This window comes from Odocoileus virginianus, unplaced genomic scaffold (genome assembly GCF_023699985.2).
Source record: "Odocoileus virginianus isolate 20LAN1187 ecotype Illinois unplaced genomic scaffold, Ovbor_1.2 Unplaced_Contig_20, whole genome shotgun sequence".
In the NCBI taxonomy this organism is placed as follows: domain Eukaryota; kingdom Metazoa; phylum Chordata; class Mammalia; order Artiodactyla; family Cervidae; genus Odocoileus; species Odocoileus virginianus.
This window is the reverse complement of record NW_027224337.1, coordinates 827,940-969,876: the sequence shown is the minus strand read 5'-3', so window position 1 is coordinate 969,876 and position 141,937 is coordinate 827,940. Positions and strand designations below refer to the sequence as shown.

Here is a 141,937-nt window from a genome sequence, read left to right as displayed (position 1 = left end):
CAAATACTTATCGAACTCTGTCTGCCAGGCACTATTTTAAGAGCTGGAGATATAGTGGCATACTAGAAAGACAAAATCTCTGCTTTCCTGGAGTTAAGTCCTTGTAGGAGGAAGCAGATAAAAAACAAACTTACAAGTCAGATAAAAACAAGTAAACCTATGAACTATAAGGGCCTCCTGATTATGGGAGCTGAAGAAAACAGTAAGGATACAAATAATGATTGCAGAGGACGTGTAATTTAAGTGAGAATGTTAGGACGAGAGTTCAACAGTGATGTTTTAAATTAATTTCTGTGGATTCAGTTAGAAAAGTCCAAGTCCCTACCTGCTACAATTGGTGGGAAGTCTGTTTTCAGTCACTTTAGGGCTCCTCCCCTTCCTTAGATCCTCAGTTATACCAGAGGGTTCACACCTTCTCAGTGTCCCCGACTGTATATCTCTGTTGCTATTGCTCCTTGTGACCACACGATGCCGCTGTTGGGGTACCAGTGCCTCATCCTACAACCCAGAGGTCTGCCTGTTCAGCTCTATGCTCTGAACTAGAGATCCTTCCATGGAGGGTGACTGCAGTAGCTCCATTTCCTCTGGAAAAATTCAGGGCTCCTCTTGCAGGCTTCCGGAAAAGCCTTTGTGCCCAGATTATGTTAGCTTCTCGGCTGCCACTCCTTTCAATGTTCTGCTGTTACTGAGGGGCTGGTCTGAACAGGCTCAGTTCTCTATCCCCAAAGAAAAATAAATTCTTGTTCCATTTCCAAATCCTTGGAAATCCAATTTCCCCCCCTTTCAACTCACACACAAAATTAAGGGCGCAAATGCACATTTCTCACACAAAATATCCTGATAGCTTACCAGAAGCACATAAAGTCTCAGAGATTCTGGACCCTTGATCCCAAAGGCTTGGCTAACTTTGGTGGGAGAGATGTTACTTTTTGTTCTTTCCTGGTGCTTCTACCGCAGCAAATAATAAAAATCAAGTTAAAAGTTCTCAATAGTTCTCTTTGTGACTTTACATTTTCCATTGTTACTGCTATCATTATTATTAGTAATGCTGGAATACCAGACTATCTGACCTGCCTCTTGAGAAATCTGTATGCAGGTCAGGAAGCAACACTTAGAACTGGACATGGAACAACAGACTGGTTCCAAACAGGAAAAGGAGTACGTCAAGGCTGTATATTGTCACCCTGCTTATTTAGCTTATATGCAGAGTACATCATGAGAAATGTTGGGCTGGAGAAAGCACAAGCTGGAATCAAGATTGCTGGGAGAAATATCAATAACCTCAGATATGCAGATGACACCACCCTTATCGGCAGAAAGTAAAGAAGAACTAAAGAGACTCTTGATGAAAGTGAAAGAGGAGAGTGAAAAAGTTGGCTTAAAGCTCAACATTCAGAAAACTAAGATCATGGCATCCAATCCCATCACTTCATGGCAAATAGATGGGGAAACAGTGGAAACAGTGGCAGACTTTATTTTTGGGGGGCTCCAAAATCACTGCAGATGGTGACTGCAGCCATGAAATTAAAAGACACTTTCTCCTTGGAAGAAAAGTTATGACCAACCTAGACAGTATATTAAAAAGCAGAGACATTACTTTGCCAACAAAGGTCCATCTAGTCAAGGCTATGGTTTTTCCAGTAGTCATGTATGGATGTGAGAGTTGGACTATAAAGAAAGCTGAGTGCTGAAGAACTGATGCTTTTGAACTGTGGTGTTGGAGAAGACTCTTGAGAGTCCCTTGGACTGCAAGAAGATCAAACCAGTCCATCCTAAAGGAGATCAATCCTGGGTGTTCATTGGAAGGACTGGATGCTGAAGCTGAAGCTCCAGTACTTTGGCCACCTGATGCAAAGAGCTGACTCATTGGAAAAGACCCTGATCCTGGGAAAGATTGAAGGTAGGAAGAGAAGGGGACGACAGAGGATGAGATGGTTGGATGTCATCACTGACTCAATGGACATGAGTTTGAGTAAACTCCGGGAGTTGGTGATGGACAGGGATGGACTGCATGCTGCAGTCTGTGGGGTCGCAAACAGTTGGACACAACTGAGAGACTGAACTGAACTGAAACTAAAGTTAATGGAGACACTGACACAGAACCAACTTGTCATCCAGTATATGTGGCTTTTAGGTGGCTGCTTTATCCAGGAGGGAGGCACACTAATTTTGGATTACCAAAATCCAGAGGCTGGTTCTTGATTTTTAAGATCAGAAGTACAAATCTACTATGCATTCCAGCATGGTTAGGCTGAGAGGGATTTGTCTGAAATTACCAAACTCAGAAAACACTGATTAAATTAAGGGTTGGATTCATTTCTCTGAGCAGTCTAACTGGTAAGTGAACTACAATAATCTAGATGTCTAGTCAGAGTATTTTCCATCCTGCAAGAAGGTCTACATGGGAAACTGAAGTAAGATCTTAAAGTAAGGAAATAGAATAGAGAAAACAGGATGATGATAACAAGCGGGATTATCCAACCTGCATGCTCGTTTTTTTTTTGCTGTGATAATCCTCTTACATGGGAAAGAGTATCTACATTCCTGGTAGGAAGTGTCTTTCTTGTTAAGCACTGGACATCCTTCTGGCTTCTCTTCACTGAGAGTTGAATCATATATTAATAACTTCAGCATTGAAGGGAACTCAAAAGCCATTGAATCCACCTGCATTTCCAACATTCAGCCTCTTTTACCATCTTGCAACTTGTCCTCACTGCCTCTTAGGCAACTCTAATTTTGGAAAATTTTAACTGACAGGAAAATTTACACTAAGATCACAATATGTCTTTATGGTTTCCCATATGTGGCAGTTGGCCTCACTTCTGCAACATTTGTACATCAGAATTCTTTTATTTCTGTGATGTGCTTGTCCTGGGAGTCCAGCTCCAGCAGGGCCACAGGACTGATTTACCTAGGATTTCTCCCACCATTCTTTCCTCAGAAAAAATGTTGCTATTTTATTTAGTCATTCCTTGTGATATGTTCCTTGGAATCTTGGCCATTCTTTTGGTAATTGTTTTAGTTCATTCATATCCATTTTAAATAGAGAGGTGGCAAGGTACATGGAAAAATTATGGTCTTCATAGTCAAAGGAAGGGCAATTCTCTTTTTCTAGGTCTGTTGCGAGTATTAAATAAGGTTTTGCACATACTCATTTACTCATTTCATATAGTGTCAGGCGATGGGGATGGATGGTGTGTTACACAGACACAGATGCTGCCCTCGTAGAGCTTAACACTAAACTGGAAATTTTAATAAAGTTTTAAATAAATGCTATGATAGGAGAAATATAGGTGCTATAGGAGCACAGAAATAGGGCCTCTAACCCAGTAGGGTGGCAGTAATTATAGTGAAGGCATTTCAGGGAGAAATCATCTTTATTTTAACCTGATTTCTTCTTTTACTTTTTCTATCCTGTTGTATTACATTTCTTATTATGTAATATTTGCTAGTGACTTTTTTTTTTGGCTGCACCACGTGGCATGCAGGATCTTAGTTCTCTGACCGGGGCTTGAACCCAGTACTTCCTGCAGTGGAGGCAGGGAGTCATCCCCTGGATCACCAGAGAAGTCCCTCAAGTGACTTTTTAGAATGACCTGATATGTAATTTTATAAAGGTCATTTGAGTATTTGATTGATATAACAGATTGAACACATCCAAAACTGTGCTCTTTTCTCAAAAGTCATGATTCGCCTCTCTCACCTTAGAAAGTGTCACAACCAAAGACCTGATCTTCACCCCCAAATCCCCATCTTTATTACAATTTTCAGTTTAATATAAGTTCCATGAGGGCAGCATTTCTATCTGTGTAACACACCATCCATCCCCATCACCTAGCACAATACCAAATGAATGAATGAGTTTGTGGAAAACTAATGAGTCACCAAGTCCGGCAGATTCTTTATTAATAACCTGAGAATTTTTCTCTCATAAATAACTATGTACAAAATGATCAATATAATTAACCCTGCTGTGTTTCACAGATGAAAGTTGTTAAGAGAGTAAATCCTATGAGTTCTTATCACAAAGGAAAATATTTTTTTCTATTTCTTTAATGTATCTATATAAGATGATGGACGTTTCCTAAACTTATTGTGATAACTGTTTCATGGTGTATGTATGCTGAGTTATTATGCTGCACACATTAAACATACACAGTGCTGTATGTTAATTACGTCTCAATAAAACTTTATATAAATAGTTTATATTTATTATATATTATATATATATTATTTATATTTATATTATATATAATATAAATCTATGGTATTTATTTATATAAATAAATAAATAAAATTCAAGAAAAATAAAAATTATTTTTAATGGAGGAAGGAGCCCCTGTCATTGGCTACTTAATTTTCTAGTTTCTTTTCTCCTGTTTTCTTATTTATTTATTTATTTTAATTGGAGTCTAATTACTTTACAATATTGTAGTGGTTTTTGCCATACATTGACATGAATCAGCCATGGGTGTACATGTGTCTCCTGTTTTCTTAGAGCAACTTTATTTAAGTCCTGTACAGTTTTTAAAATTATTGTTTATCCTTGAAAGAGGTGATTTCTTCTGGACTACAGCTGGAGGAGTTCCCTACTTGTGAGTGAGTCAGGGCGATGATCCAGACCAGCAGGGTTTCACAGAGTTTTCAGTGTAACTGCCTCTGTCTCTCTCTTTTAGCAATTAACAATGCAGAGGTTTCCTTCTGCTTCCTCAAATTACTTGCTGCAGGGTGGTGGTCTGTGATTTCTTGGTCAACTTTGCAAATTCTGCTGCATAAACATCAAACTTGTTTCAAGGAAGCTCAGGTCTGTAGCCCGTAGACTCTGTTCTCCTTGTTACAAACTAAATTATGTTTTTTCTGAACTTCCAGGTGTGCCCATTCACTGTGTGTTCTGCCAGCTCTGTGTCTGTGCGTCTCTGTGATTTGCAGTTGTCATCATCCTCGCTTTGATCCTCGCTATTATTGGTGGCACTTCCTATTTGTGGTTTGGACTTTCAGATGTTTCCTAGTTTCATCAAAGATGTACAGAGTCTGCATTTATGTTTTTCTCTCCTACTTTGGGATTTTTTCCAAGATGATAAGAAAAATATGGAGGCAGCACAAATGTGGGGCATCATGTAACAAACAGACATCATTTCTCTTCCTCCATGATGGTTTAAGAAACCTGAAATTGATTTTATAGAATATAGACATAAACAGGGTGTTCGAATCATCTGAATGTAACACGTATATCTCTGAAAATTAAAGAAATATATAACCTCATCCAAGGAAACACTGAGGATCATGAAGCAGAGTATGTAGTTTCTCATACAGCATTCTCATCCAACTGATACATAATAGTAACTCATGGATAAAACAAACTCTTAAAAGACTTTTATTTAAAAATTGTCTAGCTTTTACAATATTGGGGGATTAAAAAGTATAGAGTTAAATTTCTCATAGACTCAAAACTTTTTTCACACACACACAGAAATTTAAAAACTTTTAAATATTTACCTTAGTTGAATTCCAGTTTCTAGGCAGACCTTTGGAGACTTCTCTATCGATGTCTTTGCTGTTGTTGCTTAGTTGCTAAGTCGTGTATGACTAAGTTGTGACCCCTGGACTGTAGCCTGCCAGGCTCCTCTGTTTATGGGGTTTCTCAGGCAGGAATACTGGAGTGGGTTGCCATTTCCTTCTCCAGGGGCTCTTCCCCACCCAGGGATCGAACCCTTATCTCATGAGTCTCCTGCACTGCAGGTGGATTCTTTACAGCTAAGCCATCAGGGAAGCTCACTGATATCTATACACACATACTTATGAACACACACACACACACACACTTGTATATTATATATATATATATATATATATACATATACAAACATACACATATATTTCTACTTCAGTGTTATATTTTGTAAGTTTCCAAAAACCAATTAGGAATGTCAAGTTAGAACTAAATTAATTTAACATTAAATTAAACATTAAATTTATTTAAAATTAAACAAATTAAATTTAACATTAAATCACAATCAAATCATACTAAAATTATAGAGAAAAATAAAATTACATTTCTGAAAGCATAAATGAGAAAGTTTGTATAGAATAATATCTGTATGTCCAGCTAATTTTCACAAAATCAGTTTACAAATGATATTAATATTTCTGCTTTTATCCAATATTATCATTTATATTTAGTTCTCCAAATATCAAGCCATGAGACATTATGACTTTTTTATTTTAAAACAAATAGAGAACATTTAGAAAAGTTTAGTCATTAGCAACTTCAGCAGTCATTTCAGCTTTAGTAAAATAACTGACTCTTTGCATAGATTATATGCCATTTCCACATCCCTCAAATGCATTTAACTATAGTAATTTTCTTGATTTTGACAGAGGTAAAACATATGATCATCTTTAAGAAGATTTGTGTGTGCGCTCAATCATGTCCAACTCTTTGTGAACCCATGAACTGTAGCCAGCCAGACTCCTCTGTTCATAAAATTCATAAATGATTCTTTCCTATTTTAATTAACAACATCAAATAAGGAAATGCCCAAATCAAGAGGTAATACATCTTGCAGTTCCATTATTAATATACTATATACTTTTACTACTATATTTTTAGATTTAAAATAAATCACTGAGAATACTGAAAACTTAGAAACTGTACAAATCAATTCAAGAAAACTCATATCAGAATTTTACTGAAATAGGAGTTGGAATAGATTCCCTCTCATTCCTGATTCTGAAGCAGCAGTTTCTAGGTAGAATTTTTGTTTGTTTTTTTATTTCTGTCTGTATGCCTCAAATGGGATATCAGTCCCGTAACAAGGGGTCAAATCTGTGTCCCCTGCAATGGAAGTGCAAAAAGTTTTAACTAGCTGAAAAGACCTCATTCATCCTTGTCTCTCCCTCTGGAATTTATGTGTGGGAGAAACTTTTCAATAATTATTTGGGTATATGTTGTTTTAAGGATCTTTATTTTTCTCCCTGATTTGTTGCTTGCTTCAGTCTATCAATATCATACTTATCCCTGAAAGAGAAAATTCATGAAGAAACTATTCTGGAAAAAAAAGTCATGGTTTTAGACATGTTTTAACTCCTGATGGCATTTTTACTTTCCCTGAATAGAGTCCATCTTACTTCAGTATACTTGAGAACCATGGATCATTTTGGAATACACAAAGCTGATAGTAAAAAAATGTTTTCACAGGCAAATCACACATTTAAGAATTGATAAAATTTACAGTTTCTCAACTTCTCACACATATACCTCACAAATTCATTCTGGTCAAATGTACTCTTCAAGAAATGTTTCAAAAAGGAGTTTCTCCTATTTATGAATGGAAATTTCATGTTCCCAATTAACTATTTCAAACATTTACTTAGAAGGCATCTTTTAGAGCAAACACATTTTGGAAATGTTCTCACACAATTTCAAGGTCAGAATACCCTCTCCTGCCCCCAACTCCTGGATGACATTCTTTTCCTCAGACTCAACAGAGGTCACAGTGAAAACTATGGCAGGCATAAAATACATTTGTGAAGAGTGAAAAATTGTTCTCTGCAACCAAAGCATCCTCCTTTCTGCCCAGTTAACAGGTGATACATATTGAGAGTATTAAAGTAAAGGGGCTTTCATGTGTCTAGACAATGAAGTCCAGTATGATTGTTATTATTCAGTATTATTCCGAGAGTTCTACTTAATGTAATAAAACAAGAAAAAATATCTAAATATGGAAAATGCAAGTATGTGGAAAGGTGTCACTAATGTTAAGTTGGAGAGCAAATATAGACTAATACAAATTGTGTAATTCCATTTAACAATTTAAGTACATAAAATGTGTAACATAATAACATGTATGTCATAGAAAACTATTTTACTTTTTGATAGTGGAATGGAAAAAGACAAACTTATATTTTTTATATTCTATACTTTTCCAACTATTTGGGTTTATAAAGATGTATTAATTTTGTTGATAAGAAAGGGAAAACTCTACCAAACTCACAAGCCATTAGGCTATAAATAAAATAGCTTTCTTTATTTTTCAAACATATATATTAATACTTTTATACATATATACTTTTTTTTCCATTTATTTTTATTAGTTGGAGGCTAATTACTTTACAATATTCTAGTGGTTTTTGTCATACATTGACATGAATCAGCCATGGATTTACATGTATTCCCCATCCCGATCCCCCCTCCCACCTCCCTCTCCACCCGATCCCTCTGGGTCTTCCCAGTGCACCAGGCCCGAGCACTTGTCTCACGCATCCAGCCTGGGCTGGTGATCTGTTTCACCCTAGATAATATACATGTTTCGATGCTGTTTTCTCGAAACATCCCACCCTCGCTCTCTCCCACAGAGTCCAAAATTCTGTTCTGTACATCTGTGTCTCTTTTTCTGTTTTGCATATAGGGTTATCATTACCATCTTTCTAAATTCCATATATATGCATTAGTATACTGTATTGGTCTTTATCTTTCTGGCTTACTTCACTCTGTATGATGGGCTCCAGTTTCATCCATCTCATTAGAACTGATTCAAATGAATTCTTTTTAATGGCTGAGTAATATTCCATGGTGTATATGTACCACATTTATATTTATATAAATGTCAAAATAACATTTTATATTTCTTAATCAAACTATATAGATATTTCGCAGCAGAAGTATAAGCAAAAATCTTGAATTAAGAGTCATGTAATTTTTTAGAAAATCCTAAAGATGCCACCAGAAAACTACTGGAGCTAATCAATGAATCTGGTAAAGTTGCAGGATACAAAATTAATCATAGAAATCACTTTCATTCCTATACAGTAATAACAACTGATCAGAAAGAGAATTTAAGGTAACAGTCCTATTTACCATTGCAACAAGAAGTATAAAATACATTGACTTTTGAACACTGAAAAACAAACAAAAAATTGGCTTTTTTTCTTGTGACTATAGGCATATATATAGCCCAGAAAATTTTTGTTGTAAGGAGTTAAGCTCTCAGCATAGGGGATTTACACAAAGAAAAATATAGCATCTGCAATTATGAAAATTCAAGCAGGTATCAAAAATGATAAGATAATTTCAATTACATAAGAAAATTCTCAAAATATAATGGTTAAAATATCAGAAAATGATACTATTTTAGCACAGCAGGATTACAGCTGTGTTTTATTTTGTAAATTTATTTTAAAAATATGTATTTATTTATTTGGCTGCATCTTATGTTAGTTGCACCACCCAGTTATGCTTTAAAATTAAAGTATGCATAAGAAGAAAAAGCCTAGGCTAAAATATTAATAGTGATGAGAGGACAGTTCCATATTTTCCTCTTTAACCTTTTTTCTTAGTTAGCAAATCAAGTAATTTTTGCAATGAACACATATTACTTTGTAAAATAGAAAAAAGTAAAACTTAAAATGTTAAACAACAATACAATGAAGTTGCAAATAAATAAAACCTGTCAGAAATGAGAAAGAAATTTATAAGTGAAAAGTTGAGGTAGGAAGATTGAAGCAGTTCTATGCTGACATGTGGAGAATTTAGAGAAGAATTGAAGAGACTCAGTTAAGTGAGTGCCTCATTTGATTTATAGGGAATGGTGTCTTGAGACTGTAAATTTATTTTTCCAGCATCCAAATAAGATATTTTCAGATTGTGCCGAGAAGCCAAGAAAAAAAAAAAAAGACAGACAATCTTTGGTTAGAGCTCAAGTGTCTGCAAGCAGTCCTTCCTCCCTTGACAGAGCTTTAATAATGGAGCACTCCTACATTCCAGCTGGGCAGGCTCCTCTCCATCTCATCAGCACAGAGAGGAGAATTAAACCGCAGGCGTCTGAATTACTCATAGGGAGCTAAAGCTAAATAAAGAGGTGACACTGGGGAGGTGGGTGGAGATGGCATGGATCCTAAGAACTGGCTTTCAAGGCATAAATACTTATGTTGCACAAAGTATCTGCAAACCAAGGATATGGCTGAACAGACAGAATGAAAAGACAGAAGTCTCCTCTGGGGAAAAATCAGACAAGATGGCCACACTGTATATAATCACTAGCCTCTGTATACGGTGTTTAAACAGCATCTCAGAAAGTAAGCTAGCCATCTTCCACCTCATTTCCTTTGCCCCCTTACTTCTGTCAACTACATTTCCATTCCCAATTCCCAATACTCAGTTAGCCTCTCCCTTTCAATCATCTCCCATATGTACATTAGTTAAATCTTGAAGAAGCTAGTTATACAACATTTCATAATTCTAGTCCCTCATTTCCATTTGATGGCTATTATCTTCATTTACAGTCCCATTGCTTCTGATTTGAGCCCCTGAAATCATCTCTTAAATGTTCCTATTTGAATCTATTTGACATACTCAGTAGGTCAAAACACTATTTTGATTTTCCCCAAAGCTCATGACCTCCTCTTCCTCTTAGCTAAGGTAGCATTCTTATATATTTGCTATAGTCCATTTGTGTAATTATTCCCTTCCCCACTGCACTGTAAGTTCCTTGAGGGCAGGGGTGTGTTGAATTTATCTTTTGGTCCTTCACAATACTACTTGTTCACTTAGAAGTCATAAAAACATTTGCTGTGTACTTAGTTGCTTAGTCATTTCTGACTCTGAGACCCCATGGACTGTAGCCCGCTAGTCTGTCCATGGGGATTCTCCAGGCAAGAATACTGGAGTTGGTTGCCATACTCTCCTCCAGGGAAAAATGCTTGGGGCCTTGGTATATGATAATTTGCTTAGCTTCCCTCTCTTCTTACCCTGTGCCAAGAAACTCTTTTCAAGAGCATGCTTTAGGTCAGAGAAATGGGACTGATGCTTCCTCTCTGAACCATAGACTTATCTCCTGAGCACTTGCTTCCTGCTATATCAACCAGTCAGTGATGGAAATAGATTACCACAAGCCCATTCAAAACAGACAGAGGTTATCATCCCCTTTTCATAACTGCCTGTTTGCTGGTAGATGTCTGTGCCTCCCTCTTAGTTGGAGTCTGATTCCTATGATGTGTTTGCTACTAAGCATCAGTAGATACAGCTTCTGCACTTTGACAAACACAAGTTGTTTTTTTTTTAATAGCAATTTCCTTTCCCTTTTAGGTTATTAAAAAACAATATTTGTTTATTTGGCTGCACCAGGTCATATATGGGATCTAGTTCCCCGACCAGGGTTCGAACCCAGGTTCCCCTGCATTGGGAGCACAGAGTCCTACCATCAGACCACCAGGGAAGTCCCCAACACAAGTTCTGAACTGCATACAACTCTGGGAAGACTGCTGTTATACTGTTCCCACCAGACAGCCTCATTGGCTTACTTTCCTGGGACCTCTGCTCCTCAGGCCCTCTGTTATACTGCCTCCATTGCCAATGCTCCAATATTTCGTTATAGAGTTAAACCTTCTTGCTCTTGCTCCAACCAGGTTGCAAGGTTCCCTAAGAGTGAATCTTACTGCTCTCACATACCCATGGAAGCTCAGATCTTTCAACTATTCTTGTTTCAGAAGGAAAGTACTGTGTTATGGTGTTTCTCTTTGGTCCCACCAATAACTCAGGACAACTTTTCTCTCAAGGGAAGGAATGGGATTTTGATCTCTTCTCCAGGTCAGTGGTTTGGGGGACTTAACAGAATACTTAAAACAGACTTATGGTCGGTGATTTTCGACAAACTGTTAAATATACTAAACCTAGTGATGGGGGAGGGGGTTGCTCCTCTAAGTCCGTGTTATTTAGCCACTTATATGGCCCTAGACTTCCAGGATATATAAGCAACTAAGCTGAGCGTATTTGGTTATGATCACTGTGTCTCACTCTCTTTTTTCCCCCAAGAGGACAGACACATTAAGACCCATGTGTTTGCTACATGGGAAGTTGACAGGTTATACTAACAAGGGGAAATTGAATAGGAAAAATGGAATTCTGATCTAGATTAAAAAGCAGAGACATTACTTTGCCAACAAAGGTCTGTCTAGTCAAAGCTATGGTTTTTCCAGTAGTCATGTATGGATGTGAGAGTTGGACTATAAAGAAAGCTGAGCACTGAAGAATTGATGCTTTTGAACTGTGGTGTTGGAGAAGACTCTTGAGAGTCCCTTGGACTGCAAGGAGATCCAACCAGTCCATCCTAAAGGAAATCAGTCCTGAATATTCATTGGAAGGACTGATGCTGAAACTGAAACTCCAATTCAGCCACCTGATGTGAAGAGCTGATTCATTTGCAAAGACCCTGATGCTGGGAAAGATTGAAGGAGCGAGGAGAAGGGGACGACGGAGAATGAGGTGGTTGGATGGCATCACTGACCCAATGGACATGAGTTTGAGTAAACTCCCGGGAGTTGGTGATGGACAGGGAGGCCTGGCATCCATGGGGCAGCAAAGAGTTGGACATGACTGAGCAACTGAATTGAACTGAACTGATTTAGATTAAACAAAAATCAACTTAAGGCTTATTGGAAGATGGCAGAATACTAAAACTGCAAGGCTAGCAGAAACACCTGAAAACAGAAGAAATGCTTCCAAAACAAGACAAGAAATCTCAAGACCAACAGACAAAAGTAAAAAAAAAAAAAAAAGTTTAACTTCGTCAACGAAAAACAAAGCCACAGAAGCCAAACTCTAGATGGAATCTCTGCAATGTGTTGGATGCTTAGTGGATGGACTTCCCAGCACCCCTTAAAGGAGCAGCCATAGAGATCCAGCTAGTTATGTGCTAATTTCCTGATCCCTGGCCCCTAGTCTCAGGCCAAAGCATTCCATCCAAACTAGGTAAATCACAGTCTCTTTTCTAGACCAGTGGTTCTCAAACTGGAGGTGATTTTGCCCCCAGGGGACATTTGGCAATGGCTGGAGATATTTTTAAGTATCATGACTGGCATCTAGTACACAGAGCTCAGTGATGCTGCCAAACATCTAACAAAGTACAGGACAGCTTCCCCAACCAAAGAATTAATAACTTGTTCAAAAATGACAATAGTGCTGAGCTTGCTAAACCTCACAGTTGATTGATCCCTAGTGTTAACCTTACGTAGGCTGTTCTTTACTCAGTTAGCTACAATGAAGAAGTGGATGAAAAATATTCTCTTGGTACATAATGAAGTGTGCAGTGGTAGAGCTTTAAGTTTATTACTGACTCAGAGAGAAGGCATTGCCTAGAATTCATAAAAACACTATAATAAGATAAATTTTAATTCAGATAAATTGTTTGGTAGAGGAAGACTTTTTTTCCTTAGCTAGTAATTAACCTGCCTTATGGCTTTTTCTCCATAGCACTCAATAATGAACCTCTTACTCAACCTGACATCCAGTAATACAGAACCAGCAGCTGTGAAGACTATAATCTATATGTCTGTGCCTACGGTGCATGATGGAAAAAGTTGCAAAGTGAATTTAGGGTAACCCCTTTGCCCCGCCAAAGACATTACATTAAAATAAAAAATACCCAAAGGAACAACACAGGTGTGTGTAGAAGCATTTGCATAGGGACTTGGGGGAACTTTTGTTCTTTTACAGAAATACTAGCACCCATTATCAGGACATCTATTTGTGCCTTTGTTATAATGTGACAGTGTTCTTGGGTGTGTTAACATAAAGGCACCAAGATCAAACAATATCAGAGCCACCAGCAGAGTGAAATAAAAGTGAGCAAAACTATTTAAGATCATTTATCAGATGTGATATTTAGTTCAAGAAAGAAAAGGACAAGAGTATGTTTATCTATGAGCATTTTTCTTAGGCATTTAACAATTGTTTTTAGATATTATTTTCTGGTTGTGCTTTAGGTGTGTTGATACAGAAAGTGGAAAGAGAAACTGTGAATCTAGTGAAGCTACATGTCATCATCACAGCAGGAAGCTAAAACAGGACTTAATGATGTAGAAAAGGGTATTCAGGTCAATGGATGCTGACCAGGCTTGTCAGCAGTTTGCCTGAAAATAACAAGCAGAATTTTAAGACAGAGCCGCATTCCCACTTGAGAGGTATGCTTCCCACAAACATAGTCACTCTGTCAAGGCTATCTGCACAGCCTGTCAAGGCAGCCAAGTCACTGTCCATTGTGCTGGATTGTCCAGCTCTGTCAGGACCCAGTGGAGGGAACATAGAGAGCTTCTGAGAAAGGAAAATAGGGAATTGTATCTGGGACCCCAATGAAGGTTGTCTGGAGGTAGATCAATTTCTGGAAAGCAATATGTGCTGGAAAAATCTTATGGATCATATTGGGGCTACTGAATATTTCCTTGAATTTTGATTTTAAGATTCCCCAAAATGACCAGAAGGGTACCCAGAGACTCTAAAATAAAACTTAAATGTATCCTGAATATTACATTTGGCTCTGGTGGGTTGGAGAGGGGTCAAATAATTGTTCTCATGGTGGGGAGATGGCAGCTGAACTTACCCAGCACATCAAAATATGAAAGTCATTCAAAGCCTGTTGCAGATGTGTTGTCAACATTTTAAGGACTGTTAGAAAGAATGGTGGTGAATGGAGGATAAATAAAATGTTCTTCTGGTCAGGTAACGAAAGCAAACATATCCTGTGGACTTCAGTTGTCCAGGGTAGGGGTTGGGGGATGGCTAACATGTGACCCAGGGTGGAAAGCTGTTAAGCATATAGGCAAAACCTTAATCAGTCACTTTCTGGATTCTTTAAACTTCTTAGAAGCTGCCAGAAGCCAACACCTTTCTGGTGAATAATAGGATACTGATCATATTTTTTAATGTGGCTCTGAGTCAGTATATGTGGGTCCTTGGTCAGCTCTCAACAAGACAGACCTGAGCAGATGAGGAGAATAAAATAAGATACTCCTTTCAGTGGTTTTTCTGCTGTCCATCCTTATGGCTCTGTATAAGCTTTACTTCTCACAAGAAAAAGAGCTGCTTCTATCACCCCCTTCATTGCTGCTGCTCTTTATACAAAGATTGTGCTATTTAGTTCACAATTGAGGGGTTATCTAACAAACCATGCCTGCCTGGAGGTCAAGGGTCTTGTCAGGCACTTCCTGGATGGTTTTGCCATGATCAATAATACTAGTGTGGTCTTTGAGTTCAGTGGTTGTTCTCTCCCACACTGCTATGACTGTAGGAGGCCACAACCCTGTGAAACATCACCCTTGGGCAACATCACAGTGGTGCTTGGGTCAGATCTCACCATGTGGACAGTCTCGGATTTCCTGTATGTGGCTCATTTGGGTGGCCCAGTTACGAAAAAGAACAAAAATTGCCAAGAAGGAATATATCCTGCTTTGGGTATTTTTTTGGGTACATCATTTATCCACTACCTCTGGAGGCTTGGGTTGCTATTGTGTTGGAGGGTGGTTATAAATATGCAGCTAACCTACACATAATTTCACGGTCTGGGAAGAGGGTATGCTACCATCACGTCTTCACAAGTCCGTATCCTTTTGTGAGGGCTTCCCCTGTGGCTGAGCTGGTAAAGAATCCATCTGCAATGCTGGAGACCTGGGTTCGATCCCTGGATTGGGAAGATCCCCTTGAGAAGGGAAAGGCTACCCTACCCATTTCCTGTATTCTGGTCTGGAGAGTTCCATGGACTGAATAGTCCATGGGGTCGCAAAGAGTCAGACACAACTTTTTCAAGTGAGCAACTTTCACATCCTCTTGTGAGCAAGACCAAGCACTGCTGTGTAGGGTACTGAAAATTGATCACCAAACCTATTTTCTATAATCCATAGAAAGCTGATGTTCATGTGCTACTGCTCACTTACAGCTTATTGTAGAGACAAAGGAACAGTCTTTAGCAGGTACCCACTGGAACTGGGGTGACCAACCCATCCTGATCTGCTCAGGACTGTCTCTGTTTTAATAACTAAAGTTTCCCATCTCAGGAAACCCTCCAGTTTCAGGTAAGTTGGGACAGTTGGTCACCCTAAGGAGAACAGAATATGGCTCTGATCAAAGGGTATGGGACTAATGAGATTTATGAGGTCCCATGTTTTAAGGAAAGTTACATATAACTCCTAAGTGAATGTGTTCATCTACACAGGTGTTATAAGGTTTCCAATCTCTAAGCCAGAAAGGCCAATACAGAGGAGGAATGATTGTTAAACATAGGATATTAAGTTAAACCACTGTAAAATTCATTAAATATTTAGTGTTTACTATGTTCCAAGCACATTTCTAGGTATCAGAAATAAAGAATTGAGCAAAATAAAGGCCTTAATTTCAGAGGACAAATTCTCAGGAATATAATCAGCAAAGTTGGCATGCTTCTTCTGGATGAACTGTGGGATAAATGAACACAATGGTCAGACCTTCCCAAAACCAAATTGGTGAGGACACGATGTAGGAAGATGTTTTCATGATGTATCCTACTCTTTTCTAATCTTGACTGCACATCCTGGGAGGAAAAAGTTGGACATGCAACCTCAGTATATATTTGCAAATTATATGCAGGTACTTCCCAGGTGGTGCTAGTGGTAAAGAACCCGCCTGCCAGTGTAGGAGATGTAAGAGATATGGACTTGATCCCTGAGTTGGGAAGATCCCCTGGAGGAGGGGCATGACAACCCACTCCAATATTCTTGCCTGAAGAATTCCATGGACAGAGGAGGCTGGTGGGCTACAGTCCATGGGATCACAAAAAGTTGGACATGTCTGAAATGACTGAGCATGCATGCACTACTAACACATGAAACACACACACAAAAATGGAAATTAAGAAAAGTTGCTCTCTAAGGCCCTCTGGGGCTGAAGCAAAAGCTCAGGGTTCACATGATCAGCCACTAAAGGGTGGTTTAATTCCAAGTAGGCATTAAAAGATCATTTTTAAATGCAGGTAAAATCATGGCTCTCATACAGATATAGGAATAAAAGTGAGTTGAAGATTTTATTTAACTCATTCATAGAAAACAAAAAAGTGACACAACCAGGTCAAAGGAGATTACCAAGAACAGACAGTTAAAAGTCAGGAATATGGAAATGTACAATTAGAGCCAAAACTGACTTTTTGACTGTTTCTCTCTAGACAGAATTTGTTTGCATGTCAATAGACAAGAATTGTCTGGCATTGCTATCAGTTATCTACAGTTTACAGAATCAGAATCAGACAACCCCTTAGAATAAACACTTATTTTTCCATTTATGCACATTTTTTCCCCTACAGGCTCCCCACTTTTGATCAAAAAGAATCTCAAAACCTGATCACAAAATGAATGTGGCCTTACTAGATAGGGCCTGATTATTTACATAGGTACAGCAAGAATGTTACCACAAAGGCCTTCTTTTAAGTTTACTCTGCTGGAGGTTTTCATGAGGAATCTCAGGTTGGAATTCTAAAAGCCTCTATTACTTGCTGTCCTGAGGCTAGGAAGCCATGCCCAAGAAACTATCCACCAGGTTTCATCTGTAGGACTTATAATACATTGTGGTGACTTCTCCTCTCAAAGTCTTCAAAACATCTCTAGGCTTCTGTCATGGAAGTGACCTTCCTTACCAGCTGGACCCTGTAAGTGAGGTACCAGGAGAGCATTGTCAGCAATGAAGTCACCCATAAAGTCAACCTTATCTTCTTCCTTTGTCCCTGGGGTCGTGCCCACTTGGAGGGGCCTGGTGACAAGGTCACTGCTAGTATGAGCAGCCAGTCTTCTGCAAAGGAGCTGCCTGGTGGCTGCAGACACCAAAAACCACAGACTTGAAGCAGCTGGGAGTTAGAAGGTGTGATTTTCTCACTCTTCTTCCAAACAGTCCCTCAATCTGCCCCTGGTTCTCTGAAGCCTTTTCCAAATAGGATTAACAGGTGCTTAGATCAGCTGTCCACGGTGCTCCTGGCTGGAAATTATTCGATAAAGTCCCTTCCAGAGAGAATCTTCAGAAAATCCAAGAACCATTCATCAGGAACAAAGCACGAATGAACAGGGAGGACCTGTAAATCACTGCTTCAGTTTTTAAGACGTGAGAAGCTTGAGTTCAAGCCACCTTCTACCTTTATTCCGATTCTCGAGTATGCGCCATCATATGACAGATGATTGCTTTAGTGTCCCATTGAAATCTTTGGCTACTCCAAGAAAATCTTCCTGCCAAATCTGTGGAAGAAACTAACTTCAGTGAAAAGAACACGGGGCCTCTGAGCTGAGCCTTAAATTGAGAAAGTCAAGCAGCATGCTAAAAAAAAAAAAAAGATTAAGAAAAAGTATTTCAAATGCAGTGGTAATTTGGACCAGTGAAATACTGCCAGGCTGGGAAGTAATTCATAGTTAAGAGAAAGTTTGGAGAATTAGGTGCAGGGATTGCCCCCTAGTGTTCATGGTAAAGCTTGGAGTCTCCTTGTATTAAATGAACTTAATATCACTCCTGAATTTATGCAATATTCCTCCCCAGAGGAAAGAGATGGCGGGAAAGCTTCAGTGAAACAAGTTCTAAATATATACTTTTCTAGGATATAGAATGTGTATCTGTTGATGGTCCAGATGCTGGTCGGGAATTAAGCTCAATTATTGGATGCCTTTCCATCTTTCTACATCTTTCAGATGGATGGTCCATATCACGATGTTTTATATAGTATCTTAGGAGTATACTCATGCTGCAGACCTGATGTCGGTTATGTCCAAGGGATGTCCTTCGTTGTGGTAGTGTTCACGCTCAGTTTGGAAGTAGTAGATGCTTTCATTGGAAATCTCATGCATAAGTCATTCCAATTGGCCTTTTTCTGTGTGAATTGTAGAAGATGTTGAAATATTTTGGAACATTTGAAGTATTCTTTGAGGGCAGTCTCTTTACTCCTTTTCTTCATATTAAGTAGTCTTATGGTCTCACTCTAGACATATACTTGACAGATTAGATCTTCACACAGTATCACAAATCACTGTTCTGCTTGATCTGGCCAGTCCAGTCCAGGATGTATTTTGCAGAGATGGGGAGGACTTTTTATTTAAAAGTGGGATAAGAATCCCACTCCAGCAATATGAAGACATTTTCCTTCAGATAGACTTTATTCACATAACGCAGTTTCTAAATAAATTTGCAGAGTATCTCACGCTGGAAAAGCTGTTCAGCTGTATTGCAGCCACTCAGATGCAGAAAAGCACCAACTAATGAACTTAGGTCTTTGGGTCAATGATGAAAGATATTGAAGAAGGAGACAAAATAACAGTACTGCTTTGAACAGCTAGTCTTCATAATTAACAGGCCAATTGAAACATAAAGAAGCATTTTATATAACAGTCTTTTGTTTCCCAAGTAAGCAGCATGGAGAAAGTTGGAGCAGTTCAAAAGAAGGGAGAGATGGAAAACTGCTGATTTTGAATTTTGTGTCTGAAGCAACAGAAATGAAAATCCATTGACAATATTATTTTGGGGAGAGCCATTTTACAAAAGATAAAGTGTAAATGGTTAGTTCATACTCCATAATTTGGGGTAACATTTCAATACAATAATATTTTAAAATAGTTTTGGGGAAAAAAGACAGTGGCTTGTCATACCCAACTAAATAAGCATCATTTTCAAATATAACATTCCAGACAAAGCCTCTGTTATGTAACCATTTTTCCAATTATATTTAGTAAAAAGGAGGGTAGATTCTTACTGAACCTTTGCAAATAACTATGTTATCATTTAAAAGTAAGAATATTTAATAAAAGTTTCTGAATTTGGAAGGGGAGTCTAGTAGGGAGAATAAAACATCTAAAGATGTTTCATTCAGTTTACAAAATCAAATTTTACTAAATTGTTATGGATTATAAATAATAAGAAGGGCTTCCTTATGTATCCAGAAAATTAGAACATTAAAACGATATCAACAATATTCCAAACAAATAGCTACAATCATCTCTCATTAGTTCATCCATTCTATGTAATCATTTCTTGTCCTGCTGGGTCTTGGGTTAGCAGTATCATGAACCCATCTGTCTCTTACTAAAGAGTTCTGTAGATCTTAATTTAGAGCATTAGCATGGTCTTTCCTCTTCAGGACAGTCTTACAGTTGTTTAAGTGATGACATCAGAAGCCTGTACCCAAGAGCTATTATTCACTGAAGTGTCAGTAGTTTGAAGTAACTGGTACAGTCCTTTTCTTTGGACTCTGGAACCATGCATCTTTGTCAAAGACGTGATCTGGACCCTGCAGCTGATTGCAGAGCCTTCAGGAGAGCTTACAAGTAATACAAAAACTGTCTGTAGATGCCAGACTTAAAATGACTATGGTCATTGATGGAGAGAGTTCATATCAAGATGTAACTGACAAGGAAATTTGGTTGTTTCTGTGTCATGCAAAACAATGCTAATACAAATAAATAAACACATAAAGCTATGACAAAATGTCTATGTACATAATGATTAAGGCTATTTTCAAAGAAGATATTGAACTTCACAACCAATTTATAAAAATAAATGAACATACATGTTACAGAAGAAAAATTCTTGAGATATACAAAACTCCCTACTTGTTATATACATAATACACTAAAATATACCAATAATATATCAAGAATATCAAGTTAAGAGATTCAGAGTACGTTCTAAACATTTATATTAAAAAAAAACTCTACAGATAAATCTCCATTACCTGGAGAAGGAAATGGCAATCCACTCCAGTATTCTTGCCTGGGAAATTCCATGGACAGAGGAACCTGGTAGGCTACAGTCCATGGGGTCCCAAAGAGTCAGACACAACTTAGCAACTAAACAAACAGCAACATAGATAAGTCTGATATTTATCCCCAAATGATAACCACTGGCTTAGAAGACTCATGTTTCACATTAAAGGAGAAAGATTTAAACCAAGTAAACATTTAAAATAACTAAAATTATGATTAGTAACACTATTTTGCCGTTGCCTAACATCAAGCAAAGCATCCTTGGGATGGAGATAAACAAATATCAACAAGTCTCAACATCATTCAAGTCCCATGATAGTTACAGCAATAAAATTTTACTTATACAAATTTAACCTGGGGAATGCTAAGCATTTTTTTCTGATTTGACAAATCTTTCCATGAAACTCATAAATAGCAACATAAATACAACCTAATTATTTAGAAACAACATCCCTCTTTCATAAGTTAAGGAAAAAAATCTTTTGGAGTTCGAGAGACCCACTTAGAAATATCAAAGATAGGTTTAGGGAGGCAAAAATCAAAAGTTGTCAGGAGATTTAAACTCTTAAGATACGATCATGAGTTCCTCAGAAATTACTGTTGTTTTTCTTCAAATATTATGATTTGAAGGTGACAATAAAACATCTAAAGATAAGATGTAACACAATTGTAAAGAATCTTAGTTTTTTTCTAAGTGAGGAAATTTTGCTTTTTAAAAATAATCAAGAGCATAATACAATTAATGTATCATTAAGACACAATCTTTTGCTATCTAGGCAAAGTACATAGATGAAAAGAACTTTCCATACTGGAGGCGAAGGCAATGGGAAGTAACATGGAAACAAGACCATTAAAAATGAGCAAGCTTTGGTGAAATTTTAACACATTTCATAGCTTTTCAGGTTCAGGTATTATAAACCAAGGCAAATAAAATTTAGTGATTGCCAAGGGTTGGGAGATGGTGAGGATGGGAAGTTAAATATTTAACAGGTGTGAAATTTCAGCTTGGGAATTTGAAAAATTTCTGGAGATGGATGGTGGTGACAGTTGCATGACAATGTGAATATACCTTAATGTATACTTAAAACTGGTTAAAATGGTAGATTATTTACAAGCTTTGCCCTTTATTGTGTTCTTTTATATTTTGGAACAAACTGACACTTTATATTAGGACCCATCTCAGGGCATCTATAATGTGAGAATGAATTTCAAAATATGAAGATGTTATTAATATGCAAAAAAGTCATTGCTGCTATCTTCAAATGACTCAATAAATGAGAATTATAAACATTTCTCAATTCACTTTCCAATATGGTAAGTAGTGACAATTAATTACACAACTCCTAACCACCGTCCCCGCCCCCAAACATCCTCAGTATGTTTCAACAGGGCAAAGGGGTTTTGGAGACAAAACAGATCATACATATAACCCCCTGAGACCCATTGTTTTAGGATAACACTACTCTTTTTTTTTTCCTCGATAAATAGGAGCACATACACAGTTGTATTTCTCTATTACTTCTCAATATAGCATCAGCCACTAACATAAATTCTAAGTTTTAACCAAAGTAAACTTCCATTTCAGAGAAAACTGAGGTTGATGTGGAGGGATGAGGTGGATAATTGTGAAGAATGTCACATACCAGCTTTTTATTTTATTTTTTGACTATATCACATGTAGTATCTTAGTTCCCCAACCAGGAATTGAACCTGTGCCCCCTCCAGTGGAAGCATGGAGTCTTAACTACTGGACCACTAGGAAAGTCCCACATACCAACATTTTAGCCTTTAAATAGAGCAGCAGGATTCATGGATACACATAATACAACTTTCCATAGCCACATATATCCCTTACAGTACAACTTATTGAAGTGGCAAAAATGAACCTATTCATTTACAGTGGTCCCCAACCTTCTTGGCACCAGGGACCAGTTTCATGGAAGACAAATTTTTCATGGCTGGGGGGTGGGGGATGGATTTGGGATGATTCAAGTACATTACATTTATTGTGCACTTTATTTCTATTATTATTATATCAGCTCCACCTCAGATCATCAAGCATTAGATCACAGAGGCTACATTAACAGACTCAAAGATACAGCCTCTCTACAGCATATAAATATAAGACACAAAAATATATAAACAAAGTTATGCTTAGTAATCAATGTCCAGTATTCTATCTTACTTAAGAATGACCTTGGTACGCAATAACTATCCATTACTTAATTTTAGTATCAGTCCAAGGTTTCTTTTTTTTTTTTTTTTTTAGTCCAAGGTTTTAAGCTACCTAAAACTCTTGGAAACTATCTTCAAACTAACATACTGCAAAACAAAATTACTGTTGAAATAAAAGTTATTTTCAGAACAATTACTGTGAAATAAAAGATTTTCAGAATAATGATTTGATCAGTGAAACACAACTTTTCATTTTTCATAATCTTAAACATTATGAGTTATGCTAACTAATCTGACTTAATAAACTTGTATAGTTTAGAAAAAACATATCCAAGAAGAATACTGTTAGGAATTACACTTAACATCAATAAATTAGAGAAAATATAGCTGTTTTTCTTAAACCCCAAATGCTAAACTACTCATTTTCCAAAGATTTACTTAAATTCGTAAACTGGAATTTCAAAGATATTACTGAGAGGGTTTTGTTAGTGCAACACATTTAAAGATTTAGAAGTTCATTTTCACCACTTTCTGAAAATTTAAGGAATATTTGCCGAATTTAAGCTCTTATTTATCTCTATTCGGCTTCCCTGGTGGCTCAGCTGGTAAAGAATCTGCCTGCAATGCGGGAGACCTGGGTTCAATCCTTGGGTTGGGAAGATCCCCTGGAGAAGGGAAAGGCAACCCACTCCAGTATTCTGGCCTGGAGAATTCCATGGACTGTACAGTCCATGGGGTCGCAAAGAGTTGGACACGACTGAGTGACTTTTATTTTCACTTATGTCTATCAGCCAATCCGAAAAGAGCTCAATTAACATGAGATTTTATAATCAAATTTATCAATACCCTCAGCAAGTGTGAAAATATTACACTTACAGAATGAGGGATAAAGGTTTTTCTGACACACAGATACAGAGGGCTTATAGCTTGCATTCTAAAATTTCAGTCACAGGTCACGAGTAAAATCTCACCAATCCTAGTATGAAGGAGTTGTTCTCCTTCTCAAAGGGCAAAGGGCTCAATAGATTTGGGCTCAAAATAGACAAAAATGACTAACAGTCCAAGTTCTCCATCATCTTTCACCCAGCAGAGCATAGATCTCTATAACCCATTAGTCAGTCCATTTACAGAGATCACCAAATGGTCAAAGACCAAATTCTCAGTCACTGCTGCCACTAATGAGTATTGGCTATAAATGAACCAAAACCAAAACACAAAATTTGTAGAGAGGAAAATTAAATCAGAAAAATAGCAAAGATGCCTTTTCACTTTGGATTCACCTCTGAGAGTCAAGAAGAGATGTGCCTGAGCGTAACCACATCTTTGGTGATGAGGTTTACCTGGCTCTGTGAGACGAATGCATTATGCATTTTAATGGAGGACCCCCAAAACTGTTAAAAGGCCATTTTCAAAATTAAAAAAGTATGATTCTAATACACATATAAATATGTATTAAAAGGATGTTTTTAAACTTATGAGAACCCAAAGAACAGGCACCTTTATGGATTAGGAATATTAAAATGCATGTGCAAATGGAACCCAAACTGAGTTTTTTGCGGGGTGCGGTTTGGGGTAAGGGAGGTGTTTTGCATTGCTGTTGTCTACAACTTCAAGGAGCAAGACAGCTTCAGGAGTGTCAGAATCAGATAATGGGAAGAGTGTACATAGACAATACATAGGCCTACTAAAGTTCATTTTTTTCCCTACGTAAGGTTATCATTAAGGTTGAGATGCAGATGTCACTCCTTACAAAGCTATGAAGATATGGTCCTACTGGACTTGTCTGTAATCCAGTTACTCCCGGGTTCCATCTTATCGCTCTGAGATTATGTTTACAACCCTTCTCCAAACCCAAATATCCCACCGCATTCAATCAGTTGAGACACTCCATATACCACTTGCAATATTACCACCCAGGCCACATACAGTGGGAAAAAAAATCAACCTTCCTCTCATGTTTCTAAAACCCTGGTGTGAAAAACGAAAGGTTAAAAATTTTTTTTAAAAAAAACCACACTTTAACTTGTTTAAAACTTCCCTAACTTCAATTTCCAATATAAAAAGAAAACATCCAGAAATCTAAAAGCATTTGCCTTAAACTGCTTTCAAAAAGAAAAAACAGCAGGCCTCCCCTGCTTCTCTATAAAAATTCTTTTTGACTCAGTCATGGTGAATCACTTAATCTCATTTTTAAATTGTTAAAAAAAAATAAAAAGAGATAGTGAAAAAGGTACCCTCACAAAAATGTACTGTAAAAAAATGAAAAAAAAAAAAAAAAAAAAAAACCACCCAAAAAGAAAGAAGGGGGTAGTCTGTCACGCATACATCTAAAATAGTGCTCAAAAAAATGGTAGGAGATGCTTTCTCCTCTGACGGCTCTAAAATGCAACTTCCCCTGTGCATAGTGGAGCTAGAAAACAGGCCATCATGCTAAAATGGGCTCTCCTCTGCTTCTGATGCAGCTGAGGCCCAAAAGCAAAGAAAGGAGTAGGTAGCAAGTCCCCTTACTTCAAAGTGGGTTTCGAGACCACCTTCATGGACAGGGAAAGGAAGGATGCGATGCTTGGATGGCATCGCCGACACAGTGGACATGAGGCCGAGCAAGTTCCAGGTGATGGTGAAGGACAGGGAAGTCTGGCACGCTGCCGTCCATTGCGTTGCAGAGTCAGACGTGACTGAAGCGACTGAACAACAGCAAGTTATAGATAGCTTTGTGACCTTTAGAGAAACACTCACCCCTCAAGTCCTCAATATTTGAGGTCAAAGAAAAGACATTTTGGAAAAAACAGTTGATGCCCTGTAGCATTCTCCCTCCTACCTCCCTCCACTTACCCAAGGCTGCACACCATTTTATCTCAAATCTTGCGAGAAAGGGCTTTGCAAAATCAGTTTTCTTAAAGCTGAGTGGACCGAAACAACTGGTGTCTGACCCATACCCAGGAGGATTAAAGGCGGATGGCTGTGGCTGGAGTCAGGTGCTAGGATGAGGAGGAGTGCATAAACCATTAAACTCAGAGCAGAAGTGCCTGCTTCTAGTGGACCAAACAGGGGAAGTGAGAGAATGAGCCTGAGGGTTGTTTCCAAGGAGACCCCACCTAAGTGGGCTTGCTACTAGGCAACAGAGATTTCAAATCAGATGCAGAAGTCAGTGGAACAGGTGGCCAGCACAGGAGGTCCAGTGTTTTCAGCGGACCCATTTCCAAGGGCCCCATGAAACTGCCTAGTAAGAGGAGTCCATAGTGAATATCCATCAAAATCCTGGGTCAGCACCAGCACCACTAAGTGTTACAGTTTCCCTAAAGTAAGGCCTTTCCTCCTCTCACTTCCTCCCGCCTCCATCCCCAAGCCCTGTTGGACCCAAGTCCTAGAGTGGGTGGGTTTGGAGGAGAAGAAGCCTTAGGTGGGAAAACAGAAGAAAGTTGTGCCTCCCCTGCCCCGTTGGGCCCTGGAATCAGCCTGGGCTGGGGAAGCAGAGAAGTGGAAAATATTTGTCTTAAGTTCAGAGTTACATGGGACTGGACATTTCAATGACTGAAATGAGGCTATTTTATAACTAAAATTGACCGGAAGCACTCATTTTTCTATGAGTGTCTGGAAGAGCTACAGGGACCCACTTAAGATTTCATCCACAGACAAAGAAGAAACAAGCCTCTGAGCAGAGGGGTCAGGAAAAAAATTAAAAGTTGCTTTCAGAGCACATCCTATCAGACGCTACTCTTTCCACATAATGGTTGTACAAGTTTGCTGCAAAGAAGACAGCCTCTTTCTCAACTTCTAATAAGCCAACCACTATCCCCCTAAAATGGTTTTACAGGACTTTCCCCTGTAGAACCATCCCCAGGATAAAAGACCTTGGAGATTCTGAGGAACTTGTCAACCACAAAGAATATAGCAGCCAAGCAGGAAAATACTAGCAGGATAGGATGCATTTTTAAAGGGTCTTCCAGCATTGGCTTCTTATATTGAATATTCCATGGGGTTCATCAAACAGAAAGTTCTAGAGCTAAAGGCTGTTTAAAGAAAAATCAGAGCAGGAAAAAAGAATCAGTGGTGGCTCAGTCAGTGGGTCAAAACCACAGAGAAACCAAACCACGAGGAAGGCGCAGTGAAATCTAAAGTCTCACTCACAAGGCAGTTCTCTGCATTTCATGTGACTTCAATCTGAAGGAATGTGCCAAAGAAACTTTGGGTGAATTTTAGAGACCTTCCACTTTGGAGTGGCAGGTGGACACCAGCCATTTTCAACCTCTGCTGACAGCAGTAATGTCCTCAAACTGATCTTCGATACAAATCATGGGATAAGGAAGAGTTACCTTCAAGGATCATCTATATGCTAATAGTTAGTAGAGGTGACGGAATTCCAGCAGAGCTATTTAAAATCCTAAAAGATGATGCTATTAAAGTGCTGCACTCAATATGTCAGCAAATTTGGAAAACCCAGCAGTGGCCACAGGACTGGAAAAGGTCAATCTTCATCCCAATTCCCAAGAAGGGCAGTACTAAAGAATGTTCAAACCACTGGACAATTGCACTCATCTCCCATGCTAGTAAGGTTATGCTCAAAATCCTTCAAGCTAGGCTTCAGCATTATGTGAACCAAGAACTTTCCAGATGTTCAAGCTGGGTTTAGAAAAGGCAGAGGAACCAGAGATCAAATTGCCAACATTTGCTGGATCATAGAGAAGCAAGGGAATTCCAGAAAAACATCTACCTCTGTTTCATTGACTACACTAAAGCCTTTGACTGTGTGGATCATAACAAACTGTGGAAAACTCTTAAAGAGATGGGGATACAAAAGACCATTTTACCTTTTGCCTGAGCAACCTGTATGTGGGTCAAGAAGCAACAGTTAGAAACTTGTGTGAAACAACTGACTGGTTCCAGTTTGAGAAAGGAGTATGACAAGGCAGTTTATTGTCAGCTTGTTTAACTTATACCCAGGGCATATCATGCTAAATGCCAGGCTAGATGAGTTACAAGCTGGAATCAAGACTGCCAGGAGAAATATCAACAACCTCAGATATGTGGATGATACCACTTTAATGGCAGAAAGTGAAGAGGAACTAAAGAGTCTTTGATGAGGGTGAAAGAGGAGAGTGAAAAAAGCTGGCTTAAAACTCAATATTAAAAAAAACTAAGATCATGGCATCTGGTCCCATCACTTCATGGCAAATAGAAGGGGAAAAGGTGGAAGCAGTGACAGATTTCCTCTTCTTGGGCTCTAAAATCACTGTGGATGGTGACTGCAGCCATGAAATTAGAAGATGATTGCTTCTTGGCAGGAAAGCTATGACAAACCTAGACAGTGTGTTAAAAAGCAAAGACATCACTTTGCCAACAAAGGTCTGTATAGTCAAGGCTATGGTCTTTCCAGTAGTCACGTATGGATGTGAGAGCTGGACCATAAAGAAGGCAGAGGGCTGAAGAATTGATGCTCTCTTACTGTGGTGCTGGAGAAGAATCTTGAGAGTGCCTTGGACAGCAGGGAGATAAAACCAATCTTAGAGAAAATCAGTTCATTGCAAGTGCTGATGCTGAAGCTGAAATTCCAATACTTTGGCCACCTGATGCAAACAGCTGACTCATTGGAAAAGATCCTGATGCTGGGAAAGATTGAAGGCAGAAGGAGAAGAGGATGACAGAGCATGAGACAGTTGCATGGCATCACCAAATCAAGGGATAAGAACTTGGGCAAACTCTGGGAGATGGTGAGGGACAGGGAAACCTGGCATGCTGCAGTTCATTGGGTTGCAAAGAGTCAGGCACGACTTGGTGACTGAACAACAACATTATCATCTACATGTATGATTTCAATGTAATCTGTGCTGTTTATTTCTACAGAGTGAATGTGTACATTTGCTAACAAAGTTGGTCCATCATAATCATTCCCCTGTCTCCGTAATGTACTGAAATATCTTAAAACAGAGGGTATTACAGAGTTATAGGTGCAGATGACTTCATCATTCCTTCAAAATCTACCCTTTATCTCTCTGTGATAACCTTTCATATGAGTTGGGTTATTTCTTTTTAATTATTAGGGAGTCTACAATGAACAGATGTGAGTCTGCTTTCATGGAATCCCTACAGAACTACTGTGGTAGACACCATGGGCTGACTAGCTAAGTACTTCTAGCTAGTAACAGGGCATGTAAAAACGAAGAAATAGACCCATGGGGGCTAAAAATGAACTTGGATCTAAGTAAGTCGAGTGAGAGAATTCAAAAATTCTGTCCAATCAACAGGGCATGTAAAAAGGAAGAAATAGACCTATGGGGGCTAAAAATGAACTTGGATCTAAGTAAGTCGAGTGAGAGAATTAAAAAATTCTGTCCCATTCATCAGAATTTCTTAAACTTTAATGTGTATAGTCATTACCTGGGAGTCATGCTATAAAATGCAGGATCTGATTCAGAAGGGCCTGAGATTCTTCATTTCTAACAACCTCCTGGGGGATGTTCACCTTGCTGAATCATACCTTAAGAAGGGAATAAATTGAAAAATAGTAAAGAGGGTAACATGGAATGAAGGTAGAATGGAGGATTGTTAAGTCCAATAATCTCCCCAGGTCATGCTCTGGGACTACCAGGGGAGGCTTTTTAGACTGTTTAGCAACTGAATCTCTTCAGAGGAGTCCACTGTAGAATCCCCTTATGAGGATGGTACCATCCTACTCATCTTAACTGTATGACACACAGGGTTGGGAGTTGGGCATCCTCCTCACAGTTCGAGGAAAACATGTGTCCTGGGAAGTGAAACCCTGGCAGCAGCTGACGGCAGGGTGCTTGGACAGCGGGAATGCTCGGGGGTGGGGGGACAACAATGGCAGGAGCCACACGGGAGACTTCATGGGGGGCATGCATGAGTTGTCCCTGGCAATCCCCAGAGATACATTTCTGGTGAGAGTGTATTTAAGGGCGATGCTAGGAGGCAGAGAACGAGGCACCCTGTAAAGAACCAGAGGTGTGGCTAGTGCTCACGGGGGCATCATGCCAGGCTGTGTCAACCAGAGAAGCAGAAGGTGACATGGGGTCACCACCCCTTCAAGGGAGGAGGCACGTGCGTTTTCTTCTTTGCCAACACTAGGGGGAGAAACCGTAAGAGGGGAGGAATGAGCGGCATCTGAGAGCCAGACTATGTCCCTTCCTCTCCTTCTGTCTCTACTCTGATAACATATATTAAAATTTTTGGAATTTTTTGTGAATTTGCAAGTTTATAACCTTCATCCATTTTTTTGTTTCCTTGTTGACTTATAAGATTTATATATATATATAAATAAAATGAAATTTTGTTTATAAGATCTCTTCATAGATATTAATAAAAGGAGAACTTTCCTATGGGAAAAAACCCCATTGTTTGAATCTTGGAGGTGATTAGCTGTTAGCAGCAACAATAATGGCAGCTAACCATTATCAATCACTATTTTTCAGGTAACTCTGTTAGATGTTTTACACGGATTCTTTCATAATCCTCCTCGTAACTCTATACATAGTAGAAATTATCTCAGTTTTAATAGGAAAAGGAAACAGATTTAAACAGCATAGACAATGTAAACAGTGAACCACAACTAGTGAATATTGGCATCAGGATATGAATCCAGGCACAAGCTTTGGAGGAAGAGACAGGAAAGGCATTAGGATCTTGAGAATGCATAGGATCGTATAGTAGGGGACGTGCCAATGACTCAGGCTAATAGTTATTAAGGTGGCCCTCCCCTTTTTTGTAAAAAAATATTAATGGTGAAAGATTGCCCCGAGCTAGGTACCAAGTCAAGAGTGGTGAGGGAAACAGACGGGGTTCATGGAGTTTATTGTGTGAAGGGAGAGAGCCACAAACACAGATAAGTATGTAATCTGAAATACTGACAAGTGCTATGAAGAAAAATTCTAAGCATGTGTTAGAGATGAAGGGTGGAGGATAATTTAGACTAAGTAAGAAAAGTCTTGTCTGAATGAGAACTATATAAACAGAGACCTGAAAAATAAAATGAGTTAAGTGAGAGGAGGACAAAAATATCCTGGGGCAGAGGAAATTGCTGATGAAAAAAGAAAATGGTCCTGATGCAAGAACAAGCAGAACTTCTGAACAAATGATGCTAGATAGGCAGGCGGGATTCAGGGCAAGCAGGGAAGAATTTGAGGTCTCAGGAGGGAATCTCAGGATCTCGACACATTATTGGAGTAGATTAGTGGGAGTTCTGGCATTTGGGCACCAAAGTTTCCAGATCTTCCAGTCAGTTACGGAGTCAGAAACTGACCCCTGAAGGTGTGGGGAATAGGGGTCCTGCGGCAGGAAATGAACTTGGACTTTCTCTGTCTCAGGGGCTCCTAACCTCTTCTCACCCAGTCTGTTTCCTAACCCATCCTGTTTTTTTGAATCTTTAAACTGCCCACTCAGTTCCACCTGGTCCTTTCTACCTTCGACCCTTTGAGCACAGGCATTCCCTTGAAAGTATGGAAGGAATAGCTCAGTTTCCTTGCTCTTTCTAGAACCAACTTTGCTTAAAACTATTTCTCTTCCCGGGAATTTCTTTTTATAGTCATTTGAAAAAACTCGAGAGAGTAGTCTAACTCAGATTGTACTTCCTTCACAAAGCTTTCCTAGGTCCCCACAATCAAAGGCCCTACTTTGCCCATTCAACCGGAGTAGGGTCTGTTTGCCATAAGGTACACCTATGTACATGATCACCTATGTCTTCTGGAAAATTGGTGAACCTGTCCAGACACAGGCCCTGTTGCATCTGCCTTCATAGAGCCAGCCTCTTGTTTGCAGTTTCTTCTCTCTCCTCTCCTATAGCAGGAAGTATTTGTTCACTCATGTTAATCAGTGGCTTGGCCAATATTGTAATCTTCACTCCCTAGGCATTATTCCCACTGTTTTATGAAGGTGAGTCACTTGGGTGCTTGTTAAAAAGTCAGATTCTGTGATTTTACTTTAGACCTAAAAAATTTGTATTGTACAGGCAAAGAGAACCAAAAATTATATTACTAAAAACTGCCCCCAGGTAATTGTTATCATGACAGAAATTCAGAAAATACCACAGAGTATAATTCAGGTCAGAGAATTAGCAGGTGCACCCTAAGTTAGATGTTTGCTCATTTACCTTTTTTTATCCTGTGGCTGAACAGGTGTTACTGCAATAGGACTTGTTTTTCTCCAGTCCTTTAAAAGGGAAGGAAGGAAATGTGTTTTAGATATAGAAGTATTTCTAGATGGATATTTGGAACTGAAGAAAGCCTGAATGGGAGATCTGAATTAGAGAGTAAATTTGCATAGAATAGACCCCAAACTCAAATTTGGGAGAAAATCAGCCTAGAACAGGAACATCTAATATATACTAGGAATTGTTAGGTGTTCTATGTATAATGAATTATTAACTTTACCCTGATGATTTCCCCTATAAAGTAGGTTTTATTATCTACATTTTGTAGGTGAGGGGATTGAGTTTCAAAGAGATCAAGTAACACAGGTCATAGAGCTAATAAGCAGAAAATCTCCCAAATAGTTTGTTCATTTAGCAAATATTTATTGTCTCCTATGTATCATGTACCTTTCTTAAACATAATTTGCCCTTTTCTTTAATCAATTTTAAGCTTTGGCCCTTTTCTTTGGTTTTTAAATAATTTCATTATGATGACTTTAGGGGTTGGTTCTTTTTTATTGCAATTCATAGGATTTCTTTTTTTCCATTTATTTTTATTAGCTCATAGGATTTATTAAATCTGTGGCTTTAATTTCTTGCTCAAAGCTGTCCTAAACTTGTCATTTGTCTACTCACAAGACAGACTTTTATAACATAAGTACCATGAGAGTGACATTCTCTCAGTTTGCCATATGCTCTTGGTTAAAATCAGGTAGGTCCCCTCTCCTACACTTAGGGGGATGGGGGATCCCTTAGAGCCTTTTACCTGAGTCTCCATTAGACTCCCCACTTTGCCAGCCCCTGGTTTTGATTTCTGTATACTGGGACCTACTACACTAACATTCTGATTTGGGGGAATATGCGTACCTTCAGGGTGAAAGAGGCTCCCATACCTTCTTACCCCTCTTAAATCTTCACATTTTAGCTTGATTCTTACTGTTTTATCATCTCTTCATTGATCTTAAGAAAATTTTTCTTATATTTTGTTCAGTTTTCCTCTTTCAAGTTATTTTCAGCCAGAGGGTTGATCCAAATAACCTAGTCTGCCATTACTAAGAAAAAGAAATCCTAATTTAGTGTGCAGGAGATTCACTCAGGTTACTGTTTGAGGGACAGCCTGCAAGGATTCAAACCTGAAAGTGAAAAAGACAAATTAGTCCAATATTACCAATCCAGGTGAGAGACAGTAGTGGCTTGGTGAAAGGTGGCAACATGCAGAAACTCGATAATTGGATAACTCCAAAATAACTCCAGGTATCTAAATAATTGAAAAACAAGTCCTTTAAAAATAATCATTTAAGAGTTTTATATTATCATTTTCTCCCAATTAAAATAGGGTTGAATCAAAGCTCATTAAGACTTTGTGGTGATGTTACACTGCAATATTTTTTACACTTTAGTGGAAACTTAAGGTTCCATTACCACCCTACCTACCATCAGATAATCAGTTAAAACCCTATATATAGAGAGAGGGTTTGACAAGCCCTGAACTAGTGAGTCATAAACTTCTATGTACTACCAGTGACAATTTAAAAGATTTCCATTTTTCTGCAGAGAGGACAATGGGAAGCTGTATCCCCATCCTTAGTGGTGGATGCCCCACAGAGTCCTCAGCTGGAAGTCACTTAAGAGACTCTGCAGTTTTGAATTGGGTTTGTGGTCTTAATATCCTCTCAAATACTCATTTTCCAGGTTGGGGGGTTGGTGTGACTCTTAGTGAGGGCCCTTTACTTTCCTCAGCCTTGTGGGACCTCTATTTCCTGAACTCACTAAGGTCATTACTACCCTGGAGTCTTTCCCTCCTGTCTGCCTGGAAAGTTCTTCCTCTAGACTTTCTGGTAGCTGGCGCCTACTCACCATTCCAAAGTCAGTGAGTCTTCCCTTGCATTCAGCATCAATAGATTAGAGAACACCTAAGTTATATGGATCCTGCACACCAATAAGAAGAAAATTTAAACATCTTCTGAAACAATAAGGGAGGGCAGGTAAGCCAGTCTAGAAGACCAGAGAATATGCTGTAGCACTGCCCAACTCCTGAAGAACAAAGGAGCAATAGTTTCACCTGAGCATATCTGACACCTCCTAACCATGGAGTCCTTTTTAGCTCTGCTATGGTCTAAATGTCCGTATTACCCCAAAATTCATATGCTGAAATCTAACCCCCGAGGTGATGGCATTACGTATTGAGGACTTTTGGGGTGATTAGATCATCTGAGCAGAACCCTCATAAATGGGATTATAATGCCCTTATAAAAGAAGCCCAAGGAAGTGCCATTGCTCCTTCCACCTTGTGAAGTTAGAGCATAAAGATGGCCATGTAGGAGTCAGGCTCTCACCAGATGCCAAACCTGCTAGCACCTTGGTCTTAGACTTCTCAGCCTCCAAAACTGTAAAAAATAAATTTGTTGTGTATGAGCCACCCAGTCTATGACATTCTATTACAGCAGCCTAAAAAGACTGAGACAGGCCCCTAGTATCTAAACTATTACTCTGGGTACAGGTAAGCCTGATAGCGGGTCCCACACTGAGGACGCTCAGAGATGCTGCAGAGGAACCAGGAGGCCTGAGGTCCAGGGTGAGGAGCATTGGCCTTTCTGGAGAAGATGGGTTTTGAATCTGGAGACATTTTTTTGTGGCTTCAGGTCACTAGTTCTGTGTTACCTCTTATTAAGTCACATCCTACTCTAGTTATTTTATTCCAGACTGGCAAATATTGGCTTCAATAATAGCACAACTAATCTGCTCTTTCTACTGAATCATTTAGCTGATCTGCGATTCTGAGCAAAGTCATTTCTGTTTTAGCATCTTTGCCTGTAAAGATGGGGATAATGCAGCCATCTCAAGACATTACCATAATAGAACAAGAGAAAGTACTCAGAAAGGGTTAATTAAGTATTATGTGACTATGAAGCAGGGATATTAAATACTTGCATTTTGTCAGATCACAACAGTTAAAACACAGCCCAACAGTTACAGCAGTGTCTTCCAAGTTCTGCTGGGTGGGAGGCTTGCCAGTCATCAAAACTGTTAGAATTAAGGTTTACCCAGGCAGCTACATCTGGGCTTCACAACAGCATGCGTTCTTCCTGTCCCTGGTGAGGGTCCCTTCTTGCTGGACTAAGTGAGCACACTGGCTCTCCTCTTAAGTCCCTCCTGTCCCCAAGATAAGTTCTTACCCTCTAGTTCTCTTTCTTCTTCTTGCCCATCTATTTCCCCTCCCCACTGATCACTCTCTCAAGCAGCCCCTCCCTCTCATCCTGGTCCCTTCCTTTCATTACCTCCTCTCATTAGTCTCCCCAGCCGCTCCCCTCCTTCTGACCAAGCCGCTTTCTTTGTACATCTTTTCTGTGGCCTCCCTGTCCGGAAAGCCCATTGCAGCCAGCGGCTCCTCTGCGCACCAGCCTCTCTCCCTCCTCTCATCCCAGCCGTTTCTGGCATTAGCCGTTTCCTGCGCGTGGCTCAGGTTCTCAACGGCTTCAGACGTTTCCTGCGCGTGGCTCGGGTTCTCAACGGCCTGTGCGTGGTTCAGGTTGCAAGTTAAAAGCTGGAAGGAGCTCACCGGCGCACGTGGCGGGAAGGGGCGGGGGGGGGGGGCTAAGGGGCGGGGCTAAGGGAGGGCGGTGCCTCAGCCCCTGAGACGCAAGCAGATCCGCTTTTCCTGATTTTCCCTGGGGCTCACCGTAGCGAGGTGACCTACAGGTTGGTATCAACCTGAACCTCAAGTTTTGCGTGTCGTGTGTAGCAGGGCCTGGCGCATGAACCACCCCTCCCTTGGGCATGCCTCCCGTTTCTGCATCTCCTCCAGAACTGGCTTGGGTTGGTCTCTCCTTCAGAACCTGCCCTTGAGATGACTTACCGGGAGGCAACGTGACCTGGCAAAGACCACACAAGCCCAACCCAATACCCATTCATGGGAGGGAGTGTCCTTGTTTGTGCACTCTCTATAAAATGCCCGATTTTGTAATAATTGCTTTTGTAATTGTTAAATTATAACTGCTGTAATTAAAGTGATTATTCAAGGAATTCACTGAATTGAAATTGTATTTCCACAAGCACTAGCGGGTATTTGTCCTTTAAAGGCTGAAACTGACCTCCTAAAGCAGCCCACAGAAGCTGGATAACTCAATAGAAAACTCAGCAGAGATCTAGGCTACTTCCTGGGCTCCCCAGGTGGCTCAGTGGTAAATGCAGGAGATACAGGAGACTCAGGTTCTATCCCTGGGTTTTAACGATCTCCTGGAAGAGGAGATGGCAGCCCACTGCACTATTCTTGCTTGGAGAATCTCATGGATTGAGAAGCCTGGTGGGCTACAGTCCATGGGGTTGCAAAGAGTTGGACAGGACTGAGCGGCTGTGAGCATGCAGGTATGCAGGGCACTTTTGGGGAAAGATTATATTTTGAACACAGGCATAAAAGGTTGCTCTCTTTGAAAACCCCTCTAAAAGAAGGGGTTTTCTGAAAGTGAGAGAAAGTCAGGGAATTGGATTTCTTCATCTATATATAATGTGTCCCCATCTCCTGTGCTCTGTTCCTCCTCTGACAACATACTGAGGTTTGATCCCTTAACTGGGCTTAAGGGGATTTTTTTTTTTTTTTTGAGGTATAAATCTTCAGAGAAGGTGAGAAAAAAGAGATATGAGAAAATTTTGGAAACTGAAAAATAGATGGATAGGTGTCTAATGACTTTGTTGACCTAAGTAAGCAGAAATATAACACTTAGGGGAAACCAAAGAACTGCCACAACTAAATGGCAGAACCCTCAAAAGGCCTAGGAATTGGTGGTTTGAGATATTTCTGGAAGTTTAGGGGGTGGGGAATAAAAGAAGACTGGTTGAAAGCTGTTGAAAAAAAAAGATTTCTAGATCCCTTAGCTAACTCTCTACTGTTCTTATTGGCGGAATACAGAAGATCTGTCTGGAGAAGATAAAATTGAAGGCCCTTCCGGCACACTTGAAGGCAGGAATACCATAAAACAATCTTAAGTATCCATACGCACAGTAAATGCCCCATCAAGACTACCCCCACGCCAAAGACTTCCCACTGGCTCTCCAAATGCTGGAAGCCAGGTCTTTATTCTCTCCAGGAAATTGGAGAAGTTTTCTAGGACATCTCACCAGCCAATGAAGAAAGAACTGAAGGTCTTAATATCTGGAGAGTCCAACAAACAGCTTAACCATATCACTCTATAAAGAAGCTCCCAGAAGACAAGCTCCATCCACTGCTCAGACTTCCAATCAGCTATCAGTCCTCCACCATTAAACTAAGTCCTGTCCTACTGTGAGCAGGATGGACCTGTACAATTCCAAATTCCAAAATCGATAGCTACTATTGTAGAGCAAAGGATCAGAAGTAAAATTACTTCGGTCTTCAAAAGAATATCTTCAAAATATAGGCTAAAAAATTACCAACCTGAAATTCTATATCTGGCCAAACTAGGAATCCAGTGTGAGGTTGAATTACACATATATAGACATAAAGACTTCCTTGGTGACTCAGATGGTAAAGAATCTGCCTGCAATGCGGGAGACCCAGGTTCAATCCCTGGGTCAGGAAGATCCCCTGGAGAAGGGAATGGTTACCCACTCCAGTATTCTTGCCTGGAGAATTCCACGGACAGAAGAGCCTGGTGGCTACAGTCCATGGGGGTTGCAAAGAGTTGGACATGACCGAGCAACTAACACTTTCAGACATAAAGATTACTTCCCAAAAGTTTACTTTCCATGCATCCTTTCTCAAGAAGCTATTAGGATATGTTAGGGCCAAGACTAAGATGCTTTCTTGTTTTGAGTGAAAGATTTAAAATAGCATCAAAAAATTTAATGATCAACATTAAAAATACTTTGTGCAATATTAAAAATGCTAAAATTTATGCAAAAAAAATCCACGATGAACAAAAACATCAAAATGTTAAAGACAAAATCCAACAGGGATGGATTAAGGTGAAGTGAGTTAGGCCAAGTTGTGCAAGTGCGGAGTGGGGTCCCATCTTTATTAAACACTCTGATATTTTGTTGGTTACATACACAGCCCTGTGAAGTGAAACAGGACCACAAAGGGTTGGAATACAAGGAGGTGAATATCACTGGGGATCACCTTGGTGCCTGGATGTCACAATAACAAAAATTATGCTATTATTTTGGAGAAAGAAATGGCAACCCACTCCGGTGTTCTTGCCTGGAAAATCGCATGGGCAGAGGAGCCTGGTAGGCTACAGTCCTTAGGCTCACACAGAGGTGGACACAACTTAGTGACTAAACAACAGCAATGACATCTTATTATTTTATTGGGTGAGAAGGGGATATAGGAGTGTGTGCATCTGGTTGGTGGAAATGAGAGTTAAACCCTCATCTTCCTTGGGAAGTGGCCAATAGATAATCCTGCCAAACAGAGAACCAGAAGTAATATTAGCATGTTATTAAGACATGGTAATAAATACTAGGGAAAAATGGATAAGAGATTAGAAAGTAATTCTCTCTGTAGGTGGGGAAATGAGCAAGTTAGGGGTCTGGGGACTGCTGTTTATCTTGGTGTCGTAGAATACATGATTTTTTAAACTATATGTGTATGTGTGCTCAGTCGCGTCTGATTCTTTGTGAAACCATAGACTAAGGTCCACCAAGCTCCTCTGTCCATGGGATTTTTCTGGCAAGAATACTGGAGTGGGTTGCCATTTCCTCCTCCAGGGGATCTTCTTAATCCAGGGATCAAACCCGCATCTCCTGCATCTCCTGCATTGACAGGTGGATTCTTTACCACTGACTAACCTAGGAATTCCCTTTAAACTCTGTGTATATATGACTAATAAAAATATTAAATAAGTAAATCCGTGTTTGAGATTTTAAAAAAAGACCCTAAAGTACTCCTCATGGGAAAGGCAGAAGTTTATTGGACTTTATTACATGATGTTATGATTCAGTATTATCTTTATTTTGGATTACTTATGGCAGTGGCTGCCAGCATGATCTCAATGCTAGGGTGTCTAATAATCTCCCTGAGCTTGTGCGTTTCCTTGGGAGATAGCTGCTCCAGCTCATGTAGCCTTCACAACTACATAGCAAGTCATGAAATATCTCCAACTGAGGGATACCAACAAATGAGGGAAAGTGAGGCTCAGAAATAGAAAGTAACCGGTTGGAGCCAGTCACTCCATAGTTAATGGCATTGGGGCATACTGCGTACCAGATCCTTCCAGTGAGATTGTTTTTCAGACCAAGTAACTGTTGTTAGCTCTTTACCCTGGAGCTGCGTATTGGTCTCCTCTGGCCAGATCCCCACTTTTTCTGCCTAATTCTGGTTTGACCTGCATCACCATTTCAAGTTGGTGGGTGCAGCTGGTCCCTGACAACGTGAGGGCCCTCTACCTCTCTGGGTGCCCTTAGTGCCTGGCTTCCTGCCTCAGCCACCCTATACTCTTGTCTTTTCTGGAATGAACTACAGACCCCCACATCTAGGCAGCCCAGAGGCTGGCCTTTAAATTTCCTGAATTGTTGCCTGTTACTTCCTGGAGGGTTGTACGTGTGTGCTTGAGCTCAGTCACTCAGTCGTGTCTGACTCTTTGCGACTCCATGGACTGTAGCCTGCCAGGCTCCTCTGTCCATGGGATTTCCCAGTCAAGAATATTGGAGTGGTTTGACATTTCTTATTCCAGGGGATCTTGTTGACCCAGGGATCAAACCCACGTTTCCTGCATTGGCAGGTGGATTCTTTACCACGGAGCCATTTGGGAAGCCCATATGCCTAAATTTAGAAGAATCAAGGGATTAGCTCTGGCTTGAGGCAAAAAAGAGATTTTTCCCCCTTGCCTACAGATTGAGTTCCACCTGGAACACTCTGTCCCTGTCCGGGTGTGGTCTTTGCACCTGCCTTTCCTTGCCCACATGCAGTGTTAGCCCTGTTCCCTGACACTTAGATGGAATCTTGTATCCTGTCAGGTAATGTCCTGTGTTCTGCCTTCCCCTCATTGCTTGAAGCCCATTTGTTTCACCCTGGGAAATTTACTGAAACCAACCTTACCATTTAAATAAATGTACCTTCCTCAAGAGTGCTTGCATGTCTTATCTCTTACTACTTAGATGCCAGGTGAGTATTCTGAAGCCCTTTTACTAAGACAAAGTGCCTAATTTGATTAAGACTATGGGCCTGTTTGGTTAAGACAAAGTACCTAAGACAATGGGCCTATTTGGTTAACTATTTCCTTTCTCAAGATGTGGATACATGGCTGGGCTAGAATTGTTTCCAAAAGATGGAGCCCTACCAAAAGGGAGGTGTTAATCTTCGTGCCTGGTGCTAGCAACGGACCAAGCATCTGACTGACCAAGTGCCCCATAAGGTTGGGGGACAGTGAATGAGACTCAGAGAACAGGAAGCAGACAGAGAGAGAACCATGGTTAGAATCTGCAAAAGGGCTGCCACTTCCAGCACAGCCCCACCTATAGGCATTATATCCCAGCCCAAAGCTTTGACCTCAGATGAGGCCTGCTTTCTTCTCCACCCTTTCCATTTGCTTTTCTTCCCTCCCACCTCTCCTCTCCCAGAGATAACTTGAAGGAACAGTCTTTCCTTAAAGCATCCCTTGCTTTCCACTAATCTGACCTGAGTAACCAGAGTGTATGGTTGTCCAAGGCTCTTGCTTGAGTTGTCTGTGAGAGTTGTCTGGCACAAGGCCCCCTGTACGTTAACTGTGAGACTGTCTCTTTTCTGGTTTGTCCCCATATCTGAAACTTAGCTGGAAACCTGCCTTCTTGGAAGGTTTGAGGGGGATGAGATTTCCAGCACAACAGCCATCCTCAATTTTTGTGGAACTGGCCTCCCTTTGGTGGCTTCCTTCCAGGCATGGAGATGCTGGAACTGGGGCTTCTGAAGGATCCAAGTCTGTAGAGCTATAGACTTACCTGTTTTTCTACTTGGAGTCCTGAGAAGAGTCATGAGTGGTTCCAATTTCTCCCATCTCCCCAGGCTGAATGTCCCCTCTGGGAGGTCAGAGTCAGGATGTATAGTGAAAGAGCATGGATTTTGGAGTCAAGAAGACCTGGGTTTGGATTCTAACTCCACTGCTTCCTAACAACATCTCCTAACAGACTCTGAGCCTTCCCTTGGACTCTGGGTTCTGTCCCCCCTCATTTAGGGGTGGTTTTCTGTCTGCAGAGGTTTTTGTTTCCAGGTGCAAATCCTTCATCCTGGTCTTGAAACAATCTCAATGTAACCCTCCTTATGATATGTATCTCTACAATTACAAGCAATGACTGGGATCTTGGTTCCTCTACCAATGATTGAACTCAGGCAGTGAAACCAGTGGAAGCACCAAGTCCTAACCACTGGACCACCAGGGAATTCCCCATAAGCACTTTTGAGCATTCTTTTCTTAATGCTCAAAATACCAGTGTGGATTATGATTCTGATACCAACTATAATGTGCATTTTTTCCCTGCACCACCAAGCAATGCCCTCATACCAACTGGGTGTCCTTTAATCAACCCAGTTCAGATATTATCTACCTGGAGATAGTGTCAAATCCCACAGATTAAGAGCTCAATCCCACAAGACTGCCCCCTCAAGCCCCACCCCTGTCCAAACCCAACTTATCACTTGTGCTTCTAACCAGCTAGTTATAAATTGGAGATTTCCCCACCCCTGACTTGGGTTCCATTAATTTGCTAGAGCAGTTTTTAAAACTCAGAGCAACATTTTACTTACTAGATATTGGTTTATTATAAAGGGATATGACTCAGGAACAGCCAATGAGTGAGATGCATAGCGCAAGATACATGAGAAGGAGCACAGAGCTTCTATGTCCTCTGCCAATGAGACACTCTCCCCAAATCTCCCTGTGTTCACCAACCTGTCAGTCCCTGTCCTTTTGAGATATTATGGAAGCTTCTTACATAGGCACAGTTGATTAAATCGTTGGTCTTTAGTGATTGATCTCAATCTCTAGACGCTTTTATTTCCTCGGGCATCAGGGAGTGGGTCTGAATTTTGTGCATGCATGCACAGTAACCAAGTCATGTTCAACTCTGCAACCCCATGAACTGTAGCCTGCCAGGCTCCTCTGTCCATGGGGTTTCCCAGGCAAGAATACTAGAGTGGGTTGCCATTTCCTCCTCCAGGGGATCTTCTCAACCCAGGGATCAAACTTCATCTCCTGTATTGACTCAGCCTCTAATTACTTTGTTGATTTCTGTTGGTTTCTCTGACAAACCAGCTTCCATCCTTAGGTGACCTAGGGATTTTCCAAAAGTCACTACATTAACATTATAAAAGACACCTTATTGGCTCTCAACACTTAAGAAATTCCAAGGAGCTCTGTGCCAGGAACAGGACAAAGATTGACTAGATATATATATTAATATATATTTCCTATAAATCACAATATCACAGAAGTTAATGTAATTCTTCCCATTTTACAGGTGAGACTGAGACTCATTGAGATAAGTTGCACAAAATCACACAACTTTTAAAAGGCAAGACCACTGGTACCCAGATCTTCAAGGTTTGAAGGAAGGCAAAACAGCATAATGGAAGAAAACAAAGCTTTAGAGGCAGAAACCTGAGCTCAGTTCCTGTCTCCCTTCTAGCTGCAGGGCCTCATGTAACTCCCTTAAGCTTTCTCAGCTTCACTTTCCTCTTCTGTCAAATGAAGAGAAATGATCTGGAGAAGAGTTTTGAGAATGAGATGAATTGGTATATATAAACTCCTGTCACACAGAATCAAGAAGCATTGGATTTCACCCCTACCCCCTCCATTACTCCACCTTCTAGGCCCAGGCTCAGTCATCTTCCCATGACATCATGCTGTTCCCTGCCCAGGATGGGAAATCAGGCAGGAACATAAATAACTATGCTAGAAGAGAGAAAGCCGTAAGTACTCTATGAGCGGACAAGCTTTGTGAGGATGACCAAGCAGGACTTCACGCAGACAGTGATATTAAAATCTGGACCTGAGATGTTTTGTCAGATTTCCAGAGATGGAAAATAGATGCTGCTGCTGCTGCTGCTACTAAGTCGCTTCAGTCATGTCTGATTCTGTGCGACCCCATAGATGGCAGCCCACCAGGCTCCCCATCCCTGGGATTCTCCAGGCAAGAACACTGCAGTGAGTTGCCATTTCCTTCTCCAATGCATGAAAGTGAAAAGTGAAAGTGAAGTCACTCAGTTGTGTCCGACTCTTTGCAACCCCATGGACTGCAGCCCACCAGGCACATGGGATTCTCCATGGGATTCTCCAGGCAAGAGTACTGGAGTGGGTGGGAAATAGATGGGAGGACCCCAAATTCCACATCGGGTAAGTAGATAGGGCACAGGGTGACGGATGTTTAAATATTCTGTAGAAAAAAGGACTGCGCAGTGTGGGAAATGGCATTATTCAGGCTGTACCTATGTGCTAGGTTCTAGGCTAGCCCTGGACCACCATACTTGAGCTCATATTCCAGGCTGAGCGGCTTGGAGTATGAGCTTTCCATGAGCTCATGAGCTATGAGTATTAGCCCTCCCTTGCTGAGCTCCCCACCACCATCTGATGGACATTAGGAGCCCGGGCCCAAGCTGGAGGGACTGACAGTGAGGGAGCCTCTTCAAGGCTGTATCTCCTTCAGAAAGGATGGTGGGAATGAGGATCAGGGAGTGCTGTGAAGGCTGTGGGCAAACCTACTCCCACCCCTTGGAAAAGCTGGCATGAGCGAGCAAGGCCCAATATCTTGCTTTCCACAACTCCGACCAGCTGGGATTCTATTTTTAACCAGTACTGTCTTAGCTGACAGCTTGGAACGCCTTCTCCCTCCTTTTCTTCCTTCCTCCTGCCTCTTGCAGCCGAGAGCCCTGCAGAAAGGATGGATAGGAGCAGCTCAGAACTGGTAAACAGACCACTCTCCTTTCTCACTGCCCTTCACTCCATCCAGTGTTTGTTCAACGTCCTTAGTGGGTGGATTTTAGAGGTATTATTGGCTGTGAAGCTAATGGAGCTTACATCTCAGGGCTCCTCACTTGCAGTGATCTCTTCCAAGGCCCTGGTCAGTGTCCTAGCAACTTTGTAGCTGTAATTTTGTATTTTTTTTTTCCTTAAAAAAGGGACACCCAATTTTATAAGCTCCAGGCCTGCAAAATTTGGGTCTGACACCAGAGGGTGTGGGTTCTCTTTCACCTGCAGCTCAGTGTCTACTTCAATAAGATTATTTCTGTCTTGCTTTAATTTCTTGTATGACCTTGAGCAGCTTTCTTTCTTGTGCTGGGTCTCATTTTCTCCACTTGTTACAAGATGAAGTGTCAAGGAGGCCTCTCTTCGGATACCACACTTCTGTCTATTTCTGTATGTTCCCTAGGTGAGATAACCTATTCTTCCTGGTTTGTCACTGTATGTGTGGAGGGGTGATTTTCTGTCTCTGCCTCTCTCTGGGGCTGGATCAGTCTTATAGTCAAGAGGGAGACTGATTTCTGGGACTTTTATTCAGGTTCAGCCCCCCACCTCCTTTCCCACTGCACCTCCCCTTGTTGCAGGCCAGTAAAAGGTGCTCCCACAGGTAACAGTGCATTAAAAGGCCCAACCCTTTAATTCTGTATATCTGTTATGTTCTGATCCCATATTATTACAAATACACAGTGAATAAGCTGAGTCTTAACATACAGTGCTTCCTTTTTTCATTAAAATTTTAATAAGCATCTATTAATACAGTACCATAACAAGGGGACCACTTTAGGACAGTGTGCTTAGGAATGATGATGTGTCATGGGTATCCCACCCTATCCTTATTCCCAGCTTCATGACTGTTGTGTGAGGTGGGTCCAGGTTGACCACTAGGAGAGAATTCACACAGCCTCATCTAGACTCAGACCATGCGCTTTTTGGCAGGGGGTCATGCACAGGAGTGAGCAGCAGGGGGAGGGACCTGACAGAGAAGACTCCCAAATCTCGTGCCCCCTCATGTGTCCCAGAAAAGTCCAAAAAGGAAATTGAGGGGGAAACCAAGTCATTTATTATTTCTTGAAAAAGTCCGGTGAGGGTCAGGCTGATAGTATTTAACTGGAAAGGAATGAAGGGACTTCTTAGTGCAAAACAGCTTGTTGGTCCGGGAAGTGTGAGATTAGGCAGGTTGGTGTTTGCAGCACTGATTGGGGAAGGGCACTGTGAGGTCAAATGAGGGGCAGAGTGGAGCATCTCAGGAGTCATTCCTGAGTCAGGCTCCAGAGCCCTGAAAGACTCAATGCCACTGCTATATGTGTGAGAGGCAGGTCAGCCCCCGTCGGTCTCCACAGTGTGGAGACAGTCCACGGCTAGGGACGTGGGTCTGTCCAAGGTCAGTGCCAAGTCTGTGTGCCGGGCTCAGTCCCTCACTGAGTGCCTCCTTTCCTGTGTGAGGGTCTGGGTTGTTTCCTTCGAGTCAGGTAAGCCACCCTTTCCTGGCCATCGGTGTTAGTCAGTCTCTCGTGTCAGCTGGTCTGCGTCTCTTGTGTGTTTGGACGGGGCTGAGCGGGTCGGAATCCGTCTGTTCTGCCTCAGCCCCGCTCCCGCTCCACCCCTCAGCCAGGCCCCAGGGTGCTGATGGTGGTATAGCTCAGCCTGGACAGTGAGGCGATGGAAGGGGTGGGAGGGTCCTCGTCCGGCAGAGGTCTGGGGCGAGCCCGCGGAGGCCGGGGACAGCAGCGGGTGCAGGTGTCGAGGCAGGCCTGGCGAAAGCGACGGTGCATGAAGCAGTAGACCAGGGGGTTGACACAGGCAGAGGCGTAGCTTAGCAAGTGGATGAAGGAGATGGGCGCACCCGAAAGTGCGCGATGTGCGCCGGGCCCGTCAAAGGCGCGCCACGTGTTGGCGCTGTACACGGGCAACCAACACAGGAAAAAAAGCACAACGATCACCAGTAACATCCGCACCACGCGCTTCTTAGCCAGCAGCTTGGCCTGGGCAGGCCGGGTGCCGGATCCTGGGCCGGGCGTGGGCGCGGTCAGCGCAGACATCTCCAACGCAGGCCGGGAGCGCGGAAGCTGCACATAACAGCCGTCACCGTCCTCACCCGCCAGCCGGGTCTCAGACCGGCAACGTCCGTTCGCTTGGGCAGGACCTGAGCACAGACCATGCGCGGTCAGATTTGGAGGCTGAATCCTCTAAATCGCACACCTTTCCGCCCCACCCACTTTATGTCCCGCCCCTTCCCAAAGTCCCGCCCCCTCCTGGATTTCACCCACCTTGTCCTGTGCCACCCGGCAGCCCTCCCTGACTTCCGACCCGGCTGTGGCTCTCGCTGTCACTGTCACCGTCAAAGCGAAGCCCCAAGTAGAGCTCACGGGAGATAAGCCCGTAGGCCACCGCCATAACCACCCCAGGCACGAAAAACAAGAGCAGGAGCAGCAGTACCGACCTGGAGACAGAGTGCAGACCAATCAGCGGGTCCCTGTCCAGCTATAATCACTGATGGAGGAAGACTGAAGAACTGATGTTTCTAGGGCTGGTGACCGCGTCCCAGAGGTAGAGGTAGGATTGGGGGTACAGCTGGGAAGGGCTAGAGAACTGGGGAGGAGCCCTGAATGGGGATCCCAGGGCGGTGGGTCGTGGTACTTGTTGGAGCAAGATTCTGGGTAATGCTTGTGAGTGATGGAGATAAGAGAAGGGAATTCTCAGAAATGGCTAATAGGCACCCTCACCAGGTTTGGCGAACCCGCGCACTGGGCCACCGGTGCATGCATTGCAAGACACGAGGCCCCGCTGGCTGCACGGCCGTGTACACTGGGTAGGGCACCATGAGCAGTCCGGACAGCATCCACGTGGCTATGATCACTCGAGCCGCGTGGGAGCGCGTCTGCCACACGCGCGCCTGCAGTGGTCGGCAGATGGCGCTGTATCGCTCCAGGGCGATGGCCACGAGGCTTAGCGTGGACACGCTCACAGACACCCCTAGGAAGGAAGAGGAAAGGGTTACCTAGGAAACTTGCGCTACACACTCCCCAGGGTGACTTCCACACTCCAGATGAAGACAGACCCCTACATTCGGCAAGGACTTTGGGAGAGGAGAGGGCCAAGGCAGGCAGGGCGATTGTTTACCTACCCATGAAGTAGGAAACCGCCTTGCAGACGACTGTGCCGAAGATAAATGTGCCCATGAGATTGGGCAGGAGGGTGAAGGGCATGCAAGCCACAGCCAGCAGGAGGTCGCTGACTGCCAGTGAGAGCAGGAAGGCATTGGTGACGGTCCTCAGACGGCGGCTCAGCCCCAGGACCACGATGATGAGCACGTTTCCTCCAACACTCATCAGAAAGATCACAGCGTAGAGGGTGACCCTAATGGCCAGCTCCAATTCTGGGTAGGAAAGAGGTGAGGTGGCAGTAGGGGGTCTGGCCCCCACTCAGCTAGGCTGTCCAGTCTCACTTATTCCCAACTCTTCAAGCCCTACTGCCCAGTCAGATCCCCTGCTTCCCAAATCCTCCCCCCTCCCCCACTGGCCCAGGACCCACTCAGTAAATGGTGAACTTGAATCTGTTACCCTTTTAACCTCTAGAAGCCTGGTTAAAGTGGCCTAACTCTACCCTTCCTTAAGAAACCCTGTCTGTTCTCAAGCTTTGCTCCAAATCCTTCCTTCTCTTTGCAGCCAAACTTCTTGAAGAGATTATTTGCATCTTTTCATCCACTCCTCAATCTACTACAATCCAGTGACCTCTTCCCCATTACTGTTCGTAAGTGTTCATTGCAATTCTTCTCATGGTTACTAAGCTTTAACTACCAAATCCAAAGGTCCCTTCTCAGCCTATTTTACTTGATGACCTCCTGGTAGCATTCAACCCTGTTGACCGCTATCTTTTGAGACACAGGTCTGATCGTGTCTTTATTGTCTTAAACAGCAACAATTATCACTAAAAAAACAAGCAAAAAGACCCTTTACCTACTCTCAACTGTCTTCAGCTTGTCATCAAGATTCTCCCAGAACTGGCCTTTTCCTCTCTCATCCCTGCAATGCACTCATTTAAGCCACCAGATGACTCAGTTTCTGGGAGGCATCAGGTGCACTCATGACTCTCCTTTGCTCTTGCTCACGTTGGTTTCTCAGCCTAAAATGCTCTTTCACCACACCCCCATCACTATTAATTAATACCCTCCTCCCCCCAATTAATGACTCTCAATAACAAACTTGTTTTCTGTTATCTGGTGAACCCCTACTTACCATTGTCTTTTAAGATTCGGACTGACTGCTCCCTCCTCTATAAGGCCTCTCTGGGCACCTTATTTGGAGCTAATCTCCCCTTCCTCTGACCCATGCATGTTCCCTACACATCTGTTAGAATGGCCTTTACTTTCTGCCTTGTATTTTAATTATCTATAAACATTCACTCTCACTCCACAAGCATTTGCAGAGGATTATCTTTATACTAGGCACTGGGGACAAAGAGATGAACATGACAAATGCCCCGAGAGCTCTCATCTGAGCGCTCACATTCTAGAAGTCTAGGGGGAAACTCAGACATATAAATAGATATCTGTCACACAGTGTGATAAGAAGTGAGGTTGAAGAATAACAGAATGCTCTGGGAGCTCACAGGAAGGGCACATAGCGCTGCTGGGCTAGACAAGGGCTGACCCCGGTCACTTGTGTCATTGCCTGTTGGGGGGAAGGATTCATCACTGTGCTGCCGTATCACAACCAAGACAAAACTGAATTGAATTAAACTGGACCCAGTCACCGGTGCCCATGGCCTCAGTGTGAGGGAGACTGGAGGCTGGAAGGAGAGAGGGCACGGACAGAGCCTACCAGGTTGAGGGGAGGGAAGGGCCCAGAGCTGCATCATTCTTCATAGCCTCATACATTGGCTGACTTTTGCCTTAACTCCCAAATTAAACTGTATTTTCCCCCATATCAATAGTTATATACTTATCCAGAAGTTGTTGTAGACTTCAAGGAAGTGCTATATACAAGAAACCTCCTAACTGAAATGCCTGCAATGCAGGAGACTCAGGAGATGTGGGTTCGATTCCTGGGTTGGGAAGATCCCCTGGAGAAGGAAATGGCAACCCACTCCAGTATTCTTGAATGAAAAATCCCATGGTCAAAGGAACTTGGCAGGCTATAGTCCATGGGATCACAAAAAGTCAGACACAACTGAGCGACTAAGCAGTATAGTACCCTCACTGAAGCCATCCATGACATTACTTTCTCAGAGCACACAGCAAGTAAGGAGCCGGATCAGAACAGAATCCTGTCTCTACATTTCCAAAATGCTGTGTCTCCTGCTACCCCCTCACTCCTCTGTCATTCATCATGCTGCCACTACCATACTCTACCCTGGCATTTCTTACCGTATTATTATGTTCATGTTCTGTCTCTGCCACTAGCCTATGAGCTCTTGAGGGAAGGGGCAATGCCCATCCTGTTCTTCAGCATGTCCCTAGCATTTGGCATAATGCTCCCTGCACAGAAAGTATTAACACCTGCTTGCTAATGAATCTTAAAGGGATCTCTGTTACTGTCCACATAAATGCATCTGCTGTTTCTCCACGTCCATCCTTCATCTCTGTGCTTCTAAAGCTCCAGCATGCACTCTCCTTGCTGCTTCGCTGCCTCCGTTTCTTTGGAGACCCATGTTGGAGAATCTTTTGGGTGGTACAGGGGAAGGGGTCAATAACAGGCTGTGATTTGGGAGGTGTTACTTTTACTATTATACACAAACCATCTATGCCTCATTTCGAAGCTGGGCTCCCTCTCAGCAGGGAAGGCTTATGGAAGGTTTGCTTATGTGTGACAATTTGAGATGTGTGTGTGTATGTTTGTATAGGGGGAAATAAAGAACTTTGGGAGGGGGGATCTCTGTCAGAGAGGTCCTTGGACCCAAGAAAATGGAACAGGTGGTCTGTCTTGCATTTTCTGTGTCTCCTTTCAGTCCACTGCCCCTCTATGCCCCTCTCCTCTCCTCTCCTCCCATCCCTTATCTCTCTCGTTCTATTATCTCTCTCACATCCTCCTTTGTCCCCTGGATGCTTCTCTTCAACTAGATTTTTTTTTTTGGCTGCACTGTGGAGCCCTGGCAGTAACAGCGCCGAGTCCTAACCATTGGACCACCAGGAGTTCCCTTTCTGCTACTTCTTGATTCAATACCCACAAAAAAGCCTGGATGGCACTCTGAATTGTGAAAAGCACATTTCTCATTCATTCACCTGGGGTACAGCCATCACTGCCTTGACAGTCTACCTGTGGGTGTCATTCTCCTGGGGATGAGTGTGTGCTAAATCGCTCAGTCATGTCTGATTCTTTGTGATCCTATGGACTGTAGCCTGCCAGGCTCCTCTGTCCATGGGATTCTCCAGGCAAGAATACTGGAGTGGGTTGCCATGCCCTCCTCCAGAGGATCTTCCTGACCCAGGGATTGAACCCGAGTCTCTTACATCTCCTGCATTGGCAGGTGGGTTCTTTTACCACTGTGCCATGTGAGCAGACCAGAAATCAGACCAGGGGACTCAGAAGACTGGAACAGTTCAGTTCTGCTTCTGGTGTCTAGAGCATCTGCATTTGTTCTGTGGGCAGACAAGTGTGGGTACAGAAATCCAGATGATGTCACATAAAACAAGAACGGGCTTTTCTAAGAAATGATTCTACAGAACAGTGAAGCTGCTGATGCCTCAGATCCTGCCGCTCACTGGTGTGTTGGATCTGGTTACCCATCACACAGACATCAAAGTGGTACCCGTGCCTCGGTGATGAGCATGGATAGCATCTAACTGATTGTGAACGGGAGCAGAGTGAGCCTTGGGAGTACTTGAGCCTTAGAGATGATATCTGGGTGGGTGAGGTTAACATATATTTCTGTGGGCATTATCTAGAGAAGGGTAACAGCTATGTGTCTATAGGTAATATCTGATTGAGTGTGGGTTACTTTTTAGCTTAGGTAACATCTGAGTAAGTGTTATAACATTTGAATGAGCCAGGGTCTACAGATAACATCTCATTTTGTAGGTAACATCTACAGGAAGCATGGTTTACATTCAGAGGTCTGTATGTGAATGAGGGAAATATCCAGCTGATGGTGGTCCTAGATGACTGACCAGAAGTAATATGAAAGTGTATGTGGGCAATATTTAAGTGAGTGTAAATATGAGATGTTAACAGATTAGGATGTTAACATGATTGAGTAAAATAACTGAGCGTCTGAGTGACCACAGGTAGTATTTGAGTCTTTGCAGGTATTCTCTGAATATGTAACAGTTATGACTTTATAGGTAATACCTGGAGATGGGTTCCTTAAGTGAGCATGAGTAATACTTGATTATATGTGGATAATAAAAAAATGAAAGCATGTGTGTTTGATGGATGAGTAATAGTGAAATGACAGTGGGCAATATTAAAGTGTGGGTGGCATCTGTTTTTCTGTGGGTAGCTTCTTTATTTCCCATTTTTTAATTTTTAAAATTGGAGTATAATTGCTTTACAACGTTGTGTTGGTTTCTGCTGCACAACAACATGAATTAGCTGTAGTACGTGCTCTCCCCCCCACCCCTCCTCATCCCACCCCTCTAGGTCATCAGAGCACTGAGCTGAGCTTCCTGTGCTATACAGCAGCCTCCCACGAGCTATCTGTTTTACAAACGGTAATGCATATACATCAATGCTATTCTCGAGGTTTGTCCCACCCTCTCCTTCCCCTTCTGTGTCCACAAGCCCATCCTGTGTGTAGTTTCTGAGTGAACATGGGAAACATTTAAGTGTATGCAGATTATCTCAGAATAACGTGGGTAACAGCCACATTTCTGCTGGGATCACTGGGTGAGCCTGGGTGAGATGCATCTTGGGGGTAATAGCTGAGTGAGTGTGGCTGACAGTCACTGCCGGGTGTCACATCCAGGTGTGTGTGGGCAGCAGCATCTAGATGACTTGGGCTCTGAATCACTGCACATTCTGCTTGCTCAAGGTCCCTTACTTTATCAACTAGCCTCTCTGTCTTCTGCACTTCAACCTTCCTCTCTCTTGGCCCATTCCCCATCAACATTTAAAAAATGGTTTTGTCTCTGCAACACATACACATTCAAAAGACAAACTATATGTGCACAAGCATGTACACACACACACATACACACACACACTTCCCCAACCTCATGCTATTTCTAGAACTATCCTGTTTTTTCTTTCTCTCTCTCTCTCTCTTCAAAACATGTGGGAGTTTTTATCTGCATGCCTTAGTTCACGTCTCATAACCCCTGCTCCATGGCCCAAACTTCAACTGACCATAGTCAGTAATAACACCCTAATCCTAACTCCACAGCTCCTCCTAAGATGTCCTTTCCATTGAATCTGAAGGATGCTATTCTGACCTTATCTGACTTAGATGGGCAGCATGTGATACCCTGTTTGAAATTTTCTTTTTTTCTTTCTTCCTTGCTTTCTTGTCTCTAATGGTTTCATCAAGATCTCCTTTATGGACTCCTCTTCTTCTGCCTGGCTTTTAAAAATTGGTCTTCCTCAAGGTCCTATCCCAGGACCTCTTTTTTTTTTTTAATCGGACACAATCTTTGTATGATTTAATCTAGTCTCATGGCTTTCATTACCTCCTCTAGACAAACAAAACCTTTCAAGTCTGCATTTCCAGCTTGTACCTCCCAGATCCTTGGATTCAACAGCTTACTGGGCAACTCCACCTGGATATTTCACTGGCATTTAAACTCAGTGGGTTCCAAACTGAATGGATAATCTCCTCCTTTAAAGCTGTTTCTGCTTCCTTGTTATCCTCAATATACAGCACAACAACCATCCAGTTGTCTAAGCCAGAAACCTGGATGTTGTCCCTTGACCTCTTCTTCCCTCTCCATTTCTAATAAATCATCAAGTTCTGTGGATTTAACTTCCTGAAATGAAGTCGCTCAGTTGTGTCTGACTCTTTGCAACCCCATGGACTGTAGCCTACAGGCTCCTCCGTCTATGGGATTTTCCAGGCAAGAATACTGGAGTGGGTTGCCATTTCCTTCTCCAGCAGATCTTCCCAACCCAGGGAGTGAACCCGGGTCTCTTGCGTTGTAGGCAGATGCTTTACCATCTGAGCCACTAGGGAAGTGAAGTGCCTCTCCAAGCCATCCAGTTCTCTCCCTCTCCACTGCCAATAGCTTAGCCTAAGCCAGTATCATCTTTCACCAGGGCCAGTGTTACAGAATAGCCTTCGAAGGGATGCCCCTCTCCCCGTCTCTTGTCCTCCGATCCATGCTCTTTACTACAGAACTAATCCTGGCAGCACGACTGCACCTTTCGGTAGTTTCAATTTCAGGATAAAATCCACACTCCTTAGACAGTTCCATATATTTCTCTGGGATCTCTCTAGGCTGGTCTTCATCCTGAGTGTTGATCATTCTTCTCTTATGGTACATGTTCCAGGCACTCAGAAACTGTGATACACTGAACCAAAGTGCTGTGGATTTAAACTCTGGGTGTCTATACATACTGTTCCTCTGCTTGAGATGCTTTTTGACTTTTCTGCCCCTTCATTTGGCTGACTTTCCCTCAGCTTTTTTCTTTTTAAATTTTTTATTGGAGGAGAATCGCTTTATAATATTGCGCTGGTTTCTGCCATACATCAACATGAATCAGCCACATGTATATGATGTGTCCCCTCCTTCTTGAACTTCCCTCCCATCTCCACCCCCTCCCACTCCTCTAGGTTGTCACAGAGTACTTCCTTCAGCGTTTTACTTTTTATTTCAATTTACCCTTTACCTCCTCAGGAGGCCAAATTTGATTCCCAAAGCTAAGCTAGGCTAGAGGCGCTTCTCTTCTGTGTTCCAACATCCCTCTCAAGGCACGTCCCTCTTTGTCCGGCAATTCCCTGCTTACTTGTCTGCCTCTCCCACTGAACTGTGAGCTCCTTGAAATAAGAACTGAGATAGTTTTGGTTTACTCCTCTCCCTAGGGGCTAGCACAGTCTCTGATTCAATAAATATTTGTTGAGTAAAAGTATCCAAGTGTAAGAATGAGAGAGTGTATAACAACGAGCTGAGAAAGCATTCCCTATTTTATGGAGGTAAATAAATCCTTCAATTACAATTTATTCCCATTTTCCCTTCTAGAGCTTGGAATACTTTCCTTCTGCTTAATGCTATTCCCTCTCCTGGAATCCCACTTATTACTTTTCTGCCTCCTGAACTCCAACTTCAAGGTTGGAGTGAAGTTTTCAGATCCCATCTCCTTTGGGTGCCCACAGTTTGGTCCCTCTTATGGGAATTCTAAATGCTGACTGCGGTTTTCTCATTGGTTTTTGTCTCTTTCCTGCATTGAAGATGAGAGTCCAGACTGGGTCTAGTTTAGTCCTGTGTGCCTGGCACCTAGCCCAGGGACTATAGTAGCAGGAGTCTAGTAACCACTCAAGGAAAGAAAAGGTATGGGAAGGGGAAAATATGACTTGAGCTGGGTCATCAAGAAAATGTAGATGTTGAGTGACGGGAGCAGTGAGACTGGGTGAGGGAAAGCAGCCTGAGGGTGGAGGGAAAGGTGGTACAAGGGAGGGGATGGTGGATGGGGCAGCCAGGCTCCAGAAGGGTGAAACCTAAGGAAAGGCAGGATGGAGAGGGGGCTTGGAAGGGACCTAGAGACATTACTTGGAGACACCAAAAGAGAGAGGGTATAGAGCCTTGAGAAGAACTCCAGCTTGGGAGGCAAGGAGATTTGAGGAAGGGGGCAATGGAGAGCAGCCCCCAACCCAACGCCCAGCCTAATTCAGCTTAGGGGATCTCTTGGGGAAGGCAAGGGTTTGGGGTGGCCAACACAGGAGACTGTAATTGTCTGTAACTTCCCATTCAGGTCTTCCAGACTGCCTCTGCCTGCAGCCAGTCCCCTTCATCCCCCCAATCTTGCCTTTCTTCCTTCCTTCCTTTCCTTTCCCACTGAGGCTCCCTGAACTGACTGCAAAAGGAAAGGAGAGACTTGGAAGGGATGGGCCAGAGGAGGTCCTTGCCTTCCCACTGTCTCTCTCTAGCAGTGGGCTGTGTGTTGGTGAAGATGCTGCGTTTTGGGGGTGACCAAGAGCTCTGGAGGTGGCGAGGGGGGACCAGGGTGCGAAGGGACTCTGACCAGGTAGTGTGAAGCTGCGGTGGAGTTTTATCAGCTGTGAAGGACAGACGTGTCAGGGGAGCTGTCCAGGGACGTAGGGAGTACTATGAAGGGATAGTGTGGGCGTTTGAGGAGGCTATGGGGGCCTCTGTGAGTATTGTGGGGTTCAGTGAGAAGGAGCTCGCGGAGGGGGCTTAGGGAGGCACCCACCTCGTGTCCCGGCTCCGCGGATGCGTGGGGGCTCACAGCTGAGGTTTCCGGTGCCGCTGCCGTTGAGGAGGGGGCCCCCTGGGCGGCACAGCGAAGCCCCCGGCCCGGGTCCGGATCCCAACACGCTCCGGTTTGGCTTTAGCAGCTCCATGACCACGGCTCAGCCGCCGCCTCCCAGCGCTCGCCCGGGCGAGCTCCCGCTGCGGCTCCACCTGCTCCCGCCGCGATTCCGGCGGAGGCTCGCGCCCCGCCTGGTTCCCGCCCCCAACCTTGGCCCCAGTCCCTCCGCTCCGCCTCTGCGCGCCCCGCCTCTGCTCGCCTCCCTCCCGAGCTCGGGACCGCCTCTGTCCAGCCAGGTGACTCTCCGCCCCCCTCTCCTGCTCCTGACTTACTCTCGCCCCTCCGCCCCTCTCCCGGGCGTTGTCCTGTCTACGCCCGGCGGGGCTGTCCGCACCCCACCCCCTAGATTTCTCCCTTCTCTCTTAGAGATTTCCTTCCCTCCCACTCCCCTTCACCAGAGTCCCGATTCCGGGTAATTCTCGGGAGCGTGTGTATCTGTGTGTGTTGGCGAGGTTTGGGGAGAGGTTAGTAGTGGATGGAGAGGTTGCGGGGAGGGAGGCTGGGTAAAAAGGCAGCGTTAAGAGGGACAGGGTAGGGCGCGGCTGCCGCGGGGCTTAGCATCTTTTCCTGGTGGGTCGGGGAACCAGGAGGTGGCCCCCAAGACGCTGGGATCATCGGCTGCGGCGCAGACGCCTTAGCCCGCGGGAAGCGCCACGGTACCCTACTATGCCGCAGTGGCCGCAGTGACCATGACACCATCGCTGGTCTTTCCCTGCAGCTCTTCGCCTCGGGGTAGCCCCCGCATTTGTTCCCCGCATCCTCACCTCCTACATCAGGCCCAACACCCAGCTTCCACGCAAAGCGCCCAAGGAACCCTCCCCAGCGGGCAGCGATGGGGATGGGGCAGCTTTCCCGCTCCGCTGGGAAAAGGGCTGCCTGGAGGAAGAGTGACCTGGGGAATCGAGGGGCGGCCGGGGTAGCAGCGAGAACACCCGGGGATAAACAGGAGTGAGGCGGGGTGAAGGTGGGGTATGGTTCGGTTCCCAGCCCAGCGCAGGCTTAACCAGGGAGGCGGCGGCTGGCTTTCTCTGTGGTCTCCAGGCAGCGCCCACCCTCACTCAACACACTGAAGCTCCCTGTTTGTTCTCAGCGCAGGTGTATCAGCCGGTGTAGGGCGTCAGGTTCCCACGGTGGCGCGGGGTGGGGGTGGTGGGGGGTTGGGGGGCTGGAAGGGGAGCTCTAGGGTGCACCGGGAACGCAACTGAAGTGGGCATGCTCAGGACTGCGGTGGGTTCAGCTACTTGGGTAGGACTTGCCCACACTAACGTTTCCCCCACTAATGTTTCCCCCCTGCTCCATGTCATTCTTCTTCATTCCGAAGAAACTTCAACTAACTGGGAATTTCATTCTCTGGCCTGACAGCGGTAGCTGTCAGAGGTGGGAGTTATCAGTCAAAAGAACATTAGACAGGGGGGCGAGGTCTGAGTTTATGGGGAATTCAGAAATTTATCCAGTTAGTCTTTTGAAGAGGACCTGATCCAGCTAGCACTGAGTTTATAGAGGCTAAAGATATTGAAAGAGGATTTAAGCCTGAGGTCAGTGGGAATGTCGTCAACCCAACCCCCCTTCTCCTGGCACCGCCTGCCTTCCCCACCATAGCAGCCCGATTTGCTGTTTGTTCAGCTCCAGCACAGGTGAGGGCTCAGATAACCTGCTGAACTTTTCCCATATTGGCTGAGGGTAGGGTGTGGGGGCAGGGAAGCAAAGGCGGGGAGTGGAAACAGGGGAAATAGACTGGCATTCACTTATTCAGCAATGTGCCAGGTATAGGGCTGTACACTAGCCCCAATACAGTCAGTGCCAATGTCCCAAGCTAGTGGGGGGAAATGACAGGTAAACCTGTGATGACAACATATGGTCCTAAGTGCATCCATCAAGATGCACAGATCAGAAATTTACAGATCATCTTGAATGCCTTACTCCCTTATTCTCCTGCACCCCCATGGTGAAGGTTGTGATGAAAAGCCCAGATTTCTGCTCAAAAAAAAAAAAAAAAAAAAAAGAAGAAGAATTTAGTCTCCTTTTTCACTGAGAATGCTGCTGGAAGATAGTCCTCAACTGTCAGTCCCTTCAAGAGTTGCCTGAGCTGAAGAAAGCTAGCTCATTCAAGGTCAGGTTCCTTTTCTGAGGCATCCTGCAGTCAATGATTGATCAGCAGAAAGATGTAAAGATTCAGTTCCCTCACTCTGACAGAGGGCAACTTTGAAAGATGTTCCTAGCTCCTCGCTGGGGTTGATTGAGGTCTTTGTTGGGCTGCTCAGCTTCTCCCTATCCTGGATCCCACGTTCATCCTCTTTCTTACACAGGTGTTGACTCCGAGAGCACTCCTTAGTAAACATCCTCCACAGTAATCTCTGTCTTCGAGTCTGCTTCCTGGGGAACATAACAGCTTCTCTCCCATGTTCAATCAATCATGAAGTGCTGTTGATGTTAGCTACTGAGTGTTCCTTGAATCATTATGCTTGTATCTCCACTGACATTGCCCATTGTTTCTTGTACTATTCTCCCAGCTTCCTAAGTTGTCCACATTTTAATGGATGCCTCTTTATATCCACCCTTCACCTTGTAACCAGAGTGCTATGTTTGGAATACAAATCTGATTATGCCATTCTTTGGACTTCTGCTCTGGGAATAGAGAAGGCATTTTAATAGAGTCTATGAAGTCTTGGACTGCAAGGAGATCCAACTAGCCAGTCCTAAAGGAAATCAGTCCTCAATATTCATTGGAATGTCTGATGCTGAAGCTGAAACTCCAATAGTTTGGCCACCTGATGCAAAGTGACTCATTTGAAAAGACCTTGATGCTGGGAAAGATTGAAGGCGAGAGGAAAAGGGGATGATAGAGGATGAGATGGTTGGATGGCATCACTGACTCGATGGACATGAGGTTGAGTAAGTTCCCTTACATGAGATTGAGTAAAGGAGTTGGTGATGGACAGGGAAGCCTGGTGTGCTGCAATCCATGGGATCGCAAAGAATTGGACATGACTGAGTAACTGAACTGAACTGAACTGATGAAGTCTGCATGGCCTGACTACTACTGACCTCTCTAACTACGTTGTTTCAAATCACTATGGTTCTTGTTCTCTCCACTGAAGACAATGGCCTTCTTTAAGTTCAGTTTTCAGATGTATGTCTTAGTTACGTGTCCTCTGCACATTCTCTCTGGAAGGTTTCCTTCCTAATTCAATTAACTTCTACTCATCCTTCTGATCTCAGCTCAAGATCTCAGAATTTCTCAGGGGTGTTTCTCCCTGCTTTCCCTCTTGGGTAGGCAGAATTGCAAGATGATTCCTAATGACTGTCACTCTTGTATGATCTCCTTCCCTCGGGTGTGGGTGGAACTTGTGAATGTGACAAGACACTACTCCTAAGATTATGGTACCTAGGCAAAAGGGATTTTTGTGAATATAATTAACAATGCTAATCAGTTGACCTTATAATAGATTATTCAGTTTGTCCTTATCGTATGAATCCCTTCAAAAGCCACAAGTTTTCTCTGGTTGGCAGCAGAAGAGGAAGTCAAAGAGATGTGAAGAACAAGATTTGATAGAGGGTGGCTGGCTTGAAAATGGAGGGGGCAATGAGGCAAGGAATGGGGGTGGCTGTAGTTAGCTTGAGGATGGAGGAGGGCATACAACAAGTGCCTAAGAATGGCTTCTAGCTGAGAGCCATCTCTGGCTGACAGCCAACAAGAAAATAGGGACCACAGTCCTACAACCACAGAAATTGGATCCTGCTAATAACAAGAATGAACCTGAAAGCAGATTTTCCCCCAGAGCCTCCAGAAGAGAATTGAGTCTGAATGACACTCTGAGTTCTGCCTGGTGATAACCACTCTGAGCAAAGAACCCAGCTATACTGCCTGTGAGCTAATAAATACATGTTTTTAAGCCACCAATTTCATGATAATTTGTTACTGTAGCCTTAGAAAGTAACACACCTCTCATCTCAGGAGGTAGCAAATGCAGACTATTGCAAGCCATGCAAGGAAGAAGTGAGGACACTGGAAATTTGTTAAGATTTATAAAACCTTGGAAAGATTGCAGTAGCAGCTGGTGTGGAGAGTCACTTTAGGAGTGGGATCAATTGGGAATCCATGACAGTAATTCAGGGAAGAATTGACAGTAGTTTGAACTAAAGTCATGGAAGTAGTGGAGAAGATGGATCTGAGAGATACTTGGAAGGAAGAGGGACAGAATTTATTTATTTATTAAATGTTTATTTATTTATTTGGTTGCATCCTTGGGTCTTTGTGGCATCACACGGGATCTTTCATTGTGGCACAGGGACCCTCCAGCTGTGGCAAGGAGGCTCAGTATTTGCTGTGTGCCCTCTTAGTTGCCTCTTGGCATGTAGAATTTCAGTTCCCTGATCAGGGATTGAACCCATGTCTCCTGCCTTGCAAGGCTGAATGAGAGACAGAATTTAGAGGTCATTTGTTTGTGGAAAGTGACAGAGAAGGATGAAATTTAAAATGAATAATATTTCTGGTGAAATTTTGATAATCACCTACTGTTCCAAGCATATTGCCTTTAATCCTCACAAAAAACTACAAATTTGAGCACAATATAATCGATTATCATTTTAAATAAATGGAAAAACTGGCTCAGAGAGAGTTTGAGTAACTTACCCAAAGTCACAAAGCTACTAGGTGAAAAAAAGCCACAATTCAAAGCCAGGGAGTTGGGAAATCAGAATTCAGGTGCTCCTAGTATTCTGCTTCCCAGAATGAGTAGAAATTTTATTGTTTCTCTGGTCACCTTCTTCTTCTCATTTTGCAATTTTTAAAAAAATTTTCTTGATTAATAAATTCTCTTATTGCATCTCTAACTCTGGTGAGTGCCTGTACACACACACACACACCAACTTTTACTCACAACAAATAACACAGCCCTTGACTTCATAGAGAAAGTAATAGCTATCAGACAGAAGTTCCCACCAGGGAATCTGGTCCACTTTGGACAAGTATAGTTTCAGATGCCTATTAGACATATCAGTAGGAATTCCAGTAGAAAGCTGAATATACAGGTTGTAGGAATTAATGCAAACCATAGAATTAACGAGAGTATGTTGAATAAGGAGAAATGAGGACCAGATGAGAAGTCTAGAAAATACCATTATTTAAAGGCTGGATAGAGAAAGACCAACCTGCAAAACAGCCCAAGAAGGAGCATTTGGAGGGGTGAGGGGAGAACAAGGGGAGAAATCATATAAGCAAAAAGAGACACGTTGAATGTATTTAAATGCTGCTTCTGGACCAAGATAACGAGGATGAGAAATGTACTCAGAATTCAGGGACCTGGAGAGCCTTGGCCACAGAAAGAGCCATTTTGGTGAGGTCCTAGAGCTTCCCCAATAGCTCAGTTTGTATAGAATCTGCCTGCACTGCAGGAGACCCCGGTTCGATTCCTGGGCTGGGAAGATCCCCTGGAGAAGGGATAGGCTACCCACTCCAATATTCCTGGGCTTCCCTTGTGGCTCAGTTGGTAAAGAATCTGCCTGCAATGTGGGAGACCTGGGCTCAATCCCTGGGTTGGGAAGATCCCCTGGAAAAGGGAAAGGCTACCCTCTCCAGTATTCTGGCCATGGGGTCACAAAGATTGAGGACATGACTGAGCGACTTTCACTTTTCACTAGAGACAGAAGATGGATCCGATGTACTGAACATTGAATGCGATGGAAGGAAGGAGAGCAGGCGACTTGAGACAAGCCTTTTTGAATAGTAGTGATTAAGGAAAAGAAAAAGGGTAGTAACTGGAGGGGGATGTGGAATTAAAGACTTTTAAGATGGAAGAACTAGAACGTTTTTAGTGGCAGATCAAATTACTGCAATGTGTAGAAAAGACTGAAGGAGAGAAAGACAGACAGAAACCAAGAGGCAAGAGAAACAGAGACACTAACGCAAGTTTCTTGAGAAAAGGCAGCAAAGTATGGAACCCAGTGTACGTGTGGAGGGTCCTACCTTTTGATGTGAGTAGAGACTCAATTTTAAAAAGCTAGTAGAAAAGAATAATTTTAGAAGAAAGTGTCATGGCAACCAGATTATAAGTATATAGATGAAAATGTCATGGCAACCACATTATGTTTCCTAGATTTTTGTAGTTAAGTGTGGCTTTTTTGACTACATTCTTGACAGCGGTTGTGGATGGAAGCCTTAAGTACAGCTTCCAGATCAAGTTCTTCAAGGAAAGGAGTGGATTCTCTCTTCCTTGCTTCCCTTTCTTGCAGCTGACTGTGGGTGTGGATTAGCCACCGTCAGTCATGCAGTGACTAGCTTTATTTAACAAGGCAGTTGAGAGAGTGTTCAAAGAAATTGAGGATATGAGAGTTTGCTAATCTTGGAAAAGGAGTTACGGAAGCTGCAACTCCTCTGAGGAGCTTTCCTTAAGCCCACACATCTGGATTAGGTGATTCTTAACCCCTGGACTTCTTTAATACCTGTATCTCTCATTCGTTATGGTAATTCTCACAATTACATGTCTTTTAAAAAATTTATTTGTTTTTGGTTGTGCTGGGTCTTTGTTGCTGCGCATAGGCTTACTCTAGTTGTGGTAAGTGGGGGCTACTCTCTATGACTTCTGTTGTGGCATAGTACAGGTTCTAGGGTGAGCGGGCTTCAGTAGTTGGGGCACATAGGCTCTGGAGCACCACCTCAGTAGTCCTGGCACATGGGCTTAATTGCCCTGCTGCATGTGGGATCTTAGTTCCTGGACCAGGGATCGAACCCATGTCCCCTGCATTGGCAGGTGGGTTCTTAACCACTGGACCACCATGGTAGTCCCACAATTAACATGTCTTGTCACCCTTTTGCTTGTCTGTATTCCAAGTGTCTGGCATCTGTCCTTTTCTCCAACAGTTTCTCAAACCACTCCCCACACTACTCTCGTTTCTTTCCTTTTTTTTTTATGCTCAAGGAACATTGAGTTGCTTATAACTTTGTGGTGCCTTCCATATTATTCATCACCTATGTACCTTGCTCATTTTATCCCCTCTAACCAAGTGCAGATGGGTAATGGGAGGTGAAGATCAGGAGTTTGTGGGTGTAAATTGTTTCAAGAAGATGGTTTGTAAAGAGGAAAAAAGTCATAGATACTAGTGGGGTTACCTGATGGTTCAGTGGTAAAGAATCTGCCTGCATTGTAGGGAGACCTGGGTTTGATCGCTGGGTTGGGAAGATCCTTTGGAGAAGGAAATGGTTACCCACTCCAATATTTTTTTGCCTGGAAAATTTTGTGGGCAGAGGAGCCTGGTGGGCTACAGTCCATAGGGTATCAAAGAGTTGACATGAGTGACTGATGCTTTCACTTTTTTTCACATGGGGGAAGAGGGACATACCATGAGCCGAGGAAGAAGGAGGAGAGATGAATGTAAAACTAAGCGGAGTCAAACCTCATTTCTCAGAATCAGGAGATTCCATCTGTGCCAGGGATTAAGCCAACAATTCAAGAGAACGTGAGATTGCTGAGGGCCAGGAAACAGGGGAACCTTAGATCACAGCAGAAAGAGAACTTCAAAGTCAGTATGAATAGACAGAGGACAGAGACCTGGACCCTTATTTCAGAACAAGTCAGAAAGCTAGATCAAGGAAGAAAGTGCAGGAGGCCCTTAAATAGGGCCAGGTTCGGTCCTCAGGGAAGCTGCCTTTCTGACTCAGGCCTTGTCCTGTCAAGGTTGTCAGTTTTCTGTTTTTTGGTGCCTGCCTGTGTGTGTGTGTGTGTGTGTGTGTGTGTGTGCGTGCACATGCATGCACACGCATGCACGTGTGTGCCTTGCAGGGGTGCTGGTCCACCTTGCTTGACTCTTGTGGCTTAGAACAATCTACCTTTGCCTTGGGGAAGTTTGAGCCACCCAAGCTACTACCCAAGGTGGGCACATGATCCTTCTTTCAACATTCTATATCACAGTTGAGATAAGAGGGGAGTGTTTAGATAAACAATACATCAGTAAATATGCAAGGGAGAGAATGAAAGAGAAAAGCACATAGTGTTGAATGCACAGCCAAATAACCTGCTTGATAAGGTAGGGCTTATTCCAGGTAGCCTGAAGGTCCAGAAAACATCAACACTTGCCCTGGGGAGCCCAGTGTTCGTGCGCGGTGGTCCTGAACACGCTCTGCCTCCACAGCCCTGACCCTGACACACAGCCAGCTGGGATCCTGAGCTAGGAGGGAAACCAGTCATTTACTCCTTGGGGAGCCTGCTGGCCCAGTGGCTCAGTCTCTCCCCTGGGACTGTGTGGGTTGCCTCCTCCCCTCACCTTTCAAGGCCTTTCTTTTCTCTGCATTTCTGTGATGTGCAGATATGCCTCTCTGCTGAGCTCCTGCCCACACACTCCCTGCCCACATCGAAGGTCCTTCTCTTGGCATGATTAAACAAAGAGGCAATGAGCTGAGAAGACAGACGGGCAGGAGCTGGAGCATGTAGGGATGTTGGGCAGAGGAAAGAAACAAAGGGAAGGCTGGTCCTGGCCCAGGTCAGGGCCTTACTTGAGGGCTAAAAGGGCCATAGGAAGGCTCACCCAGGAGGCTAAACAGAGAGAAGGCTTCCAGAAATACATTTCTGCCTCTGGGGCCCTGTGAGACCTGCTGGTGAAGGGCAAGGCTGAGGACAACATGCCAACGTACTGAAAATGGAAAAGCAGTGCCAGACACAGGGAGGTCCATGCATTCTGGGTGAAAAGAACGAGTTTTCAAACTGTGGGAGAGGGCAATCCTGAATGATCCCAGCCATTCCATGTGCTGCCCTCAATAGGTATCCATACCTTGAGCTCTGATTTAGCATAACTTCCTCAGTAATGTCGCTCACCTGCACCACTGTCTTCGTCAGAAAATTTAAATAAGGTTTTTCTTAAATCAGTCAAGACCCGGATTTTAAGATTCCATTTCTCCCGGGTAATTCTCCCAGCTGTGCAAGGAAAGCACTCCTGAGGCCTGGGAGGGAGCTGGGAGGGGAGAGAAAGAAAGCACTTCGCCCTCTGCTGGCCAGACTTGGCATTGCCAGCACAGCCCCTAGGCCCAAGGCCAAGGAAGGCTGCACAACCCATGAGCCCCAGGACCCTCTAAGGCACATTCTTGCCTGCTACTGCTGCTGCTGCTAAGTCGCTTCAGTCGTGTCCATCTCTGTGTGACCCCATAGACGGCAGCCCACCAGGCTTCCCCATCCCTGGGATTCTCCAGGCAAGAACACTGGAGAGGGTTGCCATTTCCTTCTTTAATGCGTGAAAGTGAAAAGTGAAAGTTAAGTAGCTCAGTCGCGTCTGACTCTTAGCGACCCCATGGACTGCAGCCTACCAGGCTCCTCCGTCCATGGGATTTTCCAGGCAAGAGTACCGGAGTGGGTTGCCATTGCCTTCTCCCATTCTTACCTGCTAGAGAGGTAAGAATAATGGTCTTAGCTATTATTCATTATTAAGCAGTCGCTTTCTGTCGATAGACAGTTTCCATTCATAATCTCATTTACATTTTAATTCTCCAAGCATTTCTTTCAATTTTGTAGGAGACTGAGTCCCCCAGCTACTAAGTGATGTTTCAGAACCATCCGACTCTGATTGGTCATCAGCACATTTTGGCCCCAAACTCTTATCTTTTGTGCTTTTAGGCCAGCAGAAAACCTGCGCTGACTTGGGCTTTGCCCTGACCCAAGTTTCAACCCAGATTGATCATCTACCTCTGAGCCAAGCCTCAAACCAAACCCTAGCTTTGCCTGCAAGCTGGGATCCACCCACCTGTCCTCCTGCTCCTGGCTCCTAGTGTTTGTACCAGATCTTCCCTGGATTGGATGGCCAGACTCCCTGTGAATCTGATTTCCTCCCAAGCTGGCTACTTTATTTCTATCTGTCTTTGCCATTAGCAGTCAAACCCTCAGCAAGAAAAAGGTGAAGCAGCATGGGCTGAAGAAACTCCTGTGGGGAAACGGCTAACTGGAAATACTGAGGAGGAATGTGCATTTCAAGTCTTAGCCAGGCCAAGGTGTTCTGAGGTTAGTGACCCAGCGAGGGAAGTGGGTGAGGCCCTAGGTCCTACAGAGGTGGGCATGGAGATGGGGTGGGGAGAAGAGCTTAGCCAGAAGCAGCTGGGCTCTCAGCAGGGGGGCCCAGCTTTGAAACCCCAGAAGGAATCTGGTGGTGACTCCCCAGCTCCTGCCACAGCTGCATGCACGAGGGCGGAGAGCTGGAACTAGCAGCGCTCCTCCAGATCAGTGGGTGCTCCTTTGTCTAGGTAGATAGCCTTGAGATCACACTTCAGCACACTGGCTTGCTGGTGAATGACAAGTGCTGCTCTGCACCATGACTAGCTCCTTCTCCCCTGGTTACTACCTGGTTACCGCCGTTACAGCCTGCAACAGTCATTCTCAAGAAAAGAAGGAACTTGCCTGGCCTTGGCCTCAAGCTGAGGCAGTTCCATTTCTTATCTCCCCAGAAGAAACAGACAAACCTAGGTTTCATTCCATGTGACTTAGGAGCCTTGTGATACTGGACGAATTATCTAATCCCCCAGAGCCTTTGTTTCCTCATTTCAAAATGGGGAAATAATAGCATGTTTCTCATAGTTTATAAAGATTAGCTGAGACAATGCACCTAGCCCAGGACCTGGCATAAATAGCTTTACAATTTTGCTGTTGTTGCTTAGTCACTAAGTCGTGTCTGATTTTTTGTGACCCCCGTGGACTGTAGCCTGCCCTACTCCTCCGTCCATGGGATCTCCCAGGCAAGAATACTAGAGTAGGTTGCCATTTCCTTCCCCAGGGGATCTTCTTGATCTGGGGATCAAACTTGCGTCTTCTGCAATTCTCCCACATTACAGGCAGATTCTTTACTGCTGAGTCACTGGGGAAGTCCAAATTTACAAAATCCTATGTAATTTTTTTAGCTCCTCCATGGGCTTCAGTTTCCTGATTTGGAAAAATTAACATAAAGCAATTTAATTTTCCTATTATTGCTATAAGAGCCAAATGAGATAATTTACATATAGCAGTTACAAATGATTGCATTTGTGCTCAGATGGTCATGTTTGACTCTTTATGAGCCTATGGACTGTAACCTGCCAGGCTCCTCTGTCCATGGATTCTCCTGGCAAGAATACTGGAGTGCATTGCCATTTCCTCCTCCAAGGGATCTTCCCCACCCAGGGATCAAATTTGTATATCCCATGTCTCCTGCATTCTTTACCACTAGTGTCATAAAAAATTGGATTTTTCCTGGATTCTCTAAATTAGACAATTTCATCTAAATGTTTAACCAACTATCTTACTGAAGATTTAATCTCCTTGTATTTTGTGACTTTTCTTTCCAGTCTCTCTCAGATTTAGGGTCTTATAAACATATCAGTGGATTTTATGTCGGGCAGAGTCTCTAGAGACCAGGAAGCTCTGTGGCAGTCAGACCATGTTGGTAATACAGGTATGTGCCTCATTCACTCAAGCCCGTGCTCCCTCTAGTGGATGCTGCTTTGAGACTCCAGTATGCCCTGGGGCAAAGTGATCTTTCTGCGGTTTCCAAAGATTTGATCCTTAGGGTTCCATATTCTAAGCCTGGGGTGAAAGTGGGGTCCAGGCTGCTTTCCTTCCCAGTAACCCTGTGATAGGTAGAATTTTGGCTCCCATTATCTTTGCCCTCTGGTGTTATTTCTGTGATTATGGCAAAAAGGGCCTTTATAGATATAATTAAGGTTAATAACCTGCTGGCATTAATTAAAATATGGAGATTATTTTGGATTAACTGGATGAACCTAATCTAATCATATGACCCTAAAAAGTAGAGATATCTCTCAGTCTTATAAAAGAAGCAGGAGTAAGAGATTTGGAGAATGAGAAAGACTTAACATGCCTCTAAGTGGCCTGAAGATAAAGGGGTCATGTGTCAAGGAAGTAAAGATCTCGGTTCCACAACCAAAAGACACTGAATTCTTTGAACAGCTGAATGATCTTGGAAGCAGACTCTTCCCAGAGACTTCAGATAAAAGCCCAGCCCAACTGACACCTTGATTTTGGTTTTGGGAGGCCCAGGTGGGCCAGAGGACCCAGTTGAGCCACACTGTGCTCAGATTTCTGACTCAGAATTGTGAGATAATAAATGAGTACTGTTTTAAGCTATTAAATTTGTGGCAATATGTTACTTCAGTAAAAGAAAACTAATATAATGTTCAAGAATCCCATTTCTTTCCTTAGTCTTAGAGAATCTCCTTCCTCAGAAGTACAGAAGTGTCTGCTTCTTCAACTCTAAGCCCTCACAGACAGTTGGGCACAATTCACCCTTAGGGGAATTTTTTCTGAAAACCTTGGAGCCCTGTTTTTTTTTTTTTTTTTTTTATAGTATATTGTTATAATTGTTCTGTTTTATTATTTTAAAATTTATTTATTTCTAATTGAAGAATGATTGCTTACAGAACTTTGTTGGTTTCTGCCAAACATCAACATGAATCAGTCATAAGTATACATATGTCTCCTCCCTCTTGGGAGCCCTGTTTTTATAAACAAAAGCTAGGGCAGAGAGTTTCTGAACATTTCTATTTTGACACTGCAATTTGAAAAGCTTTAAGTCTGGGGGATACAAATCTTCAGGAACTTTTTTATGATGAGAGGAGGGATAAAATAAACAATACCCAAATGAATGCCTCTGTGAAGTTTCCTGCCACATAGATAAGTGCTTAGCCTAGCAATTGACACACAGTAAATAATACTCTTTGGACTAAAAGATTATTTTTGTTGTTGTTTTGTTGTGATTCCAGGAACTTAAAATTGTGTTCCCTGCTGCCCATCCTGGCTCAACTCTATCCAACTTGATCCCAAATGGTCAAAATGCTGTCTCCCACACAGGAGGGGTGTCAGTCTGCAACTAGAGGACCTCAACCTGGTTATTCAAGATGTCTTGTGGTATGGTGGCTCCACCAGGAGGAATCTGATCTTCCCATCCTGGAAAAGCAAACAGCAAGATGCATAGCTGACTCCAGAAGAATTTTGTTCCTGCGTATAGGATAGGCAAGATGGCCAGTTATCACCCTCCTTGTGCTGTTGGTCAGGATTCTACCAGGTGGCAGAAGCCACCTGTTCTAGGAGAGTCTTCTCTTGGGACAGGTGTGTACATTATCAATGAAAAACTTATTTTTAGCACCCTGAATCCATCAGAAAACACCAAAGTGGCCTTCATTACCCATTCTAGCTCAACGTGACTGAAGGGCAGGGATGGTAGGAAAACCTCTTGCAAAACTGACACATCTTCCTCCAAAATTGGATCTTTACCTGATTCAACTCTCATCTCTGGTTGTCAAATAAATATTTAGGTACCTAAAATCTTGCATAGTTTTAGCTCTGAGGACCCAGCAATAATCAAGACACCCCATGCCAGCCCTATGGATCTCTTAATTTGTGAGGAGGTTATCACAAAATAACCACAGATTTTGAAATGATTGAAAGTGCAATGACCCTCATAATCTCTCCTGACACCTCAGCTTCAGCCCCAGTCTCAGTTTCTGTGGCTATTTGAAAAAGCTTTGTTTCAAGTCCTTCGTATCTGAGTCCCTCTGTGTCACCTGCATCATATCCAAAAGGTTGGTCAGTGTAGGGGACACCAACAACCCTGGGACTGTCTCCATGACAACACATCAGCACATCCTGCCCTCAGAGCCCTGGAAGCCCTACCCTATATTCTCGTACCACTTATAATAATCATTCTTGATATTCTGTAACTGATGATTCAGCATCTTGAAATCATGAGAAAATTAATGACCAATGTTGTTTACATTTCCCCTGTGGTCTGACTTTTGTAGGTGCTTGAAAGTCATATTATGAACCTTTCAACCACAAAACCCATAATTGGGTTTTGCTTCCTACCTAACAGGGGATGTCCTCACCTAAAAACTTGCTATCACTATATAAATAAAAACTTTTTACCCATATCTTCTTCTTGCTCCTTCTGCCTCCTGACCAATCCTGGTGCTTCTCCATGTGGTCCTGTATGGCATACTGTGCCTTCTTCCAATTGGGGACTGTATGTAATAAATCTTCTTTCAGTGGCATTGATCTCTGAGTTTATCATCACTTAGTCAATGCAATATAAATTTATCAGTTTAATGTTGGTAAATTAAATTCCAAGCACATTTTTAAAGTACTGCCTGGCACAGTTCACACCCAAGGACTGGCCAGGCCCTGGAGGAGCTAAAATTATGACAAGGGTGAAAGTGCAATGAAAGCAGCATTTGACTCTGCCCCACAGACCCCATAATACCTCTTCTGCCCCAAAACTGCAGACCTTCTAAGTATGTCAAAGTTTCTCCAGAACTCCCCAAACACTCATCTCCAATTGTCCCCAAACATGATATTCTGCTCCACTGAGCCTCCATTCTCCACCCTATATCTTGGAAAGCTGTACAGAGCAGGAGGACTGGATTTCTGCCAGGACCAAGGCCAGCTTGGAGAACCATCATGGTAGGATACTGCCAGGTAACTGGAAACTATTCTCCCCTTGGAATAAGTTCTGAGGGTAAGGTATCCCTGGTCCTAGGTTCCAGGGCTTAAATGAAGGAAGGAAAAAGGAGCAGGCATTTACTCTGGCTTAGTAAGCAAGATCGAACCCCTCAGAGCTCATAAGGTTGAGGATACAAACCCTGCTGTGAGATGCAACGGTCAGGGCGTATATGTGAATGTGTCTATGAAAACATGTGCATACTTAGAGCAGTGTGATACATAAGCTTGCTATACTGTGGCAAAATGATTCTTCATTCATCAGTACTCCCATCTCTTCGATGCCAACCCACCAGCTACTACACAGCCTGTGCCCCTTGCCCCTGTAACCCAGAATTCAGACAGAATTTATCCTGGCTGGCTCACATTGGCTTTGGTTTTTTCCATCAACTCCATAAATGCTTAGTGAGGAAGCAAATACTTTATTGAAGTGCTGTTTGCAGGGTACACTTGTGAACCTCCCATGTGGAGGAGCATTTAAAAGATACCTTGGAACAAGAGGGCTATAGGTGTGCTTTTGTGTGTTCACAAGTGTGTGCAGACCCACGGAGGGCATCTGTGTATGTATTGATGTGTGACTCAGTATGAGAGTGTGTGTGACTCTCTTATGAGATGTGTGACTGAATGTACATATATGGTGTGGGTGTAAGACTTATGTAGGTGAGAAAGACGTGTGCTCTGAGAAGGGGAACTCCAGAGCATTTTATATGGATTTCACAGTCTCCTGGTCAATGTGCATATGTGCAAATAGGTACGTGTGCGTGCGAGCCTGTGTGTGTATATAGTTCTGGTGAGCAGAGGTTGAACATATGCTACACTCCTGCATCTCTAGGTGGTACATCTACAGACCCAGTTCACGCCCATCTCTGTAACCCAGCAGAGAGGATGGTGGAGTTTCTGCAGGCAGATTTCTCTACAACTCTGGATTCCCTTGGTGGTGGGAGTCCTGGGGATAGACATGGGGTCACTCTAGGCCTGGAGGTCCCTCCTGGCCTGCTCTGCCCTCTTCATCTTTGGACGTTCCCTCCCCAGGTTCGCCCTCGTCATCAGCCTCGATGAGTTCCTCAGGCATTGGCCACTCCCGGGTCTGCCACTCCAGCCGCTCGATGCGATAGGCGATCTTGAGTGCACTGGACTCCAGCTCAGCCAGGAGTCGAGCGAACTTGGTTTGCAGATCATCGAGTTGCTGGTCCAAGCCTCGCAGCCGGGCCTCCGTGGCCTCCTGTAGGGCAATCTCGGCTGCCTCCGCATTTACATCCAACTTGTTCATTTTGAGCAGGATCTCACGCCCCTTTTCCTCCATGATGGCCTGGGCCTGCGGGTACTCGCTCAGCACTTCCCGCAGGTCCTCCTTGCTCAGGCAGAACAGGTCCGAATAACCTAGACTCTTGATGTTGGCTGTACGGCGATTCCCAGACATGTTCCCTGTGGCCCAGGAGCAGACAGGTGGGAGGACAATTAGTCAGGGTGGGTGTGAGGGGGTATTTCCCGCCTGAACCAGGACCCCCACCTCCACATTTGTGCTTCTGAGCCTCTCTTTCTGCCTCATTACTTCTGTCATTCTGTAATGTACTGGGTGGGGCCTAGACCCTGTGCTGAGTGGGTATCAGTGGCCTGCCTCCAAGAGTCCAGCCTAGAGGAAATAGACATTTGATGGACTAGTTACCTAACAGCACAGTCAGTGCAGTGTAGATGAGCATCTGGTACTGTGGGCAGACAGGCAAAGAGCCCCAGACAAGCTTCAAGGCAGAGAATTCAGGGAAGGAGGAATGACGCCTAGACTGAGTGGGAGGTAACTAGGGAAGGAGGGGAGGGCAACTAGGCAGAGGGAGGAGCCTGAGCAGAGGGATGGAGGTGGGAAAGAGCTGGGTGGTTACCGAATACAGCAGGCAGGGCAGAGAGGCCAGAGTGCAGCGTGCGTGCCTGCGAGGAGACTGGGAGAGAAGGAGAGAGCCAGGTCAAGGCCCACAGCCCTGGCAAGGAGTCTAGACCTTATGCTAAAGGACAAAAACTATTGAACTATTTTTAGCAGGGGACCTGTATGGTATCATTTGCATTTTAGAAAGATCATGGTGGGCGGCTGGTGGGAAGATAGGTTCTGAATGCTGTGAAGTCTCAGAGCTGGAAGGACCTTAGAAAGGGCAAGGGAGCTATCATTTGTTGAACCCTTGCCATGTGCCAGGCGCTGCACTGGGTGCCTCCCCCATACAGCTCATTTAATTCTCACAAATAACTCTATGGGTTTTGAATATCACCCCTCTTGGGTAGGTGAAGAAACGGAGGCCTAAAAGAGGGAGTGATTTGTCCAAAGTCAGGTAGATAGTAGCCAACTGCATACCAGACACAGGGCTTGAGGGGGTCCTTGGATGACAAGTGTGAGGCCTTTAAGACAACTGGAGAGTGGGATCCCCAGGCTGAGAGCACGTTAGTGTCTTAGTGACACGTGCTTACCCCTTTTAAGCTTTTCCCATCTCCTGGGGCCTTGGTGTCTTTACCTGTGCTGTCCTCCTTCACAGGCTGATAAAAAGAATAAATGAGTCAGTGTACAGTGTACCTAGCCTGGACTGGAGTTGATGGAGTAAGCAGGAGTTCATTCCTTCTACCTCCTTTTCCAGCTGGCTATGAGAAAGTTGTTTCTCATATTGACTTCAAGTGTGTATACTTATCACCCATGTCACCTTGGACAAGTTCCCCAAACTCTCTGTGCTCCAATTTCCTTACCTTTAAACTGTGAATAATAGTACCTACTTTATAGAACTGCTGTGAGAATTAAATGAATTGGTACACATGAAGAACTTTGAACAGGGCATGTAGAAAGTTTTAGCCATTATTATTACTAATTGTTATTATCTCTGCACTTTCCACTGATCTGTTGGTGCTTCGGGTGAATACTCACAGAGCAAGTCTACTTTCTCTTCCAAGGACCCAACCTTCTCACTGACGTTGACTCAGCCTTTTCTCAGGGAAGAGACCCTCTGTGTCCTGCCTCTCTCTTGAGCACTCTAGTGACTCAGGCAAGGGCCAGCTGTCCTTCATCTGTGGGCACTGAAGGACCATCTGGTCCCAGCACAGGGTTCTGCTGTCCCCACTCCCCTCTGCTAGCCCGGTCTCCAGAACAAATGCTGAGGTGCCCACCTTTGATGTTGATGATGCTGATCTCCCCAAAGTAGAGCCCTGCACCAAGCACCGCATACTGGGTGACACCGTCATCGGCCACCACGGCCAGCTGACCCTCTCGGATGATGTACATCTCTCGGCCAATGTCCCCTTTGCGGCAGACATATTCACCCGGCGAGTAGGTCTGGGGCTGCAGCTTCAGCACTAGCTCCTCCAGTAGGCTGGCCTCACAGTTCTGGAAGATCTGTACCCGGCTCAGTGTGGGCAGGTGCACAGACACGGCCACTTCTGCCCGCAGCCGCTCGGGCAAGTGCTGTAAGATGGCTACCTCATTGGTCATCTTCTTGTTGATCTGCAGGTGCTGGTACCTGTGGGGAATGGAGCGGCAGTCCTCACCAGCCCCTTACATTTCCCATCAGGGTTCTCAGCTCAGCGTCAGCCAAGAACCCAACCACACTGAGCTCTCACAAGAGTCGTGGGAATACTTGACAGTTGGTTGATAAATATCTTTAGTCCACTATCTCCTGGCCACAGACATATTTTGACCTCTTCTCTCCCATCCAGGGCCTGGAAACCTTCATACAGTGGACAGACCCTTAATTCTCGCCAGGCTCTACCCACCCACCATTCCATGATGTCTTGTACCATTCCACTGAAAATATCTACTTCAGTCACCAAGCCCATCTTCTTTAGAGGTCTTCTGTTCTATGTCCCTAGCTTGGTGACACTTCCCTTTGTTCACCCTACAGTATGGACTCCATGACATAGTCAACCATCTTGTTGTTGGTCATCCCCTGAGGAGTATTGCTCTTATCTCTTACACCTTCCAGGATCTTCTGAGTCCTACCAGGTGGTGGCAGGTCCTATTCCCTGGGTTCTGAGTTGGCTTTCCTTGTCTATGAGTTCATCTCCCTGTCAATCTCTTACTCAATCCCTCTCCTTAAGTCCATACCCAATTAATGGAGGACATCCTTTTCCAAGCTCCACCCAGTGAACCCTCCAATGAATACCACATCCTGAGTGCCCTGCCTGATCCCCCTGGCAGTAAGAACCCAGCTACCTTTCTCAGGGTCTATCCCACACACCTCTCCCTGTCCTGGTCTGGAACCCCAGCATCCTCACCAGTCAATGACTCGCCGCTCCAGCCGGCGGTTGACATGATGTAGCTTCATGTACTTCTTCACCAGCGCGTGGTCTGGGTAGAAGGCCGCATCTGCCGTGTTCATGTTGTAGATGACAGAGCTCATGCTACCCATGATGGTGGCGAAACCCATGACGGCCAGCAGGAAGTCGCCCACCATGAAGAGGTACTCCTCCTCGCGGGCTGGCAGCGGCGTGTCGCCCACGGTGGTCAGGATCAGCGTGGAGAAGTAAAAGCTATAGAGGTACTGGCGCCGCAGCCGCTCAAAGCCAGGCTGCGCGGGGTCGGGGTACACCCAGATGTCACGCCCGAAGCCCAGGTACCGGGACAGGGCGAAGTAGAGGCAGCTGTTCCAGTGGATGACCACAAAAACATAAAGCATCAGCTTGGCGATGCGGAAGGCGTTCGGGTAAGCAGTGCGGGTCTCCGTGCGGTCAAAGGCCTCAAAGAGGCGGGGCGCTCGCAAAAAGCGGTTTAGCCTCAGCGTGGGTGTGTGTGGACCCAGACTCACGTAGGCAACATCCGTGGGCAACAGGGAAACCAGGTCCAAGAAGAAGCTCCAGGTGCGAACGTAGCGACTCGAGATCCTACCTTTGTCCACCACCAGGATGCCCTGTTCCAAGAATCCTGGTGGGGGAAGGGGGGCTCAGCCGTGGGTGGGGTCAGGTATGGGGCGGAGTCGGGGCACCTTCCTGCTCTGGTAATGAGGTTGAGGGTGGGTAGGCCAGGGCAGCACAGGGAGACAGTTATAGGGACAGGATGGGTTGGGCCTAACCCGGCTCCAGGGCTTCTGGGGTGAGCACTGGGGTATTGTAAACATAGAGACATGTGACGGTGCTATGAGGGAGGGGGTCACTTTCTTGTTACTAAGAGGCTGTCCTTAGGAAGGGAACATGGAAGTGTCAGTCCTGAGACTCACTGACCAGTGTGGAAGCGCACCACGATGTCCAGGAGGTAGAACAGGTCACTCGTGTAGTCCAGCACTAACCAGGCCACCAGATAACCGTGCTGCAAGTCGGGGAAGCAGGCTCTGCGTGGTAGGGACAGAAGGGATTGGCTTAAGGGATCCCTCTGTGTGCGAGGTATTGTCCCCAAGCCGCTGAGCACTAAACCTGGGCCCTTGCATTGGCGCTGCCCCCACACCAGCCCTGAGCAAGGGCCCGCCCTCTCCCTGGGCCTCACTCACTATCCCTGGTCTCTGCTTAGGGCCCTTCCCATAGTGCCAAACCTGCACACGATGATGATGAGGTTATACATTACTGGGAAGACCATTGTGTTCAGCCACCAGTAGTAGTAATCCCCAGATGGGTCCAGGACAGGTAGAGACTTCCTGTGGGCAAGAGAAATCAGGTTTCATTTATCCATGGTTCCCTGTTGCCCTTGCCACCCGGGGCAGCAAGGAGGGATCAGGCTCCATCTGGTGAGGCAGATTGACACCGGGGACCAGGATCTCTCACCTGGCCTTGGTCAGGACAGGAGGGCTGGACTCTTTCGTCTTCACTTTGCTGTCCTGGCTCATGGTTCTGTGGCCTGCTGCCTGGGGATGAGATATCCAGGGCCTCTGCCTGCAGGGGGTTTCAGGAAGTGGGGGATAGGGCCTGCCTGTCTGGAAGAAGCTGCGCTTGGTCTCCAGCTGCAATTCCTCTCTCTTTGGCTTCTGAGGCTCTTAGCAACGCCACCAGAGTCAGCCGCTACCGAAGGGGTGGAAGCTGTGTGGCTCCAGCGCTCCGCCCTGTCTCCTAGGGCCAGGGTTTACACCTATCCAACTAAACATCTCTAATGAGGTCCTTGGAGATGGTGGGGGTGTACGCCTCAGAGGTGAGGCTGAACTTTGTCTCCCTCCACCTTCCTCAAAGCTGCACTACATAAGGGCTTTCTAGTGGGGAGACTCGGTTGCCTGTGTAGGTTTAGGAATTCATTCTGTTTTACCTTGTGCTAGTTCCCAGCTTGAACCTCACTTTTTATTCTTTTAACAGCTATGTACTGGCAGCTGTGTCAGGTGTCAGGTGCTGAACTAGTCTCCAGGGGCAGAGAAGCCTGTCATATCAATGTGAGCTCTGGTTCCATTATCTGCACCCTTGTCTATGCCCTTCCTGCTGCATGAGTGTGCTGGGGGCCATCCTGTGGCATTTTGGTCCTCATCCCCCTCCTGTTACCTCTTGTGCCTGATCTCACTAGTTATTTCCTGTGTTTTCTAAATCCTTAACCTCTTTCAGTTTTCCTTTTCTGTGAACATGCTTAAACCTCCCGTACCAGAAAAAAATAATAAAAAAAATCTTAAAAATTCTCCCTCAACTTGATGTCCCTTTCACCAATATCATCTTTCTCAATCAAAAAGTCATAATCAAAACACCTGCTATGTGCCAGGTCAAAATTATGCAAAGTACTGGGGATAAAAGATGAATGAAACACATTCCAAGGAGTCCTTCATAAACTCGAAGTCTAGTAGGGGGAAGCATCAGAAATTATATATTAGTCTGATGAGTACTCAATTAGGTGGGTACACAGTGAGTTATTACAGTGCATAGGAAAGGTCCCAATTGAGACTGGGTTCTGTAGGATGAATAGCTGTTAGTTAAGTGTAGAGATGGAAGAATGAAGAGTGCTACAGGCAAAGTGCAAAGAGCATGTTAAGGCACAGAGATTTCAAAAAGCATAGGTGACTAGGGGAACATCAATTGGTTTTTGTAGCGAATCTGAGAGGCTAGTGGTGAAAGATGAGGCTGAATGGTTGACAGATGACTGCTCAGGGAAAGCTTTCTCAGCCATGTTATAAAGCTAGCAGCTTATCTAAAGGCAATGGAGAATGCATGAAATGTTTTGCACAGTAAAGTGATATGGCTAGATTTGTGTTTTCAGAGAGTGTCTTGGAAGAAACATCTATGGTCTACAACAGTATATTTTATTTTCTTGAAATATGCTTTTCCCATGACTTGTATTGATATCATAATTTCTTGGTTTTCTGTTTATTTCCTCTTAGTCTCTTTCATAAGCCCCTCTGCCTATCCCTCCTGTTTTGGTGAGCTTTTCCTGGACTCTGATGGACTTTCTTTCTATCCTTCCAACTCTCTCTGGTCAATCTGGGTCACCCACAGGATCTCATTTCCCATCTAATGACTCCCAGTAACTCTCTTTGAGCTCCAGACCTATCTATACCACTAAGTGTTCTCAGGATGTGCCCACTCAGATATTGCACAGTCACCTGTAGCCCATTTGCTCTTTTAACTGAGCTCATTATCGTCCCTGTCTGCTCTTTCTCTTATGATCCCTACCACTGGCCTTTCAGCCAAAACACTTAGCACCAGTATTGTTACTATTACAATTGTATAATATTGTGACAATTTTAAAAAATGTTCAAAAATTCTTTGATTCTCCTTCCTTGTGACTGTTTCAGTCAATAGAGTAAAGCAGGAGTGATGTTGTGTGGCTTCTGAGACTAGATCATAAAAGGCCAAGCAGCTTCCTTCTGGTTTTCTTAGAACACTCACTGTCCAGAAGGTCTCTCAGGATGCTGCCTCTTACAACCTGGCTGCCATGTTGTGAGAAGCTCAAGCCACAGGAACAGTCATGTGTCTGTACTTTGACAGTTTCAGCTGAGCTCAGCCTTCAAGTTATCCCATTTGTCTCAGGCATCAGACATGTGAGTGAAGAAGCCTCCAGATGATTTCAGTCACCAGCCTCAAGTCACCCCCAGATGTTTGAATTTTCCAGATGAGGTCCCAGACATCAGGGAACAGAGATAAGCCATTCCTGCCCTGTCTTATACGAATTCCCAGAATCTGTGAGCATAATAAAATGACCGTTGTTTTACCCTACTAAGTTTGGGATGATTTGTTATATAGCATAGTAACCAGAGGACTTTCCTGGTGGCTCAGTGGCAAAGAATCCACCTGCAGTGCAGGAGTCCCAGGACATGAGGTTTGATCCCTGGGTCAGGAAGATCCCCTGGAGGAGGGCATGGCAACCCACTCCAGTGTTCTTGCCTGTAGAATCCCATGGACAGAGGAGCTTGGCAGGCTACAGTTCATAGTGTTGCAAAGAGTCAGACATGACTGAAGTGACTTCTCACGCATTCAGTGCATAGTAACTAGACCATACATATAGAAAAGTACATATTTCCTAAGTACACAGCTTGATGAATTCCATAGAGTGAACACAGTCATGTAACAGGCACTCACATCAAGAGCCCCACTTTGCCCTCTTCTAGGCAGCACTTTTCCAACAGTGATCACTAACTGACACTTAATCCTATCATTTAGTTTTTCCTGTGCTTGTATTTGCTTCCCAGGTAGCTCAGTGGTAAGGAATCTGCCTGCCAATGCAGGAGATGGGAATTGGATCCATGGGTTGGGAAGATCCCCTGGAGAAGGAAATGGCAAACCAGTCCAGTTTTTAATCTTTCCTCTTACTTTCTCTCATATTCATCCAGACATCAAGCCATGGTGACCTAATAACCATGTATGCATTTTTTCTACATCCTTACTATTCCAATTTGGATCTTATCAATCTGATCATAACATTTTTTATAGTTCTCTATTATCCCAAGGATGAAAATCTAAACTCCTTAACACTGTCTACAAAGCTTTGTCCATGTCTTCTACCTCATCTCACAGTGTTTCCTCTGCATGTTCCCTAGGCTCCAGACAAGCTGTACTAATGATAGTTTTCAGAGTACCTCCCACATGTTGTCCATTCTTTCTTGCCTTGTTATGTGCTGATCCTTTTTGCTGAAACTTCCATTACTTTTTATTTTTAAATACTTTTTCTTTTGAACTAATTTTAGGCTTACAAAAAAGTTGCAAAAATAGGACAGAAAGTCCTTGTAAACTCCTTACTCGTGTTCCCCTGTTATCATCTTAACTAGAGCACAGTGATCAAATCCAGGGAATTAACATCGGTACAATACTTGCAACTAAACTGCAGACCTTATCTGAAGCTTTCATTTCTCAATGTTACTCTTGCTTGTTTTTAAAGACTGCTCAGACATCTTCTCCTAGACGGCTTTCCTAGGCCCCTTTGCTCTTCTTCCCCCTCATTCTCCAAACGCGCATAACACTTGTTTTGTGTCAGGAGTGCTGCTCCTCGATGTGTGTTGTTGTTGTGTGAGGAGTACTGCTCCTTGATGGCAATTACAGTTGCAATTGTCTATAAAGGCTGAGATCCTGAAGGGCAGAGACTGGTTATAATTGATCTGGAATTCTGCCTGGAAAGGAGGCGCTTACTCCATGTTCCTTGAGAGACTGAAAACGATAGTGCCCAAGGTATCACAAGGCAGCAGGTGTTGGCGAGCCAACGAAGGGCGGTCATCTCCTGGGTCCTATCCAAGCCGTTCCCGCAGGTACTTCAAGAAATGAGCTAGACCACTCGCTGCCTGCCTTCTCTAAGGTTCTGCTTTTCCGCAGGTCCAGCTCACCTGCTAACTCCTCCCCTTAGACCTACCCCCCACCCCGCGTTAGCTCCACCCCCTCCACGCCCCCTCTTCCTCTGTAAATGCCTTTAGGACCCGTGACCCCGCCCTTATCACATTAGTCACTCTTTTATCCAGAGCTCTGCCCTAAGCCCCGCCCCCGGCCTTTCCCTGCCTCTTTTAGTCACGTCGCTCTTTAGGTCCCGCCTTCTGCCCTCTGGTTTGACCTTTCCGCCTCAGGCTCCGCCTCCACCCCGCGGGCCTCCTCCTCCCCAGAGGTCTTCCCCTGTGACACGCGGGAGTCCTTCAGAAGGGCGGGGTTTGCAAGTGCGAGGGGGCGGAACCTGGGGGGAAGAGGCGGTATTCCTTGCTCGGAATGCCGTCGGCGACCCCGCCCCTGCGCTCAGTCGTTGCCAGGAAACAAGCATCGACGCTCTGGCTTTGGCCCGGTCCAGCCAATGAGCTGGTACGCCGCTGCCCAGCGGTGCGTCGCTGGGCGGTTACGTGTGGTGCGCGGGGGCGCGAGTTGCGTGTGGCGCGGGGCGGGGCGCGGCTGGTGCGCCTGAGGAGTGATGGCGGCCTGAACTCACCTAGCACCGCGGTGGCGATCGGGCCTGGTCAGGGTCGGGGTTCTGTGAGTGAACACTAAGTAAGGGCCAGAGAGCCCGGAAAGGCGCGAGAGGGGATGAGGGACTGGGAAATGACGGCACCGGGTTTGGTGACTGCCCTCGTTGTGAGCGGACAGGTTGAGGGGCGGGAATGTGGTGAGGGGCCGGGTGTGTGTGTCTAAGGTAGGGGAGCAAGATTAGAGCCTCGGGTGAGTGGGCAAGTAAGGAGCTGGGGTGTATGAAGGGCCAGGATGCTTTCTGAGGGGGCAAGTGAAAGGGACTTGTGAACACGGTTTAATGAGAAGCTGGGGCTCCTGTGGGCAGGAGTGAGGGACAGCCCCGGGACCAGAGTGAGGAGGGGTTGAGGCCTGTGCTGGGAGGGAGAATAGACAGGGGTAAGGCGGGAACAGGCGGACTGCTGGTGAATCGGGAGGAAGCTGAGGGCAGGGCATGGAGGGAGGAACGAGGATTGTGAGACTTCTATAAAGATGAGAGGTCGGTTCTGAATGGAGTGTCCTGCCCAGAAAGAGCAAGTTTTAGGTTGAGTAGGATAGCTTGGGTGGAAATGTTCTGCACTTCGCTCTTCTGCTTGATAGGCTGTGCATATTTTGGAGGATCGAAATATGAAGGTGTCGTGGACAATAGTAACAATGGTAATGAAAATCATTTTTGAGACTTACTGTTTAACAGAGTCATCATTGGAATTCCTCGTTTCCTCAAGTTATTCCTTGGGACTGCAGACTTGGTGATGTTCCCTGTCACAGAGATTTTTTTTTGGCTATAACTGCCTGTGTTTGTTTCCTCTTCACCTGATTCTGGGCAGCCTTACTCCACTGCTGTTCCTTATCTGTGCTGAGCTGTGGGGCTTTGAGGCTTGCCTTCTGTATTGGACTAGCTGCTTAAAGTTGCTAATTCTACTTTCATAAAAATAATATGGCTTGTTACATACAACGCTGTATTTAGACTTCCAAACAGGATGACTTACAGTTAAATTAAAACTAATTTATGTACAGTAAACTACTCATATTTAAAATGTACATGTTTAATGAGTTCTGACATATGTTTACATCCGTGAAACCATCACCATTTTCAAGATACTGAACATTTCTACCACCCTCAAAAGTTTTTCTCTTATCCCTTTGAAATCATTCCTCCCTTCACGACATGTTAATTGGTTCCCTTTATTAGCATTTTACAGGTCCCATGTTCCCTGCAACCCACATACACATGGAAATTTTGAATGTTCTAGAAAGCTGGGTTGGCAGTCAGATAATTGCCACTTCCACACTATTAAAATTCCTTCTCTACTGACAGTCTGCCACAGAGCAGATACCTTCCCAACCTCAGGAAGAGGTACACCTTCCCTATACAGACCATTCTCTGAGAATTAGGAGCAGCCCAAGTCCCCATTCTATTGAAGAATTTGAGCCTCAGAAACAACGATTCTGTGGTATGTTTTCATTGCTTCTCTCTGACGACCTAGCAGATTTTCATGGTAGTGGAACCCTTGGCAATCTTACCTAGACAGAACCCTATGAAACTTACATGTATAATGAAAGAGTTTTAGGGCAGTGATTCCTAAACGTTGGGTCAAAAACAGTGCTAGTCCATGGTAAAGTTTTCATCTGTTCAAGGTGGAAGGAGAGAAAGAAAACATATGGAACATGAGTTTTCCATAAAGATAAATTTATTCTTAGATTATCATTCCTAGTCTTCTGGTGTTAAAAGTGCTTTCTCAGTGATGAAGTAATGGTGACAGTAAGTGATGGGTTTTAAAAAACTGATCTATTTGTCAAAATAAAAAGTAATGATCCTATTTTAAAAACTTTAAAATCTATTTCTACTGGTTCATGAAATTCAGAAATTTAGAGGGATGATGGTGTGGTTGCTGTATTATGTTGAGGAAGCATACTGCACTTGCTTCCTCAGAATTACTGTCTGATATGGATTGCATAGTGATCTCAGGTTTTGCTGGAATTATATAGATTCCCTGTGAAGTATACAAGGGCAGGAATTCTTATTTTATAGATGGAGAATCAAACTGGGGAGCTAGAGAAAGTCTGGACTCCAGATTTGGTCTCATGAGAGTGACTTGTGGTGGAAAAAAGTTTTTAACATAGAGTGAAGGTGATGTGGAATAAAAAGCATGTGGTTTATAAGAAGGGTTGTGATGACATGGAGGACATTATACTGGCAAAATATATATTTTTTATGATTTGTAGTTGTTCTGTTTCCAACAGAGGTTAAAGAGACTTTGAGGGTGACCTAGGTTTGAAGGTTTTGTTTAATAATGTGGTAAAAACAGGAACAGTTGTCCGTAATACTTGGGTCACATTGTGATAATGGTAGGTCAGTCAAGTCATATGTCAGAGGGTTCTTAGGGACTGTGCATTCTTGATCGTTCTGGAGAAAGCACTAGGTTGGTAAGCTTACTGTTTGCTATACTGAATCTCTGTTGAATTGTAGTGCTTTAAGTGTGATGGGTTTTGCTTTATGATATACAGCTGAGTGATAGATCTGAGAAAATGAAACATAGATGAGGATGATGATGTAGAAATAGAAACATGTTTGGAGTGCTGTGTGTAACCATTTAGTCCACCTCTGCTGTGTGCCAGCATTCTGCTAAGTGCTGGAAGGACAAATTCATTCATTTATGAATTCATTTATTCATTCAGCAGATACTTCAGCATATAGTCTGCCCTTGTGATGCTCACATTTTATGAGATAACAAGATGTCAATAAATAAGACGTGGTCCTCTGAAATCTCAAGGAATTTTCAGTCTGATTGGGAGAGGTGGACACATGAAAAGATAATTTCAATTTAGAGAGAGAATGTGAAATGTAAAAATATATCATAATTAGATGATTACTTCTCTGTATCTAGTCTTAGTCTCTCTCTATGTTCCGGTCATATTTACTCAGTGATCTCCTGTGTATCTTCACAGGTATCATAGTTAACATGTTCAAAACAGGACTCATTGTCTTTGCTTTGAATGTCTGCTTTTGTACCATATGGTATATAGCAGTCCAGGCAAGAACTTCAGTGTCATCTTCCATCTTTCCGCTCCTTCGCCCCCTCTATGTAGTCAGTCATTAAAATCTTAATACATTTCCTTTTATATTATCTCTATTTTCTTCATCTCCTCTGTTATATCTTCACAGTTAAGGCTTTAGTTTACTTCCTTCTCATCTCTTATCTGGACTTTTTCCCCAGGATAGTCTCCTGCCTTCAGACCTTTTTTCGGTCATTTAATTTTTATTATTTTTAATTTATTTTTTTACTGGAGTATAGTTGCTTTACACTGCTGTGTCAGTTTCTCCTGTACAGCAAAATGAGTCAGCCATACATATATCCCATCTTTTTTGAATTTCCATTTAGGTCACCATAGAGCAGTAAAGAGAATTCCCTGTGCTATACAGTAGATTCTTATTAGTTATCTATTTTATACATAGTAGTATATGTATCAGACTTGCTCTTTTCTAATTCATCCCTGGAATGATCTTTCTAAAAATACAAATTTAATCATGGAGCTCTTATGCTTAAAAATTTTGGCTCTTTGTCTTCTGTAGGATAACATCCAAATTCCTTAATATGGCATCATTTGGCCTCGACTCATGTCTAGCCTCATCTCCTGCCACTCTCTGCTCTGTGTTCTAGCTTGAATAAATTGTTCAGAGCTCCCTAACAAACATGTTACTTTTTTGAGCCTTGAAATCTTTGTAATTACTCCTTTCTCTTCTAGGAATGCCTTTTCTTCTCTGCCCAGTGAACTTTTCTCATCCATTAGGATCTGGTTCAGTTGTACCTCCTCTTTGACTTCATTGTCACCCTCTCCCACAAAGAGGGTGCAGCCCTCTTTGCAAGGAGAGAGAAGGCCATGTACAACATGGGATTTACTTTGGTAAGGGGAGTCAACATGTGCTAGAGTTCACGTTGTGTTATGAGGGCTCTGCTGGAGTCAGGTGGGGAGATGCCTGCAAGAAGCAGAGGTGGTACTGGGGAGAGGAGGAGTGAGTTGGAACCATACACTGATATCCCATTTGTTTTATAGGTATAGGCTGAGGGATAGACTAGCAGAGAGGATATGTGTAATCTGAGCTCTAGATTGCAGGCTCTTATGAGGTGGGGTTTGTTTGTTTTTTCCTTTTGTATTCCTACGAGGTTTTAGTCAGATCTTCTCACTTTAAGCATCTAGGGTAACAGCACAATGCTGCCTCTTAGGTCAGTAAAAGGCAGAGCCTAGGAAGAGCTCTTGTAAGGGGATGAGAAGCCTTAGAACTTCACTGACCTGTTCTTAGAAGGTTGTTTGGTCTCTCTCTCTGTCAGTTGTAGGTGTTACAGGTGTATCCCTGCCCCCAACTCTCTCCCTCTCTTTGCCTCTCCCAGGGCAAAGGTTCATAAGTGAGGCTGAGCCATTTCCTGCCTTGGTCCTGCTGTTGGCGGACACCCTTGCTGAGTGTGCCTGTAAGTCTGAATTCGGGGCCCTATGGTGATTACGTGGTCCTGGCCCTTGGGAGGTCTGAAGATCAGCTCCTTTTTCCCTGTGACTGAGCTTGTAGGTGAATTTGGGAAGAGAGGTCTGTATTTCTGTAGACTTTGCTATGGGAGGAAAGGGCGCAGTCATAGGATGGTGATTCCATTCTCTTCTTTGTTTTGTTCTGAACTTTTCAGGGTTAACAGGGAGTGAGGGAGTCATATAGGTGACAGGAACACTGAACTGTGGCTTTCTTTTAGGCTTTTGAAGTAGGTGAAGAGAGGCTCCAGGTTAAGTGTTAGCTTTTGAGTTCTGAGACACTGATTTCAGTGTGGTTCTTCTCTTTGAGGTCTTTGAAAAAAAAATGGGGGTGGGGTGGGGAGGGAAAGTCCTGGAGACCAGTTCCCCCTTGGGTCTGTGAGTAGTGGCCTATGTAGTCAAGCACTGGAGCAGAAGTGGTGCCCCAGGGACATCACAAGCTAGAAGCTGTTTGTTAGTCTTTGGAATTAGGTTCTGGAAGCTGGAGGCAGTTTAGTTTTGGACACGTTAAAACCTTACTTTGAAAACAACAACAACAACAACAAAAAACCTTACTTTGCTGAGACTGGTTGCTTGGCCCTTCTTCAGCTCCCCTGGGGATTGAGTGTGAGCTGGTGAGGATGGAAGTGTCAGAGTAGGTTAGAGCTCTCCTTTCTGTCAGAGATGAGGGCACCTTGGTCAGACAGGATCAGGAGATGGAAGTGGGAAGGAAAATGTCATTTATAGAGCACCTGGACTTCTACATAGGTTATCTTATTTAACTCTTAAAACAGTAACAATACATACTTCATCAGAAATGTGGAGAATGAGGAAACAGGCTCTGATGTGTGATTTATTTAAGGTCATGCAGTGGGAAAATGGTTGAGATTCAAGCCTTTGTTTGAGGGACTCCAAAGTTCATGCTTTATTTACTACTTTGTATTATTCTCGCTGGACCTTAAGGACCTCTGTTTGTTTTCGGTCCTCAAATGAGGTATGTCTGAGGAAACAGTCTGTAAGCAGTAATACTGTTGTATCAGTCAGGGTCCTTGAAGGTAGCAGATGGCACAAATCAGGTTTGGAAAGAATTTAATGATAAATGGGCTGTCATCTCTGACAGAAAGGAGAGATCTAACCTACTCTGACACTTCATCCTCACCACCTCACACTCAATCCCCAGGGGAGCTGAAGAAGGGCCAAGCAACTAGTCTCAGCAAAGTAAGGTTTTAACGTGTCCAAAACTAAACTGCGTCTAGCTTCCAGAACCTAATTCCAAAGACTAACAAACAGCTTGTAAACATATACAAAAGCATGGGCAGAGTTTAAGGAAACTGACAAAGGATGATGCAGTATCCCAGGGCTAAGTCCGTGACAAGTGACAGCTCTCGGAACAGGGGAAATTTCTTCCTAGTAATTGCACTTGCTGGCTTTGCCTTCTCCAGCCCATGACTACTTGGGATCTTAAATAGTAGGACAGATGCTTAAGTACTTTTTCTAGTGCATCCATGCTGGTGATCCATAGTCAGTGTGGTTGTGTCTGATGGTTTGTAGGAAACCATGTGTAGAAGACTGAGCATCTATTCTGTGGCACCTCCATTTTCTCCCCTCTGCTCTCTCCCTCACCCCGACTCTTTTGGGTGAGCGAGGGAGGGCAGAGTAGTTGGGTAGGGGGTGGTATTAGATACTCACTTTCCTCTTTTAGTTTTCAGGTTTACCTGAGGTGGCACCCGTGCTTTATCTTTTACTGTTCTCTTCCTTTCTCAGAGAAAGTGGTGTACTTGTTTTTCTCAGACTAGTACTATAAGTATAGTACTAGTTTTTTTGGTCAGTTATCCCCTTCTGATTTATCCACAACCTGTTACTTTCTTCAGGTTTCTTTTCCTCACTTCACAGCTGCCCTTGAGGCTCCCCATCTGACCGGCTAAAATCAACTGACTGTTTTTAGTTTTCATTATTTTATCTCTGTAGACTGTGCACTATGGACAACCTCCAGTTTCCTGAAACTTCCTTTCCTTGATTTCTTGATTATTTCTTGGATTTCTCCTTCCATTTCTGGCTACCTCCACTAGTCTTTTTAAAAGACTCCACCTTTGCTTTTTTAAATCCTGGTTTTCCCCAGAATGTGATCCTTGGCTCCTTTTGTGATTACTGATCTCTTTGGATGATTCCATCCCCTTACTTAGTTTCATCTACTACATACAAGCTGGTGACTCCTGGATTTATAGCTCTAGTTGTGATTTTACTCCTGAGCTTGAGTATAATTTCTACTTGCTTTCTAAACATCGTGGATATCTTTTTGGTGTCTAAAAACTTAACATGTCCAGAACTGTACTGATTCTCTTCTAAAACACAGTTCCTCTGTTGCGTGTTCCTAGTCTGTTAGTGGAATTACCTTTTACTGAGACTCTTATACTTCATATTAGGGTCTTCTGTCATCCTCCATTCCTTTGGTATATCTTATTACTTCTACTTCATGGTTAAGTTAAATCTGCAGGCTGATTATCTGCATTTGCATCCCATTCTTGCCACTAATTTACTGGGTAACTTTGGCGATTTAACATTTCTAGGCTTTGATTTCCTTGTGTGTAAAATGGAGATAATAATACATCTATGGTTTTTATTAGGCTTAAATGAGCAATAGCATGCAGTGCTTAGAATGGAGACTGGAGCATATAAGTGCTCAATATGTGCTAGCTATTATAATTTTTAAATTCAGCATCTTGTTCCACAAATGTTTTTGAATGGCGGTTACTATGTTAGCATTGGTATTTCAAAGAACAATGAACGATATGGTCTCTCTTGTCAAGGAACTTGCTATTAGTGACAGAGATATTACAGGTGTAAACACTTTCATTATCACATGGGACATGCTGTGGGACATAGAGGTGAATCTCAGATTTACCTTTTCTAATTCTGCTCTTACACTTTAGTTCATGCCATCCGTTTTTTAAATGGACTATTGAAACAGATTCTTATAAATTGTCTACTGCCATTGGTCTCTCTCTACCTTGTACTGCTAGCTGACATGTTTTTAAAGGCTGACATATTTTTAAAGGCCAATTTGATCTTAACATTTTCTTGTTTAAAAAGCTCCTTTATTCCAGGGTGTTCATAAATAAAACTCCTCAGCATGATACTCAGTGATATTTATAACCTTCACCCATGTTTACCTTTTAACTTAACATTGTCTTCTCTTCTCTAAATAGTCTGTGTTTAAGCCACACCAAACGTGCAACTGTTCTTTAAATTTACTGTGTTCTTTCACAGTGCTGTATTTTTGTAAATAATGTTTTTAATATGAAGAAGACTTTTTGTTCTGCTCTCTTTGTTACCAATATCTCTTTGTTAAAGTTTTACATCAGGTATCACCTCTTTTCTGGAATCCTCTTATAGTTTCCAGGCAGATTTAGTTTCTTTTCCTTAGTGCCCTCATGACATTTTTGTAAATACCTCTTTATAATATTTATTGGAGTTTTTTTTTTTGCTCCCCCAACTGTTTTTATCCATCTTTATATTTCCAGTGCTTGCTTAACACAGTGCCCCAGTACTGGTATGATGTACACTGAATTAATCAATGAGTGGGCCCTGCCTGCTCTTTAGGACTGGCTCTTCCCATTGTGTCTTTTGGAAAAAAAAAAGACTGTCTTTTCTTCTCAAGAAAGTTTCCTTAAGCAAGCAGAGTTGCTGCCTTTTAGTTGTGAGCAGATAGTGGTGAGAGACTGTGTATCTGGGTAGAAGGAGATGGTGGTTAATGTAACTGGAGGGCAAAGTGTGGGTCTGTTGGCAGGTCTCTGGGTTCCTTTAGACCTTGTTGAGTATAAAGAGGAAGGATGATTGAACCACACCTTTCCTCTGAAGTTGTTTTTTTTCCTCTGAAGTTTTTATACTTGGGAGGTATTGTTGAGAGCCATTACTGCTGAGAGGGTGGTAGATGTGATGAAGAAGGAACTGTGAGCCATGGCTGAGGCCAACAGATGTTTACCACGATGGTATGGTCACTCACCTAGAGCCAGACATCCTGGAATGTGAAGTCAAGTAGACCTTAGGAAGCATTACTACAAACAAAGCTAGTGGAAGTGATGGAGTTCCAGCTGAGCTATTTAAAATCCTGAAAGATGATGCTGTTAAAGTGTTGCACTCAGTATGCCAGCAGATTTGAAAAACTCAGGCAGTGGCCACAGGACTGGAAAAGGTCAGTTTTCATTCCAATCCCAAAGAGAGGCAAATTCAAACTCCCATATACTATACTCATTTCACCTGCTAGCAAAGTAATGCTCAAAATCCTTCAAGCTAGACTTCAACAGTACGTGAACTGAGAACTTCAGATGTATAAGCTGGATTTAGATAAGGCAGAGAAACCAAAGATCAAATTGTGAACATCTGTTGGATCTTAGAAAAAGCAAGGAAATTCCAGAAAAATGTCTACTTCTGCTTCATTGACTATGCTGAAGCCTTTGACAGTGTGGATCACAACAAACTGGAAAATTCTTCAAGAGATGAGAATACCAGACCACCTTACCTGCCTCCTGAGAAACTTGTATGCAGGTCAAGAAGCAAAAGTTAGAACCGGACATGGAACAGTGGCCTTGTTCAAAAATGGGAAAGGAGTATGTCAAGACTGTATATTGTTAGCCTGCTTATTTAACTTATGTATGCGGAGTATATCATACAGAATCCTGGGCTGGATGAATCACAAGCTGGAATCAAAACTGCTGGGAGGAATATCAACAACCTCAGATATGCAGATGATTCCACTCTAATGGCAGAAAGTGAAGAGGAACTAAAGAGCCTTTTGATGAGGGTGAAAGAGGAGAGTGAAAAAGCTGGCTTAGAACTCAACATTCAAAAAACTAAGATTAAGGTATTCAGTCCCATCACTTCATGGCAAATAGATGGGGAAAAGTGGAAGCAGTGGCAGATTTTATTTTCTTGGACTCCAAAATCACTGCAGACAGTGACTGCAGTCACAAAATTAAAAGATGCTTGCTCCTTGGAAGGAAAACTGACCAACCTAGACAGCATATTAAGAAACAGAGACATTACTTTGCCAACAAAGGTTTTTCTTGTCAAAGCTATAGTTTTTTCAGTAGTCTTGTATGGATGTGGTGGCAGAGGATGAGATAGTTGGATGGCATCACCAACTCAGTGGACATGAGTTTGAGCAAACTTTGGGAAATAGTGAAGGACAGGGAAGTGTGGCATGCTGCAGTCCATGGGGTTGCAAAGAGTCAGACACGACTTAGTGACTGAACAACAACTCTTTCTCTAATGAGGGTGTTGTGTCATGTCCCCAGGAGTGAATGTTGAATGCATCTGACAGGAGTGGGTATATATGTGTTTATGGGAGTGTATCCTTGTATTTTTTTCTAGAATGAAAATTCTTTTGCTTTTTTGATTGGTTCTGAATTTCTACCTCTTAAGATTATTCAGCAAGTTAAAGATCTGTTTGTGTATTTCCTATTGGGTGGGCTTCTAGGGAGGAACCTGTAATAGAAAAAGTTTTCTTCCTCAGAAGTCCCAGAGGTCTAGAGTCAGATCTAGACTGGATTTCCTGATTGTTCTTTGTTTGTTCTTTCATTCATTCACTTGAGCATCTATACATTCAGCAAATAATTTATTGATCTCTAGGTACTGGGGATGCAACAGAGAAACCTTGTCCTTAGTGAGCTTACGTTGTACTAGGGAAGATAGATAAATGAATAGGCAAATAAATATTTTCGGAAAATAAAAAAATTATGCAGAAGAAAGGAGGATTAGAAAGCTAGAGAGTGAAGGTGGGAAAATGCAGTTTTGATAGAATTGTTAAGTAAGTTCTCTTTGAGGAAATGGCATTTGGAAAGAACCGAGTGATGTGAACAATGTGAAGATCAGGAAAAGTGCATTCTAGACAGAGGAAAGAGCTAGTGTTCAAGAATGTCTCCTATGAGTGAAGTATGAGTGAGAAGGGGCACGTAGGAAGTTATACAGATTAGATTAGATAGTGCTCTAGAGGCCAAGGTAAAGGACTTGGATTATTACCAGTGTGATAGGGAGTTATTAGAGGGTTTTCAGCAGAGGAGAGATGTAGTATAATTTGTATTTTAAAACTCTGGTTGCTGTGTGGGGAATAGATTCTCAGAGGGGTAAGACTGGAGGCATGAAGACCAGATTGGAAGCTATTGCAATAGTGAGACATATTTGGAGGGTATAGATTATAGGCTGATGAACTGGATATTGGAGGTAATAACACGAAGAAAGAAGGATGATGCCCAGGTGTTTGACCTGAGCAAGTAGGTGAATATTGCATCATTTATTAAGGTGGAGAAGGCTGGGGAAGTAACACAGGTTTGGTGTTGGGATGAGTTCTGTTTTACACGTGTTGAATTTAAGGTGCTGATTGCATGTGTGGTTTTCAGTGGGATGGTGGTTCTGGGTTCTTCCTGGTGGGTGGTAGAAAGAGGCAAACTTTTGTTAACCTCTCTATTCTTTCTCTTTGAATTAGATTTGTGGGTCTGGATTGGGCAGTGACCTCTTGGCTCACTGTTCCAGCCTGGTGCATCTTCTGGCTCCATGGGCAGCTGTTGGCTCCTGCAGACCGGATGAAGCAGATGAGAGACACAAGTGGAGAAGGCCTCCAGCTGGCGAGTTCTCAGAGTGTGACTCTCTGGCCGCCGGCCTGGCCCAGCCTGCCTCATGGAGAGGATGAACTGGTTGAGCAGACTGGCCTCCCGGGGCCCTGGGCACCGTGTACCACAAGGGGCCAGTCTGCAGACCCCTGTCATGGCTGACCCTGAGACCTGCCTCATGGTCTTCAAGAATCACTGGTCCCAGGTAGGAGACTGTATGCCCAGGGGCCCAGTCTGCTAGCTGCCTGAATCCCTCTAAATTTCTGTGTTCTTTCACCTTGTCATCTTGTCATCTTATCTTGGTTTCCTTCTCTTTTCTGTCTGGATTCCCCAGGTGGTGCGAATCCTGGAACGGCAAGGCCCTCGGGCAGCTCCTGGGGGTGCTGATGATCTCAGTGCTGTGCGCAACCACACTTACCAGATGCTGACACTCCTGGCAGAGGATCGCACAGTGTCCTCCGTCCCCACAGCTCCTGGGCCCCTGCTTGAGTTTGCTCTGCGTGAGGATCTGCTAACCCGTGTGTTGACATGGCAGCTTCAATGGGATGAGCTTGGGGATGGGGTTGAGGAACGGCGGGCTGAGCAACTGAAACTCTTTGAAATGCTAGTGAGCGAAGCTCGCCAGCCCCTGTTGCGGCATGGTCCAGTTCGTGAGGCTCTACTGATCTTGCTGGATGCCTGTGGCCGCCCTGTGCCCAGTAGTCCAGCACTGGATGAAGGCCTGGTGCTACTTCTCAGCCAGCTGTGCGTGTGTCTGGCCCGGGAGCCTTCATTGCTCGAGTTCTTCCTGCAGCCACCTTCTGAACCTGGAGCTGCTCCCCGTCTTCTCCTCTTTTCTCGCCTTGTCCCTTTTGTCCATCGAGAGGGCAGCCTGGGCCAGCAGGCCCGCGACGCCCTGCTGCTGCTCATGGCGCTCTCAGCCGGAAGTCCCACCGTGGGCCGCTACATTGCAGACCACTCTTATTTCTGCCCGGTCAGCACCTCCAGGGATGGGCGTGGGATGTGGTGTTGGTGTCTTCCTGTGGAGGGGCTGTGGAGGGGCTGTGCCCTGGGGCCCTCTCCTTCAGCACGTAGCCCTCTGGGTTTGAATGCAACACCTGGAATTGGGATGGGGATGAAACTTGGGCTCATGTGGATAAGGCAGGTATGAAGGCTTTTCATGGGCCAGTGTGCCCAGGTAATGTCTTGGCACCTTGGGTGACTAAATATCTGCTCTGGTAATAGCTTTTATCCCTACTCCCATAAAAACTCTGGGTTAATAGTTCCCTGTTTCCATTTTTTATATTGTCTGTGCCTTTGGTAACCTGTCCTTGGGGATGGCCCCCAGGTGCTGGCCACAGGGCTGAGTGCCCTGTACTCATCACTGCCCCGAAAGATTGAAGTTCCAGGGGATGATTGGCACTGCCTGCGACGGGAGGACTGGCTCGGAGTGCCAGCCCTTGCACTCTTCATGAGTTCCCTAGAGTTCTGCAATGCAGTCATTCAGGTGGGACTGGGGTTCCCAGGAGCTCTGGCCCTTGGTCATTCTGGGGTAATGGGGTGGGAGAAGGTGCATTCTCTGGAGTTCTGATTTTCTTTCAGCTTGAGGGGAGGGGGCATATATGTGTTCTAACATTTTGCTCCCTTCCTGGCAGTAGCCCCCTTCAAAATGCTCCATCCTCTCTTTTGTACCCATACAGGTAGCTCATCCTCTGGTGCAAAAGCAGCTGGTTGATTATATCCATAATGGGTTCCTGGTGCCAGTCATGGGCCCTGCTCTGCACAAGGTGAGAGTCATGGGTGGCAAGGCAGATTAAGAGGTTAGGCTGAGGAGTGGTTACCTCAATGCCAGGACCAGTGTGGGTGGCAGTGGGCAGGGTACTCCTCCCTTTTTCCCTGTCTGTTCCTGGTACCTCCTTAGAACTTAGGGAAAATGGCTTTGTGTATGTGTGGGAAAGCCCTAAATTTCCAAACTTTCCCTTCCCTTCGTTCAGACCTCTGTGGAGGAGATGATCGCCAGTACCGCCTATCTGGAACTTTTCCTACGGAGTATTTCAGAGCCTGCCTTGCTCCGTACCTTCCTGCGATTCCTGCTGTTACACCGGCATGACACCCACACCATCCTTGACACCCTTGTTGCCCGTATTGGCAGCAACTCCCGGGTATGGCCCCTACCTCTGTCCTGGCTTACCTGGGTGAGCCATCTCCTCTCTCAAACCTTTGTTCTGGGAGGGTGTTTCTGCCCTTCTTTGGCCTTTGTCTCCAGTAATCACTTCAAAGTTAGGTGGCATTTTCTTTCTACTATTAAACTTTTAACTGTTTTGGGGACATTTTCAATGTGCTTCCCTGCTTTTGTAATATCTGGATCTACATAGGACAGTTATATTTTCTGAATGACTTTGGCCACTCATGGCTGTAGGTTTTGCCAGTGTGCAGCACTTGTAATATGGCATTGACTTGAAATTCTCCTCAGCTGTGTAGTGCTCTGTGGCTTGTGGGTGACTCGAGGTCACCTCTTCAGGCTTTGAGCCTGCTTTATAACTAGTGTGTTCACCTGTTCTTCCTTTTGGATTTGCTGCACTTGAACTGCTGTAACTTGGGGCACCCATCTGCCCACCTGCCTAGTTACATTCCTTCCTCCTGAACATTTTGATTGAATGTTCAGTGTTCACTGTATTGTTCTCTGGTACTGAGGATATAATGGTAAGCAGTGGTTGCTGACTTCATGGAGCTTCCTTCATAGAGGAGGTAGATAAGCAAACGCATAACTGAAATAATTGAAAGTTGAGGTCATTTTTTAAAAAAAAAAAGGCTGCTTAGAAAACAGAGAGTGAAAGTCATAGTCACTCAGTTGTATCCAAGTCTTTGTGACTCCATGGACTATAGCCTGCCAGGCCCTGTCTCCCTGAAACTCTCTAGGCAAGAATACTGGAGTGAGTCGTCACTCCCTTTTCCAGGGGATCTTCCTGACCCAGGGATCCAACCCAGGATTAAAATTTGAAAATGTGTTGGCAGGTGGATTCTTTACCATCTAAACCAGTAGGGTGATCAAAAAACCTCTCAGAGGAGATGACATTGAACTGAGACCTAAAGGTCATGAGGGAGCTAGCCTTCTAAAGAGCAAGCGAAGAACAGTCTCGGCAGAGGGAGCCGTGCTTGCCAAGGACACAGGTGGGGAAGAGGAAATGAGATGTATTTGAGGAGATAAAAGACCAGTGTGCCTGGAGGTGTAGTGAGCATGGGGGAGAAAGGAGGGAGAGGTGGGTAAGATTCAGATCATGCATGGCTTTATAGACCATGGTAAGAAGTTTAGATTTTAACCAATAGAAATATATATAAAATAAGTGTAAATTGTTTCTAAGTAATAAAGACTTACAGTCTTTCTGGGGGAAATAAAGCATTTGTTTAGCCATGCACTTTATGGCATTTATTTTGGCTCTATCACCATTTTTGTGTCCTCCTTTTATTACAAATAATTGAAGTTCTCTGGGTCTTTGTGTTTGAAATAGAAGTTCTTGTATCACTAAGGGTTCTGGAAAGTTGTTCCAGTTAACTGAGTTACCTGGTAGTAGGGTTTGAGGTAGGTAAGATTTCTGGATAGCTATGTTTTGTATACTTGACATTATCCTGAATAGCTAAGTTAGGGTATGTGTGAGGTTTTTAAGACTGACTCTGATTTGACCAAGTGTATACCCTAAAATTTGAAAATGACAATAACTACGACAGATTCTAAGCTCTGCTTTAAGTCTCTTGACTTACAGTCTTTGGAAGTAGGCCCAAGGCATGTGAACTTTTATAATACTCCAAAATGTAAGTATGATACATGCCTTAGCTTAAGAATTCTTGGCATAAACCAGTAGGAAATAGTTGCCAAAGCTTTAATTTTACAAAGATATTGAAAAAGTTTTATTTCTAATTATGCTGAAGTTCAACCATTGTCTTAAATCTATTTGGCCTCATAGAGTGTCCTGTTCATATTTTGAGAATGTTAATTTCCTTCCTAGGGTTGATTTTTTTTTTTTCCCCTGTGCTGGGCTCTGTTCATCTTGTTTTTGTCTTAATCTTACCCTAACTTCTTTGATGCTCCCTCAGTGTCTTTAGTCTTTACAACATATTTCTGTTAGTATTGCATTTGGTCCTCTGGTTTCAGGAGCCTTTTGTGGTCTTTGGATGTTTATTCTTGGCTGTCTGCTCTTGGAGGAACCAAATCTGTTCTGATTTCAGGATTCCCATGTTAAACATGCAGGTGCTTTCCGTTTCCTCTGTTTAGCCCTTTTAGCTTGATTCTATTGGCTTGACTTTGTAACCACTATAGTCTGACTTTCATGGCTTAAGGTGAATAGTGCTGGCTGGCTAGCCTGAGTACCTGAGTATCTGTATTAGTTTCCTATTGCTGTCATAACAAATTATCACAAACATAGTGGCTTAAAACAACACAAATTTATTACCTTACCATTCTGTAGGTCATGTATCTGGTACTGACCTTACCCTACTAAAATCAAAATGCCAACAGGGCTGCGTCTTTTCTGGAGGGCTCAGGAGGAAATCCATTTCCTTGATCATTTTAGTCCTTGGTCATGTTTACTTAATTGTAGTTAAAGGACTGAGATTACTATTTTCATGCTGGCTGTCAGCTGGGAACTATTCCCAGCTTCTAGAGACCAGCTAAATCCTTGATTTGTGACTCCTTACACTTTCAAAACCATCAGTGGTGGATGGAGTTCCTCTCATGGTTCAAATCTCTTTCTTTTTGACCCAACTAGAAAATATTATTTGCTTTTAAAGACTCGTGTGATTTAACTGGGCCCCTCTGGATAATCCAGGCTACTCTCCTCAACTTAAATTCCTTAATAACCTTAATCATGCCTGCAAAGTCCCTTCTGCCATGTAAGGTAAAAAGGTACAAGATGTGGAGATTAGGATCTGTACATCTTTGAGGGACCATTTTTCTACCTACCACACAATCTTTAATGAGTCTCAGTGTTTTCATTAAAACATTAAAACTCATGTTTTAATGAGTCTGAGTGCTAGTTAAGATGGTCATTTAGGATAAATATCCATGCTGACTAAAATGTGAACTGCCATCTTATCTCTTTCCCACCATGACTGGCTTTTAATTTCCCCTCAGTCGTTTGGTAAATGATGAACACCTAGACTGTGGAGGTAGTGCTCTAGACTAAGACCCAGTATTTGTCTTCGAGGAGCTCAAGGTATACCTGTCATAAGGAAAGTATAGAGACAGCACTTGGGGATTCAGAGGAGTGAGGGAGAACTTACTTGTGTCTGCTGTTTTTGCCTAGCTGGAGGTGAACCACCCTTATTACTTTTCTGAAACAAAAGGTTTCCCTTGTTCTGGACCCACCTGTTTTTTCCTTTTCCCGTCAACTGCCTTTGAACTTTTCTTTATCCTACCTTCTCCGAGAGACACTGGTGTTGGAGAGGTGACTCACACTCCATGTTCACAGCCCCACCTACTTCCTAGCTGGGATTCTTCCAGGTTCCCTCTGGTTTCTTGCTGGTAGGCATTCAGTTACTATGCTGCTACAGTCTGCTGACTGGCATTCACTTAGTTATCATTTTTTGTTTCCTGTTAGACAGTCACTCAGTCCCAGTATTTCCTGGGGTCTCTTCATAGGTATTCCTTCCATTTAAGTGTTGCTAGAATCTCTGTTGCCAGGTATATATAGCCAGAGTTTGATGACATGCATGCGGTCTATAGCAATGCATTAAATCTGGCACACGGTTTGTTCCTGTCTGTAAATAATGAAGTCTTGAACACAAAAGATAGTGTAATCATTTATTTAATATTTGAATGATTGTTATATGCCAGGCCCTGTGCCATTGTTGTTTTAAGAGTGGTTGGTTGGGCCTTAGGTTGTGGGGGGCGGTTCCCATTTGTTAAACATCCTAGAGGGCTGAGAGCTCTTACAGTGACTCATCTTCCCCGCCCCCCCAGCTCTGCATGGTGTCTTTGAGTCTCTTCAGGACCCTTCTGAACCTCAGCTGTGAGGATGTCCTGCTGCAGCTGGTTCTCAGGTACCTGTTGGGGCAGGGCTGAGGGATGGCTGATCCTGAACCTTCATGGCTCTCCGTGCCTTGAGCACTGCTGGGGTGATGGGTTGCATTGGGGTTGCTTGTGCATGTCCTCTTGAAACCTGGCTTAGCCCTGTAGTTCCACTGATGTTCTCCCAAACCCTGTCCTTCCTTCCTGATCTATCCTTCCTTTTCTGCTGTGTTTCCCAGGTATCTTGTCCCGTGTAACCATGTGATGCTGAGCCAGAAGCCGGCTGTGCGTGATGTGGACCTATATGGACGAGCCGCAGACAAGTTTCTCTCCCTAATCCCACGCTGTTGTCGGCACCGTGCCTCCAGCCCACCTCGTCCAGAGCATGCCTCGTGGGCACGAGGTGGGCCTAGCAGAGAGGCAGGGAGAAGGGAGGACACAACGGGTATGGCCTGGGTCCTGGGGGAGCGTAGCAAGAAGGTGGGGCCAGGGTGAAAGGAGGGAGGTGGCCGTGAGTGGCATTCCATCTTTAGGGAAGTTGATGAGAGGTGTTGGAGGGTGGATCATTAACTCTACCGGAGAAGTTTAGCTTCTGAGCAAAGCTGTTCCTTTTCTTCAGTCTGGTCACGCTCTTCTGTTTCTGTTGTTTTCGCGGTGATGGTGGTGAGGGGGCTGTTGAATGAGGAAAAGCTTAATTTGAGTGGTGGAGAGTCAGCTGTCCGAGCCAGTCACATTTCTGCTGCTTTGTTGCTGTCTCGTGTAGTTAGCCATGATGTCAAATTCCTCCTCCCGCACCTCTGTCTCTTTGATCCCTCTTATGTTCTTTCCCCTCGGCAGGCCCTGGAAGCCCAAGTGTTGATTCCTCTTCTGTGGTGACGGTACCCCGGCCCTCCACACCATCTCGTCTAGCCCTCTTCCTGCGACAGCAGAGCTTGGGTGGCTCCGAGTCCCCAGCCCCAGCCCCTCGCTCACCAGGGCTTGCCACGTCCCCAGCCTCCAGCCCTGGCCGCCGGCCCAGCCCTGTGGAGGAGCCTGGTGAGCTGGAAGACAATTACCTGGAGTACCTGCGTGAGGCGCGCCGTGGTGTGGACCGCTGTGTCCAGGCCTGCCGTACCTGGTCTGCCCCCTATGACGGCGAGCGGCCCCCTCCTGAGCCCAGTCCTGTTGGCTCCCGGACTAAGAAGCGCAGCCTACTGCCCGAGGAGGGCAGGGACAATGTGGGGGAAGGGGAGGAGGAAGAGCTGGGGAGTGGGGGGCTGGCTGGGGGTGCACGGGGAAGCCTTGGCCACCTGCCCCCTCCCCAGCTCAATGGGCTGCCAGGACCATGGCCTGAGGGGGCCAAGAAGGTTCGTCGGGTGCCAAAGGAGGGAGCTGGGGAACCACTTGAGGACACCTCTGAGGGCATGGCAGGACTAGAGGGCTTTGGGCAGGAGCTTCGGGAGCTTGAGGTGGCATTGAGCAATGGGGGTGCTGGCTCTGAGCCCCCTCTAGAGCCTTCACTACCTCTTGAGGAGGAGGAGGCCTACGAGAGCTTCACCTGTCCCCCTGAGCCCCCTGGCCCCTTCCTCAGCAGCCCTTTGCGGACTCTCAACCAGCTGCCAAGCCAGCCCTTCACTGGTAAGCTACTTAGCCTAGGTCTTTGCCTTTGTGTACTTTGCATGTTCTCGACCTGTTCGTGCTAGTTTCTGAGACTTCTTGGCCATGTCATTCCTGTGTACTTGCCTAGCTCCTCATCCATTTTGCTTGGGTCCCCTCCAGATACATATCATGTCATACTTGTGTCTCTGTGTCTGTCTGTACATCTTCCATGCTTGTGCTGGTTTGAGAATTGACTTTTGTCTAAGCCTTATGTGTCTGTCCTATGTGCATGTTCCAACTCTTCCTCAGTCTGGCTGTTTCCTGGGATGTGTGATCAGGATATTTTGTGTTTGGTGTTTCCTGGTAAATCACAGTAATACATCTGAACCATGTGGAAGACACGTGCTGTCCTTTTTGTGAGGCACCTGTAAATCATGCTGTTCCATGCTGTTCCCACCAGTGTATCTGTCTGGGTGTTGGGTCTCCTGTCAGCTCTTCTGTGGCCCATAGTCAGCTCTCTGATGGACTTTCCTTCTTCAGCCCTGGCCTCCTTTCTCCCAGCCTCTTTAGAGAAGGGCTCAGTTTCAAGTTTCTCCTGTTCCCTATCCTTGTACCTTGCCCTGACTTCTCGGTAAGCCTTTCTAAGGGTTTATGGTTAGTGGTAAGAACTGCAGCAGATAGAGTGAAATACCTCTGTCTGGGTAAATTAGATCAGTGACATACCACTATCAGGGAAAAAGACAACACTGGCCTTGACCCCCCAGCTAAGTTCTTTTGGTTTCTTCCAAAGACCCTGGGGCTAGACCTGGCCTGAGTGGCTGGGCTAACTCCATTTTGTTTTTGTTTGATCCTGCTTTACCCAGCCCAGCCCACACCTGGCTCTTGTCCCTCCTCTATATACCATCCTGGGGGTTGTTGGGAAGACACTTCTGGGAAGCTGTGTAGTGATTTGGACTAGACATTCCTTGAGTTAGTGTCCCTTCTATGTCTTTGATGCATGTAAATCACTTACTGTGATGCTGGTATATTGTGAGAACTCAGCATGTGGTAGGTTAGGATTATTATCTTGGGCGCATGGCATATAATAGTTGACCAAGGCACCACATGTCTTCCTGTTGTTTGTAGTCAGGTTATTGTGCATTGATCAGTACAATCAGTACCTGTTCTGGGCCCGGGATATGCTGCCATGCTGCTTGCACATCATCAGGCCTTTTGCTCTGGAGTAATAACAACTCTTGCAGACTACAGAGAATAGGTGTATTCATTTACTTAGCCTCTGCTTTGCTCTTTCCTTTTCTATGCCACTAGAAGGTGGTGTGCAGGTTTTACCACTTTTTTGAAGTGTTAACTGAAGCTCTCTGTCTTTTTTCTTCTTCATAAACTCATCTGAAGTTTTGTCTTGTAAAAAAGTCCCCTGGAGATGACAAGGGGTATCTTAGGACCTTGCTAAACCAAGAGTTGATTTAGAGCTAAAGCTAGTTGTGTGTGTGTAGTGTGAAGACTATACTAGGATCTTTTTCAGGATTCAGTGTCTCTTGCCCTTCATTGTTCTCCTGGCTTAATTCCTACGGCAGTTCATAGGCACAGTCCCTTTCCCCCACAAATCCCTGACCAGACAGAATGTGATGGTTCTACTGCACTAGTGTTGGTGACCTGGCTTAGTTGAGGCCAGTTCTTCTAGAAGGTCATTCTAATCCCTTCTGCTAGTCTCTTTTCCACCAAAGAGTCTGTCCTGGATCAGTTTTCTCTGGCCCTGAACTAAGCTGTTTTTTCCTACAGATTCTATCTTACCATTTTTGTTCCCAGTTCTTGAACAGACCTGATTATTTCTTTGGTTCTCCTAAGATTTCTCCCCTTTTAAGTTGACCAATATAGTCACCTTCTTTGCCTTTCATTATGCTTTCTTCCTGCTTTATTTCTGACTCAAGTCTATTGTTATTCTCTGTCATGTGTGTAACTTGATTTCTTCTTTTTTTTCTAATCACTTACTCACTTGTTCTTTCTTCAGTTGTTCTCTTGGGTGAAGCTTTTTAAAAAACTGAGAAATATCATATGGCTTATAGTTATTATTGAATACTTAAAATTTGCTGGATTTTGACCTAAATGTTGTGTACCAGTCTCTCTTTGATCCTCTTAATAACTTTGTGATGTGGGTGTTTTTCTTATTTTAACAAGTAGGAAACTGTGCTTGGAGATTTTTGATTCATCTAGTAATTTTACTAGTTAATGGTAGAGCTCAAATTTAATCAAATCTGTCTTAATTCCAGAGCCTGTGGTCTGGCTCTTCAGCTAGAATGTGTATAAATCTGGCATCTGGCCCTCTTGTGGGTCCATGTGGTGTCTGCTATTTTATTTTGTCCAGAATAGGTGTTCGCAGGATATTTAAACATTCCCAGAGACTGAAATACAAGTAATTTTCACCTAGTAGGGGATCTCGTTTTGGGGAGGAATGTGTGTGATGTGCACTGTGTTCAGGCCTTGTATCCTTGTGCCCACCTCCCCAGGCCCCTTCATGGCTGTGCTCTTTGCCAAACTCGAGAATATGCTGCAGAACTCCGTCTATGTCAACTTCCTGCTGACGGGGCTGGTGGCCCAGCTGGCCTGTCACCCCCAGCCCTTGCTCCGCTCTTTCCTGCTCAACACCAACATGGTCTTCCAGCCCAGTGTCAAGTCCCTGCTGCAGGTGTGCGATGCATGCATGCATGGGTGCGTCCAGGCTCCATGGTGGGCCAGGCCCACAGCTGGAGTGGCCTTGGGGGTGCTGGGAACAGGCCTGGTGGGTCTAGAAAGGACTATGTCAGTCTGCAGCCACCCAGAAATGTCATGAAGTTGTGCTTCATAGGTGCTGGGCTCTGTGAAGAATAAGATTGAGAGCTTTGCAGCCTCCCAGGAGGACTTCCCAGCACTGCTATCCAAAGCCAAGAAGTACCTCATTGCCCGTGGCAAGTTGGACTGGACCGAGGGCCCTGCAGCAGGACCTGCCCCCCGCCGATCTGATTCCCTAGGTGAGGTCTACCCTGCCACCACCTCCCTGTCCTCCCTATGCAACTAACTAGCTCAGGTTAATTGAATTCTTAATAAGGTTGAAGCCTTGTGGTGGGAACTGGAGAGTTGCAGAGAGTAGAATCTTGATTTTGTCTTCAAGTTTCTGGTCAGAGGAAAAATAGTTGTGTCCACTGAGAACCAAATCAACAGTATCAGCGAAAACTACTCTAGAAGCTTGGGATAGGTAAGGGGACAGAATAGTTTCTAGGTTGAGATTGGTTTTTTTCTGGTTGCGATATTGTTAAAGCTTGGTGGAGGATATGACATTTGACATGGGTCTTGAGACATGGGTAGGACTTGGGTGGCAAAGGAGTGGGATGACTTTTATTATTTGTTCAGGAGATGGCATGAACTGTTTAGCTGGAGCATGGAATTTGAAAGGTGGTGGAATAGTTGGTAGTAAGGCTGGGAAGATTTCCTCACAGCAGAAGGTTCTCAGAGTAGAAGTTGGGATGTGTGGAAGTTGTAAACTTTTAGGCAGTGAGATACCAATTGGAGGTTCTATATGTGGGAGTGGAGAGATAAGTATGTAAGTTTCATGGGCTAGGTGCATTGGAGTTAGGAAAAGATGGAGTCAGAAGAGCAATCAGGAAGCATCTGCCATAATGCAGATGTGACCTGTGAGGCTTGAATTAGAACAGTAGAAATAGGAAGACTTTGATAAGGTGGAAGTGGGAAAGAAGTATTGGCAGTTTGATAAGTAGTTGTGAGGTATAAGGAAGAAGGAAGAGTTATATATGATGTTTTAAATTTAGATTTTTTATCAGCAAGTATCTGAGTGCTTGAGCTTCCCAGGTAGTGCTAGTGGTAAAGAACCTGCCTGCCAATGCAGGGGGCGTAAGACATGCGAGTTCAATCCGTGGGTCAGGAAGATCCCCTGAAGGAGGTATGGCAGTCTACTCCAGCGTTCCTGCCTGGATGATCCCATGGGCAGAGGAGCCTGGCGGTCTACAGTCCATAGAGTCACAGAGAGTTAGACATGACTGAAGTGACTTAGCACACATCTAAGTGCTACATCTTAGTACATCTGGGTGCTTGCCATGTGGTGTTGTCTTTGGTACAGGGGACTCATGGAGGTACAAGATGATATACTTATTTTCAAAAAGCTGATAATCTAGACGGGGACTAGAGGACTGTCATAACTGAGGGAGCAAGGTCCCAAAAGTGGTGGAAGTAAGTAGGATCCAGAGCACCAGGGAAATTTTTTTTCCCCTTTTGAGGCAAATGAGAGATCAAAGGAGGAAATGATATGTACCAGTGGAGTTTTGAGATGTAGGGGAAATTTTAGGGAATTGAAGTCATCCTTTATTTGCTAATCTAAGTAGGAAGCAGAAAAATATGCTGAGCAAGAAAGCAGAGGTGAGATGAAGGCTTTCAGAGGAAAGTGTGTAGGTTGGGAAGAAAGTACCAGGAGGATTATTATAGAGCTGTGAAGGCCCAGTTGAAGTTTCTTAGTATGATTTCCTCATGGTCTAGTGCCAGGAAGTAATCTTGCTTCCACAGTCCTGGTACTATGTTCACTGTGGAGGGGTCTAGGGATATAGGGGTAAATAAGACAGAGTGCAAGCCCTTACACTCACAGATTAATGTTTGAGGAGAAGACGTGAGAACAAGTTATTGAAATGCATCGTGATAGGGCAGTAAAATGGGAAGTTAGTGGAGGCCAAATTAGAGGAAAGTTGGGTATAGGGGGATTAGGGCAAGGATGAAAACATCAAGGAGAACAAAATTAAGGCAGAAGGGGCTACAGAAGCATGAGAAGAGCCTGGAAAGTTCCAGGGGGAGAAGATAGATGTGGGTGCCAAAGCTGAGGGCTCTGTAGAGTCTCTAGAAGAGGTGGGAAGAAGTGTTTGAACCTGGTTGTAATGGGCTCTGAAAGCCACATTTAATTATCTGTTTAGTGTATCTCTGTCGCCAGTATTAGAGGGAGAGAATGGGAATGATATCATGATCTGGAGACTAGATCCCCAGAGTCTAGGCCCTAGGTCTTGGACAGGGACAAGAATACATCCAGGGCCAGGAGTCTCAGCAGGAAGTTAGAAGAGAGAAGGCAGTATTTTCAGTGGTTCATTTGAACTGACATGAAGTTGTCTGGCCACAACCAGTGGGAGGGTAGCTTTGGTGGTTCTAGGAAAGGAATTGGTGGAAGGCCAAGTGGTAGCACAGGAGAGTAGATCTTGGAGGGACAGTGGTGTGTGACAGATCTGATAAAGTCACTGAACTCTGATTGCATATATAGCCTCTGTGGGTATTGAAGGAGCAGAGGATGTGGCTGAGGTGTCATAGATGGGCAGGGGGAAAGGGGAAGTGTTTGATTCTAGTACAGGAGGGCGCTGGGCAGCAGGAAGTAAGGGCATGTTACAGACTGGAGAGGAAGAGCTTAGTGATGTAGAATAGTGATTGGAAAGGGAGGAGCAGTAAGAGAATCCCCCAAGGTAAAGGGACCTGGAGAAGGGAGGGGTCCTGTCTGGGAATGAAGTGTCTGAAGGGTTGACTGACTGAAGACTGAGCATGGTGGTTGACTGGTGGGAAGGCTGGATGGAGGGAAGGAGGCTGAGCAGGCAGCACTTAGGTGTTAAGAGTCCTAGTTGAGAAGTTCATGAACCTGGGAGGTAGGGGTGGGGTGGGGGGGGAACTCTCCTCTCCCAGGCCAAGGGATTCTGCCTGGCCTCAGCACCTTCCCGACACTCCTGTTTGTTCCCAGTGAAGAGCCGGAGGCCGTCCTTGGGGGAGCTACTCCTGCGGCATGCACACAGTCCAACCAGGGCTCGACAGGCGGCACAGATGGTTCTCCAGCCTGGGAGAGACGGTGGCGCAGGACTTGGCCTAGGTGGGGGCTCCCCTGGGGCTTCGACACCAGTGTTACCCCCCCGGGGTGGGGCCCCTGAGCGCCAAGGTGAGGCTCTGCGAGTCAAGAATGCTGTCTACTGTGCAGTCATTTTCCCTGAGTTTCTCAAGGAGTTGGCTGCCATCTCCCAGGCGCACGCTGTCACCTCACCTTTCTTGTTGGATACTTCTGAGGAGGGGTCTGGCCCTCCTGTCTCAGGCTTCGGGCCCCTCAATCCTTAACTTTCTTCCATGGACAATCAGGGCCTTGGGTAGCCTGGGCTGGGGCCAGGGTGTAGGCTCCTTTTTTATGTTTGGAGGCAGTGGCAAGAGGACTTTTTAATTTATTTCTGATGAATGTTTTCTGGAGAACTTGTTGCAATATGTATAAAAGGGAAATCTCTATTCTGTGCTCATTTTTCTTTCCCACCCTTTATCTGTGGGGCTGGGGCTCCAAGAAAGTTGTAAACAGATGGGGAAGTGGTCAGGGTGTTTTCTCTCTGGTGAGGACACGATACCAAGGTTTCAAGGTACCTCTTATGCCTTTAGAGGGTGAGGGAACAGGAAGCCTAGAGAAAAAAGCTGGGACTTTTCCTCCTCCAGACTCCTACAGGAAGAAGCAGCATGGGCCCAGGATGTTTGGGGGAGCAGCAGTTGATGTTTATTGGGGACCAGTACCCCATGTCAGATCTTGGGGGCCTTGCCCCCTGCATCTTTCGTCTCAGCTTCATTCGTCGCTGTCGAACTCCGAGGATAGACCCTGCAGCAGGGGCAGGGACATGGAGTGCCGGTCGGGGTCCCCGGGGCCCCCACCCTGGGCTCCTGGTGGGGGGCTGCGGGGGCTGAAGAGCCAGTTCTCTGCCAGGGTTGGGGATAGTCACAGCTTGACTCGTGCCCTGGTCTTTCTGCCTCCCTGGTCCCTCCCCCTGGTCTTCTGTGCTGTACCCACCCCCTCACCAGGACCATCCTTCCATCTCACCCTCACCTGGCTCCCTTACTCCATCCCTTTGACCAGGGTCCAGTGTGGAGTTACGTGTGGCCCACACATTCCTGGGCTATACTCCCCATGCACTTTCCCTCCACCATATCCCAGCCCTCTCATCTTCATTTCCTCTAGCAGTACCTGACAGCATCTGGGGCCCCCTTCGGAAGGGGTTTCGACCCTTGTAGGAGAATCTGGTTGGTCTGCCCTCTGGCCCTTCTTGGGGAGGTGGCGTAGGTGGGGCTGGGACAGGTGGGGGCACATCAGCAGCTTCGGGGATGTCATCAGAGGCTGATGTAGGGGCCGATGGTGGCATGATGCTGAGGTTGGGTCTGGCCCAGCTGGCCCCTTGGGGCAGTGGGTCTTTGATCAGGGGCTTCTGTGGTCCCAGCACTCCCTTGGGTTGCAGTGAAAACTTGAGGCAGGAGAAGGCAATAGGCAGTGATCGTTGTAACCGGAGCAGCTGGGGCTCACGGGCTGTTGGCAACAGCCCCAGCTGTAGCCAGGAGCAGGAGAAGACCTGGTAGATGATGTAGATGCTATGGGTGCTTCGGAGCCAGGGAAGAGACTGCTGTAGGCTCACCTGCCCTGGTGGCAGCAGCAGGAAGGCCATCTTCTTGCGTAGACCCCCCATATGTAAGTGGATCCGGCAGGGCTGCCCATCCAGCAGTCGCATTTCTTCATAGGTTATCTCTGCTCGACTGTTTGGTGAGTATTCTCGAGTGCAGTGGGCGAAGGCACCCTCAGAGCCTGCCTGTTCCAAGAGATTTGGTAGCAGCCCCACTGGTTGTAGTGCCCGCCGGCCCTGCCGACCTGGCAGAGCCAGGCGGCTGTGGGCTGGGCGGGACTGTTTGACTAGAACACCCAGTAGATCATAGCAGGCTGCATCAGACAGAAAAGGTACTGCCACTACATTGGGCCCAAAGCGCTCCTCGATAACCTGCGGGCAGTCAGTATATAGGTCAGGGACTGAGTTGGGGCCAGGTTAGGAGTTAGTTAACCTGGTAGCCTGCTCTAGATGGATCCTCCCACTGTCACTGTTCTTTATACTCCACAACGTGCTCACAGCGTGGTGCTTCTTGCTTGTCTCCCAGTTCTTCCCTATAGCAAAACCTGAATGTCTGCTGTGTGCTACTCTGCTAGATACAAGAGACTTTGTCCTTGTCCTAAAACAGCTCAGAGAGCAAACTGCAGAGCAGATGATTTAACAGCCTTTGTCTTTGATTGAAGAGGATCAAAGATAGTTTCTAGGTGGTAATACTTTAGCTTTGAGGGAATTAGTAAGCTAAGAGAATGGTCAGTCCAGGCAGAGGGAACAGCCAGTGAAAAAAGCTTGAACTTAGAAACTAAGAGGGGCATAGTCAGAAACAGATAATTTCATGTTAAGTCTGGGGTATGGAGAGGGATGGGATACAGGAGCTCAGTTATTCAAGGCCTTACGTGTGTGCTAATGGGAATTTTATCCCGAGGACAGTGGGAAGCCACTTGAAGGGCTCTGCTTAGGAGGGGCACGATTCAGGTAGGCATTTTAGAAAGTTAATTTTGTCTAAGAAGGCACAAAATAGAGAAAAGTCAGTTAAGAGCATTGTAAAATTCCAGTTAAGACATGGTAAGGCCCTGAAGTAAAACCCTGGGGGAAGATACTTAGGTTATAGAATTAGTAGGACTTGGTCACTTAAAGGGGTGAGGGAAAAGGCATCCTCAACGATTATTCTTAGGTGATTGGTTAGATGGGTGCTGTTATTAACCAAGAGTGGATACACAAATAGGTTTGGAAGTTCATGCTTATTATACTATGTCTGTAACCCCTTAGTATACACCTTCTGCCTGAGCTGAAGGAGATAGTTCTTGTGTGGATTTGAGGCCTCATGTTTGTAATACTAGTTCCAACAGGCTTTTATGGATCACAGTTCCTCTTGGTTTGGTCCTTCTTGGCCTTTTTGTGCTTGGTTTTTGCCATGGAAATTTATTAGGCCCTTATTCTTACTCTGAGGGCCCCAATGTTATCCTAAAGTAGGAATAATAAAGTGCTCAGCTCTGTGTTAGGGTGAGTGTGTTCTTGGCAGAGTCACCATTTGAGACCACTGCCTGCTTTCACTGTACTTCTGGGTGGAAGTTCTGAGGACTTAGAGGCCTGCAAATTTAACCTCTCTCAGGGGCAGCCCATGAAAATGATGGTGGAAGATTATCTTCCTGGAGGTACCGTGGTGGTTTGAATTCTGAATAGGGAGCCCTTGAGCCACATCCTGTTTAGTGAGATGTTTTACAAGTGCCCACTAACTCAGCAGTTCTGGAGAGAGGAAATCAGGTCACTCAAACCTTGAATTTGTCACATATCACCAGTGATTTATCCTGTATGTCTCTACCCTGACTTTCCTGACAATTTTTCATTTAAATAGGACAGGGAGTTTTTCTGATTCTCAGAGGTGGTGTAGCTTTCTGATAGTTAAAGAGCTCATTTACTTCACCCCAACTGATCCGGACCATCCTTTCCCATTGCTGAGACTAGTTGCTCTCATTCTTGGGAGGACCTTGACTCTTCTCTTTCTGCCTGGGAAGCTGACCTCTGTGGTGAGCAAGTACTCCATTTCAAATGGGAGCTACGTGCCATTAAGGCTGCTTTGAGTTTCCTGGGCACTTCAAGATGATTGTTTTAAACTTGGTGGGTTGCCTTCTGCAAAGGCTTCAAATTCACTTTAATTCAGATAACATGACCAGAATTGATCCCTAAATTCTCTAATCTCAGAAATTGTGGCCATCTAAATTTGGTGTGGTTTTTTGGACACCGGCAACTCAGATAGAGCTGAAATCTGCCTGCTTCTGAAAATCTGTATATTTTGGTTCAAAACCCAAGTTTCTCATTCTGTGGAAGTTAAACTGGAGGGAATATCTGTGAAGAGGTCAAAGGTAAAGTTCAGGTTCTTTAGAAAATGTAAAAGGCCTTTCACCATTAGCCCCTGTTCCTCTTCTTCCTCATTTTCATCACTGCTTCTTTGAACTCGGTTCCAGAGGACTATTTGCAGTTCACTAATACACATTTTTCTTTTCCCTTTCTTGACGTTTGCACATATTCTACCTTTAGTTAGTACACTGTTCACTCACTCCCGCCCCCTCCCCCCATTTAGGTGTTTCTTACACGCTATTTACGTGCCAGGTATTCCTCTTCCCTTCATGTGAATAACTTCTACTTGTAGAGCTAGAATGTTACTCACTCCAGGAATCCTTTCTGACCTTCTAAGTCTATCCCCAGCATAGCACTTCTTCTTACTCTCATAGCTCCCCATCCATTGTAATGTAATCCATTTGCAATTGTAATCAAATTGGACATTTAGTTCAGCACCTTACACAGAAGACAGCACTGAGTGAATACTAGTTGTTATTGTCTTCACCCTTCCAACCTCTTCCTACTTACAAGCTACTGAGACCTATGTAGGTCACACTGTGTTGTTTCCTCTTTTGCCCTCTTTTCCTACCTTATCTTTGATGAGAGTCCAGGTGGCATCAGCTTCATCCAGTGTCAGCAGGTGGGGGGTACCAACCAACATGATGGGGTATGGGAGGGGTTAGGCAGGGCAGTGGCTGCTGCAGGACCCCCAAGCTGCCCAGGGACGCGAGGCCCCAGGTGCTGGACTCTGACCTACTGCAGCATGAGGTCATAGAGGTCCTGCTGGGTGTTGGGGCCTGGGGTGCGGAGAGGGCAGTCACTTTCATAACCTCACTGTACCCACAACCTGAGTGCATACTTTTTAGTCAACCCGTTCATTCTCCTGCTTTAGTGGGGGAGGAAGATTGAGGTTTCCATTAGGATGTGTTTATGTGTGTGTATAGTTCTTGGTCTGAATTCTTTAAGGAAACAGGATCAAGCCTTTCCTCCTTAAAGCAATTTGCAATGCTGTTGTCAGTTGCAAATAACTTCTTTGTGAGGTTGGATTGGGGTCTTGAAAGACATGGAGAAGCACAGATCAGGACTTAAACTGAGAACAAAGCAGTGGTTCTGAACCTTGGCTGTACTTTGGAACTAACTGAAAGCTTTAGAAATTACTAGTACCTGGATCCTATGCCCAAGGATTTTGATTTAATTGGTCAGGAATATACCTGGGCATCAGGAATTCTAAAAGCTCCCAGGCAATTCTAATGTGCAGCCTAGGTTGAAACCCATTATTAATGAGTGGGTTACAATTGCAATAAAAACCAGGTGTGTGTAGGAGGTTGCCAAGCTGAGCAGTGACAGTGTGGAGGATAAGAATCGAATTGGGGTAATGTTGCCTTAGTAACTGGAGAGAACTTTCTGGAAGCCAGAATTTCCCAGGTAAATTTGAGAAAAATTTTCTTTATCCTCTGTTCCCTTTCCTAGGCTGCTTTGTATCTGGTGGATACTCTTTATGGCCCTAATCTTTCGTTTTCACTTGTTTCTCTGCCCAAAAATCTCAACCTGTTGTTTTGTTGAAGAAGAGTGGTTTTTTCCCCTGGAGAAGAACCACTCTAGAGAGTCTTGCTAGTAGCTACTTTCCCACTCCACTCCTGTGTGCCTGTGAAGACCCCTAGCATGTGGGGTGCATCCTACCCCATCCCTCCCCAGCATGTAGGGTTACCCCACAAAGTTGGCCATTGTCTGAGCTGGCTGAGGTGATACGAGTATGGGGCACTGGGAAGGGTCCTACCAAGGTGGGAGAGAGTGTTGCCAGGAAAAGTTTCCTAGAGGAGCAGTGACTGGCCACAGGAGAGGGTTGCTCTTCCTAGACAGGGCTAGGATATCAGGTCTTTGAGCAAAGGTTTGACAGTGAGCATGCGTCTTGGTCCAGGAGAAAAATTAATATTCAAATGTTTGTTAAAATTGTGTTAGAGACTATTCCAAACACTTCAGATGAATTATCTTAGTGAATCCTTTTAGTAATCCTTGAAGTAGATAGTGTCATTTCTATTTTATGGGTGAATTAACAGGCTCAGAGAGGTTAAATAAATTTAATGCAAGGCATACAGTGAGTTATTGGAGGATCTGGGATTCAAATCCATGCCTGCCTGACTCCAGCTTTAACCATTAACCAGTAGTTCTTTTTGGTGAAGGGAGAGATCAACATGTTCCTTCTGCTCACCTGAGTGTGTTGGGAGAGCTATGTGCAGGTAGAAGTACAATGCAGTGTGGTGAAAAGGAAATGGGTAGGATGAGAGAAGAGATGCAGTAGACCAAACCAGAAATCCCATTTCTTGTTACGTGAAATCAAGTCTCTCTTCCTTCTGATGCCCCTTTGGCACATTTTTAATTATGGGTGATGAGGAGAGGTCACCTTGTAAAGTATAGTTGGCACCTCTTTTTTCTTAGAAAGGAATTCTGAGTGAGGTAGATAGAGGGAGAGAGCAGACAAGGACAAGATGCATAGGGGAAGGCTGGCCATCAGTGTAAGGAGACAGATGCAGAGGGACAGAGACAGTGAGAGCTGCTGGGAGACAGAGGCAGGGAGTGACACACATCTTGAGAAGCAGGTGGATGAAGCAGGTGCAGGTATGATGTGCTGTTGGTGAAATCAGATGAGGCTCTCTGCAGATTTTTGTTCATAGTGGGGTGGGGGCGGGGTGCAGAGGGGAAATTGGGTACAGTTCAACTCCTTGGCCAGAAGCCTACACCTCTGTCTTCTCTCTCTTGCTGTCTGATTACCATGATTCTCCAGACTCCCTAATCCCTTATTGCCCTACCCGTAAATCTATCTTTCCCTTTGGCACATAGAATCTGAGACTGAAAATTGTTGAAGGGCAAGAGATGACAGCTGAGTTCTGGGTGGAATTGATGAGCCCAAGGACTGGGCTGTTTGGGCCTTATCCTGTTTATGGGTTTTTCCACCATTGTAGCACCTTCTGTGGTCTCCCTTGGGAAAGGGGCACAGCTCATCAGCGTATTTAAGGGGTAACCAGAGCGGAGAGCATGAGGGGAACAAACAGGTGGGGGCTGTTATCCAGAGAACAATGCTGCTTTCTGCAGGAACTTCTAGGGTAGTGTAGAATGGTGTTGATAGCAAAGACTTTAGAGTGACAAAGAGTCCTAACAGGTCTCTTCACTTCTCTTGGGCTACAGGGATAATCCTACAGGTCCCTAATCCCTTATTTGAAATCTCTTGGGATGGGTATATTTTGGAATTCAGGATGATTCAGATTTTAGAAAGGGAATATAGTGCCTTTATGATACGTAAAGGAATACCCCAGTGAGATTCAGGGTGGTGCCCTGCTGTAATCAAATCTGTCAATGTTTCTGTAGTTAAATATATGAATATTCATACTGAGATAAATAAATATTATAAATATGATCGTGACGGGTCAGGCCAGATTTTGGGTCAAAGTTATGAACAAGCTATTGTTTCTTCAGAGATTTTATTTTGGAATTATAGATAAGGGATTATGGGCTTATAATTGTTCTCAGGTTGTTGTGGAGGAGTAAGCGTGCCAGAAAAGCCTTCTAAACACACCACATGGTAGGTATGTATGCAATCTCAATCCAAAACAAAATACAAATGTCCAAGGGGGTGGACTTTTTGACTTGCAGTGGACAATGTACGGCTTTGGACTCAGCTGCTTTGGAAGTTGTGCACAACCACAGAGTGAAGGTGCCTTAGAAGAGAGGCTTCCTGTGGTGGGCGGGGAACAGGATTCATTGCATTTGAACATTGGCTGCATATGATTTCCCTTTTCATGTACCAGATGGGGAAGGTGTATGTGTGTGTGTGTGTGTGTGTGTGTGTGTGTGTGTGTGCGTGCGCGTGCACGCACATGTGTGTGTGTGTGTGACACAGGACTGTCACAATTCTTTATATTTCTTTATAATAATGTTGTAATAAATATCTCTGCATACATGTTTGTCCACATCTCTAATTATTTTGTCAATATACATTTTTTGAGGAGGTTTCACTAAGAGAAAGATGTGTACATCTTAAAAGACTGATGACCCATTAGGGTTAGAATTTTATCAAAGTTATCTGCAAAATCATTGCGTGGATGGTTTTTTACCTCAGAACTCCATGAAAAAGGTTAGCCTTGAGAATGACGGAGTCTACACTTGGACTGAGAAAAACTGGATTTGCTCCTTGTCCACTTGGCTTCAGTGTGACAACACTCTGAAAATCACACAGCTTCTGGGCTATCTCTGTAGTTACTTGTTGATGAGGACCTGGAGATGGCATCACTTCCTTTTTTTCAGATCCACAGCCTCCCGTGTGGCATCCCATGGTGCTCGGTCCAGCTGCCTGTGCTGAGTGGTCTGACTGCACCCGCTTCAGGTCTTTGTGATTAACTCCAGTACCCACTGTTATGATCATTTTCCCGGAGAAGCTTAGGTCTGGCTGTGCAGCCCGCAGCTTTCTCTGACCGCGTAACAGTGTCTCGCTACCTTTTATGTGAGAATATGCTCATTCTAGACTTAACGCTGGGCTTCCCTGGTGGCTCAGCAGTAAAGAATCCTCCTGCAATGCAGGAGATGGGTAGGGAAGATCCCCTGGAGGAGGAAATGGTAACCCACTCCAGTATTCTTGCCTGGGAAAGCCCATGGACGGAAGAGCCTGATGGGCTGGAGTGCTCTGGGGTCACAGAGTTAGACACAACTGAATACATGACTGACCACGCACCCAGACTTAATGTTGGCTTGAAAGATCTTTCTGTGCAAGGTCCTTGCAGTGTGGAGTTGTTTTTTTTTTAATTAGCAGAAAGTGAATCCCATGTTAGGCAACACCATGACACTTCCTGTTTAATATTTCTGTTCTCCGTAGCCACAGCAGTGTGAAATATTCCTGTTTCATCATGCTGCACCAACATTGTGTGCTCATGATGCTGGCCAGGACAAATAGGGGTGCTGATGAGAATTTCATTTGAGAATTCTATATTCTTGTTTGAGGATGCACAAAAGGGCATGTAGGTAAGAGAAGATAATGATCTCTGGCAAACAGGTGAAGTGGTTACAATGATTTTCTGGGCTATCAAAATTTCTTTCAGTTGAACCCCTGACCCCTGAAGCTATAGGCCCAGGGAGAGAAGTTCTAGTCATCAATATCTGAGACTTTGGCAGGGCAGTGAGGGTAGGGGGAATGGTGGTTTACATATAGAGACCAAGAAGGTTCTCTGAATTGAGAATGTCTTCAGGATCACAGTCTTGGAAAAATTTGGGAATCCAGGGCACCTTATCCCAATTGTCAGAAAGTGGGGAATAAGCCTGCTTAACTCCTTCCCGAAGGGTAGACTGAAAACAGAATCAGGCTCCAGGCATAGAGGGAGGGCTATAATCCCAGACAGGTGCCCAAGCACTTGAATCTGGAGGCCGAGTCACTCTTTCCAGACCCCTGGGTCCAGGATCTGTAGAGAAGCTTTGGTGTGGGGACGTGGGCAGATTTAGGTTAAAATGATGGAGCAGAGTTAGGGGAGAAGGAGGAGGGGGTTTTAAGTTAAATCATGTGTATTGTCCCATGATAATTCCCTGGCACCTTTTCTTATCTCTTCTGCATGGCAACATGTTTGCCTATCTCCTGTCTCTTCCCAAGCAGGATGCATGGCTAGACCAGTCTACAGATCCCACTGGTACACAGAGACTTCACAGCAAATATCTGTTGAGTGGTTGTCACAGTCATACGCAGATCATGGACAAAGATGACGTCATCCACACCTCCAGACCCGACTCCTCTGAATGTACCCCCTCTCCCACCCTCAGGCTCCCTTTTCACTGCTCATTAGAACTGGCTTTTCTTGAATGTGAAGATTTCTAGGAGCCGGTCCCTAATCTGCTTGGTGCGGGCCCCATAGATGAGAGGGTTAAGGGCAGGTGGCAGCAGCAAATAGATGTTAGAGAGAAGGATGTGCACAGGCTTGGGGACGGTGTGACGACCAAAGCGGTGTGTGAGGTAGGAGAAGAGACCAGGCACATAGAAGGCTAGAATGACACAGATGTGGGAACTGCAGGTACCAAAGGCCTTGGCACGGGCTTCCTGGGTAGGCAGCTGCAGCACCGTGTGGGCGATGAGCCCATAGGAGCCCGTGATGCCTAGAATATCTATACCTGACACAGCCAACGAAAGCACCAGCCCGTATAAGTTGTTGGCTCGTGTGTTACCCACCACCAGCTCCACCACTGCCATGTGTGCACAGTAGGCATGGTCTATGGTCTGGGCTTGGAAGTGCTCAAACCGTGCAACCAGCAGAGGGAAAGGCACAACAATAGCCACAGCTTTTAGTGCTAGTGCCAGAGCTGCATACCCCACACGGGCTTTGGTGACTAGGATGGGGTAGTGCAATGGACGCCCGACTGCCACAGCACGGTCACAGGCCATGGCCAACAGTACACCGGATTCCACAGCTGTCAGTGCATGAACAAAGAACATCTGCACCAGGCAGGCAGCGTATGGCACAGGCCGGGGCCCGAGCCACAGCACAGCCAGCAGCCCTGGAGCTATCGATGTGGCTAAGCTCAGATCTGTGGCTGCCAGGGTGGCCAGGAGCAGAAACATGGGCTGATGCAGTGTGGAGTCTGTCTGCACCACTGCCAGCAGTGCTCCATTCCCCAGCAGGGAAAGCAGATACATGGGCCCAAAGACCAGTGTCAGCCAGGCCTGTGCACCCCCTAGCCCTGGGATGCCAGTCATTATGAAGAAGGTTGGGTGTGAGAAGGTAGCGTTGGGCTGTGGAGCTTCTGTCATCCTGTGGGGTCAGAGCTTTCAGGCTCATGGAAGCATGACTCATGATGGGCGAAGGACAAAGGGAGAGATTTTGGGGGGTGTCAGTGGCACAGATCCACCCATGTATGTGTAGGAATCATGCAGGGCTGGGAGGCAGTGGTATAACCTTTGATTGGGATTATATGGATATAACCTTGGATAATCAGGGTCATAACCCTAGCTTGGGTGGAAGAATCCCTTTGCTTGAAAGTCCGTGAGTGTTGGGGGAGCAAAGGGTAACAGTGGAAGTGAAGTGGGGGTGTCACTGCTGCCGTGCTAGAATAGCTGGAGCCCTCCACTTGGGGCTCAGCTGAAAGTGGAGCTGAGATGAATTTTTTCTTCCTCAGAGTCCAAGTAGAGTCGGTCTTAGTCTCTGTAGATGGAGAGAAAGCCAGTGCTGGGTGGGGATCAGGCCTCAGGCTGGTCCTGTTCCTGACTGTATCTTAGGCAGAACTCCTGGGCCCGGCTTCCTCAGCTCCACAGCAGGGGTGGGCACAATGATCTTATGTGTTGCCCAGCTTTAACATTCTGGGCACCAGCCCTCCAAGAGGAAAGGAGAGTGGAGAGAAAGGGAGAAACAGGAGGAGGAGGCAGAAGGGACCTGGAGAAAAGTAGGAAGGCTGATATGATAGGAGAAAACCTGGTGGGTTTTTGGGGTGTTGGGGTTCTTCTGTTATTCTTCACTCCATGCTGAAGTAGTGAACTTGAACACGGGCTGGAGAATTGACCTTGGGCGTGGGAAGCAACGGAGAAAGAGAGATGGCAGCAAAGAAAGGAACTTCTCTGTCTCCTTTCCTCCTTCACATTCCAGAAGGGGGGTCACATTCCAGAATTGAGTCTCATTCCTGGGGTGCCAGAGGCAGAGCAGGTGACAGAAGGGGAGGAAACGGCACTCAACACAGACTAGCAGCCGGAGGAGGAAGAAGTATCTCTGGTGTTGGAGGAGGCAGGATGAGTAGAACCAGTTTCTCCCAGAACCTAGCCCACAGCAGAAACTTACTAAAGGATGGATGGATAGATGAAGGAGGAAAAAAGCCCCAGAAGACTTGACTGAGGAAAGGTCCTAAGCACCAAGTGTTTGCAGCTTCTCTTCACCTTGACTGATGCCTGTGGGGCCCTTTATGTGGCTGTTGTACCTGCTTCCCTCAGGGCCTTACCCCTCCCACCTGGGCCATGTTAACTCTTCCTTGTTCTGCCTCTGGTAGCCGGGGCAACTCAGGAAAGAGAGGAAAGAGGCAGAGATGGGGACAATGATGAAAGAGACTGACTTTTGGCATTGAAAGGTCTGGATTAGAGGAAACTTTCTCTGGGACGTCTTTGCTGACTCACTGATGTCTGGAGAGAAAAGACCTCGCTTTCTTTATTCTTTAATAGCATCAGTTCCTCTCTATTGTAATTATTTGTCTCTCTTTCCTCCACTAGACTGAAAGAGCTACAGGCAGTATTCCTTATTAGCCTCAATATAACCACCACTTATCATAATAGCTGGTAGTTAATTGTCAACAAATAAATATTTATTGCTCTTAATTGTGGGACAAAACGGCTGGCCCAAACGGCCACCCAGACAGCATTTGCTGACTAACAGTGGTGCCTACAATTTCAGAAGCCTTTAGTATCCATGGAAATGAAAAAGATTCACCATCTACCACAAGTCCACTGAGTAAAATTCTTTCTGCTATGATGAGACATATTCTAAAAATCATCACAGTATGTAAGATAAAATAACAAAATCACAGGGACTATGGAAAAAATAGGAGTAGGGACATAACATTAAAATCTTCATCAGTGAAACATTTGAGAAAGAATGTGAAAAGTACAAATGGTAGTACTGTTTACATATGTTAAACAGTTAGGATATGACAGAACTTGTGGGATGAGCCAAAGAAGTTCTAAGGGGGAATATCAATAAATGCCTACATTACAAAGCAAGAAAGATTCCATTTAAACAACCTCACTCTCCCCCTTCAGAAACTGGAAAAAGAACAAACTGAGCCCAAAGTTACCAGAAGAAAGAAAATAATAAAGATTAGAACAGAAGGAAATGAACAGGAAAATAGAAAATATTAACCAAACAAAGTTCTTTGAAAAAATAAATTAATAAATCCTTAGCTAGACTCACCAAGGGACACACAAAAGAGATCAAATCAATAAAATTATAAATAAAAAGGGGACATTAGAATGGATACCACAGAAATTCTAAGAATTATAAGAGGCTATTGTGAATGAACTAGACCAACAAACTACAACCTAGAAGAAATGGAAAAATTCTTGGGAGCATAACTTATAATTCAAGACTGGATCAGGAAAAAATAGAAAATCTGAATAGATCAATTACTAGTAAGGAGATTGAGTCAGTAATCAAAATTCTATCAATGAAGAAAAGTCAAGGACCAGATGGTTTCACTAGTAAATTTTTTGCCAAATATTTTAAATAAGGCCTTCTTAAACTCTTTCAAAAAAGTTGAAGAGGAGGGAAAACTCCCAAACTCATTTCATAAGACCAGCATTCTGAAAACAAAATCAGAAAAGGACACTACTAGAAAAGAAAACTACAGGCCAGTATCCCTGATAAATATAAATGCAAAGATTCTCAATAAAGTACAGCAAATCAAATTCAAACTATTCCAAAATCTTGCAGGATAAGAAAGGCTTCTTAACTCATTCTATGAGGCCAGCACCACCCTGATATCAAAACCAGACAAAGATATCACAGGCACAAAAAAGAGAATTACAGGTCAATTGAACATAAATGCAAAAATTCTCAATAAAATATTAGCAACAAATTCAACAATACATTAAAAATTTCATAAACCAGGATCAAGCATAGGATTTTCCTTGGGATTCAAGGGTGGTTCAGCATAAACACAAATTAAGCAATGTGATAACATCATGTTAATAAAATGAAAAACGAATCACATGATCATCTCAATAGATGCAGAAAAAGCATGACAAAATTCAATATCCTCTTATGATAAAAGCTTCTAACAAATTAGGCATAGAAAGAATATATCTCATAAAAAGGCCATATATGACAAGCTCATATCAACTTTTCACTGTACTCAAGGGTGAAAGGTTGAGAAATTTTCCTCTAAAATCAAAACAAGGTAGTAGTGGCCACTCTCAGCACACATTTTCAGCATAGCACTAGAAGTCCTGGTGAGAACAAGAAGACAAGAAAAAGAAAAGGTTTCTGAAGTGGAAAGGAAGAAGCAAAATGGTCTCTATTTTTAGATGACATGATTTTACATATAGAAAATCCTGAAAACAACCTAAAAGCTGTTAGAACTGATCAATGAATTCAATAAACTTGCAGGACAAAATTAACTTCCAAAAATCAATAGCATTTTATATACTAATGACAAATTTTGGGAAAAAGAAATAAAAGAAATTGATCTTATTTACAATAGCATCAAAAACAATAAAAATAATTAGGAAAAATTTGACTAAGAAGATGAAATATCTCTATTCTAAAAGCTATTGATATAAGACATTGATGAAAGAAATTGAACAAGACACAGATAAATGGGAAATGTGTTCATGGATTGGAAGAATTAATTTTATTAAAATGTCATTACTACCAAAAGTTGTCTATAGATTCAGTGCAATCTCTATCAAGATTCCTATAGCATTTTTTTTTACAGTAGTAGAAAAAACCTCTTAAAATTTATAAGGAACCACAAAGACCCTGAGTAACTAAAGACATCCTGAGAAAGAAGATCATAAAGCTATACTCTATAGTTATCAAAACAGTGGACACACTGGAGAAAGAGAGGGTGGGAAGAATTGAGAGAATAGTAAAGACATATTTACACTACCATGTGTAAAATAGCTAGCTAGTGGGAAGCTATCTTTTCTCCACTGAGTATTCTTAGCTTCCTTGTCAAATATTAGTTGACTGTATATACTTGGGCTTATTCCTAGGCTCTCAACTCTTTTCCATTGATCTATTTGTCTACTTTTCTGCCAATATCATGCTGTTTTTTTTCTTTATATTAATAGGAGTATAATTTCTTTACAATGTTGTGTTAGTTTCTTCTGTCCAAGAATGTGAATCAACTGTATACATACATACATGCAAAATACAGGTATGACCTAAATCAAATCCCTTATGATTATACAGTGGAAGTGACAAGTAGATTCAAGGGATTAGATCTGATAGAGTGCCTGAAGAACTATGGATGGAGGTTCATGACATTGTACAGGAGGCCAAAACCATCCCCAAGAAAAAGAAATGCAAAAAGGCAAAATGGTTGTCTGAGGAGGCCTTACAAATAGCTGAGAAAAGAAGAGAAGCTAAAGGAAAAGGAGAAAAGGAAAGATATACCCATTTGAATGCAGAGTTCCAAAGAATAGCAAGGAGAGATAAGAAAGCCTTCCTTGGTGATCAGTGCAAAGAAATAGAGGAAAACAGTAGAATGGGAAAGACTAGAGATCTCTTCAAGAAAATTAGAGATACCAAGGGAAAATTTCATGCAAAGATGGGCACAATAAAGGACAGAAATGGCATGGACCTAACAGAAGCAGAAGATATTAAGAAGAGGTGGCAAGAATACACAGAAGAACTATACAAAAAAGATCTTCATGACCCAGATAACCATGATGGTGTGATCACTCACCTAGAGCCAGACATCCTGGAATGTGAAGTCAAGTGGACCTTAGGAAGCATCACTACGAACAAAGCTAATGGAGGTGATGGAATATCAGTTGAGCTATTTCAAATCTGAAAAGATGTTGCTGTGAAAATGTTTTACTCAATATGCCAGCAAATTTGTAATACTCAGCAGTGGCCACAGGACTGGAAAAGATCAGTTTTCATTCTAATCCCAAAGAAAGGCAATGCCAAAGAACATTCAAACTACCACACAATTGCACTCATCTCACAAGTTAGCAAAGTAATGCTCAAAATTCTCCAAGCTAGGCTTCAACAGAATGTGAACCATGAACTTCTGGATGTTCAAGCTGAATTTAGAAAAGGCAGAGGAAACAGAGATCAAAGTGCCAACATCCACTGGATCATCAAAAAAGCAAGAGACTTACAGAAAAACATCTCCTTCTGCTTTATTGATTGGGCCAAAGCCTTTAACTGTTTAGATCATAACAAACTGTGGAAAATTCTTAAAGAGATGGGAATACCAGACCATCTGACCTGCCTCCTGAGAAATCTGTATGCATGTCAGGAAGCAACAGTTAGAACTGGACATGGAACAACAGACTGGTATACATATATACCCCCATGCTCACTTCAGCATTATTTACAATAGCCAACACAAAGAAATAACTTAAGTGCCTGTTGATGAACGAATGGATAAGGTTGTGAGATACACACACACTGGAATATTATTCAGCCGTTAAAAATGAGGAAATCCTACCATTTGTGGTAACATGGATGGACTTTGAAGGCATTATGCTAAGTGAAATAACTCAGAGAAAGACAGACTATGTGATCTTACTTATATGTGGAATATAAAGAAAAAATAGCAACCAAAAGAAGAAAGAAAATATCCCGTGAACTCACAGGAAAAGAGATCAGACTTCTGGTTACCTGAGGTGGGGGGAGGAGAAATGGGAGGAAGGTGGTCAAAAGGTACAAATTTTTAGATATAAGTTAGTCCTGGGGATGTAATGTAAAACATGATGACCACAGCTAATACAGCTGTGTGATATATAGGAAAGTTGAGAGTAAATTCTATGAGTTCGAATCACAAGGAGAATTTTTTTTCCTTTTTTTCTTTTTATTGTATCTGTATGAGAAGATGTATTTTACTCAAACCTATTTGATAATCATTTCACAATATATGTAAATCAAATCATCAAACTGTTTGCCTTAGCTGTGTGCTTTAGCATCACGTATGTCAATTATTTCTCCATAAAACTGGAAAAAATTTGCTGAGTTTTGTTTTACGATTCATAACAATGGCTATCTTGGTAATTTTTCGTGGATGCTTGATTAAAAAAAAGGTTTGGTCTCTTGTTGGGTGGTCTTCTGCATGTGTCAGTCAGATCTCATTTGATTGTGTTGGTCAGTTCTCCTATATCCTTGTTCATAATCTGTCTAGTAGTTTTATCGGTTGTAGAGATAGAAGAACTTCAACACTGAGGGGGCTATTAGAGTCCTAAACTATAATTGTGGTTTGTCTATTTTTCTTTCCAGTTCTTTCTGCTTATGCTTAATGTGTTTTGAGACTCTGTTGCTTTGTGTACATACTTATGATCATTATATTTTCCTGGCTAACTGATACTTTTATTATTATGTAATATGTCACTTTGTCACTAGCAATGCTTTTGCTTTGTGCATGCATGTGTGCTCAGTTGCTCAGTTGTGTCTGACTCTTTGTGACCCCATGGACTGCAGCCTGCCAGGCTCCTCTGTCCATGGAATTTTCAGGCAAGAATACTGGAGTGGGTTGCCATTTCCTGCTCCAGGGGATCTTCCTGACCCAGGGATTGAACCGTCGTCTCCTGCATCTCCTGCATTGGCAGGCAGAGTCTTTACCACTGAGCCACCTGGGAAACCTGTTGTAGTCTACTTTATCTGCTATTAATATCAGCCACTCCTGCTTTTTTTTTTAAATGAATGGTTGCATAATATATATATTTTTTCCTTTTATTTTCAACCTATCTATGTCATTGAACATGAAGTGAGTTTCTTGTAAACAGAATATAATTGGGTTTTTTTTTTTTTTGTTGTTGTTAGTCCACTTTGCCAATCTCTAAGCTTGTATGTTTAGACCATTTACAGTTCAGGTAGTTATTAATGAGTTGGGACTTAAGTCTGATATTTTATTATTTGTTTTCTGTTTGTTTCTTTGTCTCAGTCCTCTGTTTCTGTTTTCTTGTCTTTCTGTGGATTGCTTGAACAGTTTTAGGATATTTTCATGATTTACTTTTTGAGGACATGGCTTTGTATAGTTTTCTTTGTGGTTGCTCCATTAAAAATTATTGTGGAAAATTATTCATAGTCCACTGGCAACAACATTTTGCCACTTTTAATGGTAAAACCTTCATTCCATTTAGGTCCCTTCACTCTTCCTATTTTAAAATATTATTGCCTTGAGTGTCAGATGGTGTAATCACTTTTGTTTTAATCATTGCATGTGATATAAAAAACTCATGGGAAGAAGCATTTACACACATTCCTGTTTTTTCATTATTCTTTCTTCCTTCTTGATGCTCCAAAAAATCTTTCTTCTGACATATGTAAACACCCATGTAACCGACACTTCCCTCAATATATAGAATGTTTTTACCAGAGGAAGTGCCTTCCTCCTATCCTAGAGGCAATCACTATTCTGATTTTTATCACCATGGGCTGGTTTTTATCTATGTGGAACCTCATGAAAATGGAATCATGCAATATATAGCCTTTTGTATCTAGTCTCTTCTATGCAATATAATGACCCTGAGTTTAACCTGTGTTGTATGTTTTAGCAGTTTTCAAAAAAAATTTACATTGGAGCATAGTTGATTAACAATTTTGTGCTAGTTTCAGGCGCACATCAAGTGATTCAGTTATTCCAATACATGTATCTGTTCTTTTGCAAAATCTTTTCTTATTTAGGTTATTCCTGAATATTGGGAAGCATTTCCTGTGCTAAATGGTAGGTCCTTGTTGGTTATCTGTTTTAAATATAGCAGTGTGTACATGTCAATCCCAAACTTCCAATCCCTCCCCGGATTCTTCCCCCATGGTAACCATCAATTTGTTCTCTAAGTCTGTGAGCCTCTTTCTGTGTTTTAAATAAGTTCATTTGTGTCATTTTTTAGATTCCACATATAAGTGATATCATATAATATTTGTCTTTCTTTGTCTGACTTACTTCACTTAATATGACTCTCTCCAGGTCCATCCATGTTGCTGCAACTGGCGTTATTTCATTCTTTTTAGCGGCTGAGTCATCTACTGTGGGCTCCCCTGGTGGCTCAACGGTAAAGAGTCCACCTGCCAATGAAGGAAATGCAGGTTTGATCACTGGGTCAGGAAGATTCCCTGGAGAAATTTTGAAATGGCAACCCACTCCAGTATTCTTGTCTGGGAAATCCCATGAACAGAGGAGCCCAGTGGGCTATAGTCCATGGGGTTGCAAAAGAGTCAGACATAACTTAGCAACTAAACAACGGCAAAAACAACATTTTATTGTATATGTGTACTGCATCTTTATCCATTCATCTGTCAATGGACATTTAAGTTGCTTCCATATCTTGGCTATTGTAAACAGTGCTGCAATGAACATTGGGGTGCATGTATCCTTTCAAACCATGTTTTTCTCTGGATATATGCCCAGGATTGGGATTGCTGGATCATATGGTAGCTCTGGGCTTCCCAGGTGGCACTAGTAGTAAACAGCCTCCCTGTCAATGCAGGAGGCATAAGGACGCGAGTTTGATCTCTTGGTCAGGAAGCTCCCCTGGAGGAGGGCATGGCAACCCACTCCAGTATTCTTGCCTGGAGAATCCCATGGACAGAGGAGCCTGGTGGGCTACAGCCCACAGGGTCACAAGAGTTGGACAGGACTGAAGTGACTTAGCACACACACATGGTAGCTCTATATTTAGTTCCTAAAGGAATACTCATACTGTTCTGCATAAAGGCTGTTACAGTTTACATTCCCACAACAGTGTAGGAAGGTTTCCTTTTCTCCACACCCTCTCTAGCATTTACTGTTTGTAGATTTAAGAGCAAATGCTTTCAGCTTTTCATCATTGAATATGATGTTGACTGCTGCTTTGTCACATATGGCCTTTATTATGTTGAGGTACATTCCCTCTATGCCCACTTTCTAGAAAGATTTTTTTTTATCATAAATGTTGAATTTTGTCAAAAGTTTTTCTGCATCTATTGAGATGATCACATGGTTTTTATTGTTCATAAAAACGTTGTTTTTAAAACATAAAACATAAAAACATAAAAAATTGTTGATGTGGTAAAGCACACTGACTGATCTGTGGATATTGAAAAATTCTTGCATCTCTGGGTTAGATTCCACTTGATAGTGGTACATGATCCTTTTAATTTTGTTGGATTTGGATTGCTACTATTTTGTTGAGGATTTTTGTGTTTATGTTTATCAGTGGTAACTGGTCTGTAAATTTTTTGGTGATATCTTTGTCTGATTTTGGTATCAGAGTGATGGTGACCTCATAGAAAGAGTTTGGGAGTACTCCTTTCTCTGCAATTTTTGGGGATAGTTTCAGAAAAATAGGTTTTAACTCTTCTCTAAATGTTTGAGAGAATTTGCCTGTGAAGCCATCTGGTCTTGGACTTTCATTTGTTGGAAGTTTTTAAATCACAGTTTCATTTCAGTACTTGTGATTGGTCTGTTCATGTTTTCTATTTCTTCTGGTTCAGTCTTGGGAGACTGTATCTTTCTAAGAATTTGTCCATTTCTTCCAGGTTGTCCATTTTATTGGCATATATTTGCACATATGGGTAGGCGTGCATGCTTAGTTTCTCAGTCGTGTCTGACTCTTTGCAACCCCATGGACTGTAGCCTTCCAGGCTTCTCTGTCCATGGAATTTTCCAGGTAAGAATACTGGAGTGGGTTGCCATTTCCTACTCGAGGGGATCTTCCTGATGCAAGGATTGAACCCACATCTCTTGCAGCTCCTGCACTGTCAGGCAGATTCTATACCACTGTGCCGCCTGGGAAGCCCAACGTTGCTTGTAATAGTCTCCTATGATTCTTCATATTTCTGTGATGTCCATTGTAACTTCTCCTTTTTCATTTCTAACCATAGTGATTTGAGCTCTTCCCCCCCCCCCTTTTTTTCTGGATGACTCTGGCTAACATTTTATCAATTTGGTTTATTTTTTCAAAGAACGAGTTTTTAGTTGCATTGATCTTTTCTGTTGTTTTCTTTATTTTTATTTCATTTATTTCTGCTCTGATCTTTATGATTTCTTTCCTTCTACTAACTTTGGGTTTTGTTTGTTCTTCTTTTTCTAGCTGCTTTAGGTATAAGCTTAAGTGTAAGCTTAGGTTGTTTATTTGTAATTTCTCTTACTTCCTGCAGTAAGACTGTATTGCTATAAACTTCCCTCTTAAAATTGCTTTTACCATATCCCATAGGTTTTGGATTGTTGTGCTTTCATTATTATTTGTCTCTATGAAGAAAATGTTAGAGCTAGGGTGCCTCTCTAGCATCTGCCTCCAGAAGAAGGAAGCACATAGTGTATCCAGTCTAAATATAAGCCCCCTGTTCAGAGCAGGACTAGTGACACCTCCTCATGCCAACATGGTCAAGCTTCAGCTTTCTCTTTTCTTCACATTCCTCTTCTCTCAGAAGGGATATTTTTCAATTTCCCCTTTGATTTCTTCAGTGATCCATTGATTGTTAGGTAGCATATTGTTTAATCTCTACATGTCTGCATTTTTTAGTTTCTTTTTTCTTGTAGTTGATTTCTAATCTCATGGTGTTGTGGTCAGAAAAGATGTTTGAAATGGTTTCAATTTTCTTAAGTTTACTGAGACTTGCTTTGTGGTTCAGCATGTGATCAATCCTGGAGAATATTCCATGTGCACTTGAGAAGAATGTGTATTCTGTTGCTTTTGGATGGAATGCTGTACAAATATCAGTTAAGTATATCTGGTCTAATGTGCCATTGAAGACTGGTGTTTCCTTATTGATCTTTTGTCTGGATGATCTGTCCACTGCTGAAAGTGGGGTGTTAAAGTCTCCCACTATTATTGTATTACTGTCAATTTCTCCTTTTATGGCTGTTAGCATTTGCCTTATATATTGAGGTGCTCCTATATTGGATGCATATATAATTGTTATATCTTCTTGAAATGAACCCTTTTTCATTATGTAGTCTTTGTCTCTTGTAACAGTCTTTATTTTAAAGTCTATTTTGTCTGATATAAGTATTGCTACTCCAGTTTTCTTTTGATTTTCATTTGCATGGAATATCTTTTTCCATCTGTTTTAGTGGTTTTTTTCATTTCAATTGCTGAATTGTGTGCCATTATATTGAATATATCACAATTTGCTTATCCAGTCTTCTTTTGATAAACATCTGGATTGTTTCCAGTTTTTGGTTACTATGAGTATAGCTCCTATGAGCATAGTTTTTTTTGTATGAGGCTTTGTGAATTTATGTTTTTATTTCTCTTGGATAAAAACCTAAAGCATGGGTTTGCATTTTTTTTTCCTTATAGGGTTCCTAGCAACATATTGGCTCCAAAATTTACAAGATAGCTGGGAAGAATTACTCTCCTCCCAACAGTGTTAGAGTACTTTAGTTAAATGTTCACACAAAGTAAAATCTGCCTTTAATGAAGGAAAAATTTTAATCAAACTTTCATTTATTCTGTCTCTTTTTTTCTTAAGTGATTGACCCTTCAGAGTGGCTCCAAAATTCTACCTCTCAGCTCCTTTAATCAATGTTTCTAGACTGAGCCTGAATACTTTGAAATGTTTACCCGAGTGAATTTTTTCCTTCTCTTCTTATCAGATACTTAGTGTCTCCAAGCCTCTGTTTTCTCATCTACCAAATGGATATAAGAATCATGCTTTATCTCAGTGGGTTGTTCCGAGAATTAAATGCGGTAATTTATATTAAACCCTAGCACCATATTTGGCAGAGACTTAGTAAGGGCTCAACAGTCATATTAGCTATTATTTTTATTGCTGGGATTTCTGTCACTGCTCTTACGCTGTGTCTTCAAATACTCTGTGTGTACTTTGTCCGGAGTTAATAATTATCTCTAGAATTATTGCTCCCTCTTGGCATGAGGGGAAGTGTTTTCATTCCTCCTTTGCTTCATTGATTGAAGGAGAACTGATCCCAGGGGTGACTCTAACACCTGCCTCCAGGAGAAGGAAGCATGTGGTGTCTCCAGTCTAAATATAGGCACCCTGTACAGAGCAGGACTAGTGACACCCCTCAGGCTAACACGGTCAAGCTCCAACTTTCTCTTTTCATCTCATTTCTCTTCTCTCAGAGCAAGCAGGGTTTTCAGTTGTTCTCTGCCACTTTCTCAATTCTTCACCGGATACTGTGATATTGTCGGTGAGTTTCATTGAGAGTGGTAGGGGGAGGGATTGGCAGGAGAGTGTGTTCATGTGCGTATTTAGGAGTATCAGTAAAGGACACAGATGAATTGGGAGAGAGGAGATGGGTACGTAGGAGAAAAGAGGTCAGTGGGATAAAGGATGAGATAGGGACTGCAGCATGACAGAGCTCAGGGTAGGGACTGCTGGGGGAGAGGTCAGTGGGACAAGGAGGTGGCTTTGGTTGGGAATGTAAATGCAGAAAGTGGCCAGGAAAAGCACCAGAAGAATATGGGAGAAGAGAGACTTGAAAGTTTTGAAGGCAGTTCATAGAGCAGTCAGAATCAGACTGTACCAGGACAGGGGATATAAGTGGGGCTGTTCATGAAAATGGCTCAGATTGTGAGCACCACCTTGGAAAAACAACCAAAGTTACTGGTGAAAGGATAACTGACTAATTCCATGGTCCATTTGTTCAAATGTTTCCTAAGTTCCAGTAAACCAGATGCTGTGCTTAGTACTATGAACTCCCGAATCCCAAAGTAAGGAGGACTCTTAAGGAAACTTTATGTGGGTAATCTGGGTGTCAGGTGTGTGTAAAGCAGAAAAATCCTCATTCATTCTGCCATCCTACATTCTTCAGAATGGATACAGAAATTGGGAGAAGAGGTTGTGTCTTGGTACTGGGGTCTTCCTTGTTTCTGCCATCACATCATAAGACTATTGCTATATTTACACATGATACACCACCATATGATTACTTAAATGTTGACAAAATCCTCAAAATGCTTATGAGGAGTGAAGCAAATGGGGGTAGTGGGACATTTTTCTTGAGATGTTTATTTATTAAAAAAAATGAGTCTCTATTAAAGATATGTTAGTGAATTAAGGGCATATCAGGGCCTCTGCAACATAAATAACACTGGTTTTAGATTATGGAGCATTTTACATGCCAGCTTTCAGTGTACATGAGTAAGAGTGAGGCTATTAGAAGTATAAATCTGAATTTGCTCTAATTTATTAAAAGGGTGAGCCATTTATAAATGTCAGTGCTTTATGTATTATTAGAAGCAAACTTCTTGTGACACATCCCCCAACTATGCTTCCATACACTGTGCTGCACACAGAGGCCAGCCTTATAATCTAGAGTGGGAGGGAGAAGGCTATTCTCTCTGTTAGAGACATGGCTTCAGTGTTTAGACCCTGTGCACTTTAAAGAACCTGAGAGTGGTGAAAAGTGCTTGAGATCTGAAACACATGCCCCGGAAAAATGGCAAAATAAAATTAATACTTGTTTAAATAAATGTTTAGATAATACAACTAGGCAAAAAGTAATTGACTTAACTCCTATACGTTTATCTTACAATTATATCTGATGTGGTTTGTGGGTGAATTTTAGTATGTTGTTATGAGAGTTAGAAGAATCTTCCAAAATAAAGATGCGTTAAGACATGAAAGGCTTTTATATAATCCCTTAGAAATAGAGTGAAGTGAAGTGAAGTGAGGTGAATTCGCTTAGTTGTGTCCGACTCTTTGCGACCCCATGGACTTTAGCCTACCAGGATCCTCAGTCCATGGGATTTTCCAGGCAAGAATACTGGAGTGGGTTGCCATTTCCCTTTCCATAGAGAGAGAGTAGGCATAACCAAAAAATAGAGTTGGATGGGACTCACAGGAAGAAAAGAAGACACTAGGAAGAAAGAGAGAGCAGAGTCTGGTCAGGGGCTGCAGGGAAGAAGCGGCTTCACTTCTCCTCCCTGGACTGAATCTTCCCTGATTCCCACTCCTAGTTCTTGGTCCTGGAGCGGAAGCTCTGATGCCCATCGCTGTGCCATGTCCCTGGGGATTCTGTAAATAATGGAGATAATCTGTTTCTGCTTTGACAGATACATGTGTTTCAAAGCACTTGAGGGAAGCCTAGCAGACAGTTCTGATCCAACTAAGTCCATCACTGTGAGCTTTCCTGGTATACCACAAAGCCCTCAGATCTTATTTTTTTTTTTTGCTGAACCGAAGGGCATGTGGAACTTCACTGACTAGAGATCAAACCCTCATCCCCTGCAGCAGAAGTGTGGAGTCTTAACCACTGGACTGCCAGGGAAGTCCCCCAGGTCTTGGTTTTGAGACACTATCTGAGAGATTTGTTTTCTTTTTTCTCTCCTTGGGTACTTCTCTCATCCCTTTACCTCTTCTTTATCCCTAGAAAAGAAACTTCCTTTGGTTATATTTAGATGAAGAATAAGACTTTAATATTGCTGAATATTCATTAATGTGTTTTGCTTAGTGAAAATAATACAATAGGATGATGGCCAAATAGGTTTATAAATAATAATGATCTACTATTCTGAGCACTTTATATGAATTAACTCATTTAATCCTCTTAATTACCTCACAAGGGCTTCCCTGGTGGCTCAGATGGTAAAGAATTGGCCTGCAATGCAGGAGACTCAGGTTTGATTCCTGGGTCAGCAAGATCCCCTGGAGAAGGGAATGGCTACCCACTCTAGTACTCTTGCCTGGAGGATTCCATGGACAGAAGAGCCCGGCAGGCTACAGTCCACGGGGTGGCAAAGCATAGGATATGACCGAGTGACTAAAACTTTCACTTTTCACCTCATAAAGTTCATTGTTATCCACATCTTACAAATGAGAAAATGGAAGCGTGCAGAAGTAAAGTGGCTTGCCTAGGATCATCAAGTTAGGGAAGAACTGGGAAATTAACCCAGAAGTTGGCTCCAGAAGCCAGGGTCCTCACGTACCATACCATATTCTCTCCCACTCACCATGGCTCCTTGCCTCATCTCTGTTGTTCTTTTTTTTTTTTTTTTTTTGCTCATCTGCATCTGGATATTTTCTTAGGGCTTGGACAGGTTCTCACTGTGAGACTTTGATGTGTTCCTTGTGCCTGTGATCTCTGACTCTTTCCTAAATGAGTCTAAAACTCTTCTGCTTAGAACCCTCAGCAGAGATGAGGTGGAGCCCTGGGAAGGCACTGAACGAAATGAAAGTCCTTCTTCACACAGGCAGATGCCTTTTCCAGAACCTCATAAACAGCCAACCAGGCCTCACAGTCCCTCTTCCACTCTTGAATTTGGTGTCTCACTAATGAGGTTATAAGACATTATTAGAATTATAGGCAGAGAGCCCAGGTTGTTATGTGGTCATATATCAGGTATCGTTTATTGAGAAGGTGTATGTTAACAACTAGTAGGGTTGGGAGAAGTGGTGAGAAAAATTTTCAGTAAATTTCCTTCTAAGGAAAATGAATTTGTTTTTTGGTGGGGCTTTTTTACTTTTATCTTTTTTTAAATTGACGGATAACTGCTTTACAATGTTGTGTTAATTTCTGCTGTACGACAACATGAAGAAGTATATATATATCCCTCCCTCTTCAGCCTTTCTGGTAGGGTTTTATTTATATAAATTTGGGGTTGATGCTTCAGAATAGAGGCAGGGCAGTGTTACCAGTGGCCCTTCATCTCTGTGCTTATCCCGGGAAAGCTCAGCCTCTCCTCTGAATAGAAGTCAAATGAGTATCTAAAATATACTGGGCCAGAAGGAGGTCAAATTATTAACTCCTCTGAGGCCCTTACTTGTTTGAAGCTGGCCCTGGTCCCTTCCCTGTGTCCAATTTAAGTCCCATTGCATCCTCTGCACAGGCCGTTATGCTCTGAGCAAGTGCATCTGCATAGAGGCAGGGGGATGGACTCATAAACTAGGGCTTTTATTCCTTTGGATGCCCTCCTCCCTGGGACCATCTGAATGCCATTATCAGTAGGTCCATCTATTAATAGTATAGCCCCAATTCTTCCCTTGCTCTCTCTATGGTCTCTTTCCTCCATATTCCCTTCCAGATGTTTAATCACTCATTCCTTCCCTAATCCTAAGAGCTGACAGTCCACAGCTTCAGAAGGAAATAAATCTTACCTGAGTGGTGGGAGAAGTGAAGGCAAAGAAAGCCTTTTGCCTAAATTTTCTTAGCCAAAGGGAAATCTGAATTTTTTGAGAGTGAAGGAAAAAGTGGGATGAAAAGGAGGGCTATGTTAGTGGAGCCAGAGAGGTGTGTATTGATTTCCTGTACTCGGAATACTTTTCCTTGGGTGCTCTTAAGGATAAAGAGATTTAAACACAACTTTTATGGAATCATTTTGGGGAAGAGCAAGCAATGAATATGAACCCCTCTCAATTTCACCAACTGCTCTGCTCCTCACAGCCTTTAGGGAAAGTTTTAATTTGGGTCAGAATGAAGGAATATATTTTTCAGACTCCTATTGGATTGCCGCTTGCCGCTCCATTTCCATGAGTGCCAGGATATTAGCAAATTTCATGTGAAATGTTCAAAGTAATAGCCAGATAAGTTTAATGTGATTAAGTATAATCAAGTTAAATATAGTTTAGCTAATAGGTGTTCAGGAAGGAAATGTATTGTTATGAACATGGGCCATTACAAAGTGATATGTTTTAAGAAAGTATTTTAAGGTTAAAATTTGAGTAAGCAGAGAGGAAAGGGAAGGGAAATTCAGGTTAACACAGAAGGAACAAAATCTTGTGGGAAGAAAAAAGTACAACACAGGTAAGAGGGCAAATGCTGCTTGGGTGGAAATGGTAGAATGAGGTCAGAAATGTAGGATGGGACCAAAGTTTGGGAGCAGAGTGGCTGGATGCAGGGTGAAGCCTCTATTGATTCTTGAAGAGTGATTGTCACAGAAGCTCTCCCTGCAAATCAAGCACCAAGGGTCAGAAGTCATTTCCACACCCAACTGAGCCTTGTCTAGGAGAACATTCCCCTACAGAGTTCCATGGTTCAGAAACCAATGCTATCTTTTGTGATCTCTGTATGTACTCAGAGGTGCTTTCTGTTCCTATGCCTTTCAGCAGACTCATCTTCTTCTGTCATTATAGAGATGATCCTAAAGCACATCATGACTCACACCAACTTCACCATCTTCCACCCTGCAGTTTTTGTCCTTTTGGGCATCCCTGGGTTGGAAGCTTATCATGTTTGCCTGTCAATACCCTTCTGCCTCATGTATATCACTGCAGTTCTGGGCAACAGTATCCTGATAATGGTCATCATCACAGAACGTAACCTTCATGAGCCCATGTACTTCTTCCTCTCCATGCTGGCCATCACGGACATCCTGCTGTCCACCACTACTGTCCCCAAGGCCCTAGCCATCTTTTGGCTCCATGCTCATGACATTGCCTTTGATGCCTGTGTCACCCAAGTTTTCTTTGTCCACATGATGTTTGTGGGGGAGTCAGCCATCCTATTAGCTATGGCCTTTGACCGGTTTGTGGCCATCTGTATCCCCCTGCATTACAAGACAATGCTAACATGGCCTGTGGTGGGAAGGATTGCTGTGGCCATTGTCACCCGAAGTTTCTGTATCATCTTCCCGGTGATCTTCTTGTTGAATCGACTGCCTTTCTGCCGGACCAATATCATCCCCCACTCCTATTGTGAGCATATTGGAGTGGCCCGCTTGGCCTGTGCTGACATCACCGTTAACATCTGGTACGGCTTCTCAGTGCCCATTGTCATGGTCATCTTGGACGTGATCCTTATCGCGGTGTCGTACTCACTGATCCTCCGAGCAGTGTTTCGTTTGCCCTCCCAGGACGCTCGGCACAAGGCCCTCAGCACCTGTGGTTCCCACCTCTGTGTCATCCTCATGTTTTATGTCCCCTCCTTCTTTACAGTATTGACCCATCGCTTTGGACATAACATACCTCGGCATGTCCATATCCTGCTAGCCAATCTTTATGTGGTGGTGCCACCAATGCTCAACCCCATCGTCTATGGCGTAAAGACTAAGCAGATCCGGGACGGGGTGGTCCACCGGTTCTTTGATATTATGGCTTGGTGCTCTGCTTCCTCTCTGGGCTAATGGCTTCCTTTGAATCCTCACTCCCAGCTTTATCAAGGAAACTAGGTGTGAAGCACAGAGATTTCCTGGACTGAGAGAGCTTTTCCTTTCCTTCCTCTCTCTCTTCCTTTTTCTTCATCTTCCTTCTGGTTTTTCCAGACACTCCAAGCCTCCTATCTCTGTACATCTATTGAATCTTGTGCAGATCTCAAAATGTATGTACTGAGTTATTATGGGTTTTTATTTGTACACCTAACTGACTGTAAACTCTTTGAAATCAGAAGAGTGTGTATCACTCATATTTGTTTGCTCAGTACTTCACAAAATGCCTGGAACATAATAAAATGTTTGAAAAATGAATGACAGCACATTTACCTCCTCAAAGTTAGAAAGTGCATCTCTATTATGCACTGAATGTTCAGCTAAATTAGTCCACAAACCCAGTGATTGGTAAACTATTTCCTTACAAAGGTAGTTTGGTGTCTTAGAGACAAATAAGCTGCTGACACAGTACAGGTCTTCTTGTCACACATTTGCCATATCTCAGAGACTAGGGAATATCAAGGGTGGAGGAAACAGGGTTCTCTTGATATTCTCTTATAGTTGGCTTCTGACTAACCTCAATATTAGGAATTATAGCACATTGTTCCTGGCCAGGTTGGCAAAATTGGAGTAGTTTCTTGAAGTTACTGATCTGGACTCTAATTCTTTCATGCTTTTTCAGAAAAGGCCATATATACTCATTTCCTCATCCACAAACTGTGCTAATGGGTCCCCCATCTCTCTCTTCTTCCTAGAATTCTCATTTGAGTTTCAGATACATAAAAATCCACCTATCAACTGAGTATACCATTCATGGTAGCTTTTCTTGTTGTTCCTTTTCTTAGAAACTAGATTATGATAATTGTATCAACTTCATTGAACCGGAAACCCTGGGGAGTTACTCAAATTCTTCCTCTCTAGCCTGCTCCCCAAGAATTGGTTGTTACTGATATTGATTCTACTACTAAATAGATCTGGGTAGCTTTTGAAATTGTATCGGGATTCCAGTCCTGTCCCCATCATTTTCCAGCTGTGTGAACTTGTGAAATTTATTCAATGTTTTTAGTCCTCAATTTTTAAGTCTGTAAAATGAGAGCAGAAAAAGAAACCTGTGGGGATGAGAAGATTAAATGAAATAAACCATATATACAGCACTTATTTTTAGCTCATAGTAATAAGTATCTGAGAAATAGTTCACTAAGGCTATCAGTATTGTTAGGTTTCTTTTTAACATTGTTTCTATCCATTACTTTTATTCCCTATCATCTTTCACATCAGATATTGCATTAGTTTTTAAGTTGATTTCAATATTTTTAATCTTTTACACTGTAAACTCAACTATAAATTGACCCAAAGTTAAGCATTCTAAAGGGCATGGCCAATCATACTACTTTATGTCAAATATTTTCAAATAGTCTTCATTACTTACAGAAGTGTTTTCCACAGAATATTTTGTAGAAATAATAGGTATCATAATGGATGTTTTACAGAAAATTTCCGTAGCCAAATAAGCATGAAATATGCTGACACTGTGAGTCATGCACATGGCTATCCAAGAGAGAGAGGGCTAGAGTTTTCAGCCTTTCCCACACATTTGTGACCATAGATATTTGTATCTATGTTTATGTAACTTCTTGATAGCATGTCAATTTACACTGGTAAAGTAACCTGGAGTTTGATCAGCCCCAATTTGGTAGTCATAGGACCACAGAGTAATATGTAGACTAAGCATTAATTTAATAGTCTAATAATTTAATAATCTAGCCCTGATTTACTTTTCTATCATTACCTCAAAACACATCACCATGTAGTAGTACATTAATACATAATATTGTAATATTAATGATAATAATAACTATAACAAAAGCTAATCTTTAGTAAGAAATTACTGTATGCTAGGAACCCTGTTAAGTGCTCTGCTGCATGAACTCATTTAATCCTCATACAACCTCATGAGATAGTACTGTTGCTGCCTCTGTCTGATACATGGGGCACCAAAAGCTCTGCTAGGATGAATAATCAAGACCACACAGCTGGCAAACAGTAGAGTCCTAATGTCAACTCCTCTTTGAAGTCTTTGCCAATCTCCCCCAACTCAGAGGTGATCATCTTGTTCTCTGGGTCTCACAGCAAGGGTATTTATGGTTTCAGCTCATTATTTATCACTCTATGAAACCATGAGAACTTGAGTTTTGTGAGGACAGAGAATTTGTCTCATTCATTATTATGGTTCTCGAATCTGGCATAGAGGTCAATGTGTATATTACTGGATTGATTATTTTAAAATGTTGGTGAGGTCGTTGACCTTTGGACCTTTCATTGTTAAGTAGCATCTAATTTTATGACTGGGAATCATTTGGACACACACACACACCGCTTAGCTCCTCCTGACCTACTATTTCTTCTACATCCCCACAGGTTTCCATGTTCATTGAGGTCCAGCAATATAGGCAGGGCTTTAACATTCTGTGTACTGACTAGCAGCAATTAGTATCCACTAGTCCACTCTGTGTCTGTATGTTAGCCTGAGAAATGGAATTGTTAGCAGGTGGAGTTTGGACAGACTGCTGTAGCTAGGAGTAGATTACCCACCCTCTCTGGTCAGTGACCTCTGGAGACTAGTCCTAAGGGGATCTGCTTTGTCCAATTAAATGAGATGCTCCCTAAAGACTTGGTAGGGTAGCAACTCTTTCCTCGCCTAAAGGATTCCTACAGCTGAGATATAAATACTGTCCTATTTCACTCCACAGTCTGCATCTGGCATCTTCTTTCATGTGTTGGGGAAGCATGCATGAAACTGGGGTAAGTTTCTGGGAAGGGAATAAATATTTTTCTCACAGGATTTTTAGGTTTTCCTGGAATAAAATCCAATAAACTGTTTGTCCAGACACTGTCTTCTCAGGCCCTCTGTATAAAGTAGTATAAATATACACTATTCAGAAGTGTGTATATCTTGACATATTGAACTGCTGCAGACATTTTTGCTACATGGTGCTGGGACTACAGCTAATTTCCCCCCCAGAATATTATAGTAGTATAAAAAATAGTGGAACATTGAAAAGTAGGTATAGTAAAACTCACAACTTAGTGTAAGTTGAAATATTTATATGAAAACTAGAATGTATTACAATTTTATTGGTTTTAACTGTAGCCTACCAGACTCCTCTGTCCATGGAATTCTCCAGACAAGAATACTGGAGTGGGTAGCCATTCCCTTCTCCAGGGGATCTTCCCAACCCAGGGACTGAACCTGGGTCTCCTGCATTGCAGGCAGATTCTTTACCATCTGAGCCACCAGGGAAGCCCACAATAGAAGAAACTCAAATAATATTTTTCAAAATAAATTTATGGAAACATTTAACCATTAAAACCACAGAAAACATGTACCGGTGGCCCTGAAAAGCACAGGTTTGAACTGCACAGGTCCACTTATATGAAGATTTTTTTTCAATAGTAAATACTACAATACAAAACCATCCATGGTTGGTTGAATCCACGGATGTTGTTTAGTCGCTAAGTTGTGTCTGACTCTTTTGCGACCCCATGGACTATAGCCCACCAGGCTCCTCTGTCCATGGGATTCTCCAGGCAAGAATACTGGAGTGGGTTGCCATTTCCTTCTCCAATAGGGAGGGTCCACTGTAAAGTTACACACAGATTTTCTACTATTTGGTAGGTAGGTGCACACAATGCTTGCATTGTTCGGAGGTCAGCTCTAGGGACTGAGGGACTCCCATTTTTCCTTTTGTCTTGGGTTCCAATGTGGTTCAGTACAGCATTATCAGTCCAATCTTTATTTAAAATTCTGATGTTTTGTTCACTGTGATAGTTCATATGATTTTGATTAAAAAAAAAATAAAACCGGAGGGAGGAGCCAAGATGGCGGAGGAATAGGACAGCGAGACCACTTTCTCCCCTACAAATTCATCCAAAGAACATTTGAACGCTGAGCAAATTTCACAAAACAACTTCTGATCGCTAGCAGAGGACATCAGGCGCCCAGAAAAGCAGCCCATTGTCTTCGAAGGGAGGTAGGACAAAATATAAAAGATAAAAAGGGAGACAAAAGAGCTACGGACGGAGACCCGTCCCGGGAAGGGAGTCTTAATAGAGGAAGTTTCCAATCACCAGGAAACCCTCGCACTGGCAGGACTGGGGGAAGTTTTCGGCAATCTAACTGGGAGGAAAAATTAAATAAGGCCCACAGATTACGTGCCTAAAAGCAACTCCCAGCAGAAAAGTACCCCAGACGCCTGCACCCGCCAGCAACAAGTGGGGGCGGAACGGAGAGGAGCGGGCGGCATTGCTTAGGGTAAAGGACCGGCCCGAAGACCCTGAGAGCAATCGGAGGGAGCTTTTTTTAAACGGTGGGACAAAATTAACCGGCCGGAACACACTGCCTGCGGTTCGCAAAACAAAGGGACTGAGAAAGTCCAGAGAAGAGCCGGCCCATCCCCGCTGGAGGTAGGAGGCAGGGGGAAGGGGAAAAGGGCAAACTCAGCCCCTGAGAAGCCACCCCCTCCCACACTGCAAACAGGCCCCTGGTTCCTATCTAAAGACTTCCTGAGACCCGACTGGCGGTGCGCGCTGGGGCCGCGGAGGGAAAAAGCGCGCCGTACCCGGGGAGATTGCGCCCAAGCCTCTGGCTGCCTGGGCCGCTCGACGCGGAGGGAAAAGGCGCGCTGCACCCGGGGAGAGTACGCCCAAGCCCCTGGCTGCCTGAACCGCTCAGGCCAGGAAAGGCACAAAACGCAGGCGCAACCGAATCCGTGCTTTTGTGGAGTACCCGAAAACTGGAACCGCACTCAACGCAGGGCCCGCTCCATATAGAGAAGCCGGGAGCCTGAGCAGTGTAGACGGCGAAAGCACTGACGCCCGTGAGCGGGGCAAACTCACCGTGGCCGGTGAGTGCTAGCCACACAGAGCGGTATCTGTCTGCAGCGCCCTGCCCTCCCCGTAGCAGGACTAAACTGAACTAGCGAACCTAAATAAGAGACCACCTCCGCCCGCTTCTGTCAGGGCGGAAATTAGACACCGAAGAGAAGCCAAAATAAACAAAGGGAACCGCTTCAGAAAGGACCGGTGCAACAGATTAAAATCCCTGAAGGTAACACCGACTACACCGGAAGGGGCCTATAGATATCGAGAAGTGTAAGCTGGAAAGAGGAGCTATCTGAAATTGAACTGAACCTACACTGACCGCAACAACTCCAGAGAAATTCCTAGATATATATGTATTTTTTTTTAATTAAAAAAAATTTTTTTTTCTTTCCTTTTTTAAAATTTTTTATTTTTTCTCTTTTATTTTCTTTTAAAATTTCCCTATTACTCCCCCATTACTCCTCAACTTTCATTTTCATATATTTTTACAATTTTTTTAATTAGGGGGAAAAAATTTTTTTTTCTTTTTTTCTTTTTCTTGTTTTTCTCTTCTATTTCCTTTTAAAGTCCTCTAATACTCCTCTATTATTCCTTAATTTTAATTTTCATTTCACTATAACCTTGCCAAAAAAAAAAAGAGAGAGAGAGAAACCCTATTTTTAAACCAAACTTCATATACATTTCTAAATTTTTTTGTGTTTTTGTTTTTGTTTTTAAATATTGTATTTCAAAGAGTCTAACCTCTACACTAGATTTTTAATCTTTGTTTTTCAGTATGTGATATAAATTTTGGACATTTAAGAATCCAATATTCAGTTCCCATTTCTATTCAGGAGTGTGGTGATTACTCTCCCACTTTTGACTCTCTGTTTTCTACCTCAGAACACCTCTATTTCTTCCTTTCCCCTTCTCTTCCCAGTCCAATTCTGTGAATTCTTTGTGGGTGTCTGGGCTACAGAGAACACTTTGGGAACAGATAACTGCGTAGATCTGTCTCTCTCCTCTTGAGTCCCCCTTTTCTCCTCCTGCTCACCTCTATCTCCTTCCTCCCTCTCCTATTCTTCATGTAACTCTGTGAATCTCTCTGGTTGTCTCTCACGGTGGAGAATCTTTTCATCATTAACCTAGAAGTTTTATTATCAGTGCTGTATAGTTGGAGAAGTCTTGAGACTATTGGAAGAATAAAACTGAAATCCAGAGGCAGGAGACTTGAGCCCAAATCCTGAGAAAACCAGAAAACTCCTGACTACACAGGGCATTAAGGAATAAGAGACCATCCAAAAGCCTCCATACCTACACTAAAACCAACCACCACCCAAGAGCCAATAAGCTCTAGTACAAGACATACCACACAAATTCTTTAGCAACGCAGGAACATAGACCTGAGTGTCAACATACAGGCTGTCCAAAGTCACACCTAACACAAAGACCCATCGACAAAACTCATTACTGGACACTCCATTGCACTCCAGAGAGAAGAAATACAATTCCACTCACCAGAACACGGACACAAACTTCCCTAACCAGGAAACCTTGACAAGCCAATCGTCCAACCCCACCCACTGGGTGAAACCTCCACAATAAAAAGGAACCACAGATCACAAGAATATAGAAAGCCCACTCCAGACACAGCAATCTAAACAAGATGAAAAGGCAGAGAAATACCCAACAGCTAAAGGAACATGAAAAAATCCCACCAAGTCAAACAAAAGAGGAGGAAATAGGGAATCTACCTGAAAAAGAATTTAGAATAATGATAATAAAAAAAATGATCCAAAATCTTGAAAAAAAAATGGAGTTACAAATAAATAGCCTGGAGACAAAGATTGAGAAGATGCAAGAAAGGTTTAACAAGGGCCTAGAAGAAATAAAAAAAAGTCAATTAAAAATTAATAATGAAATAAATGAGATCAAAAACACTCTGGAGGGAACCATGAGTAGAATAACAGAGACAGAAGATAGGGTAAGTGAGTTAGAAGATAAAATGGTGGAAATAAATGAAGCAAAGAGGAAAAAAGAAAATAGAATCAAAAGAAATGAGGACAACCTCAGGGACCTCTGGGACAATGTGAAACGCCCCAACATTCGAATCATAGGAGTCCCAGAAGAAGAAGACAAAAAGAAAGGCCATGAGAAGTTACTCGAGGAGATAATAGCTGAAAACTTCCCTAAAATGGGGAAGGAAGTAGCCACCCAAGTCCAAGAAACCCAGAGAGTCCCAAACAGGATAAACCCAAGGCGAAACACCCCAAGACACATATTAATCAAATTAACAAAGATCAAACACAAAGAACAAATATTAAAAGCAGCAAGGGAGAAACAACAAATAACACACAAAAGAATTCCCATAAGGATAACAGCTGATCTATCAATAGAAACCCGTCAGGCCAGAAGGGAATGGCAGGACATACTTAAAGTAATGAAAGAGAATAACCTACAACCTAGATTACTCTACCCAGCAAGGATCTCATTCAGATATGAGGGAGAACTCAAAAGCTTTACAGACAAGCAAAAGCTGAGAGAATTCAGCACCACCAAACCAGCTCTGCAACAAATACTAAAGGATCTTCTCTAGACAGGAAACACAGAAAGGTGGTATAAAAGTGAACCCCAAACAACAAAATAAATGGCAACGGGACCATACCTATCAATAATTACCTTAAATGTAAATGGATTGAATGCCCCAACCAAAAGACAAAGGCTGGCTGAATGGATACAAAAGCAAGACCCCTATATATGCTGTCTACAAGAGACCCACTTCAAAGCAAGGGACACATACAGACTAAAAGTGAAGGGCTGGAAAAAAATATTCCACGCAAATGGAGACCAAAAGAAAGCAGGAGTCGCAATACTCATATCAGATAAACTAGACTTTCAAATAAAGGCTGTGAAAAGAGACAAAGATGGACACTACATAATGATCAAAGGATCAATCCAAGAAGAAGATATAACAATTATAAATATATATGCACCCAACATAGGAGCACCGCAATATGTAAGGCAAACACTAACGAGTATGAAAGAGGAAATTAATAGTAAAACAATAATAGTAGGAGACTTTAATACCCCACTCACAACTATGGATAGATCAACCAAACAGAAAATGAACAAGGAAACACAAACTTTAAAGGACACAGTGGACCAGCTAGACCTAATTGACATCTATAGGACGTTTCATCCCAAAACAATCAACTTCACCTTTTTCTCAAGTGCACACGGAACCTTCTCCAGAATAGATCACATCCTGGGCCATAAATCTAGTCTTGGTAAATTCAAAAAGATTGAAATCATTCCAGTCATCTTTTCTGACCACAGTGCAGTAAGATTAGATCTCAATTACAGGAAAAAAATTATTAAAAATTCCAACATATGGAGGCTAAACAACACGCCTCCGAATAACCAACAAATCATAGAAGAAATAAAAACAGAAATCAAAATATGCATAGAAATGAATGAAAATGAAAACACAACAACCCAAAACCTATGGGACACTGTAAAAGCAGTGCTAAGGGGAAGATTCATAGCATTACAGGCCTACCTCAAGAAACAAGAAAAAAGTCAAATAAATAACCTAACACTACACCTAAAGCAACTAGAGAAGGAAGAAATGAAGAACCCCAGGGTTAGTAGAAGGAAAGAAATCGTAAAAATTAGGGCAGAAATAAATGCAAAAGAAACTAAAGAGACCATAGCAAAAATTAACAAAGCTAAAAGCTGGTTTTTTGAAAAAATAAACAAAATTGACAAACCATTAGCAAGGCTCATTAAGAAACAAAGGGAGAATAACCAAATTAACAAAATTAGAAATGAAAATGGAGAGATCACAGCAGACAACACTGAAATACGAAGGATCATAAGAGACTACTACCAGCAGCTCTATGCCAATAAAATGGACAACTTGGAAGAAATGGACAAGTTCTTAGAGAAGTATAACTTTTCCAAAACTGAACCAGGAAGAAATAGAAGATCTTAACAAACCCATCACAAGCAAGGAAATCGAAACTATAATCAGAAATGTTCCAGCAAACAAAAGCCCAGGACCAGATGGCTTCACAGCTCAATTCT

At 43.5% G+C, this 141,937-nt stretch overlaps 6 protein-coding genes, 1 long non-coding RNA gene and 1 pseudogene across 16 annotated transcripts; 4 read left to right on the top strand and 4 right to left on the bottom strand.

The window, feature by feature from the left end:
- The first annotated feature begins 18,024 nt into the window (after positions 1–18,024).
- On the top strand, positions 18,025–19,096 carry LOC110144781 (TBC1 domain family member 12 pseudogene; annotated as a pseudogene).
- A 25,687-nt stretch (positions 19,097–44,783) lies between these two features.
- On the bottom strand, positions 44,784–55,405 carry CCKBR (cholecystokinin B receptor). Its single transcript, XM_020904712.2, has 5 exons — positions 55,044–55,405; positions 46,871–47,122; positions 46,470–46,719; positions 46,014–46,186; positions 44,784–45,889 (listed from the first exon to the last, which is right to left on the bottom strand). Exons 1-5 carry the CDS (start codon positions 55,192–55,194, stop codon positions 45,351–45,353), a joined length of 1,365 nt encoding a protein of 454 aa, XP_020760371.2. The 5' UTR covers positions 55,195–55,405; the 3' UTR covers positions 44,784–45,350.
- Positions 54,409–72,171, top strand: LOC110144732 (uncharacterized). 2 transcript variants are annotated; one of them, XR_011486514.1, is made up of 5 exons: positions 54,409–54,857; positions 65,015–65,143; positions 66,457–66,563; positions 67,891–68,236; positions 70,655–72,171. It is a non-coding gene; the product is annotated as an uncharacterized lncRNA (long non-coding RNA). The 2 variants fall into 2 exon arrangements; XR_002315960.2 differs by lacking the exon at positions 70,655–72,171 and having other exon boundaries at positions 67,891–69,181.
- On the bottom strand, positions 70,078–77,220 carry CNGA4 (cyclic nucleotide gated channel subunit alpha 4). Its single transcript, XM_020904720.2, has 6 exons — positions 75,338–77,220; positions 75,109–75,210; positions 74,804–74,910; positions 73,862–74,507; positions 72,758–73,107; positions 70,078–71,047 (listed from the first exon to the last, which is right to left on the bottom strand). Exons 1-6 carry the CDS (start codon positions 75,397–75,399, stop codon positions 70,587–70,589), a joined length of 1,728 nt encoding a protein of 575 aa, XP_020760379.2. The 5' UTR covers positions 75,400–77,220; the 3' UTR covers positions 70,078–70,586.
- Positions 77,221–79,823: 2,603 nt separating this feature from the next.
- On the top strand, positions 79,824–104,830 carry FHIP1B (FHF complex subunit HOOK interacting protein 1B). Of its 7 annotated transcripts, none has more exons than XM_020904716.2 (12): positions 79,824–79,921; positions 90,917–91,198; positions 91,328–91,966; positions 92,321–92,479; positions 92,673–92,759; positions 92,967–93,134; positions 96,929–97,008; positions 97,216–97,421; positions 97,814–98,593; positions 101,059–101,237; positions 101,397–101,559; positions 104,304–104,830. In XM_020904716.2, the coding sequence occupies exons 2-12, from the start codon at positions 91,061–91,063 to the stop codon at positions 104,666–104,668; spliced, it is 2,964 nt and encodes a 987-aa protein (XP_020760375.2). In that variant the 5' UTR covers positions 79,824–79,921; positions 90,917–91,060; the 3' UTR covers positions 104,669–104,830. The 7 variants fall into 7 exon arrangements, with proteins under 7 accessions (XP_020760375.2, XP_020760376.2, XP_020760377.2 ...); XM_020904717.2 differs by having other exon boundaries at positions 90,870–91,198; positions 97,216–97,379; XM_020904718.2 differs by having other exon boundaries at positions 90,870–91,198; positions 97,814–98,011.
- CUNH11orf42 (chromosome unknown C11orf42 homolog) lies at positions 104,549–109,050 on the bottom strand. Of its 3 annotated transcripts, none has more exons than XM_020904722.2 (3): positions 108,881–109,050; positions 105,549–106,347; positions 104,549–105,185 (listed from the first exon to the last, which is right to left on the bottom strand). In XM_020904722.2, exons 1-3 carry the CDS (start codon positions 108,950–108,952, stop codon positions 104,995–104,997), a joined length of 1,062 nt encoding a protein of 353 aa, XP_020760381.2. In that variant the 5' UTR covers positions 108,953–109,050; the 3' UTR covers positions 104,549–104,994. The 3 variants fall into 3 exon arrangements, with proteins under 3 accessions (XP_020760381.2, XP_020760383.2, XP_020760382.2); XM_020904724.2 differs by having other exon boundaries at positions 105,549–106,161; XM_020904723.2 differs by having other exon boundaries at positions 105,064–105,283.
- Positions 109,051–114,106: 5,056 nt separating this feature from the next.
- On the bottom strand, positions 114,107–115,081 carry OR52W1 (olfactory receptor family 52 subfamily W member 1). Its single transcript, XM_020904697.2, has one exon. It carries the CDS (start codon positions 115,067–115,069, stop codon positions 114,107–114,109), a length of 963 nt encoding a protein of 320 aa, XP_020760356.2. The 5' UTR covers positions 115,070–115,081.
- A 16,230-nt stretch (positions 115,082–131,311) lies between these two features.
- OR52B2 (olfactory receptor family 52 subfamily B member 2) lies at positions 131,312–132,970 on the top strand. Its single transcript, XM_020904689.2, has one exon. The coding sequence runs from the start codon at positions 131,879–131,881 to the stop codon at positions 132,968–132,970; it is 1,092 nt and encodes a 363-aa protein (XP_020760348.2). The 5' UTR covers positions 131,312–131,878.
- The last annotated feature ends 8,967 nt before the right edge of the window (positions 132,971–141,937 follow it).

Excerpts from the sequence above, each read along its gene's own strand:
- CCKBR (XM_020904712.2), bottom strand. The coding sequence starts at position 55,194 with ATGGAGCTGCTAAAGCCAAACCGGAGCGTGTTGGGATCCGGACCCGGG. Across the intron at positions 46,187-46,469 it reads GCGCGGGTTCGCCAAACCTG|GTCGGTACTGCTGCTCCTGC; the intron begins GTGAGGGTGCCT and ends CTCTGTCTCCAG. Across the intron at positions 45,890-46,013 it reads GCCGGGTGGCACAGGACAAG|GTCCTGCCCAAGCGAACGGA; the intron begins GTGGGTGAAATC and ends GTCTGTGCTCAG.
- CNGA4 (XM_020904720.2), bottom strand. The coding sequence starts at position 75,399 with ATGAGCCAGGACAGCAAAGTGAAGACGAAAGAGTCCAGCCCTCCTGTC. Across the intron at positions 75,211-75,337 it reads CCTGTCCTGACCAAGGCCAG|GAAGTCTCTACCTGTCCTGG; the intron begins GTGAGAGATCCT and ends TCTTGCCCACAG. Across the intron at positions 73,108-73,861 it reads GAGCGGCGAGTCATTGACTG|GTACCAGCACCTGCAGATCA; the intron begins GTGAGGATGCTG and ends CATTCCCCACAG.
- FHIP1B (XM_020904716.2), top strand. The coding sequence starts at position 91,061 with ATGGAGAGGATGAACTGGTTGAGCAGACTGGCCTCCCGGGGCCCTGGG. Across the intron at positions 91,967-92,320 it reads ACCACTCTTATTTCTGCCCG|GTGCTGGCCACAGGGCTGAG; the intron begins GTCAGCACCTCC and ends GATGGCCCCCAG. Across the intron at positions 97,009-97,215 it reads CTGCTGCAGCTGGTTCTCAG|GTATCTTGTCCCGTGTAACC; the intron begins GTACCTGTTGGG and ends TGTGTTTCCCAG.
- CUNH11orf42 (XM_020904722.2), bottom strand. The coding sequence starts at position 108,952 with ATGTTGGTTGGTACCCCCCACCTGCTGACACTGGATGAAGCTGATGCC. Across the intron at positions 106,348-108,880 it reads GGACTCTCATCAAAGATAAG|GTTATCGAGGAGCGCTTTGG; the intron begins GTAGGAAAAGAG and ends GACTGCCCGCAG. Across the intron at positions 105,186-105,548 it reads GGGGCCCCAGATGCTGTCAG|GGTCTATCCTCGGAGTTCGA; the intron begins GTACTGCTAGAG and ends CCCCTGCTGCAG.
- OR52W1 (XM_020904697.2), bottom strand. The coding sequence starts at position 115,069 with ATGACAGAAGCTCCACAGCCCAACGCTACCTTCTCACACCCAACCTTC.
- OR52B2 (XM_020904689.2), top strand. The coding sequence starts at position 131,879 with ATGGTTCAGAAACCAATGCTATCTTTTGTGATCTCTGTATGTACTCAG.